General features: G+C 43.8%; 3 protein-coding genes and 1 pseudogene across 17 annotated transcripts; all 4 read left to right on the top strand.

Annotated features, from left to right (window-relative positions):
• Window positions 1-774: 774 nt before the first annotated feature.
• Window positions 775-29,659, top strand: LOC139420295 (phospholipase D1-like). 3 transcript variants are annotated; one of them, XM_071170216.1, is made up of 26 exons: window positions 775-970; window positions 11,166-11,340; window positions 11,610-11,773; window positions 11,869-12,011; window positions 12,392-12,503; window positions 12,580-12,645; window positions 12,730-12,788; window positions 12,890-12,982; window positions 13,196-13,348; window positions 13,495-13,644; window positions 14,202-14,284; window positions 14,719-14,801; window positions 14,934-15,044; window positions 15,340-15,525; window positions 15,659-15,878; window positions 19,889-20,020; window positions 20,103-20,221; window positions 20,385-20,498; window positions 20,590-20,700; window positions 20,787-20,875; window positions 22,567-22,680; window positions 23,057-23,106; window positions 24,789-24,923; window positions 27,840-27,993; window positions 28,130-28,247; window positions 28,405-29,659. In XM_071170216.1, the coding sequence occupies exons 2-26, from the start codon at window positions 11,202-11,204 to the stop codon at window positions 28,627-28,629; spliced, it is 3,123 nt and encodes a 1,040-aa protein (XP_071026317.1). In that variant the 5' UTR covers window positions 775-970; window positions 11,166-11,201; the 3' UTR covers window positions 28,630-29,659. The 3 variants fall into 3 exon arrangements, 2 of the variants coding, with proteins under 2 accessions (XP_071026317.1, XP_071026316.1); XM_071170215.1 differs by lacking the exon at window positions 775-970 and adding an exon at window positions 7,678-7,776; XR_011635492.1 differs by lacking the exons at window positions 775-970; window positions 28,405-29,659 and adding an exon at window positions 7,678-7,776 and having other exon boundaries at window positions 24,789-24,927; window positions 28,130-28,244.
• Window positions 29,660-35,558: 5,899 nt separating this feature from the next.
• Window positions 35,559-99,946, top strand: LOC139420300 (TRAF2 and NCK-interacting protein kinase-like). Of its 12 annotated transcripts, none has more exons than XM_071170227.1 (33): window positions 35,559-35,947; window positions 47,279-47,344; window positions 52,200-52,256; window positions 52,368-52,493; window positions 52,585-52,695; window positions 52,800-52,890; window positions 53,037-53,167; window positions 53,266-53,320; window positions 53,499-53,577; window positions 53,648-53,823; window positions 53,920-53,986; window positions 54,119-54,317; window positions 54,546-54,674; window positions 55,549-55,635; window positions 60,254-60,442; window positions 60,814-61,149; window positions 62,109-62,273; window positions 63,306-63,545; window positions 66,872-66,981; window positions 67,068-67,183; window positions 67,316-67,407; window positions 77,302-77,477; window positions 77,888-77,990; window positions 78,382-78,522; window positions 83,081-83,192; window positions 86,049-86,225; window positions 86,436-86,579; window positions 87,070-87,204; window positions 87,343-87,443; window positions 87,628-87,777; window positions 88,246-88,405; window positions 95,009-95,148; window positions 95,280-99,946. In XM_071170227.1, the coding sequence occupies exons 1-33, from the start codon at window positions 35,891-35,893 to the stop codon at window positions 95,361-95,363; spliced, it is 4,302 nt and encodes a 1,433-aa protein (XP_071026328.1). In that variant the 5' UTR covers window positions 35,559-35,890; the 3' UTR covers window positions 95,364-99,946. The 12 variants fall into 12 exon arrangements, with proteins under 12 accessions (XP_071026328.1, XP_071026330.1, XP_071026333.1 ...); XM_071170229.1 differs by having other exon boundaries at window positions 54,546-54,662; XM_071170232.1 differs by lacking the exon at window positions 78,382-78,522.
• A 948-nt stretch (window positions 99,947-100,894) lies between these two features.
• Window positions 100,895-116,724, top strand: LOC139420296 (eukaryotic translation initiation factor 5A-1-like). 2 transcript variants are annotated; one of them, XM_071170218.1, is made up of 5 exons: window positions 100,895-100,912; window positions 105,299-105,487; window positions 105,774-105,878; window positions 115,449-115,580; window positions 115,681-116,724. In XM_071170218.1, the coding sequence occupies exons 2-5, from the start codon at window positions 105,320-105,322 to the stop codon at window positions 115,747-115,749; spliced, it is 474 nt and encodes a 157-aa protein (XP_071026319.1). In that variant the 5' UTR covers window positions 100,895-100,912; window positions 105,299-105,319; the 3' UTR covers window positions 115,750-116,724. The 2 variants fall into 2 exon arrangements, with proteins under 2 accessions (XP_071026319.1, XP_071026318.1); XM_071170217.1 differs by lacking the exon at window positions 100,895-100,912 and adding an exon at window positions 100,953-101,242.
• A 14,973-nt stretch (window positions 116,725-131,697) lies between these two features.
• On the top strand, window positions 131,698-137,495 carry LOC139420656 (ribosomal protein eL22-like 1; annotated as a pseudogene).
• The last annotated feature ends 6,684 nt before the right edge of the window (window positions 137,496-144,179 follow it).

The raw sequence follows: 144,179 nt of genomic DNA on the forward strand, positions 1-144,179 counted from the left end.
CGCTTCCCCAGACATCGTAAAGATTTGATATTCTGTGCAAGTCAACTTGCCTAATGTGCGTTATCTGGAACGCACCCACAGCCTTCCGCTTATCTCCGCTTCCTTCCAAGAACAGACCTCACAACCATCCCCGGGTGAGACAGTGCTTTGGCAATGTAAACATGTTTCCCATGCCAAAATATTGCTCTTGAATTGAGAGAAGGAGAGAGAGAGTGCGATAAAGGCAGTATGTGGGAGATTCAATCCGCCTCTGTGTGGAAGGTTAATGGCTGTCATTTATTGGTGAATCTTCAACACAACTGCTTTCTGATTACCAGAGGAGATAGAGAGGGGGAGGGAAGGAGAGTGAGAGAGGTTGCCGCAATCAATATTTTATTCACTGCACGTCTGGGCAGCTGAATACACACAACAGCATTGACTCCCTTTCTTTCTCCATCTCTCTCTCTCTCTCTGACTGGGGGACATAAACCTATTGCGATTGACAGGCTAGTTGCATAATTTATTTTCACCAGCTGAAAGGCAGAGCGAAAGAGAGAGAGAGAGGCAGAGCGAGAGAGAGAGGCAGAGCGAGAGAGAGGCAGAGCGAAAGAGAGAGAGAGGCAGAGCGAGAGGCAGAGCGAGGAGAGAGAGGCAGAGCGAAAGAGAGAGAGAGGCAGAGCGAGAGAGAGAGAGGCAGAGCGAAAGAGAGAGAGAGGCAGAGCGAAAGAGAGAGAGAGAGGCAGAGCGAAAGAGAGAGAGAGAGGCAGAGCGAGAGAGAGAGGCAGAGCGAAAGAGAGAGAGAGAGAGGCAGAGCGAAAGAGAGAGAGCGGAGGGGGGCGTGGCGTGGCGTAGTGTAGCGTGGTGTGGTTGGGCAGATGGTTCCTTCTGGCTCCCTTGCACTCGACGTTTACTCCTCAAACCGATCACCGGGAACCCCTAATTTTCCAGCCTTCAACCGTGTGTAATTAATTACCCGATTCTACTTAATGAGGTAGCTATGTTTTCATTTTCACAACCTTTATGTAGGGTATTTGCCTATGTTGTGTATATTGTCATAAACTCCGGTTAAATTCTTTCCTTGATGACGAAGATTAATGTCTAGAAAAAGTTGAGGGAGTCTGTCCCACTCCATGGTTAATTTGTAATCGAAATCAAACAAGCAAACAAACTCTTATCCTCCAACCGTAGAAAAACATCTGACTGGTCGACTCCCTTGTCAGATCGAATCAATGGGTATGGTCAGGGTTGGCTAGGTTACCTTCTAATTGTAATAATTTGCAGTTACTAGTTAGTTACCTGTCCAAAATTGTAATCAGTGACGTCATTTTTGGATTAACCAAACTCAGTTACATCATATAAGGACTTTATGCTACTTATATGATGTAACTGAGTTTGATTACTTTCCGTAAGAGGCATTAGAAGAAGACAAGACATCTGTAAATAGCCCACCGAACTACCTCTTCCCCATGTCTTCCCCATGTTATTTATTTTTGCTGGTTTGCACCCCAGTATCTCTACCAGTACATCATCATCTGCACGTCTATCACTCCAGTGTTACTGCTAAATTGTAATTATTTCGCCTCTATGGCCTTTGCACACACTGTACATAGATCTTTCTATTTTTATTTTATTTTGTGTTATTTGACTGTACGTTTGTTTATGTGTAACTCTGTTGTTTTTGTCGCACTGCTTTGCTTCATCTTGACCAGGTCCCGGTTGTAAATGAGAAATTGTTCTCAACTGGCCTACCAGGTTAAATAAAAAAGTGCATTTGGTGTGTCATCATATTGGTCTCTGGCTGCTATGACGACACACCATCATAGAGTCTGATGGAACAAACTTAAACTTGCTCCTTTTTTCAATGCTGAATTGAAAGTAATTGAAAAACAGAAAGGTATCATGTATTTTTTTCCACAAAATTCCTTTCTGAATGTAAAAGTAATTCAATAAGAAACATCTAGTTTTTCAAAAGTATCTGTAATCTGATTACAATACTTTTTGCTGGTAACGTAACTGATTACAGTTAGTGTTTTTGAAATCCAATTACGTATAACTGATCGTGCAGGGGCGACCGGGATGCTGCAGTACAGTAGCCCACTGCAGATGGCCAGCTTCTTGTGTGTGCTGATTTGAAATCCGGGACACAGCACCAATGTAGGTGTAACGGATGTGAAATAGCTAGCTAGTTAGCGGTGGTGGCGCTAATTAGCGTGACGTCACTTGCTCTGAGACCTTGAAGTAGTGGTTCCCCTTGCTCTGCAAAGACCGCGGCAACCTGGGTTGTCGCCCCTGTTTTACCCCACTGATCTAAGGCCAAGTAAGGCACTTGAACCAGAATCTGTAGCACACTTAGGCTTTAGCAGAAGTAGTGTTTAGCCATCACCCCACCACTCTGGGGTGGGAGAGAGGAAGTTACGAAACAGACAGTCCTGAAAAAGTCTTATTTTACAAACGAAAAACCTAGCTCGTATTAAGGCACTTGTGGAGATCAGAGAGGATCTGAGGAAATAATATGCACATATTACACTTAGCCAACCAAAGGGGGGGAAGGAAAGAGAGTTGATGAGATGGGGAGAAAGCGAGAGGGATGGAGAGAGTGTATTGTGGTGTTAACTTATCTCTCTCCTCTCTGGAATGGCATTCTTTATAACTTGTGTGTGTTTTAAAGAAAATACCTGCTTTTTCAGCTTGGTTGAGTGTTCCCTATATGTCATTTAGGGTGAAGAAAATTCACTTGGAACCACTTGTCTTTTCTTGTCAGGAAAGACACCCAGGCAAACACTGTATAGGTGTGTTTGGTTGACTTTATGGGTGTGGGCAAAAGACATACACACATACACATACACACCTCGTGGCCCAACATTGATTGCGGATACAGTGAGCTCAAGGAGCAGTAGGTGTGGGGGACAGGTCCAACCTTAGAACAACATTATCAGTTATATGTAATGACATGGACACACACATACACACAGTAAGGAAGTGTTGTGTGTTGGTGCACACAGTTCACTGTTTGTGTCCAATATTGGAATGTGAGCGAGTTTGTCACGAGATGGGCATCAGGAAACCTAGTCTACCAACAACCATCAGCTGATCCCATTTCAAACCCCACCTGACAGGATCTGAAATGATGGTTTTACCAATCTTCCAGGATATAAATTGGCTGGTGATGGGCTATAGGGTCTCTCTCTCTCTCGATCCTTCCTTCTCTCGTTCCTTCTCTCTCTCTCCACATTGAAAGGGGAAGTGGTGTCTGTCTAGTCAGAAGTGTCATAGGGTTGCAGGATGTGAAGTGGGGCTTGTGATTCTGCATCACTGTATCATCAGATTGTTTTCTACTCAGATATGACCTAATCTACCAGATGCAAAAACATAAACACTGTGTATTTAACACATACATACACATATGACCCTGTGCAAAGATAGTGTTTGTGTGTGTGTCGTTCCTGTCTTGCAGGACAGGGGAAGTTTTTAATTCCAGGTGCATGTAGCTCAGTCTACCAGAAGATGGCAATGGTACCATAGACATGCATGTAAACAAACACTAGTGTTGTGTGCAAAATAGTGGGTTGTGGCCAGTTCCTCATGGATTACAGCCAAACACCGTTAAACAGAGTTGTAGTTATTTGGTGGTAAGTCTTTTTAGGGGCTGCAATGGAAAAACGTTTGGGAACCTATCAACATTGCAGAAAGTAAATTCTGTATCATCACAAACCCATGCTAGGTCTAATATGTTTTGCAGTTAGTTGGGTGTGTATCTTACGAGTGTAGGAGGATTTGGAAATAGGCAGATGAATGTGATTCTGTAGCAGGGTGATAACATGTGATATTGCTAATTTGGAAAGTAAATAACAAAACATGTTTGAGCACTTAGAAGTTTCGGAGGACTGGGGGAGGGGGAGTGCATCTGATGATTAGCCATATGCTGGGATATCATAACAAGAGCTGATCATGCAAGACCTTTAAATATTCTACAGTGTGCATGTGCCCGTGTGTGCTGTAGAGACAGAGATAAGAAAACAGCCTGCTAGCCATGTCTAAACAGATTATTACAAAGCAACTGAACTCCACTGTTTGAAGTGGCTTCCTCTCTTCTCCTCTCCTCCTACCCTTCATCTGACCTGATATGAAAGGACTGTATAGGAGTTAGCAGATTTCCATTATGCACCCTCCTCCTTTTACTTATGCAGTTCTTTCACGTAAGTGCAGATGAAGGATGGAGACTGTACTATTGACATGCTCTCAGGAGTAATACAACAATACTCTGGCAGGCAAATCAATGACCATCCAGATCAGGTCACTAACCTGATCAATGACCAGCCATACTCAACTGGTGGATGTTGCCCATATATAAAACAAATATTCTGTTGGGATTTTAACTTGCTACTGTTGAGAGTTGTAATAGTAGAATTGAAATTGGGTAGGGCATGGTCAGTTTTCCTCTTATGTCGTTCACTGACAGACCTTGCTTAGAGAGATATTTATAACCTGTCAGAAATGTCCAGTTGATCAACTACTGACCATGTTAGATAGATGGGTAAATTAGGCTAACCAGTTCTAAATCTTGTAATTATCATTGCCAGATTACTCTACCCCCCAGAGGGCCCACATTGATTTTGTTGAGTCACTCGGGTATCATAACACACTGGGCAAAATGTGTAGATTTGCAGGAAATTATCTTTAAAACTACAAAAGAACACAGATACTGGACAGAGGAACTCTGCCTAGAAGGCCAGCATCCCGGAGTCGCCTCTTCACTGTTGACGTTGAGACTAGAGGTCGACCGATTATGATTTTTCAACGCCAATACCAATTATTGGAGGACCAAAAAAAGCCATTACCGATTAATCGGACGATTTTATTTATTTATTTGTAATAATGACAATAACTCGATATAATACATCAATAAAAATCTATTTAGCCTCAAATAAATAATGAAACATGTTAAATTTGGTTTAAATAATGAAAAAACAAAGTGTTGGAGAAGTAAAAGTGCAATATGTGCCATGTAAAAAAGCTAACGTTTGAGTTCCTTGCTCAGAACATGAGAACATATGAAAGCTGGTGGTTCCTTTTAACAGGTGTCTTCAATATTCCAAGGTAAGAGGTTTTAGGTTGTAGTTAATATAGTTTTATAGGACTATTTCTCTCTATACCATTTGTATTTCATATACCTTTGACTATTGGATGTTATTATAGGCACTTTAGCATTGCCAGTGTAACAGTATAGCTTCTGTCCCTCTCCTCGCCCCTACCTGGGCTCGAACCAGGAACACATCAACAACAGCCACACTCGAAGCAGCCTTACCTATCGCTCCACAAAAGCCGCGGCCCTTGCAGAGCAAGGGGAACAACCACTCCAAGTCTCAGAGCGAGTGACGTTTGAAACGCTATTAGCGTGCACCCCGCTAACTAGCTAGACATTTCACATCGGGTTACACCAGCCATTAGGCTGATAGGCTTGAAGTCATAAACAGCGCTGTGCTTGCGAAGAGCTACTGGCAAAACGCACGAAAGTGCTGTTTGAATGAATGCTTACGAGCCTGCTGCTGCCTACCATCGCTCAGTCAGACTGCTCTATCAAATCATAGACTTAATTATAACATAACACACAGAAATACGAGCCTTTGGTCATTAATATGGTCGAATCTGGAAACTATAATTTCGAAAACAAAACGTTTATTATTTCGGTGAAATACGGAACCGTTCGGTATTTTATCTAACGGGTGGCATCCCTAAGTCTCAATATTCTTGTTACATTGCACAACCTTCAATGTTATGTCATAATTACGCAACATTCTGGCAAATTAGTTCGCAATGAGCCAGGCTGCCCAAACTGTTGCATATACCCTGACTCTGCGTGCAATGAACGCAAGAGAAGTGACACAATTTCACCTGGTTAATATTGCCTGCTAACCTGGATTTCTTTTAGCTAAATATGCAGGTTTAAAAATATGTAAATTCTGTGTATTGATTTTAAGAAAGGCATTAATGTTTATGGTTAGGTATGGTTATGGTTGTGCTTTTTTCGCAAATGCGCTTTTGTTAAATCATTCCCCAGCGTTGCATCGATTATATGCAACGCAGGACATGCTAGATAAACAAGTAATATCATCAACCATGTGTAGTTATAACTAGTGATTTATAATTGATTGATTGTTTTTTATAAGATAAGTTTAATGCTAGCTAGCAACTTACCTTGGCTTCTACTGCATTCGCGTAACAGGCAGGCTCCTCATGGAGTGCAATGAGAGGCAGGTGGTTAGAGCGTTGAACTAGTTAAATGTAAGGTTGCAAGATTGGATCCCCCAAGCTGACAAGGTGAAAATCTGTCGTTCTGCTCCTGAACAAGGCAGTTAACCCACCGTTCCTAGGCCGTCATTGAAAATAAGAATGTGTTCTTAACTGACTTGCCTAGTTAAATAAAAGTATTAAAAAATATATATTATTATTTTATTTTTTTATTGTTAAAATCGGCGCCCCAAAATACCAATTTCCGATTGTTATGAAAACTTGAAATCGGCCCTAATTAATCGGCCATTCCGATTAATCGGTCGACCTCTAGTTGAGACTGGTGTTTTGCGGCTACTATTTAATGAAGCTGCTAGTTGAGGACTTGTGAGGCATCTGTTTCTCAAACTAGACACTCTAATGTACTTGTCCTTTTGCTCAGTTGTGCACCGGGGCCTCCCACTCCTCTTTCTATTCTGGTTAGAGCCCGTTTGCACTGTTCTGTGAAGGGAGTAGTACACAGCGTTGTATGAGATCTTCAGTTTCTTGGTAATTTCTCACATGGAATAGCCTTCATTTCTCAAAACAAGAATAGACTGACGAGTTCCAGAAGAAAGTTATTTGTTTCTGGCCATTTTGAGCCTGTAATCGAACCCACAAATGCTGATACTCCAGATACTCAACTAGTCTAAAGAAGACCAGTTTTATTGCTTCTTTAATCAGAACAACAGTTTTCAGCTGTGCCAACATAATTGCAAAAGGGTTTTCTAATGAGTAATTAGCCATTTAAAACGATAAACTTCGATTAGCTAACCCAACGTGCCATTGGAACACAGGAGTGATGGTTGCTGATAATGGGCCTCTGTACACCTATGTAGATATTCCATTAAAAGTCAGCTGTTTCCAGCTACAATAGTCATTTACAACAGTATCAATGTCCTCACTGATCAATTTCATGTTATTTTAATGGACAAAAATGTGCTCTTTCAAAAACAAGGACATTTCTAAGTGACCCCAAACTTTTGAACGGTAGTGTATATATTTTTTTTCTTTCTTTACAAATTGATACTTGGAGTCAAATATTGATATAATATCGTCCAAAAATAATGTTGCTATAGTAACTGTATTGACCCCCCCCCCCCCCGTCATCCAAAGACGTCATCCGGATGTCTTTGGAAAGTCATCAATGAGTCACATGATCTTGTGAGCTAAGGCTAGGATGGATTCCATTGTCAATACCACAAAGGCACATACACACACTTACACGTGGGTGGTGTGTAGACAGACAGTTCCCAGGGATAGGAGATCCCAGACATGAATCTCACCCCCAGCTCCCCATTGGCCGTCTGTCAGTGATTGACATGTCTTTGTCCAATAGTTCTACCCTAGGCCCCACCTCATCCTCCCTCCCTCTATTCCTTCTCACATTCACTCCAACTCGCAGCTAGAGTACAGTTAGATCTGCCGTCTTCCGACAGAGAGAGAGAGAGTGTGTGTGTGTGTTATCTAAAGTGAGAGAATAGGACAGGCTTGGAAATCATGGAGTTCCCACACCGTGAGTGGGTACAGGTCAGTGAAACACTGTCACTGTGTGTGTGTCTCTGTCTCTTTCTATTCATCTTTCTCTCTCTCGGTCTGTCTTTTCATAGCTCAGGAAAAGGTGTGTTTTGTTACTGTTGGCTTTCTTTTATAATTGAAGTTGCTGTGTGTGTGTGTGTGTGTGTGTGTGTGTGTGTGTGTGTGTGTGTGTGTGTGTGTGTGTGTGTGTGTGTGTGTGTGTGTGTGTGTGTGTGTGTGTGTGTGTGTGTGTGTGTGTGTGTGTGTGTGTGTGTGTGTGTGTGTGTGTGTGTGTGTGTCTGTCTTGCATGACTTTGTCTGAGCGTGTTTGTGAGAGAACTCTGCATGCTTCCACCTGGCTGGTGAGAGATCCAGAGTGGTCAGCCTTGGCCTCCTCAATTAGAGTGAGTGCTGGCTGTACAACTAGCGTTGTCCCTTGGACTCAAGCATGCAACACAATGTCATAAGAAACTGTATCAGTCAACACCTATTGACCCACAGTAGACTACTAGCCCTTGTTTCTTTGTCAGAAATATAAACTGATATATGAACTTTTTATATATTTTTTATCTTTCATTTGCCACCCTCGTTTCTCTCCTCCTAATCTTCCTCCTTTTTCAGTGGCTACTCCCTGCAGCACCGGTCTAACCGGACCCATTGTTAAATGTTTGTCACTGTGAATATCTCAGCTGCACACACCTCACACTTCTCTCTCAATAGAGAAAGAAATACTTTTTTTTGTTTTTAAATGAAGAGTTGGGGGAATTTCTCTTCTACTTTCTAAAACAATTCTGCAAGTTCATAAAGACACACAGACATATGTCCAGAGGTGTGTGTGTGTTTAGGAGGTATGGTATTAGTTGTAGGTGGCTTTCCTGCTGTCGTGTCCTTATTTACAGAAAACAACATTTATAGAGCACAGTGTGTGTATGTTTTTAATACCTACATGAAAGTGTGTGTGTAGGGTAATATAGTACGGTACATGCAGGTAACGGAAGCATGAGTATTTGCATGAAGTGAGCGTTATTTCCATACGGAGTGAATGAGTGAAAGCAGAGGGAGTGAATGTAAGTGTGTGTAGACTCTCTCTGTTTCTCCAGGAACCATTTTAGGAAATGAATGCCATGATAAAGGGGAGACCTTGCCAGGAAGGCGCACCCACACTCAAACACATGCTTGCACATGCAAGCATACACACACACACACACACACACACACACACACACACACACACACTGCAGCTCTGTTGGTAGGACACCAGGTTGCTGATCTTGCCATGCTCTTTTTCTGGGCCAGTCTGTTTGGAGCCATTTCTCTAATCTCTCACTTGTTTCACCATGTCTGAGCAGCTCACCTGCCTCAATGTTTCTGTCAATACACACTTACTCTCAGATAGTCATAAACGTGTTCAGGAGCGCATGTCTGACCTGTGGCCTTTAGATGATTTGAATCTGCTGTTTAGGTTTTAAAGAACACACACAAATACACGCACACAAATAATGCTGGATTAAACATCACACTGCTGTGTCATACCTCCACCGTTGTCCTGTTTCTCTCTGATAATCCTATTGTTTAGTGCCTGCTCTGTGACCAGAGAGGGAGAAAGGGATGTAGAGAGATGAGATATAATTAACTTTATCTTTAAATAAAGCTGGAATCCGTAGCTGTGAAACTCACAAGTCCATTTGCAATATTACAACAAAGACGTTACTTCAAACCAAGAACATTGTTTTTTTCCCATCAGACATCAGTGCACGCGCAAATAGAACAGCAGAGTATTTTTTGACAACGATGCTCCATTTCCTAAACTAAATAAATAACAAATGCACCTGGGGTGAGTTTCATCTCATGCAGATCTCAAATCAAATTGTGTTTGTCAGATGCTTCATAAACAACAGGTGTAGATGTAACCGGTGTGAAATGGCTAGCGGGATGCGCCCTAATAGCGTTTCAATCAGTGACGTCACTCACTCTGAGACCTTGAAGTAGTTGTTCCCCTTGCTCTGCAAGGGCCGCGGCTTTTGTGGAGCGATAGGTAACGATGCTTCGAGGGTGTCTGTTGTCGATGTGTGCAGAGGGTCTCTGGTTCAAGCCCAGGTAGGGGCGAGGAGAGGGACGGAAGCTAAACTGTTACATAGACTAACAGTGAAATGCTTACTTACGGGTCCTTCCCAACAATGCAGAGAATAACAGGAGTAATAAATACACAATAAGTAACGTTAACTGTAGTACCCGTACTGAGTCCATGTGCTTGGGTACAAGGTAATTGAGCTCCTTGCGGTCTGATGCCAAGCCATTGCCATACCAAGCGGTGTTGTAGCCAGTCAATATGCTCTCAATGGTGCAGCTGTATAACTTTTTGAGAATCTGAGGGCCCATGCCAAATCTTTTCAGCCTCCTGAGGGGGAAGAGGCGTCGTCGTGTCTTCTTCACGACTGTCTTGGTGTGTGTGGACTATGATAATTCCTTAGGGATGTGGACACTGAGGAACTTGAAGCTCTCGACCTGCTCCATTACAGCCCTGACGATGTGGATGGGGCCATGTTCTGCCCTCTTTTTCCTTTAGTCCACGTTCAGCTCCTTTGTCTTGCTGACGTTGAGGGAGAGGTTGTTTTCCTGGCACCACACTCCCAGGTCTCTGACCTCCTCCCTGTAGGCTGTCTCATCGTTGTCGGTGATCAGGCCTACCACCATCATGTCGTCAGCAAACCTAATGATGGTGTTAGAGTCGTGCACGGCCACGCGGTCGTGGGTGAACATTGAGTATAGGAGGGGACTAAGCACACACCGCTGAGGGGCCCACGTGTAAAATATTGTCTCATGTACATTGTGTAATTTACTGATGGGCCCTAATTAGCCCCATGGGGATATCCCTGGTCATTCCGATCGGGTCGTGTACAGCTGCGCTCTGAATGGATGATTACTTGGGTGCTGCCAGCTGTTTACACTTTAGTCAATTTTGACACTATAATATTTTTTTTGATGCCACATATGCAATTTTCAAAAGGATAAGTTTATTTTTTGGTTGAGTTGGACTTTAAGGAGAGTGGAAGCAGCCTTGTTATATTTTAGCATTAAGCCATGGCTTACAGAGAAGACAGCCTATGGCAACAGTGTGTGAATTCCATTGTGTTTCCTCCTCCTCCTCGTTGTCTTTAGCCTGCTACTACAGGCCATTCCTGATGTGCTGCTATTCACCAGTTCCCATTCAAACACTCTTACCAGCCTTTATCTGCATATTTACACACACATACAACCTACTGCCTTGGGCGTAACAGTAACACTAAGGTTGCAGCAGATTCCATAAACTTGTCATTGACGTCATGTTGTCTACCTGGTCTCTCTGTCTGTCCCTGTCTCTCCCTACCTCCCTCCCCCCTCCCCCTCTGCCTGTTCACCAGGTGAGCCCTGGGCGCCGAGCGTGCTAGCCAATAACCATGCTGCGCCAATCTGAGCCTACCAATAGCACGTTGCACCTGGTTGCTACGGATATGAGTGAAATTATGGAGAATTTGGACACTCGTGAGCTGTACCTAGGAGACGGGGAATATGACACTACAGACTTTAAACTCCCAGGTAGGGTGTGTGTGTGCGCAAATGTTTTATTCATTGATTGATGGATTAGTTTATAAGAAGACAGTTTTACCCATCTAACTATTCATAACCTATTCATGAGCAACAAAGTGTGTGTAGTGTGGGCAGGTAAGTTTTGCTCAAGATGTTGTGTGGGGAATGTTATGTCTTAGAGATGTGTGTGTGTAGTGTAGTTTCTGATGTGTGTGTGTAGTGTAGTTTCTGATGTGTGTGTGTGTAGTGTAGTTTCTGATGTGTGTGTGTTCCCCCAGAGGAGCGTCGGGGCTTTGCGTCTGTCTACAATACTGTGGGGTTTAAGGAGGCAGAGGTCAAGGTGTTTCTCTCCTCTCCCATCACCGCTAAGATACTAGAAGTGGAGAGATTCACCTCTGCACAGGACCGCTTCAATATCACATCACAGCGCAGTGTCAACAAGGTACACACGCACATACCTCAGCAAAGCACCACAACACACACAAACACACACACACTCACTCAGCCATACCTTTTATATTTTTCCTGTCTGTGTAGAGTCTGCCTGCGGTATTTAAGATTGAAATGAGACATGGAGAGTTCAGCTGGGTGGTCAAGAGGAAGGAGAAACACTTCATGGACCTCCATAGAGAACTGCTCCGATACAAGACTTTCATGAGAATACCACTACCCTCCCGCAGGTACACACACACACACCTGTTTGTTTTACTACCCTTGTGGGGACCAAAAAATGGATTCCTATTTAATATCACATTTTTACTAACCCCTAACCCTTAACCCCTCACCCTAACTCTAATTGGAACTCTAAACCTAACCCCTAAGCCTAAAATAGCCTTTTTCCTTCTGTGGACTGGCAAAATATCCCCACTTGTCCTAGTGTTCCTTCTTTTTACTACTAGGATAGTAAAACCAAAAATACACACACACACACACGTACACGCACACGCACACACACGCACACGCAGTATCAAAGATGTTGAAACTGAAAAGACACTAACAATTTCCTATTGACTCTCTCTTTCTCTCCATCCTCTCTCTCTCCCCCCTCTCTCTCTTCCAGCCACACAGTGAGAAGGCATAGTGTTCGGAGGTCAGAGGTCAGGGCCATGCCCACTCTGCCACGGGGGAGCGGGGATGAGCTGGCCCGGGAGGAACAGGTGTCCAGCAGGAGGGTACGCCATTCGGCAAACACATTTGTCAATCACCTGCTTTACTCTTCCTAACACGATATGTCTTTATTGGTTACAGAAAGCATTGGAGGACTACCTGAACAAGCTGCTGAAGATGTCTATGTACAGAAACTACCATGCTACGGTGAGACACACACACACACACACTGCTGGAGATGTCCACGCTACGAGGATATGTCCAACTTTCAAATGTTCTTGTTTCTCTTAGATGGAGTTTATAGACGTCAGCCAGCTATCCTTCATCCATGATCTGGGACCTAAAGGCTTGTGAGTAACTCTACACTATCTACTGTAACTAACTACTCATCACCACCATGATACTTCAGTCAGGAAGAGAAGTCTTCTACTTGTTCTCTTCATTTCCCCAGAGAAGGGATGGTGTACAAGCGGTCAGGTGGTCATCGTATCCCAGGACTTAACTGCTGTGGTCATAGCAAGATGTGCTACCGCTGGTCCAAACGGTCAGTACCCTGAATAATAGGTGAAATATCAAGATGTGCTACCGCTGATCCAAACGGTCAGTACCCTGAATAGTAGATTAAATATCAAAGTCTGAGAATGATTCTATGCTCCTCTGGAGTCCAGATGTTGTCTCATATCTCCTCTTACTGCTTCAGCTGATACTGCTGAGCTGTGCTGTAATAATAAACTCTAGTGTCTGTCTGTCTGTCTAGCTGGTTGGTGGTGAAGGATTCGTTCCTCCTCTACATGAAGCCAGACTCGGGAGCCATTGCCTTTGTTCTCCTGGTGGATAAAGAGTTCTGCATCAAAATGGACTCCAAAGACACAGAGACCAGACACGGAGTACGGATTGATAGCCTTTCCAGGTGGGTGGGTTGTGGTAAGATGCTGGTTGTAAAAATAAATACAAAAGTAGGTTGTTACCTCACCAAGGAGTATTGAAAAAAACAGAATCTACAGAAATGATTCAGACAAATCATTGAGTGTTTTTGTGTGTGTGTATATTCTGCAGGGCCCTGGTGTTGAAATGCAGCAGCTACAGACATGCCAGGTGGTGGGGTCAGGCCATCGAGGGCTTCGTCCAGAAGCATGGCTCTGCCTTCCTGACCGACCACCGCTTCGGTTCCTTCGCCCGACAGGAGCACAACATCCCAGCCAAATGGTATCCACGGCTACACCACAATCATTAAACCACGACACGTTTAATACAGTCAGAGTTAAATAACACCCCAGTCTGAACATTAAGTGAGAACAATGCAGAATATATATTTAAAATGGGAAATTACTCTGGGAATGTATTTTTTCAAGACACATTTACTGTACACACCAAAGTCCCAGTAGAGCATAAAGGCCAGCTAGTGTGGCAGGTGGGTTATCCCAGGTAATCCCAGGTACACTTTGGCCCAGGTACAGTTTGGCCCAGTTACAGCCCTTAAAGATATCTGTCTCACTGGAGTAACCTGACACAAAGAGAGGGAAAATGACACTGGGCTTCTCATCACCTGTCACCTGCTGGGGCAACACTATACTGTCTGTGTGAGACATGGGGGGCAACAGTGAAAGTCTGTGGGTGGGTGTATGCTTGCGTGCGTGGGAAGGTTTGTGTGTCTGTTTACCCGAGAGAGAGAGAGAGAGAGAGAGAGAGAGAGAGAGTGAGTGTATGAAAGAGAGACCGCACTGTGTTTTAAGTGTGTGACTATAATATAACTCTGTTTATAGGTATGTGAATGGGAAGACCTACATGGCCGACGTGGCAGACGCTCTGGAGGAGGCTGAAGAAGAGATCTTCATCACTGACTGGTGTGTGTGTGTGTGTGTGTGTGTGTGTGTGTGTGTGTGTGTGTGTGTGTGTGTGTGTGTGTGTGTGTGTGTGTGTGTGTGTGTGTGTGTGTGTGTATGTGTGTGTGTGTGTGTGTGTGTGTGTGTGTGTGTGTGGAGAGCACAGAGCGGTCACACCTCCAAGGCAGACTGTGGTCAAACAGATGGGTTACAATCAGAGACCTGGAATACTGTTACACCCACCCCACACAGCTGTCAGCCGCCAGAGCCTGGTTTACCCTCAGAGCCTGGTTCCTCTCTAGATTCCTGCCATTCTAGGGAGTTTTTCCTAGCCACCGTGCTTCTGCATTGCTTGCTGTTTGGGGTTTTAGGCTGGGTTTCTGTACAGCACTTTGTGACATCGGCTGATGAAAAAAGGGCTTTAAAAAATACATTTGATTGTATGTGTGTGTTTTTAGGCTGAGCCCTGAGATCTTTATGAAGAGGCCGGTTGTCGAGGGAAACCGCTGGCGCCTTGACTGCATCCTGAGACGCAAAGCGGTGAGCAACAAAATGCTGTCTCATTGGTCCATTTGCACCCCTCAAACTGCCTTAGTGTGGATCTTATCATTGATTAAATGATTTGATTATGTGGTGATTAGTAACGGTGACTCTGTCTTTCTGTCCCTATAGCAACAGGGAGTGCGTATCTTTGTGATGCTGTATAAGGAGGTGGAGCTAGCTCTGGGCATCAACAGTGAATACAGCAAGAGAACACTAATGCATCTCCACCCCAATGTCAAGGTAGGTGTGAAATGTGTTTACAGTGTGTTTATAGTTGTTTATAGAGCATATAGGAGGTTGGTGGCACCTTAATTGGGGAGGATGGGCTTGTGGTAATGTCTGGAGCGGAATCAATGGAATGGCATCAGATGCATGAAACGCATGGGTTCCATGTGTTTTTGATGCCATTCCATTCACTCCATTCCAACCATTATTATGAGCCGTCCTCCCCTCAGTAGCCTCCACTGGTATAGAGGTATCCTTTTATGTAGTAAAAGTGTGTGTGTGTGTGTGTGTGTGTGTGTTTCTTCTGTAGGTGATGCGTCATCCGGACCATGTCTCCTCTTCTGTATACCTGTGGGCGCATCACGAGAAGATCATCATCATCGACCAATCAGTGGCCTTCGTGGGTGGGATCGACCTGGCTTACGGTCGCTGGGATGACAGAGAGCACCGTCTGACGGACGTGGGGAGTGTGACGCGCTCTGTAGCCCTGGAGCAGGTCAGACACACAACCACACACACAGTCTGAGTGTCACATGATCACTAGCCAACATAGAGCATGTGAGGACCAGACATCCACACCAACTTTCCTCTCGCTCTGTCTTTCTGTCTCCTGCCTCCCGTCTCCACAGGCTGAGGGATCCTCCTTCAAGATGGCCACCGCACCGACCAGTAGTTCTGCCCCTAGCAATGGGAAGGGTGCTGCTGCCCTGGTAGTGGACTCAGGGGACCAGCCCAAGTTGAAGGGTCTGGGGAGAATTAGGAGGACAGGGTTCAGTATGAAGAGACACCTGCAGAAACATGGACTGGCCTACGCCGACTCTGTTAGCAGTGTGGATAGCTCAGAAGAGAGTGAGTCCGTACATGCACATGTCATAAACGCATGCAGAAGCTAAACGTTGCCCAAATTGTTGTATTTTCCGGAGTCATTTGCTGCTTTGTGTATCTAACCGTCATGCCTAACTGTTTTGAATGTTTAACATCACTAAATCTTCTCTACTAACTACTCAACACAATGCTACATTGATGCTGGTGCTCTGCTTATCACTTGGTAAACAATGCCAATGTTAGCATAGCAAACTACTCAGTTCACGCTAGTTCACGCTAGCATTATGTAGATAGAAGAATCAGATCTGAAGCCTCCGTTTAGAACTTCCACTCACCACCAAATATGGTGATGAGAGGAAGTCCAGCGGGCTGTGGGAGAAGATGGAGATAGATGAAACTTGGCGGTCATTCTGCTAACTTTCAGATCGATAAATCTCGATGCAGTTATCTGTTCCCAAAACTAGAATTTGTTACGAACAGATTGCACTAACATTTGTAGACTTGACCATTTGCCAAAGTAAAAATAAAATGCGTTGTTTAGAAGGAGTGAAAGGGCAAATTGAGTTATTGCACACACGGAATTCACAGAGAAGGAAAATATGCAGCTACATGCTAAAACGCGCCAATAGGATCTCGCTAGCTTGGCTCTGCCCACTGTGCTTCATTTGCTCCCATTGGAAACAACGCCGATGAGATATCTTTGGTTAGTTACCAGTATCTTTGGTACTGTAATACTAGCTCGCTATCCCCATTCTGGTCTGGAGTCTCCCAGAATTAAAAATTCACGCACTAGCACGCATTTAGAGACCACAGTACTTCAGGTGCAGCGAGAGGGACAGGACCATAGTCTGCAGAGGTTAAATGGCAATCTGTGTGTCCAGGTTGGACAAACAGCGTCAACAGCCAACACAATCTGATCCTTACTAGAGGGGTGGAGCTGAGACTGGCCCCTCCCATTGGGTTGGCACAGGCTGGTGAGTGAGTCTCTGATTGGAAGATGCGCTGTGGGATCGGGGCTTCAACTGTCCCGCTGCTAAACTCATCACCCAGTGTGCTTTGCAGTGTTCATCACGTGTGTCTCTCTGAAAGAGTGCAAATATCTCAGGGGCCTCATTTATAACCGTTGTGTAAATTTTATATGAAATATGTGTAGACTGAGCATGCACCAAAATATTGAGATTGATCAACTTGGCGCATGCTTGCCATAAATAGGCAAGTTTCCCATTATAAATCAGACCTGCAGAAACTGCGTGTATAAACAAGCATTATAACTCCGCCTGAAAACCCTCATCATTCATCTATTATGGTGACAACGCCCTTATTTGCTGTATACTTTGTAATTATTGTAATTAGGCCAAGACCGTATCTAAAGGAAAAAGCAATGGCGAACTTGATCAATGTCTTTGGAGATTTTGGCAGAATGTTTTCTTTCGCGGTGACATTTGCTGTATCTGACCGTGTCTGGAAGACAAACTATTGAACATTGTTGTGGACCTGTAAACAGATCGGTTTAATTCACTAATGTTTTGCATTTGACCTTTTCCCGAACCTAAATATGCTGCACTGCCGGCGAATTCTGAAACATTGTCTACTCAGGAAAAAAAAAAAAAGTCAACTACAGTGGGCCTACCTACAGTGGTAGTTAACACACTTCAATGCTAAATATCAACTGTCTGTTCACCTGTTAAGCTCTATGTTATAAAACGTGCTCCCATTCGGATGCAGAGAGCAATAACCTGAAAGTACAATAGCCTGTCTATTAGGCATAATGAGAGATGCGCATGTTAAGTTATTGCATGGCTACTTCAGGAATATGAACTCATGCCAGAAAAGGTGAGGAATTTATTCTGCTATGGTATGTATATATCTATGTATTATGTAGACTATTATGTTTAAAATTTAAATATTATTTACTCAATAAATGTTACATTAGGCTACAATATTCAGACATAGTCTACAAACGTCAATGGGAAAGGTGGACCATAGAGCAAAATACTTACAAAGCCTATCTGTTTATTTACTACTGTGAAGTGGGTCCAATTAAGAGAGATGGGAAGAATGGTAGCCTATCCTACCTTGTTGTAGGCCTATAGGCTATTTCAGATGTAGCGAGTATAAAAACATCCCAGTCAGACAAGGTTTTAGTCTGCAATGATTGTGGAAATTAAATAAACAATAGATGATTATTTCAAATGATTTTAGAATGCAAAGATAAAAATAAGTAGATTTTTGCTCTTCTAACTAATGGCAAATGAGTGCATCTTATTATATTTAGCTACTTGTTTTTTTTGTTCTAAATAAGACTGTCATATATTGTCAATGATGTGCGTACTGAGAGCGGAGTCAGGTGCAGGAGAGCAGAGAGGTGTGAACAGGCACACACTTTATTTAGGCAGGAGAAACCAACAGACGGACGCCACTGTGTCCAAACCTCCAGCCAATTGGCAAAAGTGCAAACGCGCAAACAGTCACAATAATATGTACAAACAAATAAACATATCTCGTGAAATAAAACTCGGAATAAACTCATACCAGTATAGCGCATCAAAATAGACACGTAACACAAAACAATCTCACACAAGAACATGAGGGGCAACAGAGTAATAAATACATGTAGTGTGATTGGGGAATGAATACCAGGTGTGCAGGGAACAAGACAAAACAAATGGATACATGGAAAATGGAGCGGCGATGGCTAGAAAGCCGGTGACGTCGACCGCTGAACGCCACCTGAACAAGGAGAGGAGCCGACTTCGGCGGAAGTCGTGACATATATTCCTGCACAAGGCTAGTCTACTGTTGCCTATTTGCAATGCAATACTTGAACTATTAGAAACTGTGCGTACACATGGTCTGAAATTTCCGGGAGGATAATAAGCACATTCTAACATAAATTTCAGTTTATATAAAGGCCGACTTTTGCGTGAACTGGTGCACGCATGTTTTGGGGCATATTTTGTGTGGCAATATTTATAAATGAGGCCCCAGGTCTTTCTGCACCGTGTGGCGTGGCATGAGTGTCTGTGCTCATGTCAAGACTTTGTTTGTACAAGGTCAATAAGCATCCCCCATGTTGCAGACTAGGCCCTCTGCAGTGTGTTTTTATGGCGGAAGAATTTCAAGGAATGTGGAGGAGGCAAAGACCCACCCATACATATTATCCCTTAAAATGGCAGCTTACTGCAGCTTGCACACACACAACTTCTGGTTGTGGTTATGCCTGGGAATGTTCAGATGTTTTTCTCAGATCACTATGTTTTTACTACTGTGAATGTTGTTCATCTGGGCACAATAGTACTCAACTGTGTAGCTAGACTCAGACAAGACCGCTGCTGCTGGTAAATGAGCTGACATATCTGTCTGAAACAGGATGGACTGTGACTCTGTGTCATGGCTGTCTGGGTGTGGGGTGTGCTCTCTCTCTCTCTCTCTGTGTGTGTGTGTGTCTGGGTGTGGGGTGTGTTCACTCTCTCTCTGTGTGCGTGCGTCCGTCCGTCCGTCCGGGGACTATTTTGACTCAACTGTCTTTCTGTCCACTGTTTGTTTAATGCATTGAGGAAACAAATCCTTATAAAACTAATTTAAACCTTGAAACTAACTACTTATAGTAACCAACCTCTCTCTCTTTCAGTCTCTTCTGATTTCAACTGAAATGTGTCTTCCGCATTTAACCCAATCCCTCTGAATCAGAGAGGTGCTGGGGGACGCCTTACGTCTTTGTCGCCCCTGGAAAAGTGGGTTAACTGCCTTGCTCAGGGGCAGAACAACAGATGTTTACCTTGTCAGGTCAGGTATTCGATCCACCAACCTTTCGGTTACTGGCCCAACGCTCTAACCACTAGGGTACCTGTTGAAGGCATTCAGTTGAACAACTGACTAGGTATCCCCCTTTCCCTTTCCCCTTCTGATTTCCACTGCCCCCTGCTGCTGGTTTTGGGAGTTGCAGGGAAACATTTTTCCTGGTCAGATCAGAGTCAGGAAAACCTCCTGGCCCTATACGCTTGATGTTTAACTTCTATGTGTCTGGCCTTTAGAGACGGTGCGTAGCATGCAAACAGGAATAGGAGGAGTAGGAGAGTTGGTTGGAGATACAAGGTTCTGGCATGGGAAAGACTACTGCAACTTCGTATACAAAGACTGGATCCAACTGGACAAGCCCTTTGACGGTAAGCACATCACCTGAACACACACTTGAACCTGGTCATAAACACACACCTACCTGTACATCACTGTATCCCGTCTCGCCAGACTTCATTGACAGACACACCCATCCCAGGATGCCGTGGCATGACATCGCCTCTGTGGTTCATGGGAAGGCTGCCAGGGATGTGGCCAGACACTTCATCCAGCGCTGGAACTTCTGCAAGGTCAGACACAGGTCACAGTGATGTCAATAAGAGTCAGAGGTAACATGTCTGTCTCCTTCACAATTTCTGTACAAGAACAGCATTTTGGTAATTGATCATTTCTCTCTCTGTCTTGCATCCCCCCTTTTACTTCCTCTTTGTCTGTCTCTCTATCTGGCTCTAGATAATGAAGCCGAAGTATCGTTCTCTCTCCTACCCGTACCTCCTGCCCAAGTCTCACACTACCGCAGGAGAGATCAGATACCAGGTCCCCAACTGCATCCCTGCAAAAGTACAGGTAAACACACACCATCCTACACACACAAGTTTTATGGCTTGAATATCCAACTGCACATTTCCACTCTCTTCCTGTCTGTGTCCACTGTCAGATCCTGCGCTCAGCATCCGACTGGTCAGCTGGTATAAAGTACCATGAAGAATCCATCCACAACGCCTACGTCCACGCTATTAAGAACAGCCAACACTACATCTACATAGAGGTACTGTTGTACATATACAGTACATTACATAACACTACATAGGCGTTATGTAGTGTAACATGCTTCTATGTCCTGCTGTTTCTCAGAACCAGTTCTTCATCAGCTGTACTGATAACAGACATGTCTTCAACAAGATAGGAGACGCCATCGCTGAACGCATCATCCAAGCATACAAGTAACCTGCCCCTCTCCCCACACACAAACATGCACACATGTGCAGTACCAGTCAAAAGTTTCGACACACCTCCTCAAAATTTCTACATTGTAGAATAATAGTGAAGACATCAAAACTATGACAAAACACATATGGAATCATGTAGTAACCAAAAAACTGTTAAACCAATCAAAATATATTTGAGGTTCTTCAAAGTAGCCACCCTTTGCCTTGATGACAGCTTTGCACACTCTTGGCTCTCTAGCTTCACCTGGAATGCTTTTTTTTAAGGAGTTCCCACATATGCTGAGCACTTGTTGGCTGCTTTTCCTTCACTCTGCGGTCCAACATACCAAACCATCTCAATTGTGTTGAGGTCGGTTGATTGTGGAGGCCAGGTCATCTGATGCAGCACTCCATCGCTCTCCTCCTTTGTCAAATAGCCCTTACACAGCCTGGATGTGTGTTGGGTCGTTGTGCTGTCACTAAGCGCAAACAACATGAGATGGCCTACCCCTGCATAATGCTGTGGTAGCCATGCTGGTTAAGTGTGCCTTGAATTCTAAGCAAAGCACCATCACACCACCTCCTCCTTGCTTCACGGTGGGAACCACACATCATCCGTTCACCTACTCTGCGTCTCACAAAGATACGGTGGTTGGAACCAAAAATCTCAGATTTGGACCCATCAGACCAAAGGACAGATTTCCACCGGTCTAATGTCCGTTTCTTGTGTTTCTTGGCCCAAGCAAGTCTCTTCTTATTATTTGTGTCCTTTACTAGTGGTTTCTGTGCAGCAAATCGACCATGAAGGCCTGATTCACGCAGTCTCCTCTGAACAGTTGATTGTTGAGATGTGTTTGTTACGTGAACTCTGTGAAGCATTTATTTGGGCTGCAATTTCTGAGGCTGGTAACTCTAATGAACTTATCCTCTGCAGCAGAGGTAACTCTGGGTCTTCCATTCCTGTGGCGGTCCTCATGAGAGCCAGTTTCATCATAGTGCTTGATGGTTTTTGTGACTGGACTTGAAGAAACTTTCAAAGTTCTTGAAATTTTGGGTATTGACTGACCTTCAGGCCTTAAAGTAATGATACTGTTGTTTCTCTTTGCTTGTTTCGAGCTGTTCTTGCCATAATATGGACTTGGTCTTTTACCAAATATGGTTATATTCTGTATACCACCACTACCTTGTCACAACACAACTGATTGGCTCAAACGTATTAAGAAAGAAAGAAATTCCACAAATTAACTTTTAAGAAGGCACACCTGTTAATTGAAATGCATTCCAGGTGACTACCTCATGAAGCTGGTTGAGAGAATGCCAAGTGTGTGCAAAGCTGTCATCAGTGAAAAGGGTGGCTACTTTGAAGAATCTCAAATATCAAATATACTTTGATTTGTTGTTTTTTCTGGTTACTACACGTGTTATTTCATAGTTTTGATGTCTTCACTATTATGTAGAAAATAGTCAAAATAAAGAAAAACCCTTGAATGAGTTGGTGTGTCCAAACTTTTGACTGGTACTGTACACACACATATGTACACACACACACGATATGACACATACAGTAGAAACACACTCATTGAGAATAACCAGCTCCACATGGCAACTGTTAGGTTTGGCAACAGCAGCTTTCATGAGGATGTTCCCACTGTTTAAGGTCACATCTTTCTCCGGGGGGGAAATAAACTGTGTGTGTGTCCTTTTAGGGAGGGTAAGAAGTTCAGAGTGTACGTAGTGACCCCCTTGTTGCCCGGCTTTGAAGGAGACATCAACACCGGAGGAGGCAGTGCCATTCAGGCTGTCATGCACTACAACTACAGGTGTGTGAGCGGCACGCCATCAAATTAGACATGTCTGTCTGTGTAATGTATCTCTGCTGTAATATAAGGGGATTCAGAAGGCTGTGGCCAGAGGAGGCTTGGGATGGCACTTGGGAGGCCAGTTAAAGGGTTTATATCTACCTCTGTTTACACACAGTAGACACTGAGAAGACCTGCCATTACTTTACAACCACAGCAGTAAAGTGTCTGTGTGTGTACTCCACCCATGGAGATGGACTTTATGGGTCAAATATAATCCTTGTGGAAACACTACATCACACACTGGCTAGGCTGTCTACACATCCCTCCCTGTTCCTGTGACTCATCAATCTAGAAGTGGCAGGTACTGGAGTTAACATTCTCTCACCCTCTGTAGAACCATGAACAGAGGAGATTGTTCCATCATATCTCAGCTGAAGAGAGAAAGTAAGTGTGTGTGTGTGTGTGTGTGTGTGTGTGTGTGTGTGTGTGTGTGTGTGTGTGTGTGTGTGTGTGTGTGTGTGTGTGTGTGTGTGTGTGTGTGTGTGTGTGTGTGTGTGTGTGTGTGTGTGTGTGTGTGTGTGTGTGTGTGTGTGTGTGTGTGTGTGTGTGTGTGTGTGTGCACACAAGGGTGACGGGAAGTTCATGCCAGTTTCCACATTACACAGTTAGGCTACCCTCTTCACCAGAGTGGCGTCATACTGACCAGTACAAACAGCCAATCATAGTTTAACACACACCATCTCAGTGCAAGAGGCCTTTACAGTCCCTGGTTCGAATCCAGGCTTTATCACACCTGGCCGTGATTGGGAGTCCCATAGGGCGGTGCACAATTGGACCAGCGTCGTCTGGGTTTGGACAGGGTAGGCTGCCATTGTAAATAAGAATTTGTTCTTAACTGACTTGCCTAGTTAAATAAAGGTTACATTTCAAAAATAATAATAATAGAACACGCACCTAGCAGAACACAGACCTACTCTTTGATTAACATTAGACTGTCTCCTTATGGTTCCTGGTTCTGCTTTTATTTATGGTTCTGTGTGTGTTTCATTGGACTGGTTCTGTGTGTGTTTCAGTGGACTGGTTCTGTGTGCGTGTTTGTGGACTGGTTCTGTGCGTGTTTCATTGTACTGGTTCTGTGTGTGTTTCAGTGGCCTGGTTGTGTGTGTGTTTCAGTGGACTGGTTGTGTGTGTGTTTCAGTGGACTGGTTGTGTGTGTGTTTCAGTGGACTGGTTGTGTGTGTGTTTCATTGGACTGGTTGTGTGTGTGTTTTATTGGACTGGTTGTGTGTGTGTTTCAGTGGACTGGTTGTGTGTGTGTTTCATTGGACTGGTTGTGTGTGTGTTTCAGTGGACTGGTTGTGTGTGTGTTTCAGTGGACTGGTTGTGTGTGTGTTTCAGTGGACTGGTTCTGTGTGTGTGTTTCAGTGGACTGGTTCTGTGTGTGTGTTTCAGTGGACTGGTTCTGTGTGTGTGTTTCAGTGGACTGGTTCTGTGTGTGTGTTTCAGTGGACTGGTTGTGTGTGTGTTTCAGTGGACTGGTTGTGTGTGTGTTTCAGTGGACTGGTTGTGTGTGTGTTTTATTGGACTGGTTGTGTGTGTGTTTCAGTGGACTGGTTCTGTGTGTGTTTCAGTGGACTGGTTGTGTGTGTGTTTCAGTGGACTGGTTCTGTGTGTGTGTTTCAGTGGACTGGTTCTGTGTGTGTGTTTCAGTGGACTGGTTCTGTGTGTGTGTTTCAGTGGACTGGTTCTGTGTGTGTGTTTCAGTGGACTGGTTGTGTGTGTGTTTCAGTGGACTGGTTGTGTGTGTGTTTCAGTGGACTGGTTGTGTGTGTGTTTTATTGGACTGGTTGTGTGTGTGTTTCAGTGGACTGGTTCTGTGTGTGTTTCAGTGGACTGGTTCTGTGTGTGTTTCAGTGGACTGGTTCTGTGTGTGTGTTTCAGTGGACTGGTTCTGTGTGTGTGTTTCAGTGGACTGGTTGTGTGTGTGTGTTTCAGTGGACTGGTTGTGTGTGTGTGTTTCAGTGGACTGGTTGTGTGTGTGTGTTTCAGTGGACTGGTTGTGTGTGTGTGTTTCAGTGGACTGGTTGTGTGTGTGTGTTTCAGTGTAATGGTTGTGTGTGTTTCAGTGGACGAGCAGTGGATGAACTACATCTCGTTCTGTGGTCTGAGGACCCATGCTGAACTGGAGGGACGCCTGGTCACAGAGCTCGTCTACGTCCACAGCAAGATGCTCATCGCAGATGACAACACCGTCATCATAGGTGGGTAGGTTTGGATTTGTGTGTATTGTTTTGTATTGTTAGGTATTATTGCACTGTTGGAGCTAGAAACATAAGCATTTCGCTACACTTGCATAATATCTGCAAAATACAGTTGAAGTTGGAAGTTTACAAACACTTATCTTGGAGTCATTAAAACTAGTTTTTCAACCACTCCACACATTTCTTGTTAACAAACTATATAGTTTTGGCAAGTCGGTTAAGACATCTACTTTGTGCATGACACAAGTAATTTTTCCAACAATTGTTTACAGACAGATTATTTCACTTAGAATTCACTGTATCACAATTCTAGTGGGTCAGAAGTTTACATACACTAAGTTGACTGTGCCTTTAAACAGCTTGGAAAATTCCAGAAAATGATGTCATGGCTTTAGAAACTCCTGATAGGCTAATTGACATCATTTGAGTCAATTGGAGGTGTACCTGTGGATGTATTTCAAGGCCTACCTTCAAACTCAGTGCCTCTTTGCTTGACATCATGGGGTTTTTAAAATTTAAATCAGCCAAGACCTCAGAAAAAAATTGTAGACCTCCACAAGTCTGGTTCATCCTTGGGAGCAATTTCCAAACACCTGAAGGTACCAGGTTCATCTGTACAAACAATAGTACGGAAGAATAAACACCATGGGATCACGCAGCCGTCATACCGCTCAGGAAGGAGACGCGTTCTGTCTACTAGAGATCAACGTACTTTGGTGTGAAAAGTGCAAATCAATCCCAGAACAACAGCAAAGGGCCTTGTGAAGATGCTGGAGGAAACAGGTACAAAAGTATCTACATCCACAGTAAAAATGAGTCCTATATTGACATAACCTGAAAGGCCGCTCAGCAAGGAAGAAGCCACTGCTCCAAAACCGCCATTAAAAAAGCCAGAATACGGTTTGTAACTGCACATGGGGACAAAGATTGTACTTTTTGGAGAAATATCCTCTGGTCTGATGAAACAAAAATAGAACTGTTTGGCCATAATGACCATCGTTATGTTTGGATGAAAAGGGGGATGCTTGCAAGCCGAAGAACACCATCCCAACCGTGAAGCACGGGGGTGGCAGCATCATGTTGTGGGGGTGCTTTGCTGCAGGAGGGACTGGTGCACTTCACAAAATAGATGGCATCATGAGGAAGTAAAAGTATGTGGATATATTGAAACAACATCTCAGGGCATCAGTCAAGAAGTTAAAGCTTGGTCGCAAATGGGTCTTCCAAATGGACAATGTCCCCAAGCATACTTCCAAAGTTGTGGCAAAATTGCTTAATGACAATAAAGTCAAGATATTGGAGTGGCCATCACAAAGCCCTGACCTCCATCCTATAGAACATTGTCGTGACGTTGTATTGTATTGTATTGGAGCAGTGACAAACTGAATCAAGCAATTATTAACTAATTAACCTGGGGCACCATGGGAAAACTAGTTTTTATTGAGTTTCTATTTCCCAAATTAACTCAAAGAATATTAGAATATCGATTTTACAACAGCCGCTAATTAACCAGTTGCCTCTATTAGTTTCATAATCTGAACGTCGTATAGCCCTTGCATCTTCACGGACCCGGGTCCCACTAATGAATTCGTGCCACACCAATTTTAATTGAATATTTATTTACTAAAAAGCTAAAATGATGACAAAAGATACACATAGACAAAACACATTATAGGCTATTGATTAGAACTTAGTATAACGGGCCAACACACTATGGCGCGTGTTACCCACAATGGGAATTTCAAAAGAGAGAGAAAAAGTACACGAGAAATATACATTTGGGTGAATTTGTCAGCTATGCTATTCTAACCGTAGCCTTGCCTCAAACCGCCGCCCTCATGGGTCAGAATATATAATCATGTAATTACTGTGGTGATGATCTCCAGGGATTCTCTGTGTGGACCGTTCCGCACTGCTCCTGCACGCCTCGTTGCTCGTCCTCCCGGTATTCGTGTCCTTTGTGGCTTAGGAGTCTGTTACCTCACCCCTTTCTCTGGAAGGGGTCTTCTGAGGACAGGCAGCTCTGTAGCTCAGAGCTCACAGCATAGGAATGAAACCCTTTAGATACCACGATTCGATGGGAGATGGAGGCTAGGTGGTTCGACTTCTCAAATCCCATTTTAGACAACTAACTTAACATTTCATCTTCCCCAAAACATTCTCTTTGATTTGGATATTTTCCATACAACGTACAATGTGTAAACATCAAAAATATATTAGGAAAACCCTTCACATTCCAATGTTTTCGTAATAACGTCATCTATTAACCTTTTTAATAACAGAACAAAAATGACAAATATTTTCATATTCCATCTATCGTCATGACCAGCATTGTGGCTGACGGAAACCAGTGTTCCAAAGTCTCTTTATTTCATGTTTAATGTTCTGAGGTTGGTTCTCCATAGTGACAGGACAAAGGAATTTGTCTGTGGCCTGAGATTTACAAGGGGCGTGTGGCCATAACCCCCCCCATGTCTTCAGACCCACAGCTCTCTCCTCTTGTGGTTGAGAGATAATCTGTAGGGTTGGGGTCTCCTGTAACCTGACCTGATCAAGAGAGTCATGACAACATTTATGGGCAGAACTAAAATAAAGTGGTGATCCTAACAGACCTAAGACAGGGAATTTTTACTCTGATTAAATGTCAGGAATTGTGAAAAACTGAGTTTAAATGTATTTGGCTAAGGTGTATGTAAACTTCTGACTTCAACTGTATGTGACCAATAAAATTGTATTTGATTTCTGTGTGCAAGTTTGGATTAATGTACGTCTGTAACCTAAGCTTTACATTACCATCTGCTGGTCAGTGTTATTACTGCATCCATCCATCCATCCACCAACTCATCGCCAAAGAGCTTGAGAAAGTCCTAATGACAGACACACACACACCTAACACTTCCTCTGTGTGTGTTGTAGGTTCGGCCAACATCAACGACCGCAGCATGTTGGGGAAGCGTGACAGCGAGGTGGCGGTGATCGTCGAAGACTCGGAGACCGTTACCGCGGTGATGGATGGACAGGAGTACCAGGCTGGTCGCTATGCACTGGCACTACGTCTAGAGTGTTTCAGGTGTGTGTCTGTGTGTGAGCCTTCAAGTGCTTTGACTTACGACCTCACGAGGAATCAACTCTTCTCTTTAATACTGAGACTTTTTCCCTTCTCTCTCCCATCACTCCCTCCACCCCTCTCTCCCGCCTTCCATCAGGACTATCCTAGGGGCCCATACTGATCTGTCTATAGACGTGTCTGACCCTCTCAGTGATCACTTCTACAAGGAGATTTGGATGACCACCTGTGCTCGCAACGCCACTATCTATCAGAAGGTAGCTAACAGACACACAAAAACACTCCATCTACCAGAAGGTACACAAACACTAACATGCAACATGAGAACCAACCCCGTCAGTATTATGTCATAATGCTACTATGCTTTGCTATCACAGAGAGTACAGAGTTGAACTTCTCCCTCTTTCCCCCCAGGTGTTCCGGTGCCTTCCCTCCAGTGATGTCAGGAACATTCTGGAACTGGAAGGCTATCTGGCCAAGCCGGGGTTGGAGAGGGAGGATTCTGCACGCGCTCATGAGGAGCTGAAGAAGATCCGTGGCTTCCTGGTCCAATTTCCGCTCTACTTCCTATCTGAGCAGAATCTACTTCCTCCCATCGGCTCCAAGGAGTCCATGGTCCCCATGGAGGTTTGGACCTGAGACTGAGACCAGAGACTTTACACACACACACTCCACATTCTATACCAGAGAACTCTACCAGTGTCTGGAGTGATGAGGTCATTCCACTCTGGAGTGTGTGTCTGAAAAGCAGACAGCACCTTCACGTTAACATTAAAAAGAAGATAACAAAGGAGGAGGAGAGGACAATGGAGTGATTAACTGTTTGACCTTACACATACCTGTCTGTGTAGTTTAAGGGAATGTAACGGACTGCTCTGTAACTGTTCTGTACTGTTTACTAACACGATGGATCGCCGTGAGGGCTGGAGAACGCAGCTCAGACTCCTCTGCGTGATGTTTCTATGAAAACATACTAAGGCCTTAGAATAATGTAAGACAAAAAAAAGACGAGGGAGAAAAAAAGGAGAGTGTGATATCAGAGACTGTTAGAAAGGGAGGGGGGGGGTGAGAGAGAACTCTGTGCCCTTGCAGTCACAGTGTGCAGGTGAAATCTTAAAGCCCTGCCCTTAACACCAAAATGAAATCACATGAACTCAACACAAGTGCCAATTATTGATACGGTAATGTTAATGCAGTATGCCTTCTCTTACATTCCTCATATTCATTCTGTGGATTTCAGACTATGACCTTAAGGATCACTGTTTCTACTAGTGTGCCTTTAGGTCTCTAGAGGGATAGACACCCTACAATAGCAAAACACAAAGGGACATTGTATTCCATCTTGGAATGTTGTATGATGCTGCACATAGCTGTTAGCATGCTAGCTAGTCACTGCACGTATCAATTAGCATGAAAACAAGTCAGTCTGCTGTGTGTTGCTGGTAACTTGTCATGTTAGCTACCAGTCCATGCAATCATTAGCATGCTAGCTAGAGTCAGTCCATTGTTAGCTACACCCGGCATGTAGCTACAGTAGCAAGGTTGGTCTTAATTCTAATTGAAGACAGTCAGTTCAGGAAGTGATTTTGTATTAAAAATAAAATTGAAATAAATAGCTGCTTCTTTTCAGTTTGAGAAGTCCTTGAAAATAAATGCTATTTTTTTCCGATAATTGATTTGTAGTTTACTTTGAATTGAGCCCAACCCTGGTAGCTAACTGATATGCTTACCATTTGCTTCCTAGTAAATGGCTGGACTGTGGTCATTATACCAAAATGAAGTTATCTTCTTACTTTACTGACTGTAACAGTTCTGTCAGAGATAAGAGGTCTCCATGGGAGGAAGTCCCAACGGTCTCATATCAGAATGTATCAACGATGCTCTGTCCTCTGTCCCCCTTTCTCTGTCACTGTCCTTTTCTCTCTGTTCCTTCTCATTTATTTTCTCTGTCCTGTCGTTGTTCCTCTTTAGGACATTTCTCTTTCACTCTACCTTAGCCTGTTTCTAGAAATTGCACTTTTTGCACAGACTGATTGTGTCTTGTAGGAAAACCCAAATACTGATAATTCACAGATTTAATTATTTGTGCGTTGATGAAATGAATATTAACTATTAAACATTTCAGTTTTTTTCTCAGTGTCCTGGTGTGTCTTATTTATAATACAACCAAATTAGTCTGAGACAATTTTCATTTATGTAACCTCTATTTCACTGGGCAAGTCAGTTAAGAACAAATTATTATTTTACAACGACTGCCTGCCCCGGCCAAACCTTCTCTTAACCCGGACAACGACTGCCTGCCCCGGCCAAACCTTCTCTTAACCCGGACAACGCTCGGCCAATTGTGGGACTTCCGATCACGGCCGGGTGTGATACAGCATGGGATCGAACCAAGGTCTGTAGTGACGCTTCCGGCACTGAGATGCAGTGCCTTAGACCGCTGGGCCACTCGGGAGCCCAATGATGATGACCTGGCCAGAGGCAAAACATTGCAATGAGGAGCCCTGTCTGTTTTCACAGGGGCTAACAATTCAACTTAACCTGATAAAGCCTTTATTATCAGCACAAAAACATCCTGTGGCGTACTGCATTAGCATCGAATAGCCCCCGTGATATGCAACTTTTCAGGGAAGTTAGGAAAGTAAAGGCTATCTTTTTCAAACAGAAATTTGCATCCTGAAACACAAACTCAAAACGTTCTGGGACACTGTAAAGTCCATGGAGAATAAGATCACCTCCTCCCAGCTGCCCACAGCACTGAGGCTAGGAAACATTGTCACCACCGATAAATCCACTATAATTGAGAATTTCAATAAGCACTTTTCTACGGCTGGCAATGCTTTCCACCTGGCTACCCTACCCCGGTCAACTGCCCTGCACCCCCCACAGCAACTTGCCCAAGCCTCCCCATTTCTCCTTCACCCAAATCCAGATAGCTGATGTTCTGAAAGAGCTGCAAAATCTGGACCCCTACAAATTAGTCGGGCTAGACAATCTGGACCCTCTCTTTCTAAAATGATCTGCCGAAATTGTTGCAACCCCTATTAATAGCCTGTTTAACCTCTCTTTAGTATCGTCTGAGATTCCCAAAGATTGGAAAGCTGCCGCGATCACTTCAGACCCAAACTGCTACAGACCTATATCTATCCTACCCTGCCTTTCTAAGGTCTTCGAATGCCAAGGCAACAAACAGATTACCGACCATTTCGAATCCCACCGTACCTTAACCCAGTGGTGTTTTTTTGGGGGGGGGGGCCCTCTTGTGTGATGATGATGATTATGAACATGGTCTTTTGCCTGCTAATGCCTGCAATGCAGAAAAGTATGACAACAATAACGTCTAATGTAACTGGCCCCTCTAACAGTACAACTGGCCCCAGCTTGGCCCCCCCAGTTGAAATGGTCTAGAACCGCCACTGCCTTCTCCGCAATGCAATCTGGTTTCAGAGCTGGTCATGGGTGCACCTCAGCCACGCTCAAGGTCCTAGATGATATCACAACCACCATCGATAAGAGACATTACTGTGCAGCCGTATTCATCGACCTGGCCAAGGCTTTCGACTCTGTCAGTCACCATATTCTTATCGGCAGACTCAACAGCCTTGGTTTCTCAAATGACTGCCTCGCCTGGTTCACCAACTACTTCTCTGATAGAGTTCAGTGTGTCAAATCGGAGGGCCTGTTGTCCAGACCTCTGGCAGTCTCTATGGGGGTGCCACAGGGTTCAATTCTCGGGCCGACTTTCTTCTCTGTAAACATCAATGATGTCGCTCTTGCTGCTGGTGATTCTCTGATCCACCTCTACGCAGACGACACCATTCTGTATACTTCTGGCCCTTCTTTGGACACTGTGTTGATTAACCTCCAGACGAGCTTCAATGCCATACAACTCTCCTTCCGTGGCCTCCAACTGCTTTTAAATGCATGTAAAACTAAATTCATGCTCTTCAACTACTCTTCACTACTCTGGACGGTTCTGACTTAGAATATGTGGACAACTACAAATACCTAGATGTCTGGCTAGACTGTAAACTCTCCTTCCAGACTCACATTAAGCATCTCCAATCCAAAATTAAATCTAGAATCGGCTTCCTATTTCGCAACAAAGCATCCTTCACTCATGCTGCCAAATATACCCTCCTAAAACTGACCATCATACCGATCCTCGACTTCGGCAATGTCATCTACAAAATAGCCTCCAACACTCTACTCAACAAATTGGATGCAGTCTATCAAAGTGCCATCCGTTTTGTCACCAAAGCCCCATATACTACCCACCACTGCGACCTGTACGCTCTCATTGGCTGGCCCTCGCTTCATACTTGTCGCCAAACCCACTGGCTCCAGGTCATATACAAGTCTTTTCTAAGAAAAGCCCCTCCTTGTCTCAGCTCACTGGTCACCATAGCAACACCCACCCGAAGCATGCACTCGAGCAGGTATATCTCACTGGTTACCCCCAAAGCCAATTCCTGATTTGGCCGCCTTTCCTTTCAGTTCTCTGCTGCCAATGACTGGAACAAACTGCAAAAATCACTGAAGCTGGAGACAAATCTCCCTCACTATCTTTAAGCACCAGCTGTCAGAGCAGCTCACAGATCACTGCACCTGTACATAGCCCATCTGTAAATTGCCCATCCAACTACCTCATCCCCATATTGTATTTATTTATTTATCTTGCTCCTTTGCACCCCAGTATCTCTACTTGCACATTCATCTTCTGCACATCTATGACTCCAGTGTTTAATGGTATATTGTAATTACTTTGCCACCATGGCTTATTTATTTCCTTACCTCCCTTATCTTACCTCATTTGCACACACTGTATATATACTTTTTCTACTGTATTATTGACTGTATGTTTGTTTATTCCTTGTGTAACTCTGTGTTGTTGTTTGTGTCAAACTGCTTTGCTTTATCTTGGCCAGGTCGTAGTTGTAAACGAGAACTTGTTCTCAACTAGCCTACCTGGTTAAACAATGGTGAATTTTTTTTATATATATAAAAAAATTCCCCTTACAGGGCTAGAGAGACTAGCGGGTCATAAACTGTCTCCCCAAACTCAGACCTCTGTGACCAGGCCACTGATAGGTTGCTGGGGTCAGGTGGTTGGTAGGGGGCTGGACACCTGATAGTCCTCTTGCCTGCTCAGGTCAGATCTGCCTCAGTCTCTCTCCAAGTGGACATGTGTGATGGGGTGAGTGGACAGAAGTGAGTTGGTGCTACTTTTGTAACTTGTGCATTTACTTTGTACAGTTACAATCTCTGTAACTGTACAAAGTCGTTGGGCTTTGTCTTATACAGCCCTTTGCTTATGCCACTATCACTTTATATTATTATTGCTCTTCCACTATCGTATCTGGTTAACCATGCATTGCCATGCTATGTTTATTATGTATAGTATTTTCATTCATATCACTCTTTGTAGGTTGGCAGTTATTGTCATGAATCTTGTTCTGGAGGCAGCTCTGCAGAGTGGTCACTAGCTGGCACAGCCACAGTCATAAAATCTGATTTTATACTTAACCGTATTCTTAACCACACTGATAACATTAACCTTAAATTTTGACTTTGCAGCTGGCCCGGCTAGCAGAAATCGCCCAATTCTGCCTCCAGCGCAAGATTCATGACAATAAACGTCAACATGCGAACAACGTCCATCTCATATGCCCTCTGGAAATAAAGTTCCTTCTTGTGTGTAATTTCTCTGTGAGGTTGCCTTGTTCCTCTGACTGGGAAAGTTGTCGGTGAGTCACAGACCAGCCCAACTGGAGAGCCGCTCTATTTTAGATTAGTTGGCGTTATTCTTCACAGGTGCTAATAGACAATCAGCTCTCATCTCTTTCACGGTCCCTCTCCCCCTCTGGTCTAGCTGGCCCAGTTTGACAGATTAAGCATTGGTTTCTGAATTAATGCTCTGGATTACATAACTCTGACTAGAAATGAATATACAGTATTAAAGATGTCACACAGACACATATACCCTTAACAACCACAGATCTAGGGTCAGGTTTTACTGTAATTTCTAATCATGGGAGGTGATTAAATGGACTTCTGATCTGCTGTGTGGGGCGATTGCTAGGCAAGCATGGCTTCAAATCCCTTACCCTGTCTCTTTCTCTATTCTCCCCTCTTGTTCTCCTCCTGTCCTTCATCTGTTTCTTACTCTACTAATTATTTATTGTTTATACATTTTATTTACTACACAGGTATACAGAATCTAAATAAATAAATAAAAGAACATGATAATGGACTCCAGAGCAAACTGTAACAATTTACTCTATAGCGGTAGATATTGATATTGTGTACCTGAAACTCCCTTTAAATTTTCTTATATACCACACTCTCCCTCCCCCTAATTACTATGCCCATATGGATTTCCTGCTAAGCCCTCACTCCAACAAGAATTCTACATGACCCAGCTATGCCCATATTTGCAGCTCCTGCCAGATTAAGACAGAAATGGACTCATACATACACACACTCACAGACACACCTGATAGTCACTCCTCTGGAATGCTGGAAATATTTCTCTCCGTGTGTGTGTGTGTGTGTGTGTGTGACTGAAAACTGACAGTGCACTGACTGTTCCTCTCAGGAGGATCTTGTTCAACCACTCTCTTTAACATCTTATCTCTGCTTTGCATCTAAGTCCCAACATTTCTCACTCATCCACTCTCTATTTCACCCTTTTACTCTCAGCTCTATTTGTGGCCTCTTCTCTCTCTCTCTCTGCCTCTCTTTCTTTCTCTCTCTCTCTCTCTCTCTCTCTCCTCTCAGCCTCTCTTTCTTTCTCTCTCTCTCTCTCTTTCTCTCTCCTCTCTCTCTCTCTCTCTCTTTCTTTCTTTCTTTCTTTCTTTCTTTATCTCTCTCTTTCTCTTTCTCTTTCTCTTTCTCTCTCTCTCTCTCTCCCTCTCTCCTCTCTCTCTCTCTCACTCTCCATTCTCTCTTGTCCCACTTTCCTCTCCTGCTGTTCTTCTCTCCACCAGAGGATGCCAGTGAACATCTATCTAGTTCATGTAGCAGGATATTCCATTCAGTTTATCATCTTTCATAGGAAAGTAATTTTTCATAAAGAAAGACCTGCTCACAGTTAATGCTGCTTTATTCCTGCACAGCAATGAACAAAGCGTTTTTGGCCAAGCATTAGTGTGGTTATTTAGGACTAGAATTCGTTTTACAGTCAGGAATTGAGAATACAGACTTCAGCAAACAAGACACAGTTGATTGACGATGATGATGATGATGCAGATTGTGATGCTGTTACTACTATTTAGGATGATCTTGATGAAGATGGTGTGTGTGATGGTGATGATGAGACACAGTGATGATGATGCCCTAGGCTACCATGTGAAGAGATGCAGCAGGTCATTAAGTACTTATAGAACATAAAGACATTCTTCGTTTTATGGCACATTAGCCTGAAGATACAATAACACTTAACCTAACCTTGGATCGAGTATTTTTTCTCTCTCACTCACACCAAGTGTGCGCGCGCGCGCGTGTGTGACATTGTGGGCGTCCCTGTTTCCAGGAGAACCGCCAGTGCTGCTTGGCCACTCCCGGGGAGCGCGAGACTACACTGTTTCGGGCGCTTTGCTTTGCTCTCTCAGTGTGTATGCGAATGTGCTCACTGCTCTCTCGTGGAGTGTGTGTGAGTTTTCACCATTCACCCGTGCAGGGGGCCGGTATAAAGCATGTAGTACCTGGATCACCTCGGGGTCTCGAGCCGTATTCCCACCGGGATCAAACGGAAAAACGGATTATATTACCCATTGTGGAATAGTATTAATGGACGCCTAACGGGGATCTAACGGGGGACTATAACGGCTGGAGGGGAGAGAGGGTTTCTCTTCTCAGTAAATGATCGGAGAGGAAGCTTCCATTTTGAGAGAGAATCATGGCTAGCGACTCCCCTGCCCGGAGCCTGGATGAGATAGACCTGTCAGCGCTACGGGTAAACAGAGTGTGTGTGTTGATTGAGTGTGTGTTCGTGATAAAATGGAGACTGTATGAATGAGACACGGCGTCTCGAGCACCTGACCCATCCCCAGTTAACGACAGTCTCTCTTCACCTTACCGACTGTGTGTATGTCTGTGTGCGGTTGGCGTCCCCGAACCATCGTTAACGGCCATGCACGCGACAACATCCGCTGATCAGATATAATTCATTTGGATCAACCGACGTCTGCTATAGCCTACTACAGCGATGCGACATAACAGCGATGCGACATAACGAGGGGAGGGGGGTACAGGGGTATAGAAAAGGAGTTGATGATTTGATCCTCGTCTCTCCTCGGTAATGGCAACTCCCTCCCACGCGCTTTAGAACCTCGGAAAGCTTTTTCTTCTCAACAATTGGAACGTGATGTAATGGAGCCCTGGGCCTGTGTACTGTAGTATAGCCCCCTCTGTATTTGGGGCAGATGTTAAACTGTCAGTCGTGCAGCCTCACGCCGCCCCTGACACACACACACACACACAGCCTACACACACACACACACGGCTGAATAATATTAGAGATATCAGCAGAAGCGGTTTCCGCCATTTCGTGGCATTGTGGGGAGTCAGTGACAGCGGCCTCATAGCACTAGTGTCTGTTGACAACCTTTAGTCTTGCTGGGTGAGATGAGAGGCTCATTACAGGCAGGTCGTTACACAACATGATCTTACCTGCAGTACCTGGATCAAGCCCCAACATGACCCAACAATGCTGTGTGTGTGTCTGTATGTGTGTTTGCTTGCTTGCTTGCATTTTCCCTAATATGGCAATGGCTGTGAATGATGCACATACTATGCAAATACATACACATTTGCGGAATCTTTGGACTGTGGAAATCTGGCACATCCAACAGCACATCGACTTATTCATCCTCTCTCTTGAGAAATGTAGCCAAACAATTTGCAGAGCTCTCTCTTTCTCCCAGCCTGTCTCCCTCACTAGTTATCTCTATCTTCTCCATCTACCTCTGATAGATGTGTGACAGTTATTACACACACACACACACACACACCTGGCCTCTCTCTCTGAGCTCATGTCCAGAGTCTGCGGTGCGACTGGAAATGAGGTCACAGAGAGGCAGAAAGCTGGGGAGGATTTCAGTGTTGTGCACACTACCCATGATAGATGGGCATTTACTCTTCCTGGTCGGTCTCACTTCCCCTAGACCAGGGATGTTAAGCAAGACCTGATGAGAAGCCCTAGACAACCACGCAAAGGCACTATGGAGTTATTTTCCCTGGTTGACACAGACATGCTCAGGAAAGTGATTTCACAACTTAAGCCTTCTACCTGCCTTCTCAATCCTATCCCCACCACCTCCTTCAAAACTGTCTTTAATTGCATATCTGAAGAAGTGCATGCTATTATTATTATCTGACCTTGTTGGTTGTCTATGAACGTTTGAACATCCTGTTTCCTAGGTTTCTCTTAGGTTCTGGCCTTTCTAGGGAGTTTTTCCTAGCCACCGTGCTTCTATATCTGCGTTGCTTGTTGTTTGGGGTTTTAGGCTGGGTTTCTGTATATCACTTTGTGACATTGGCTGATGTTAAAAGGGATTTATAAATACATTTGATTGATTAATTAATCACTTTTCACAGGCACTTTCCCTCTGCACTAAAAACAGCTATGATGAAACCTGTTCTGAAGAAAAGTTATCTAGAGTCTTCAGATCTTAGCAATTTCCGGCCAATCTCCATTCAACCAGTTCAGTTTATATATATTACCCCTTAGTAGCGTTATCAGAAAGCACAGCATTGGCCTCCCGAGTGGCTGAGCTGTCTAAAGCACTGCATCGCAGTACTTGAGGTGTCAATACAGACCCAGGTTTGATACCAGGCTGGTTCACAACTGGCCGTGACTGGGAGTCCCATAGGGCGGCGCACAATTGGCCCAGCGTCGTCCGGGTTAGGGGAGGGTTTTGCCGGTGGGGCTTCACTTGGCTCATCGCGCTCTAGCGAGTCCTTGTGGCGGGCCGGGTGCCTGCAGGCTGACTTTGATCGGCAGTTAAACAGGGTTTTCTTCAACACATTGATGCAGCTGGTTTCCGGGTTAAGCGGGCAAGTGTTAAAACTTCTTAGGTATAGCCCCTTTCCCCCCCAATTTTTGCCTAAATGACATACCCAAATCTAACTGCCTGTGGTTCAGGCCCTGAAGCAAGGATATGCATATTCTTGTTACCATTTGAAAGGAAACACTTTGAAGTTTGTGGAAATGTGAATTGAATGTAGGAGAATATAACACAGTAGATCTGGTAGAAGAAAATACAAAGAAAAAAACAACTGGTCTTTTTCTACCACCATCTTTGAAATGCTATCCAGCACTCTGGTTGTAATTCCGATAGTGTCCACAAGATGTGCAAAGTTTCAGATGGATAATTTGAAGTATGAGTGAACTACAATACTTTGTTAAGTCCTCAGGTACATTTGGGCAAAACGGGAAGGAGACATTCATATTACATTTTTCTGCAAGAATATCGTCAAATCTGTATACTTGGACTTTGATTTAGCTTTCTAAGTATTAGTAGCCATATTATAAGTTCAACATTTGCAAAACAACCAGTTTTCATAACTTCATAACTCTGAATTAGAGGTCGACCGTTTATGATTTTTCAACACCGACACCGATTATTGGAGGACCAAAAAAAGCAGATACCGATTAATCGGACGATTTTATTTATATATATATATTTTTTTTAAATTTCACCTTTATTTAACCAGGTAGGCTAGTTGAGAACAAGTTCTCATTTGCAACTGCGACCTGGCCAAGATATAGCAAAGCAGTGTGACACAGACAACAACACAGAGTTACACATGGAGTAAACAATAAACAAGCCAACAACACAATAAACAAATCAATGACACAGTAGAAAAAATAAACTCTATATACAGTGTGTGCGAAAGGCATGAGGAGGTAGGCAATAAATAGGCCATAGGAGCGAATAGTTACAATTTAGCAGATTAACACTGAAGTGATAAATGAGCAGATGATGATGTGCAAGTAGAGATACTGGTGTGCAAAAGAGCAGAAAAGTAAATAAAATAAAAACAGTATGGGGATGAAGTAGATGGATTGGGTGGGCTATTTACAGAAGGACTATGTACAGCTGCAGCGATCGGTTAGCTGCTCAGATAGTTGATGTTTAAAGTTGGTAAGGGAAATAAGTCTCCAACTTCAGCAATTTTTGCAATTCGTTCCAGTCACTGGCAGCAGAGAACTGGAAGGAAAGGTGGCCAAATTAGGTGTTAGCTTTGGGGATGATCAGTGAGATATACCTGCTGGTACGTGTGCTACGGGTGGGTGTTGTTATCGTGACCAGTGAACTGAGATAGGGCGGAGCTTTACCTAGCATAAACTTATAGATGACCTGGAGCCAGTGGGTCTGGCGACGAATATGTAGCGAGGGCCAGCCGACTAGAGCATACAGGTCGCAGTGGTGGGTGGTATAAGGTGATTTGGTTACAAAACGGATGGCACTGTGATAGACTGCATCCAGTTTTCTGAGTAGAGTGTTGGAAGCTATTTTGTAGATGACATATCCGAAGTCGAGGATCGGTAGGATAGTCAGTTTTACTAGGGTAAGTTTGGCGGCGTGAGTGAAGGAGGCTTTGTTGTGAAATAGAAAGCCGATTCTAGATTTGATTTTTGATTGAAGATGTTTAATATATTTACAGTCTAGCCAGACACCTAGGTATTTATAGTTGTCCACATATTCTAGGTCGGAACCGTCCAGGGTGGTGATGCTAATCGGGCGGGCGGGTGCGGGCAGCGAACGGTTGAAAAGCATGCATTTGGTTTTACTAGCGTTTAAAAGCATTTGGAGGCCACGGAAGGAGTGTTGTATGGCATATATATTTGTAATAATGACAATTACAACAATACTGAATGAACATTGTACACTTTTATTTTAACTTAATATAAAACATCAATAAAATCTATTTTATTAGTCTCAAATAAATAATGAAACATGCTCAATTTGGTTTAATAATGCAAAAACAGAGTGTTGGAGAAGAAAGTAAAAGTGCAATATGTGCCATGTAAAAAGTTCCTTGCTCAGAACATGAGAACATATGAAAGCTGGTGGTTCAATATTCCCAGTTCTTAAATAATCCCAGTTAAGAAGTTTTAGGTTGTAGTTATTATAGGAATTATGACGCGTCAACTATTTCTCTCTATACCGTTTGTATTTCATATACCTTTGACTATTGGATGTTCTAATAGGCACTTTAGTATTGCCAGCCTAATCTCAGGAGTTGATAGGCTTGAAGTCAAAAACAGCGCTGTGAAGCAAGCTTTGCTAAGAGCTGCTGGCAAACGCAGTAAAGTTTGAATGAATGCTTACGAACCTGCTGCCGCCTACCACCGGTCAGTCAGACTGCTCTATCAAATATCCAAAACTTATAGACTTAATTATAATATAATAAACAAAGAAATACGAGCCTATGGTCATTAATATGGTCAAATCTGGAAACTATAATTTCGAAAACAAAACGTTTATTCTTTCAGTGAAATACAGAACCGTTCCATATTTTATTGAACGACGGCAACCCTAGGTCTAAATATTGCTGTTACATTGTACAACCTTCAATGCTATGTCATCATTATGTAAAATTCTGGCAAATTAGTTTGCAACGAGGCAGGCGGCCCAAACTGTTGCATACATATACCCCCACTCTGCGTGCAATGAACGCAAGAGAAGTGACACAATTTCCCTAGTTAATATTGCCTGCTAACATTCATTTACTTTAATACACTGTCTTTGCAAATTGAACGAGTGGAAATACAAAATCGATCGTGCATGCTATATGGAAATTATTTTATCTAACAAAACAATACTTCATGTTTTCTCTGGGAATCTTTGGATGATAATAATTCAGAATGTACAGTTGAAGTCGGAATTTTACATACACCTTAGCCAAATACATTTAAACTCAGTTTTTCACCATTTCTGACATTTAATCAAAGTAAAAATTCCCTGTCTTAGGTCTGTTAGGATCACCACTTTATTTTAATAATGTAAAATGTCAGAATAATAGTAGAGAGAATTATTTATTTCAGCTTTTATTTCTTTCATCACATTCTCAGTGGGTCAGAAGTTTACATACACTCAATTAGTATTTGTTAGCATTGCCTTTAAATGGTTTAACTTGGGTCAAACGTTTCAGGTAGCCGTCCACAAGCTTCCCACAATAAGTTGGGTGAATGTTGGCCCATTCCTCCTGACAGAGCTGGTGTAACTGAGTCAGGTTTGTAGGCCTCCTTGCTCGCACACGCTTTTTCAGTTCTGCCCAAAAAATTCTATAGGATTGAGGTCAGGGCTTTGTGATGGCCACCCCAAAACCTTGACTTTGTTGTCCTTAAGCCATTTTGACACAACTTTGGAAGTATGTTTGTCCATTTGGAACCAAGCTTTAACTTCCTGACGGATGTCTTGAGATGTTGTTTCAGTATATCCACATAATTTCCCTACCTCCCTGCCATCTATTTTGTGAAGTGCACCAGTCCCTCCTGCAGCAAAGCACCCCCACAACATGATGCTGCCACCCCCGTGCTTCACAGTTGGGATGATGTTCTTCGGCTTACAAGCCTCCCCCTTTTTCCTCCAAACATAACGATGGTCATAATGGCCAAACAGTTCTATTTTTGTTTCATCAGACCAGAGGATATTTCTCCAAAAAGTACAATCTTTGTCCCATGTGCAGTTGTAAACCGTAGTCTGGCTTTTTTATGACGATTTTGGAGCAGTGGCTTCTTCCTTGCTGAGCGGAATAGGACTCGTTTTACTGTGGATGTAGATACTTTTGTACCTGTTTCCTCCAACGTCTTCACAAGGTCCTTTGCTGTTGTTCTGGGATTGATTTGCACTTTTCGCACCAAAGTACGTTCATCTCTAGGAGACAGAACGCATCTCCTTTCTGAGCAGTATGACGGCTGCGTGGTCCCATGGTCTTGGCTGATTTTTTTTGATTTTCCCATGATGTCAAGCAAAGAGGTACTGAGTTTTGAAGGTAGGCCTTGACATACATAAACAAGTACACCCCCAATTGACTCAAATGATGTCAATTAGACTATCAGAAGCTTCTATAGCCATGACACAATTTTCTGGAATTTTCCAAGCTTTTTAAAGGCACAGTCAACTTAGTGTATGTAAACTTCTGACCCACTGGAATTGTGATTAAGTGAAATAATCCGTCTGTAAACAATTGTTGGAAAAATTACTTGTGTCATGTACAAAATAGATGTCCTATCTGACTTGCCAAAACTATAGTTTGTTAACAAGAAATTTGTGGAGTGGTTGAAAATGAGTTTTATTGACACCAACCTAAGTGTATGTAAACTTCCGACTTCAACTGTAAGTATACATTTCACCTTCAGAGGTGAATTATTAAACTTATCGCGGTGAATAAAGTGTTTTGTTGTTAGGAGCTCTCCTCACAATAGCATGGACTTTTTCCGCAGTAATAGCTACTGTAAATTGGACAGTGCAGTTATATTAACAAGAATTTAAGCTTTCAGCCGATATAAGACACTTATATGTACCGACATTTGTTGTTTCTCTAAAATCTGCGATCTTGACAACGCGCTGAAGGGACGCCGATCCTGAAGAATTTTTAAGAAGCGCGGCTTGGCAGGTCATGCTCTGGAGGAGTTGCAGCGATGAAGCAAAATTGTAATTAGATCGCAATTGGATATCACAAAATTGGGGAGAAAAGGGGGGTAAAAAAACACAAATAAACACAGCATTAATTATCACTGCTTCGCAGATGATACACAACTTTACATTTCCATGTCACCATTGATAAATGATTAGACTGTATTCGTGATTTAAATACCTAGATGGCTCACAACTTCAGCTAAATCAAAACGAGCCCAAGATACTTATTGTTGGAGTGAAAGCACAGAGAGAGATTCTGGCCGCACATTTTAATTTGTGGGCAATAAAGATGAAACGCCAAGTAAAAAACCTAGGTGTCATTTTAGATTCTGAACTCAATTTCGATTCACACATGAGGAATTTTTCAAAAATACCTTTTTACCACCTGAGGTGCATTGCCAAGGTGCATCTGTTTGTCTCTCAGGCTGATACAGATAGACTCATCCATGCTTTTATTACAAGCAGGCTTGACTACTGTATTGCTCCCCTGTCTGGTCTGCCCAAGAAAGCCATTGGTCAACTGCAAAACATACCGAATGCTGCAGCATGGGTACTGACCAAGACCAGACGGAGAGCACACATTACACCGGTTTTAAGGTCTCTGTACTGGCTGTCTGTTAGTTTTAGAATTTATTTTAAGTTTCCTCAATTGGTTTTTAAACCAATCCACGATTGTGCACCCCAATACATATCAGACATACTTTTAAGTTATGTATACAGTAGGTCCCCCAGGACTTCTGACACTGGCCTTTTAACTTTCCCAAAGCCTAGGACCAAGAGGCATGGAGAGACAGCCTTTAGTTACTATGCCCCCAGCCTCTGTAATAACCTGCCAGTGAACCTGAGGGAGGCCGAAACTGGACATATTTAAAAGAGATATTAAAAGACACCTTTTTAGCTTGGTTTTCCTTAGGGTGCATTTTAGCCATTCAGTTTATATTGTTTTTCTTTTGTATTTTGTCCTATTATGTTTGTTGTGTAGTAAATATTTTTATTTATAGTTTTATTTTTTTCTTCCTGTGAAGCACATTGCGTTGCTCCAGAACGTGCTCCATGGCCAAGTGTGGTTTCTTTAAGTTGTGTATTTACAGTCGTTTATGCATTGTCTTGGAATCAACTTTTAGTTGATTAGTCCGTTATAGTTTACAGAAATTAAGTATCAAAATTTAGACCAATCTTTGCTAAATATCTTAACTTGAACCCATTTGCAGTCTAAGTAATTGCATGGCTTCAATAGTATTAGCACTGATATAGGGGCTAGGCCTACTGTAAATTACATTATGGCTGAACATGGACATGTCAAACATTGTCAATCAGCAAGATTCAATTCATTTATTAATAAGGCCTAAAAAGAGAACAAATAATTAGAATTCAATTCTAAACAAAATAGGCTATGTCACACTTACAGGCACCATCATTTCTCCCCTGTGGGCATATAATATTAAAACAACGCAGACTATGGAGGATTTTACGCTCATCCAGTTTCACAGTAGCTGGACAAAGATCCAATATAAATAAAATGGGAGAATGTCCACACACCGTTATACTGCTTCCATATAGGCCTATGTTTATTAACATAATCTGAACCATATTACAGATCAGATCACGCTCACACATCTCCAGAAATTGCATTGCAAGAGCGTCGCGGACGTTGTCACCATAATACCAGGACGGGGAATCATTCTAATAAGTTTGGTTGTAATAAAATTAAACGAAAACAAGTCTTTTTATTTTTGTATTTTTCAACAACAATAAATAAATGTAAGATGTAATGACATCATAAAACCACCAGGATAAAAAAGACAGTCAGTGCTGTTGAACCAGCCATCTTTATAGCAGCCCTACGGGGGGTTTTGAACCTATGAAACGGAAAATAAGCCATTTCTTACGTTAAAGATCATTTATAAATAAGGTTAAGGTTCTCTCTCCTTTCATGATGGGCATTGACACGTAGCCTACATCATGGTTTGGGGGGATTTATGCATATCCGAAACCCCCATAATGTGGGGGAGAGGGTAGGCTATGCTTGGTTTTTAATCAAATAATCAAATAAAATACAAAAAATAAAATATCATTTACATCAGGCTACTATAGTTATATGGACGTCACAGCGGGATAGGCTGCGTTTCCTCTGTCAAAATTCATGCCATAACCAACTGTGTTACCGCTAAAACCAGTTTTTGGTTGGTCTTAAACATCCCCATCAGTGCTGCCTCATGTTTTTAAGGACACACCCCAAATATTTCCGCCCCTCCCATCTGAGCGTAAGCGAGCTGATATAAGACAGGTAAATTAACAAACCTGGCATAGGGCTAGAAAATGCGAAATTGTAAACTAACGTGCATTTGATACTAGCGCCGCCTTAACGCCAGCCGTTAATAGCATCTCATATTTATGGTTTAATATCTAATGCTCTCATCTAGAGGGGTTAGTGACTAGGGGGTTAGTGGCTTCACTCCCTGAGAGTTGTTTAAATCAAGGGCCATTTAGAGATCAAAGATTAAATGAGGAGACTAATACATTAATCAACTTCCAGACACCCTCATAACTTGAGTGGTATGAAGCAAGAAAATTTGCACAATATTTATATTGACATTGCTATTAACGCACACATACACACGCATTGGCACAAACACTCACGCCAAGCCATGACTCCAATGCTTTCTCCTTTCTCACACACACGTGTGAGGAGACATCTATGTGTGTGGTGGTGCTAGTTAAAAGACAGAGAGGTTGTGTGTAGATGTCAACCTGTCTCTAGAGCAGTGTTCTAGGTTTAGAAGTGCTTCTGTTTGACCTTGAATAAAAAAGAATGTCACTTTTTTTTGCAAATCCCATCTGGGAGTATGTGGCTGATTTTCAGCTCCACTATTCCCTGCTCTGCCTCACTATTCCCTGCTCTGCCCCACTATTCCCTGCTCTGCCCCACTATTCCCTGCTCTGCCCCACTATTCCCTGCTCTGCCTCACTATTCCCTGTTCTGCCCCACTATTCCCTGCTCTGCCCCACTATTCCCTGCTCTGCCTCACTATTCCCTGCTCTGCCCCACTATTCCCTGCTCTGCCCCACTATTCCTCTGCTATTCCCTGCTCTGCCCCACTATTCCCTGCTCTGCCTCACTATTCCCTGCTCTGCCCCACTATTCCCTGCTCTGCCCCACTATTCCCTGCTCTGCCCCACTATTCCCTGCTCTGCCCCCTATTCCCTGCTCTATTCCCTGCCCCACTATTCCCTGCTCTGCCCCACTATTCCCTCTGCCCCACTATTCCCTGCTCTGCCCCACTATTCCCTGTTCTGCCTCACTATTCCCTGCTCTGCCCCACTATTCCCTGCTCTCACTATTCCCTGCTCTGCCCCACTATTCCCTGCTCTGCCCCACTATTCCCTGCTCTGCCCCACTATTCCCTGCTCTGCCCCACTATTCCCTGCTCTGCCTCACTATTCCCTGCTCTGCCCCACTATTCCCTGCTCTGCCTCACTATTCCCTGCTCTGCCCCACTATTCCCTGCTCTGCCTCACTATTCCCTGCTCTGCCCCACTATTCCCTGCTCTGCCTCACTATTCCCTGCTCTGCCCCACTATTCCCTGCTCTGCTCCACTATTCCCTGCTCTGCCTCACTATTCCCTGCTCTGCCCCACTATTCCCTGCTCTGCTCCACTATTCCCTGCTCTGCCCCACTATTCCCTGCTCTGCCTCACTATTCCCTGCTCTGCCCCACTATTCCCTGCTCTGCCCCACTATTCCCTGCTCTGCCCCACTATTCCCTGCTCCTATTCCCTGCTCTGCCCCACTATTCCCTGCTCTCTGCCCCACTATTCCCTGCTCTGCCTGCCCCACTATTCCCTGCTCTGCCCCACTATTCCCTGTTCTGCCCCACTATTCCCTGCTCTGCCTCACTATTCCCTGCCCACTATTCCCTGCTCTGCCCCACTATTCCCTGCTCTCCCTGCTCTGCCTCACTATTCCCTGCTCTGCCCCACTATTCCCTGCCCCACTATTCTGCTGCCCACTATTCCCTGCTCTGCCCCACTATTCCCTGCTCTGCCCCACTATTCCCTGCTATTCCCTGCCCACTATTCCCTGCTCTGCCTCACTATTCCCTGCTCTGCCCCACTATTCCCTGCTCTGCCTCACTATTCCCTGCCCCACTATTCCCTGCTCTGCACTATTCCCTGCTCTGCCCCACTATTCCCTGCTCTGCCCCACTATTCCCTGCTCTGCCCCACTATTCCCTGCTCTGCCCCACTATTCCCTGCTCTGCCTCACTATTCCCTGCTCTGCCCCACTATTCCCTGCTCTGCCCCACTATTCCCTGCTCTGCCCCACTATTCCCTGCTCTGCCCCACTATTCCCTGCTCTGCCCCTATCTCTCTCAATCTCTCTCTCTTGCTCTCTTCCCCTCTCTCGCTTTCACATACACACACTCTCTATGAGTCTATGTAGTCACAGTGTAGCGCTATACATCTCAAGTCCGACTGTGTGTGCGTGTGTGCTCTTACTGTGTGTGTGTGTGTGTGGGGGGGGTCAGATTCCACAGGATCTGAATTCTTGAGTAAAGAGTTTCAATGCTTGACTAACTATTCTCTCTTCTCTCTTCCCTCTCTCCTACTCTCCCGCTCTCTGCTCCCTCCAGGACCCTGCTGGTATATTTGAGCTAGTGGAGTTGGTGGGAAATGGAACCTACGGGCAGGTCTACAAGGTAAGACACACCCCTCACCACACTCTCAACCTACAGCGTGCCTGAGGACTCCTCCCACTTGGGCTCTGTCACCAAAGACAGTATAGTATGAAGATAGGCACAAACTGCTTTCCAATAGAAATCCCTGATCCCACTTGTAGGCGACGTTATGGCAATGTTGGCTAGCTAAGCTCGTCCGTAGAAACTAGATGTCGACCGATTTATGATTTTTCAAAGCCGATACCAAGTATTGGAGGACCAAAAAAAAGCCGATAGCGATTAATCAGTTGATTTTTATATAATGACAATTACAACAATACTGAATGAACACTTATTTTAACTTAATATAATACATAAATAAAATTCAATTTAGTCTCAAATAAATATTGGAAGATGTTCAATTTGGTTTAAATAATGCAAAAAACACCGTGTTGGAGAAAGAGCTAACGTTTAAGTTCCTTGCTCAGAACATGAGAACATATGAAAGCTGGTGGTTCCTTTTAACATGAGTCTTCAATATTCCCAGGTAAGACGTTTTAGGTTGTAGTTATTATAGGAATTATAGGACTATTTCTCTCTATACCATTTGTATTTCATATACCTTTGAATACTGGATGTTATAATAGGCACTTTAGCATTGCCAGCCAGATCTTGGGAGTTAGGCTTGATAGGCTTGAAGTCATAAACAGCGCTGTGCTTCAAGCATTACAAGATCTGTTGGCAAATGCACGAAAGTGCTGTTTGAATGAATGCTTACGAGCCTGCTGCTGTCTACCACCGCTCAGTCAAACTGCTCTATCAAATATCAAATCATAGACTTAATTATAATAAACACACAGAAATGCGAGCCTAAGGTCATTAATATGGTCAAATCCGGAAACTATAATTTCTAAAACAAAACGTTTATTCTTTCAGTGAAATACGGAACTGTTCCATATTTTATTGAACGGGTGACAACCCTAAGTCTAAATATTCCTGTTACATTGCACAACCTTCAATGTTATGTCATAATTATGTAATATTCTGGCAAATTAAGTACGGTCTTTGTTAGGAAGAAATGGTCTTCACACAGTTCGCAATGAGCCAGGCAGCCCAAACTGCAGCATATACCCTGACTCTGCTTGCACTGAACGCAAGAGAAGTGACACAATTTCCCTAGTTAATATTGCCTGCTAACATGAATTTCTTGTAACTAAAGATGCAGGTTTAAAAATATATACTTCTGGATTTTTCTTCTGGATTTTAAGAAGGGCATTGGTGTTTATGGTTAGGTACATTGGTGCAACGATTGTGCTTTTTTCGGGAATGCACTTGTTAAATCATCACCTGTTTGGCGAAGTAGGCTGTGATTCAATGATAAATTAACAGGCACCGCATTGATTATATGCAACGCAGGACAAGCTAGTTAAACTAGTAATATCATCAACCATGTGTAGTTAACTAGAGATTATGTTAAGATTGATTGTTTTTTATAAGGTAAGTTTAATGCTAGCTAGCAACTTACCTTGGCTCCTTGTTGCACTCTCGTAACAGGTGGTCTCCTCGTGGAGTGCAATGTAATCGGCCATAATCGGCATCCAAAAATGCAGATTACCGATTGTTATGAAAACTTGAAATTGGCCCTAATTCATTGGCCCTAATTAATTGGCCATGCCGACCTCTAGTAGAAACACGTTATCTGGTCTAACGGTCGTCTCACGTCAACATGTTAAGCTGTCTGTCCTGCAGCCTTATACTGACACACACAGCCTGCACAAACACACGGTCGAATAATATAAGAGATAACAGCAGAAGCGGGTTCTGCCATTTCTTGTGTGTGTGTGTGTGTGTGTGTGTTTTGACAGCCTTTAGTCTTGCTGGGTGAGATGAGAGGCTCATTACAGGCAGGTCGTTACACAACATGATCTTACCTGCAGTACCTGGATCAAGCCCCAACATGACCCAACAATGCTGTGTGTGTGTCTGTATGTGTGTTTGCTTGCATTTTCCTCATCTTCCTCATATTCCTCATATCGTCAATGATGCACGTACTATGCAAACCCACACACGCGTACACTACTGGTCAAAAGTGTGGACACCTACTCATTCAAGGGTTTTTCTTTATTTTTACTATTTTCTCCATTGTAGAATAATAGTGAAGACATCAAAACTATTAAAAAACACATATGGAATCATGTATTAACCAACACTTTTGACCAGTATTGTACATACAAATTTGCTGTATCTTTTGGAGTGTGGCAATTGAGAAAATGAGTAACTAACAAATAATTTTTCACTTCTCTCATTGACTTCTCAAACCCCAAACCACTGTTTTGTCTGCTTTGCAAGCATTCCCGGGAGTGTTGCGATGTTGCACCTGTGGGTTTACAAACTCTGTGGTGCCACCTTCCACTGACCTGTTAGAGCTTAACAGTGAGGAGCTGAGAGCTGATGAGTTGTATTTGCCGACATGTTTTTCACTTCAGGGCCCGGTTGAGAATCAACTCCTGGCCCCTAAACCCAAGCACTTGTGTAGATCTGAAAACACAAAGTGTAGCTAGTACTTCTTACCTCTTCAATCTCCAAGAAACAATGGGTTTGGTGCTAGGGGTTGTTTTTGGACAGGGCCCAGGTATCGATGCACTCGGTTGCACTTTTTATTTAACTAAGCAAGTCACTTAAGAACAAATTCTTATTTACAGTGATGGCCTAGGAACAGTGGGTTAACTGCCTTGTTCAGGGGCAGAACAACAGTTTTTTACCTTGTTAGCTCGGGGATTCGATCTTGCAACCTTTCGGTTACTGGCCCAACGCTCTAACCACAAGGCTACCTGCTGGTTACTGGCCCAACGCTCTAACCACTAGGCTACCTGCTGGTTACTGGCCCAACGCTCTAACCACAAGGCTACCTGCTGGTTACTGGCCCAACGCTCTAACCACAAGGCTACCTGCTGGTTACTGGCCCAACGCTCTAACCACAAGGCTACCTGCTGGTTACTGGTCCAACGCTCTAACCACAAGGCTACCTGCTGGTTACTGGCCCAACGCTCTAACCACAAGGCTACCTGCTGGTTACTGGCCCAACGCTCTAACCACAAGGCTACCTGCTGGTTACTGGCCCAACGCTCTAACCACAAGGCTACCTGCTGGTTACTGGCCCAACACTCTAACCACAAGGCTACCTGCGGGTTACTGGCCCAACGCTCTAACCACAAGGCTACCTGCTGGTTACTGGCCCAACGCTCTAACCACAAGGCTACCTGCTGCCCCAAAAGCACTTGCTTTTTCTGCTAGGGGCTGTTTTAGGTCAAATCGCTCTGATGCACTTGTTGTAAGCTAACTTGTGAGATTGCAGCCAGGGTTGGCTGTTCAGGGAGTCTGTTGCACACTGTTTGTCAGGCAGAGATGGGTAGGTTTGTGTGAAGCTGTAGGCCTATTTGTTTCCATGTTATCTATCTTTTCACTGGAAGACAAATTGGTAGGTCTCATAGCCCCTTCAGTCCTTCTCTCTTCCTCTATCTCTCCATGTCTCCATGTCTGTCTCGGTCTCTGTTTTTGTCTCTGTCTGTGTCTCTCTCTCTCTCGTGTGTTGGGTCTAATCAGTAGAGTTAAAGTACTCCAACAGATCAGGAATGCGAGGCATGTCTGAACCAATGAGTGTTCTTATGCCTCAGGACACCTATAAAGGGAGTATTCTGTCCTTTTCTCTCCACACACACACACCCCTACACACACACTCACACACACACACCCCTACACACACACACACACACACACACACACACACACACACACACACACACACCCCTACACACACACACACACACACCCCTACACACACACACACACACACACACACACACACACACACACACACACACACACACACACACATTACCGCTCTATCAAGTTCAATTATGTTTTATCCATTTCGATGTCTATTGATTCAAGCATTATTTTATCTGTTATACACTGAGTGTACAAAACATCAGCAACACATGCTCTTTCCATGACATTGACTGACCAGGTAAATCCAGGTGATACCTTATTCATTCCACTTGTAATATCCACTTCAATCAGTGTAGATGAAGGGGAGGAGACAGGGTAAAGAAGGATTTTTAAGCCTTGAGACAATTCAGACATGGATTGTGTATGTGTGCCATTCAGAGGGTGAATGGGCAAGACAAAAGATTGTGCCTTTGAACGGGGGTATGGAAATAGGTGCTAGGCGCACCGGTTGTTGGGTTTTTCACACTCTACAGTTCCCCATGTGTATCAAGATTGGTCCACCACCCAAAGGACATCCAGCCAACTTGACACAACTGTGGAAGTCAACATGGGTCAGCATCTCTGTGGAACCTTGTCGAGAACAGAAGAGTGACTTTTAACAGTTTGGTTCAGCTTCTCTGCCTGTCAAATACATTCAGTGTGTCTGATGCAATACTAGGAAACAGATACGGTGTTTGTGTGTGTTGTAACCCCAGCTCACATGTCTGCCTGTCTGGACCACAGTGTAAAAATCCCTGTGACTGTTGCTAGGCTACCATGAGGAAGTGTTTCTATGTGTTATGGCAGTGATGTGGGAATTGTTCCTCACTATAAAGGCAAACACTCAATCCGCATCTTATCTTAAGTGATGTTTTTTGTATTTAACTTCCCTAGACTGCCTCTGCTGGCAGCTGATATACAGCAGATCTAGATGGAGCCTTGTCAATGCGCATCAGAGGCAGTCGTTTGTGTTGGCCGACTGGCCGGTCAGCCATCTTGGTCAGGCTGAGAGCTGGGCGACAGCCTGTGGCTCTGGGACCAAAACACACAGATTACAGGATGGTAATGTTGGCAAAACTGATTTATTTCACATTCTCTTGCTCTCTCTCTCTCTCTCTCTTTTTTTCAGGGTCGGCATGTCAAAACAGGCCAGCTTGCAGCCATCAAAGTTATGGACGTCACTGGCGTAAGTCACATGCATGCACGTGCGCGCACACACACACACAAATATAAAGAAAGCTATCCCAAATTGTTCTCAACTGTGTTTGTATCACTATAAGGTGTGTGTGTGTTCCAGGATGAGGAAGAGGAGATTAAAGCAGAGATCAACATGTTGAAGAAGTACAGCCACCATCGGAACATTGCTACCTATTACGGTGCCTTCGTCAAGAAGAACCCACCTGGTATCGACGACCAGCTATGGGTACGTACGTGTTTGCATGTGTGCATGACTGTCAGTTCTGTTCAGTTTGGTGTGTGTTCATCTCTCTGTGTCTCTCTCTGTCTCTCTGTAGTTGGTGATGGAGTTCTGTGGGGCAGGCTCGGTGACAGATCTGATTAAGAACACCAAGGGGAACTCTCTGAAGGAGGAGTGGACTGCCTACATCTGCAGAGAGATCCTCAGGGTACCACCCTCTATCTAGAACTAATGCAATCAACACATTTGGAATGAGACCTACTGAAATAATGTATTCTAATTACCAACCTCTATCTCTCTTTCTATTGCTAGGGTCTGACCCATCTCCACCAACACAAGGTCATCCACAGAGACATCAAGGGTCAGAACGTCCTGCTGACAGAGAACGCAGAGGTCAAATTGGGTGAGACAGACATGCAGGCAGCCAGACAGACAGGCAGCCAGACAGACAGACAGGCAGCCAGACAGACAGGCAGCCAGACAGACAGGCAGCCAGACAGACAGACAGGCAGGCAGCAAGCAAACTGTTTAAACTTGTGTGTGTTCCAGTGGACTTCGGTGTGAGTGCTCAGTTGGACCGTACTGTGGGGAGGAGGAACACGTTTATAGGAACGCCCTATTGGATGGCTCCTGAAGTCATCGCCTGCGACGAAAACCCTGAGGCCACCTACGACTTCAAGGTACCTTAGCAGACTGTGTGTATATAAGTGTGTTTGTATTTTCCCTTGTCATCTCCTCCATCCCTCCTAACTTCTTGCTCTTTCTCGCTCTCTCTCAGAGTGATCTGTGGTCTCTGGGTATTACGGCTATAGAGATGGCAGAAGGAGCACCGCGTAAGTACCAGCGCCAACCACACCACAGGCTGGCACAACACCGTGACATTAGACACGATCAGACGTTGTGTGCCTTGGTTGGAGGTGTTGTGGTTTGTTATTGGGGGTATCTTGAGATGGGTATTGTGTGTGTTTGTGTCAAGGCTCTGGTGTTAACCCTTTCTTTTCCTCTCTGCAGCACTGTGTGACATGCACCCAATGAGGGCTCTCTTCCTGATCCCCAGGAACCCCGCCCCCAGACTCAAGTCCAAGAAGTGGTGAGTTACCAAAAACACACACACACACATTCACACAAGCATTCACTATGTTATCACTGTGTGCGTTCAGGTCTAAGAAGTTCCAGTCGTTCATTGAGAGTTGCTTGGTGAAGAGTCATGGTCAGAGACCCAACACAGAGCAGCTGTTGAAGCACCCCTTCATCAGAGAGCTGCCCAACGAACGACAGGTCCGCATCCAACTGAAGGACCACATCGACAGAACCAAGAAGAAACGCGGAGAGAGGGGTGAGACATACAACAGAGGGCTCAGATCCCACTGTGTCGGCCATTAACGTGTGTTTGTAACTGCTTAATGTGTGTGTTTCTAACCGTGTGTTACAGATGAGACAGAGTATGAGTACAGTGGCAGTGAGGAAGAGGAGGAGGAACGGGACATGGGGGAGCCAAGGTAGGGTGCTTGTGTTTTTTTCTGTGCTTGTGTATACATGCGCTGGTGTGTGCATGCGTATTTGCTTCCAAATGTGATTTACGCTCATCAACCTTCCTTCTCCTATTCCTTCTCTCATTCGTCCTTGTCCAGCTCCATCATCAACATCCCTGGGGAGTCGACGTTGAGGCGGGACTTCCTGCGGCTGCAGCTGGCCAATAAGGAGCGTTCTGAGGCTCTGAGGAGGCAGCAGTTGGAGCAACAGCAGAATGAAGAACACAAACGCCTCCTGTTGGCAGAGCGACAGAAACGCATAGAGGAGCAGAAAGAGCAGAGGAGGAGACTGGAGGAGGTAGAGCGCTGTTGGGAAGAGCAGCATGATCTATGATGCACACCTGAACCCTACTCTGCTGCCTCAGATCCTTTCTGTTCACGTTGCATTTTCCAGCACACAGCTTGATAACATATCTGGTGCCAGCTTTGAAAAGCTATATAAAAAGATGCTCACCCTACAACATTCATTCTCTGTCTGTCTCTTTCTGTCTCTCTCACTCCCTCCATCTCTCTCTTTCTCCAACAGCAACAGCGTAGGGAACGTGAGATGAGGAAGCAACAGGAGAGAGAGCAGAGGAGACGCTATGAAGAGATGGAACAACTACGGAGAGATGAGGAGAGGAGGCACGCAGAGAGAGAACAGGTACACACACAGGTAACACTCAAGTGCGCACACACTCTCTCTCCTCTCTCTCCTCTCTCTCTCTCTCTCTCTTCTCTCCTCTCTCTTCTCTCCTCTCTCTTCTCTCCTCTCTCTTCTCTCCTCTCCTCTCTCCTCTCTCTTCTCTCCTCTCTCCTCTCTCTTCTCTCCTCTCTCTCTCTCTTCTCTCCTCTCTCTCTCCTCTCTCCTCTCTCCTCTCCTCTCTCCTCTCTTCTCTCTTCTCTCCTCTCTCTTCTCTCTCTTTTCTCTCTCTTCTCTTCTCTCTCTCTCTCTCACACTCACACTCTCACACATTCTCTCACACACACACACACACACACACACACTCTCTCACTCACATCAACTAGGATTCACCCCATTCTGTCAGAGCTATTTTGCAGTCCAGATATAGACTTAACATAGACCAGTCATGAGGCTGACATTTAGGTGTTATGAAGCTACATGTCCTAGGCCAGGTGTAGTAAGGGTCTGGGTCAAGGATCCGGATGGTTCTGTTTCACTAACGCTTCTCTTTCACTCCGTGTAATTTTCTGTCTCTAAAACATCTTGTTTTTTTATCTTACACACTTGATTCAATACTAAGACTCTCTCTCACCCTCTCTCTCTCTTCTCCCTTTTATCCCTCTTACCACGTCTCTCTCCTCTCTTCTATGTTGGATTTAATCTTTATCAGCAAATCTTCTCCTTAATCGGTCTGTGTACAGCCTCTCACTCTTTCTTTGTCCCTCTTCTCTTCTCTCCTTTCTCCTCCTCTCTCCACGTCACTCTATTTCTGCCTCCTAATCCGACTGCTCTGATGACTCACATGGCTGCTCTCCTACTGCTCTGATTGGCTGATATCCTGGCTATCTGGCCTGTGATTGGTTAGGAGTATATCCGTAGGCAGCTGGAGGAGGAGCAAAGACAGCTGGAGATTCTACAGCAACAACTACTCCAGGAGCAGGCTCTACTGATGGTAACCTCTCACCCTTGACCTCTCATCCCTGAGTCCTCAGCCTATCACTGCTAACCCTTTACTCAGTGGTGTGTCCAGACCATTTTAAATGGGGTGGCCAAGGTGGGGCACGGACCCAGTTTAGGGGGGCCATAACATTTTAAATGGGGTGGCCAAGGTGGGGCACGGACCCAGTTTAGGGGGGCCATAACATTTTAAATGGGGTGGCCAAGGTGGGGCACGGACCCAGTTTAGGGGGGCCATACCATTTTAAATGGGGTGGCCAAGGTGGGGCACGGACCCAGTTTAGGGGGGCCATAACATTTTAAATGGGGTGGCCAGGGTGGGGCACGGACCCAGTTTAGGGGGGCCATAACATTTTAAATGGGGTGACCAAGGTGGGGCACGGACCCAGTTTAGGGGGGCCATACCATTTTAAATGGGGTGGCCAAGGTGGGGCACGGACCCAGTTTAGGGGGGCCATACCATTTTAAATGGGGTGGCCAAGGTGGGGCACGGACCCAGTTTAGGGGGCCATACCATTTTAAATGGGGTGGCCAAGGTGGGGCACGGACCCAGTTTAGGGGGGCCAGAACATTTTAAATGGGGTGGCCAAGGTGGGGCACGGACCCAGTTTAGGGGGCCATAACATTTTAAATGGGGTGGCCAAGGTGCGGCACAGACCCAGTTTAGGGGGGCCATAACATTTTAAATGGGGTGGCCAAGGTGGGGCACGGACCCAGTTTAGGGGGCCATAACATTTTAAATGGGGTGGCCAAGGTGCGGCACAGACCCAGTTTAGGGGGGCCATAACATTTTAGATGGGGTGGCCAAGGTGGGGCACAGACCCAGTTTAGGGGGGCCATACCATTTTAGATGGGGTGGCCAAGGTGGGGCACAGACCCAGTTTAGGGGGGCCATACCATTTTAAATGGGGTGGCCAAGGTGGGGCACAGACCCAGTTTAGGGGGGGGGGCATAACATTTTAAATGGTGTGGCCACGGACCCAGTTTAGGGGGGCCATAACATTTTAAATGAGGTGGCCAAGGTGCGGCACAGACCCAGTTTAGGGGGGCCATAACATTTTAGATGGGGTGGCCAAGGTGGGGCACAGACCCAGTTTAGGGGGCCATAACATTTTAAATGGGGTGGCCAAGGTGGGGCACAGACCCAGTTTAGGGGGCCATAACATTTTAAATGGGGTGGCCAAGGTGGGGCACAGACCCAGTTTAGGGGGCCATAACATTTTAAATGGGGTGGCCAAGGTGGGGCACGGACCCAGTTTAGGGGGCCATAACATTTTAAATGGGGTGGCCAAGGTGGGGCACGGACCCAGTTTAGGGGGCCATAACATTTTAAATGGGGAGGCCAAGGTGGGGCACGGACCCAGTTTAGGGGGCCATAACATTTTAAATGGGGTGGCCAAGGTGGGGCACGGACCCAGTTTAGGGGGCCATAACATTTTAAATGGGGTGGCCAAGGTGGGGCACGGACCCAGTTTAGGGGGCCATAACATTTTAAATGGGGTGGCCAAGGTGGGGCACAGACCCAGTTTAGGGGGCCATAACATTTTAAATGGGGTGGCCAAGGTGGGGCACAGACCCAGTTTAGGGGGCCATAACATTTTAAATGGGGTGGCCAAGGTGCGGCACAGACCCAGTTTAGGGGGGCCATAACATTTTAGATGGGGTGGCCAAGGTGGGGCACAGACCCAGTTTAGGGGGGCCATACCATTTTAGATGGGGTGGCCAAGGTGGGGCACAGACCCAGTTTAGGGGGGCCATACCATTTTAAATGGGGTGGCCAAGGTGGGGCACAGACCCAGTTTAGGGGGGGGGGCATAACATTTTAAATGGTGTGGCCACGGACCCAGTTTAGGGGGGCCATAACATTTTAAATGAGGTGGCCAAGGTGCGGCACAGACCCAGTTTAGGGGGGCCATAACATTTTAGATGGGGTGGCCAAGGTGGGGCACGGACCCAGTTTAGGGGGACCATAACATTTTAAATGGGGTGGCCAAGGTGGGGCACGGACCCAGTTTAGGGGGCCATAACATTTTAAATGGGGTGGCCAAGGTGGGGCACAGACCCAGTTTAGGGGGCCATAACATTTTAAATGGGGTGGCCAAGGTGGGGCACAGACCCAGTTTAGGGGGCCATAACATTTTAAATGGGGTGGCCAAGGTGGGGCACAGACCCAGTTTAGGGGGCCATAACATTTTAAATGGGGTGGCCAAGGTGGGGCACAGACCCAGTTTAGGGGGCCATAACATTTTAAATGGGGTGGCCAAGGTGGGGCACAGACCCAGTTTAGGGGGCCATAACATTTTAAATGGGGTGGCCAAGGTGGGGCACGGACCCAGTTTAGGGGGCCATAACATTTTAAATGGGGTGGCCAAGGTGGGGCACGGACCCAGTTTAGGGGGCCATAACATTTTAAATGGGGAGGCCAAGGTGGGGCACGGACCCAGTTTAGGGGGCCATAACATTTTAAATGGGGTGGCCAAGGTGGGGCACGGACCCAGTTTAGGGGGCCATAACATTTTAAATGGGGTGGCCAAGGTGGGGCACGGACCCAGTTTAGGGGGGCCATAACATTTTAAATGGGGTGGCCAAGGTGGGGCACAGACCCAGTTTAGGGGGCCATAACATTTTAAATGGGGTGGCCAAGGTGGGGCACAGACCCAGTTTAGGGGGCCATAACATTTTAAATGGGGTGGCCAAGGTGGGGCACGGACCCAGTTTAGGGGGGCCATAACATTTTAAATGGGGTGGCCAAGGTGGGGCACAGACCCAGTTTAGGGGGGCCATAACATTTTAAATGGGGTGGCCAAGGTGGGGCACGGACCCAGTTTAGGGGGGCCATAACATTTTAAATGGGGTGACCAAGGTGGGGCACGGACCCAGTTTAGGGGGCCATAACATTTTAAATGGGGTGGCCAAGGTGGGGCACGGACCCAGTTTAGGGGGGCCATAACATTTTAAATGGGGTGACCAAGGTGGGGCACAGACCCAGTTTAGGGGGTTCAACAACAGTCGAGGCTGGTGACTTGAATAATTGAGCAGGATGCACTGCACAGACTGCAAAGCTTGTTTGGAAAACTGTCTAAGACATAGTTTTAACCTACAACATTTATTAACGGCATTTCTAGTAAAATATTATGGGGAATGGGATTAGGAAAGTTCATCTAGGGAGTAGCAGTGCAGGACAGGCTCATCATGGACGGTGATGAGAAGACGAGCTCAACTCTTCCACTTATGACAGGGCCGTGGGCCTCCCTCTAGACATGCCACTTCTTCACCATGGCTATCTAGCTCTCTACTGCTACTCCACATCTCAGTAGAGCCTCCACAACAACCCCATAGCTCTCTACTCCACATCTCAGTAGAGCCTCCACAACAACCCCATAGCTCTCTACTCCACATCTCAGTAGAGCCTCCACAACAACCCCATAGCTCTCTACTCCTACTCCACATCTCTGTGTAGCCTCCACAACAACCCCATAGCTCTCTACTCCACATCTCAGTAGAGCCTCCACAACAACCCCATAGCTCTCTACTCCTACTCCACATCTCTGTGTAGCCTCCACAACAACCCCATAGCTCTCTACTCCTACTCCACTTCTCAGTAGAGCCTCCACAACAACCCCATAGCTCTGCTACTCCACATCTCAGTAGAGCCTCCACAACAACCCCATAGCTCTCTACTCCTACTCCACATCTCAGTAGAGCCTCCACAACAACCCCATAGCTCTCTACTCCTACTCCACATCTCAGTAGACCCTCCACAACAACCCCATAGCTCTGCTACTCCACATCTCAGTAGAGCCTCCACAACAACCCCATAGCTCTCTACTCCACATCTCAGTAGAGCCTCCACAACAACCCCATAGCTCTCTACTCCTACTCCACATCTCTGTGCAGCCTCCACAACAACCCCATAGCTCTCTACTCCTACTCCACTTCTCAGTAGAGCCTCCACAACAACCCCATAGCTCTGCTACTCCACATCTCAGTAGAGCCTCCACAACAACCCCATAGCTCTCTACTCCTACTCCACATCTCTGTGTAGCCTCCACAACAACCCCATAGCTCTCTACTCCTACTCCACATCTCTGTGTAGCCTCCACAACAACACAACCCCATAGCTCTCTACTCCTACTCCACATCTCAGTAGAGCCTCCACAACAACCCCATAGCTCTCTACTCCTACTCCACATCTCAGTAGACCCTCCACAACAACCCCATAGCTCTCTACTCCTACTCCACATCTCAGTAGAGCCTCATCAACAACCCCATAGCTCTCTACTCCTACTCCACATCTCTGTGTAGCCTCCACAACAACCCCATAGCTCTCTACTCCTACTCTACATCTCTGTGTAGCCTCCACAACAACACAACCCCATAGCTCTCTACTCCTACTCCACATCTCAGTAGAGCCTCCACAACAACCCCATAGCTCTCTACTCCTACTCCACATCTCAGTAGAGCCTCCACAACAACCCCATAGCTCTCTACTCCTACTCCACATCTCAGTAGAGCCTCATCAACAACCCCATAGCTCTATTGTGGCGCCAGCATAAACATTGTGCCGTTGCGTTCCTCCCCTAAACCGTGAGCGTGTGTGTGTGTAACTACAGGAGTACAAGCGTAAGCAGATGGAGGAGCAGCGGCAGGCAGAGCGTCTCCAGAGACAGCTGCAGCAGGAGAGAGCCTACCTGGTGTCCTTACAGCAGCAGCAGCAGGAGCCACGGCCACAAGACAACAAACAGCTGTACCACTACAAAGACACAGCCCCCAATAACGACAAACCTGCCTGGGCCAAGGAGGTACTGTTGATGCACTCAGCACTTGTACATGGGTTCAGTTCATGTGGTTACACCAGCAGTATAGTTTGCAACATTGACATGGTCTCCTACAATGATCTGTCTTTCTCTTTCTGGCTTCCAAAAGCAGGATTGATGTTTTCTGAAGAATTGGAGCCCTGTAGCGTTGCTATGTCTGAACTTTAAGATATCTGACAACGTCTCTCTCTTACTCAGACACACACAGCGTCTCCGTCATGGACAGATCCTCTACTGGTTTATGTGTTTGAAAAGCTTTGTTCAGGTTCTGCCATGGTAATGTGTGTGTGAACTGACAGTATGTCCACCAGTATGTATGTGTGTGTGATGTTCTGTATGACGCCCCCTGTCTCTAGGTGATGCGTCGAGCCCAGAGTAACTCCCCTCGTATACCTCCCAAGAAGCACCACTCCTTTAACCTGCCTGGAGACGCCAGCCTATCACACCTCCTCCTGCTCCCTGGTTACAACCCCCGCTCCCGCCCCCCCTCCTACCCTGCCCAATCAAGTCACTCCAGGGAGAGGCTCCTCCAATCTGAAGGCCATAATGTGACTGTTCCGTGTATACGTGTGTCCTGCACCTCTGATCCTGCCCCTGACTCCTCTTATCCAATCCTGCTTCATCCCGAGGCCAGAAGGAGTAGCCCTGAGGGAAGAGTCCAGGAGTCTAGGGGGAGGAGTCCAGGTCGACTGGTCAGTCAGGGAGACATACCCACTTCCTGTTTGTCTAACACACTTCCTTCCCCTCTCTCTCTCCAGAGGTGGACTAACATTACTCGACTGGTGTGTCTGGGGAAGCTCTCTCTTTTCCTAACCTCCTTTCTTCTGGACATGACTCTCCTGTCCCTATTAACCATTTTATCTTCCCTTGCACCAGGAGACAGACTCCTGAAAAAAACCCTGCCTGAAATGTTCTTTGTTCTAGAATGGTAGCTGGTGTTTTCTACAACAACTTATTTCCCTCTCTAAGTTCTGGTGCCTGGCATCTTTTAGAATGGTCATAGATGTACTTTCAGAGACTAACAGACTTGTCATTTCTACATTATGGTCTGTAAGTGTGCCATGAACGCCTTCCTCCCATCTCTCTCTTCCTCTAGTCTCTATTCCTACTCCACATCTCAGTAGAGCCTCCACAACAACCCCATAGCCCCGATCCCGACTGATCGGTCTCCTTCAGAATCTCAGCTCTTCAAACTGAGTGTTTTAGTCTGCTTCATGTTCAGGCACCAGGCTTCTCTCAGGGACACACTGCAGCTCCTGATTTAGCCTAGATCCAGGCCACACACACCACCAGGCTTGCCCCCCAGTGGCCACTGTGGGCTGATGTAGGCCAACCGTGGCTATATCTGTCTCAACACACATGGGTGTATCTGCTTCCCTCTGGACGCCCATACACCAGTACATACACCGGTACACACACACACACACCGGCATGTACACACACACATGCACACTGTAGCCAGGTTTGTCTCTGGGCTTCTCCATGGTAACGGCTCTGAGGGAAACTGGAGGTTTGACACACGTCAACCAAGACACACAAACATACAATGATAAATCTGTCACTGACGGCCAATATAAATGATTGTGCTCTAACTTTGTGTGCGGGGGTGTGTGTGTGTGTGTGTGTGTGTGTGTGTGTGTGTGTGTGGCAGGTGGAAGAGCGTTCCAAGCTGAACAGACAGAGTTCTCCAGCACTGCAACATAAAGTGTCCAACCGTATCTCTGATCCATCCCTGCCCCCCCGCTCAGAGTCGTTCAGCAGCGGGGGCATACAGCAGGCCCGAACACCCCCCATGCACCGCCCCGTAGAACCACAGGTGTGTGTGTGTGGGGGAGTGGAAGTGTGTGGGTGCATGTGTATAGTATATGTAGGTGCACGTTTACCCTTTATGATGTTTGTTTCTCATCCTTTAATTTTTCCTTCCCCTCCCCCTCTACTTTCCTCACCTCCTTCCCCTCTCCTCTCCCCCTCTACTTTCCTCACCTCCTTCCCCTCTCCTCTCCCCCTCTACTTTCCTCACCTCCTTCCCCTCTCACCTCCCCCTCTACTTTCCTCACCTCCTTCCCCTCTCCTCTCCCCCCTCCCCCTATACTTTCCTCACCTCCTTCCCCTCTCACCTCCCCCTCTACTTTCCTCACCTCCTTCCCCTCTCACCTCCCCCTCTACTTTCCTTACCTCCTTCCCCTCTCACCTCCCCCTCTACTTTCCTCACCTCCTTCTCTTCTCCCCTCCCCCCTCCCCCTCTACTTTCCTCACCTCCTTCTCTTCTCCCCTCCCCCCTCACCCTCTACTTTCCTCACCTCCTTCTCTTCTCCCCTCCCCCTCCCCCTCTACTTTCCTCACCTCCTTCCCCTCTCCCCTCCCCCTCTACTTTCCTCTCCTCCTCCCCTCCCCCTCTACTTTCCTCACCTCCTTCTCCCCTCCCCCTCTACTTTCCTCACCTTCTTCTCCCCTCCCCCTCTACTTTCCTCACCTCCTTCTCCCCTCCCCCTCTACTTTCCTCACCTCCTTCTCCCCCCCCCCCCTCTACTTTCCTCACCTCCTTCCCCTCTCCCCTCCCCCTCTACTTTCCTCACCTCTTTCCCCTCTCCTCTCCTCTGTCTCCTCCTCTCTTCCTCCTCTACACCTGCTCCTCTACCTGCCTGGTGCTGATGTATGATCCTGCTCCTCTACCTGCCTGGTGCTGATGTATGATCCTGCTCCTCTACCTGCCTGGTGCTGATGTATGATCCTGCTCCTCTACCTGCCTGGTGCTGATGTATGATCCTGCTCCTCTACCTGCCTGGTGCTGATGTATGATCCTGCTCCTCTGGTCTGTTATGGTCTGGTCCTGGTCTGGTCTTGTCAGATGGCCCACCTGGTGCAAGTGAAGTCCCATGGTCTGTCTGGGTCCCAGTCTCTCCACGACCCTGCAGGGGTCACAGGCCTGTCCCCCTCCCCATCCTCCGGCCGCCCCCCCATGCCCCGCCAGAACTCTGACCCTACCTCAGACACCCCTCCTTCTATACCTCTTCCCCGCCTCGCTCCCCCCCTCGACAAACTGGACCGCAGCTCCTGGCTACGAACAGACCTAGACCTACCTCCTAAGGTCTGCATGACAATGTCTGTTTGTTTTGGGCTGGAATACAATGTCTCAGAACTTTTGGGGACCCTTACCTTTGTTTATCTCAAATCAGTCGGAAGTTTACATACACTTAGGTTGGAGTCATTAAAACTCGTTTTTCAACCACAAATGTCTTGTTAACAAACTATAGTTTTGGCAAGTTGGTTAGGTCATCTACTTTGTGCATGACACAAGTAATTTTTCCAACAATTGTTTACAGACAGATTATTCACTGTATCACAATTCTAGTGGGTCAGAAGTTTACATACACTAAGTTGACTGTGCCTTTAAACAGCTTGGAAAATTCCAGGAAATAATGTCATGGCTTTAGAAGCTTCTGATAGGCTAGTTGACATCATTTGAGTCAATTGGAGGTGTACCCGTGGATGTATTTCAAGGCCTTCCTTCAAACTCACTGCCTCTTTGCTTGACATCATGGGATTTATTTTTTTAAATCAGCCAAGACCTCAGAAAAAATTGTAGACCTCCACAAGTCTGGTTCATCCTTGGGAGCAATTTCCAAATGGCTGAAGGTACCACGTTCATCTGTAAAAACAATAGTGCGCAAGTATAAACATCATGGGACCACGCAGCCGTCATACCGCTCAGGAAGGAGACGCGTTCTGTCTCTTAGAGATGAACGTACTTTGGTGTGAAAAGTGCAAATAAATCCCAGAACAACAGCAGAGGGCCTTGTGAAGATGTTGGAGGAAACCGGTACAAAAGTATCTATATCCACAGTAAAATGAGTCCTATATCGACATAACCTGAAAGGCCGCTCAGCAAGGAAGAAGCCACTGCTCCACAACCACCATAAAAAAGCCAGACTACGGTTTGCAACTGCACATGGGGACAAAGATTGTACTTTTTGGAGAAATGTCCTCTTGTCTGTTGAAACAAAAATAGAACTGTTTGGCCATAATGACCATTATTATGTTTGGATGAAAAAGTGGGAGGCTTCCAAGCCGAAGAACACCATCCCAACCGTGAAGCACGGGGGTGGCAACATCATGTTGTGGGGCTGCTTTGCTGCAGGAGGGACTGATGGACTACACAATATATATGGCATCATGAGATAGGAAAATGATGTGGATATATTAAAGCAACATCTCAAGACATCAGTCCGGAAGTTAAAGCTTAGTCGCAAATGGGTCTTCACAATGCCCTGACCTCAATCCTATAGAAAATGTATGGGCAGAACTGAAATGGCGTGTGCGAGCAAGCAGCAAGGAGGCCTACAAACCTGGCTCAGTTATACCAGCTCTGTCAGGAGGAATGGGCCAACATTCACCCAACTTATTGTGGGGAAGCTTGTGGAAGGCTACCTGAAACGTTTGACTCAAGTTAAATAATTCAAGGCAATGCTACCATATTCTATTTGAGTGTATGTAAACTTCTTAACGGGATCGATATGACAACAGCCATTGAAAGTGCAGGGCGCCAAATTCAAAACAACAGAAATCTCATTATTAAAATTCCTTAAATACATACATGTATCTTATACCGTTTTAAAGGTAATCTTGTTGTTAATCCCACCACAGTGTCCGATTTCAAAAAGGCTTTACAGCGACAGCACCACAAACTCAGGTCACCACCAACTCACAGAAAAACACAGCCATTTTTCCAGCCAAAGAGAGGAGTCACAAAAAGCACAAATAGAGATAAAATGAATCACTAACCTTTGATGATCTTCATCTGATGACACTCATAGGACTTCGTGTTACACAATACATGTATGTTTTGTTTGATAACGTGTATATTTATATAAAAAAATCTCAGTATACATTGGTTCACTAGTTCCAAAAACATCCGGTGATATTGCAGAGAGCCACATAATTTTACAGAAATACTCATTATAAATGTCGATGAAAATACATCCATGTTAGACATGGAAATATAGATATGCCTCTCCTTAATGCAACCACTGTCAGATTTAAAAAAAACTTTTCGGAAAAACAAACCATGCAATAATCTGAGAACGGCACTCAGGAAAAAAAATACAAATTATCCGCCATGTTGGAGTCAACATTGTAAATATTTCCTTACCTTTGATGATCTTCATCAGAATACACTCCCAGGAATCCTAGTTCCACAAATGTTTGATTTGTTCAATAATGTCCATTATTTATGTCCAAGTAGCTACTTTTGTTAGGGTGTTTAGTACACAAATCCAAGCGCTCGTACAGGTCTAGCTGAACGTCAGACGAAAACTTCAAAAAGTTATATTACAGTCGTAGAAACATTTCAAACTAATTATAGAATCAATCTTTAGGATGTTTTTATCATAAATCGTTCCAACCGGAGAATTCCATTGTCTGTAGAAAAGCCATGGAACGCAGGTCGCTATCATGTGAAATGCTCATGACCAGGACCTGGCTCTCTGCCAGATCACTGACTCAAAGAGCTCTCATCCGGCCCCACATTACAGTAGAAGCCTCATTCAAGTTTCTAAAGACGGTTGACATCTAGTGGAAGCCTTAGGAAGTGCAACATAACCAATATCCCACTGTGTATTCAATAGGGGCTGGGTTGAAAATCGACCAACCTCAGATTTCCCACTTCCTGTTTGGATTTCCTCTCAGGTTTTTGCCTGCCATATGAGTTATGTTATACTCAGACATCATTCAAACAGTTTTAGAAACTTCAGAGTGTTTTCTATCCAACACAAATAATAATATGCATATATTAGCAACTGGGACTGAGGAGCAGGCTGTTTACTCTGGGCACCTTTCATCCAAGCTACTCAATGCTGCCTCTGCAGCCATAAGAAGTTAAAATAAAGTGGTGATCCTAACTGACCTAAGACAGGACATTTTTACTCTGGTTAAATGTCAGGAATTGTGAAAAACTGAGTTTAAATGTATTTGGCTAAGGTGTATGTGAACTTCCAACTTCAACTGTACATACAGTTTAGCAAACTTAGTTTGCGATTGAGAATACCGTATATGATCTACTCAGACACTCTGTGTCCCACTTAGAAAAGGTCTAACTGATTGTTATTGGTTCTCTCTCTCTGTGTGTGTGTGTGTGTGTGTGTGTTGTTTCTTTTTTTACTATCCTTGTGGGGACTAGAAGTCCTCACAAGGATGGTAAAACAAGTCAAATTCAGACAAGTGGGGACATTTCGCCGGTCCCCACAAGAAAAAGGCTATTTTAGAATTAGGTTCAGGGTTAGTGGTTAAAGAAAACAGGGTTTTGAAGGGGAATCAATTTTTTGGTATTCACAAGGATATTAAAACAAACCTGTGCGTGTGTGCGTGTGTGCGTGTGTGCGTGTGTGCGTGTGTGTGTGTGTGTGTGTGTGTGTGTAGGTGCCCCAGAGGACCACGTCTATCTCTCCAGCCTTGGTCAGGAAGAACTCTCCTGGGAACGGACCTGCGGGCCTTGCTCCTAAAGCTGGAGCACACCTGATACGGGCCAGGTACACACACACACATATACTATACACACACTCCATGTTCCTTTGTGAATCAGGCAGTTTAATGTTGTTTGTGTGTGTTGCTGTAGTAACCCAGACCTGCGGAGGACTGATGTCCCAATGGAAACTCCCCTGAAGAGGAAGAGCAGTGGCAGCTCCTCCAGCTCCTCTACCCCTTCCTCCAAGGGGGGAAGCAACGAAAGAGGTACACACACACACCACCACACAGATTCCCATGTGTGTTACTGTAAATGTTTCAACCCTTAACACTCTATACAGTCAGAGAGAAGATGTGATTGGTTGACTATTTAGTGAGCAGAATGTGATTGGTTGACAGGGGCAAATCAAGCGGAGGGTTCTGGGGCATCGGCCCAGGAGACCAAAGAAGAAAACAGAGATGTGACGCTGACACGACCTAGCAGGCCCGCGGTAAGTACAGACACACAGAGAAAAACACAACCCATTCTCTTCTCTGAACTAACCAATACATGTCTCATCTCTCTTTCATCTTCTCTCGTTTCTGTCCCTCCCACATTCCTTTTTTATTTTCTCCCTTTTTCCTCTCTCTGCGTTTTTCTCCAACTTCTTTAGAGCTATAAGAGAGCTGTAGATGAGGTTAGTGGCATTTCTCCTCTCCCTTTCTCCAGCTCTCCCCTGTTCACTTCCTAGCTCTTTCACTCATTCACCCACTCAGATATTTACTTACTCTCCACCCCCCCATCTAAGGCTGTTGCGGTGACCGTATTACCACCATACCGGCAGTAAAATTGAGTCACGGTAATCTCCTCATGTGCGCTCAGGACATGCGTTGTTAGTACTCAACTCACTAACGACCATCAGGTCCTAATGGTCTGGTTCTCAGGGCTCTGTTGTCCATCTAACCACTCTGACAGCAATGCTAATGCAACCGAAAATCACATCAAAAATACTTAGCATCAAAACAGCATTGTCCTTTTAAAACTCACTTCATGGTGCCTCCCGAGTGGTGCAGCGGTCTAAGGTACTGCATCGCAGTGCTTGAGGCGTCACTACAGACCCGGGTTCGATCCCAGGCTGTGTCACAACCGTCCGTGACCGGGAGTCCCATAGGGCGGCGCACAATTGGCCCAGTGACATCCGGGCTAGGGGAGGGTTTGGCCTTGGGGGGCTTTACTTGGCTCATCGCGTTCTAACGACTCCTTGTGGCGGGGCGGGCGCCTGCAGGCTGACTTCGATCGTCAGTTGAACAGCACATTGGTGCAGCTGGCTTCCCGGGTTAAGGTGTTAAGGAGCACGGTTTGGTGGGTCATGTATCGGAGGACGGATGACTCGACCTTCGCCTCTCCCAAACCCATTGGGAAGTTGCAGCGATGAGACAAGATCGCAATTGGATATCACAAAATTGTTGCGAAAAAGGGGGTAAAAAATATATATATATATATATACAATACCAGTCAAAAGTTTGGACACACCTACTCATTCCAGGGTTTTTCTTTATTTTTACTATTTTCTACATTGTAGAATAATAGTGAAGACGTCAAAACTATGAAATACTATGAAATAATGACAGATTCTTCAAATTGCCTTGATGACAGCGTTGCACACTCTTGGTATTCTCTCAACCAGCTTCATGAGGTAGTCAACTGGAATGCATTTCAATTAACAGGTGTGCCTTGTTAAAAGTTATTTTGTGGAATTTCTTTCCTTAATGCCTTTGAGCCAGTCATTTGTGTTGTGACAAGGTAGGGATGCTATACAGAAGATAGCCAGCCCTATTGCACTTGCAAAAACCATAAAGCGCTATGATGAAACTGGCTCTCATTAGGACCGCCACAGGAATGGAAGACCCAGAGTTACTTCTGCTGCAGAGGATAAGTTCATTAGAGTTACCAGACTCAGAAATTGCAGCCCAAATAAATGCTTCACAGAGTTCAAGTTCAGACACATGTCAACAATCAACTGTTCAGAGTAGACTGTGAATCAGGCCTTCATGGTCGAATTGCTGCAAAGAAACCACTACTAAAGGACACAAATAATAAGAAGAGACTTGTTTGGGCCAAGAAACATGAGCAATGGACATTAGACCGGTGGAAATCTGTCCTTTGGTCTGGAGTCCAAACGGGAGATTTTTGTTCCCAACCGTTGTGTCTTTGTGAGACACCGAGTAGGTGAACGGATGATCTCAGCATTTGTGTTTCCCACCGTAAAGCATGGAGGAAGAGGTGTGATGGTGCTTTGCTGGTGACACTGTCAGTGATTTTATTTAGAATTCAAGGCACAATTAAACAACATGGCTACTACAGCATTATGCACCGATATACCATCCCTTCTGATTTGTGCTTAGTGGGACTATAATTTGTTTTTGAACAAGACAATCACCCAACACACCTTCCGGTTGTGTAAGGGCTATTTGCCAAGAAGGAGAGTGATGGAGTGCTGCATCAGATGACCTGGCCTCCGCAATCACCCGACCTCAACCTAATTGAGATGGTTTGGGATGAGATGGACCGTAGAGTGAAGGAAAATCAGCATATGTTGAGACTCATTCAAGACTGTTGGAAAAGCAGTCCAGGTGTAGCTGGTTGAGATAATGCTAAGAGTGTTAAGTTGTCATCATGTCAACTTTGAAGAATCTCAAATATAAAATATATTTTGATTTGTTTAACACTTTTTTGGTTACTACATGATTCCACGTGTGTTATTTCATAGTTTTGAAGTCTTCACAATTATTCTACAATGTAGAAAATAGTAAAAAATAAAGAAAAACCCTTGAATGAGTAGGTGTGTCCAAACATTTGACTGGTACTGTACATTAAAAAAAACTCTTACTGTGATTGATCAATCTGAATAAATTACTTCAAACGGGTTGAAACTGAGTGGAAAAACATTGTCTTTGTGGATGTTGTTTTTAAAAGCCTAACAATGAAATGGACAGAGCTTTCAAAGGTGATGATTAATTCAAAACACCCATACACATATTAGAGCTTATGCATAGGCCTATATATGAGCCCAAGCCCATTAAAATGATTGTTCCCTTATACAAGACATAGTCTTACAAGACATAGCCCCTGTCTGTCTGTGTGGTGCGAGTGTTTGTCTATCGCTCCGTATGTAGCCAGTTGATGTGATAACCTTCTTGTGGTTTGACAGAAAAACTTTCCCCCAAAACCTTCTCAATTAAAGGTTAACTGTAAAGTAGGCTTAATTGGAGGAAGTATATCATAAGTATATAATTTGTATATTATATGTTATTTGCAAACTTTACCATGAAATGATCAGCAGCAGTACAAGACCATTGATAGAGCAGCACATTAGATGGCACATTCCTCAATGGCTAGGTGCACAAATAAAGGGCCAGATGTGCAATTAAAGGGGGATTATACTCAATCTAAATATGTTCTTTCAGACACCCAATAAATGGTCTTCTGATGTGATTTAAGCGTTGTTATGGACTCAGAACATCCAATTTCATTGTTTCTCTGCGAGAAATTGTAATTTTGAGAGTAAAATAAAAATATTAAACCAGGAAAAATATAACCGAAAACATAATTTGGGAAAATATAAAATATTTTATAGGGCCCCCCCTTAGAGTTGTTTATTAACCATTATTTTACCAGGTCTATTGACAGAAAACAGTGTACAAGAGAATGTAGCGCACTAAGGAGCTGAAGAAGATGTGCAGGGGAGAAGAGTGCCTATTTGAAAGCTAGAAAAAAATAAGTAGCTCGCAACATGTTCAATTTTTTTAGAAGTAGCTCTCGTGCTACAAAAGGTTGGAGAACCCTAGTCTATCGCGTATTACGCACGGCAGAATTTTTCTTTTTTTAATTACTGATTTAAGATGTCTTTGGTGCATTATTGGTCTAGCCTATACTCCTAAATTGAACATATTCTAGTTATCGGCTTTGAGTGTGGTATCTATTAGTATGCATACTGGATGGACTGGTTACCTTGTGCTACGCTACAAACTTTCTATCCATGAGTCTGGGAGAGAACGTATAGGCCTAGACAATGCTTTTAGTTCATTGATTGTGCAGGGCAGCTTACAGTAGCTTGTAGCTTTCAGCCTATAGTGAATATGTATTTAATTTTTAATAGCCTAGTAATAAGGTATTTTCATAATAGATTGACCCATTACCTTTAACTACGAAATATCTCACCATGCGTTTCCATCTCCTCCCCTCTCTCCTTCATTCCGTTCTCGAGTGTGCAGAGAGAGGGGCTGTCAACAGTTTAATCAAATATTTTTATTTGTGAAACATGCCACTATTGATGTTCCCCAACAGATTTCACGTGGTTTCCCAAAAGAAGCACTAGATGGCTGCAGGAACAGGCTTGGAGAGCCCATGGCATACAGAACACTAGATAGCTGCAGGAACAGGCTTGGAGAGCCCATGGCATACAGAACACTAGATAGTTGCAGGAACAGGGTTGGGGAGCTCATGGCATACAGAACACTAGATAGCTGCAGGAACAGGCTTGGAGAGCCCATGGCATACAGAACACTAGATAGCTGCAGGAACAGGCTTGGAGAGCCCATGGCATACAGAACACTAGATAGCTGCAGGAACAGGCTTGGAGAGCCCATGGCATACAGAACACTAGATAGCTGCAGGAACAGGGTTGGAGAGCCCATGGCATACAGAACACTAGATAGCTGCAGGAACAGGGTTGGAGAGCCCATGGCATACAGAACACTAGATAGCTGCAGGAACAGGCTTGGAGAGCCCATGGCATACAGAACACTAGATAGCTGCAGGAACAGGGTTGGAGAGCCCATGGCATACAGAACACTAGATGGCTGCAGGAACAGGGTTGGAGAGCCCATGGCATACAGAACACTAGATGGCTGCAGGAACAGGGTTGGAGAGCCCATGGCATACAGAACACTAGATAGCTGCAGGAACAGGGTTGGAGAGCCCATGGCATACAGAACACTAGATGGCTGCAGGAACAGGGTTGGAGAGCCCATGGCATACAGAACACTAGATAGCTGCAGGAACAGGGTTGGAGAGCCCATGGCATACAGAACACTAGATAGCTGCAGGAACAGGCTTGGAGAGCCCATGGCATACAGGACACTAGATAGCTGCAGGAACAGGCTTGGAGAGCCCATGGCATACAGGACACTAGATAGCTGCAGGAACAGGCTTGGAGAGCCCATGGCATACAGAACACTAGATAGCTGCAGGAACAGGCTTGGAGAGCCCATGGCATACAGAACACTAGATAGTTGCAGGAACAGGCTTGGAGAGCCCATGGCATACAGAACACTAGATAGTTGCAGGAACAGGCTTGGAGAGCCCATGGCATACAGAACACTAGATAGCTGCAGGAACAGGCTTGGAGAGCCCATGGCATACAGAACACTAGATAGTTGCAGGAACAGGGTTGGAGAGCTCATGGCATACAGAACACTAGGTAGCTGCAGGAACAGGGTTGGAGAGCCCATGGCATACAGAACACTAGATGGCTGCAGGAACAGGGTTGGAGAGCCCATGGCATACAGAACACTAGATGGCTGCAGGAACAGGGTTGGAGAGCCCATGGCATACAGAACACTAGATAGCTGCAGGAACAGGGTTGGAGAGCCCATGGCATACAGAACACTAGATGGCTGCAGGAACAGGCTTGGAGAGCCCATGGCATACAGAACACTAGATAGCTGCAGGAACAGGGTTGGAGAGCCCATGGCATACAGAACACTAGATAGCTGCAGGAACAGGCTTGGAGAGCCCATGGCATACAGGACACTAGATAGCTGCAGGAACAGGCTTGGAGAGCCCATGGCATACAGGACACTAGATAGCTGCAGGAACAGGCTTGGAGAGCCCATGGCATACAGAACACTAGATAGCTGCAGGAACAGGCTTGGAGAGCCCATGGCATACAGAACACTAGATAGTTGCAGGAACAGGCTTGGAGAGCCCATGGCATACAGAACACTAGATAGTTGCAGGAACAGGCTTGGAGAGCCCATGGCATACAGAACACTAGATAGCTGCAGGAACAGGCTTGGAGAGCCCATGGCATACAGAACACTAGATAGTTGCAGGAACAGGGTTGGAGAGCTCATGGCATACAGAACACTAGGTAGCTGCAGGAACAGGGTTGGAGAGCCCATGGCATACAGAACACTAGATAGTTGCAGGAACAGGCTTGGAGAGCCCATGGCATACAGAACACTAGATAGCTGCAGGAACAGGGTTGGAGAGCCCATGTCATACAGAACACTAGATAGTTGCAGGAACAGGGTTGGAGAGCTCATGGCATACAGAACACTAGATAGCTGCAGGAACAGGGTTGGAGAGCCCATGGCATACAGAACACTAGATAGTTGCAGGAACAGGGTTGGAGAGCCCATGGCATACAGAAGACTAGATAGCTGCAGGAACAGGGTTGGAGAGCCCATGGCATACAGTTTGGGAGGAATATCACTTGTCGCCCAGCGAGAGGCTGCATGCTCCTCAAACAGTGGTTGATGCCTGGAGTGAAATAACCAGAAGAGCCTGCATGATTGAAAAACGAACAGGCGAGAAATCGGCCTCCATTCGCTATTCGAGTGCATACTGTTGTCGTCCTTTTCCCCCCTGTCTTTGTTCCTGCCCATTTCATAATGGGCCATTCTAAATCAAAACCACTTTTACATATTAGTGGATACAAAATTGAATTGAGAATAGTCTGATGGGTGAAAATATGATCACTTGATGAGAGAACAGCGTGAGCAGCCGGAGGCAAGGAATGGAAGGCAAACTGATTTTTTTTGTAACTTTCTCAAATCATCACTAGCCAGACGCATCATGCAGCCCATATATGTTTTGATTCATAAGATATTCTAAGGTTTGTATCATTCACAAATAAAGTTGGCAAATAACTCTAAATAACGTATAGGACCTGTTTCAATGATCACTTTTACGCTCAACATAGCCACTTCATATGCACACTCGCTCCGGAATGGGAAAACATACTTTCTATTTTATTCAGCTAAGTTATTATATTACTTACTAAAAAATCATATAATATATAATAATGGCACGGGACTTATAAGCATATCTTGTCTGCTAAATGAACAAGTCTACAGCCTATGGCATGGCGCATAGCCAGATAACATACAGTAGGTCAACTCATATTCTGTTTTTCTGAAATACACTGAACAGAAATATGGATGTAACAGGTCTGTTTCATGAGCTGAAATAAAATATTTCCGAAATTGTCCATTTTGACCCCCCCCCTTTGTTCAGGGACACATTATTCAATTTCTGTTAGTCACATGTCTGTGGAACTTGTTCAGTTTTTGAATCTTATGTTCATACAAATATTTACACATGTTAAGTTTGCTGAAAATAAACACAGTTGACAGAGAGAGTTTATCTGTATTCCCAGTCAAGGTGCACCTGTGTAATGATCATGCTGTTTAATCAGCTTCTTGATATGCATCACCTGTCATGTGGATGGAATATCTTGGCAAAGGAGAAATGCTCACTAATAGGGATGTAAACAAATTTGTGCATTTATTAGACTTTTTAAAAATGTAGATGTTCCAAAGGCACACATCGGTAGCTTGTATACGTGAAGGCCTGGAAATGCTAAACATGTTTGTTAAATAACGGTCAATTAACGTAAGACTGGCAGTCTTTTGCATGACAAACGGCTGACAAAATGTCATAACCGCCACAGCCTTCTCTCTCTCAATCTTTCTCTTGGAGTTCAAAGGTTTGTGTATCCCTGCAGTAGTTATAGCTTCATTCTTACATCTCTCTCTCTCAATCTTTCTCTTGGAGTACAAAGGTTTGTGTATCCCTGCAGTAGTTATAGCTTCATTCTTACATCTCTCTCTCTCAATCTTTCTCTTGGAGTACAAAGGTTTGTGTATCCCTACAGTAGTTATAGCTTCATTCTTACATCTCTCTCTCTCAATCTTTCTCTTGGAGTACAAAGGTTTGTGTATCCCTGCAGTAGTTATAGCTTCATTCTTACATCTCTCTCTCTCAATCTTTCTCTTGGAGTACAAAGGTTTGTGTATCCCTACAGTAGTTATAGCTTCATTCTTACATCTCTCTCTCTCAATCTTTCTCTTGGAGTACAAAGGTTTGTGTATCCCTGCAGTAGTTATAGCTTCATTCTTACATCTCTCTCTCTCAATCTTTCTCTTGGAGTACAAAGGTTTGTGTATCCCTGCAGTAGTTATAGCTTCATTCTTACATCTCTCTCTCTCTCCCCTTTTCTCTCTCTTATTGCCTCTCTTTCTCACTCTCTGTCTTTCTCTATTTCTCTCCACCTCTATCATCCAGGAGGAGTTGGTAAGATATCTATTGATCCCCATGTGCACGCTCATATCCACTCTGTCCCCTCTTTTCACATGCACGCCCAGGGCCGGATTAAGAAATCATAGGCCCTGAGGCTTTTTTCCCCTTCCCTGCACACACATCATTTGGTGTAAACAAGTCTGTGCACCAAGATGCAATTCGATGCTTGTTAGATTTACTGTTGAAGAAAAATACCCTTTATAAATAAAGCCATACTAATGTTTGCCATGTGGCATAGGCTATTAATTGAGCAGAGGCATTTTTAGGATTTCCTCAAAAAAATTGGCCTTTTAATTAAAAACGCACTTCATGCAATTTGTCATTTTCATGACAGAAGACATTGACTGAACATTTTTTAATACCACACAAATGACAGAAATTAGTGGCTTCTCCGACACTGACAAACTGAGATCAATCTGGTCTTTAATTCAGACAAACAATAGCCCAGGTCAATGAAGCAACACACAGATTGTACAATATTAGGAGGCAATATACATTACCAGTCAAAAGTTTGGGCACACCTACTCATTCAAGAGTTTTTCTTTATTTTTACTATTTTCTACATTGTTGAATAATAGTGAATACATCAAAACTATGAAATAACACACATGAATTCATTTAGTAACCAAAAAAGTGTTAAACAAATCTAAATATATTTTATATTTGAGATTCTTCAAAGTAGCCACCCTTTGCCTTGATGACAGCTTTGCACACACTTGGCATTCTCTCAACCAGCTTCACAAGGAATGCATTTCAATTAACAGGTGTGCTTTGTTAAAAGTGAATTTGTGGAATTTCTTTCCTTAATGCTGTGTGTTGTGACATGGTAGGGGTGGCAGTAGCCTATCTCAAGATAAGCTACTTTGAAAACCAGTGCTGCTGTTAGCTAATGTTTATGTTTATATTGGTTCTACAGACAGACTAGTCATCTTTTTTCAGCAGCAGGCATTTTCTTTCCAAACTGTACATTTTTCCTGCCATTTTATTTTGAAATCTGAAAAAGGCAAACTGACAGCTGCAGTCAACCATATAAATATAACCCATAGATGGCAGTTCCCATTCAAGTCAGGACTGGCATCCATTGCTATTGTACCAATGAGTTTAACAGTCAAATTGCCAGGGTAAGGGGTTACAATACCCTTCTATGGATTATATGTCTATGGCCACAACGCAAAAAGCTGTAACCTATATTTGGTGTGTATGCTGCCCAAACTGTAGCCTTGCCGACTGTTGGCATACTGGTAACTGTCAAAATAAAGAAAACAACACTGTAAACAAGGGATACAAAGTATATGTTATGGTGTGGGGGGCATGTTCCTGTTATGGTTTAGGTCCACATGTAGAATCGATGCTGAAGCTGTTCTAGCAGCTCGTGGTGACGCAACACCCTTTTAAGACACTTTATGTTAATACACTTTGTGTTGGTTTTTCCTTAATTTTGACCAATACCTGTATGTGCTTGTGATAAAGTTAACCACCATTATTAAAAAACAATAAAAAAATTCTCTGTTGGCTAAATGATTCTTTCTGATGTATTTTGAACATTGAGAGCGGACTTCTTTGGTTGGATAAAATTATAATAATAAAAACAACGTAATTTCCCTCTTGGTCCCCCATGGGCCTGGGCCAAGGGGCTTCATCCCCGGTAAGCCCCTACATTAATCCGGCCCTGTGCACGCCCCTCTCTCCTCTAGCTCACCTGTTTTGCTCTACCTGTTCAGTGTGACAGGCAGACTGGGGAGCATTGGAGCTGTGTTTCCCCTTAAACAGATAACAAATAACCTCTAACCACTGACCATAAGGGTTGAGTTCCCAGAACCCTAACCCTTCTGTAAGTGACCTTTCTTGACTCCATCCTGACTGAATCCTCATTGTTCCTCACTCACACTCTGAGGAAGGAGTTAGCCGCTGAAAAATGTTTAAAATGTTGTGCCAATAAAATGTTCCCCATAAATCAAAGCAACTGTTACTGCACCCACGACATGAGTGCTGACCTTTTATAATATCCTCTACTGACCTTTGACCTCCTCACCTCCAGGACCTGACGGCTCTAGCCAAGGAGCTGAGGGAGCTGCGTCAGGGGGAGGAGCCTAATCGCCCGCCCGTCAAGGTGACGGACTACTCCTCATCCAGTGACGAGTCACAGAGTGACGAGGAGGGAGAGGGAGGAAGTAACGACGGCTCTGTGTCTGTCAGCGACATCCCACGCATCATGTGAGTGTGTGTGTGTGTGTGTATTTGCATTTTAATATATGCATTTATTTTATTGTAGCTATGTATCTTAAATCTGTAATATGTAACTTTTTGGCAACCAGACCAAATCCACATAGAAATGTGAGTTATAGATCTGTAATTCCATTGAAAGCAAGTCTAAAAAGCTGTAGATCTTTTCTACAGTATGTGCACTATTTGCTTATTTTACTTTGGGTTTTGTACACCAGTTTCAAACAGTTGAAAATACAATATTGTTGGTTCTGGAAACCATATTTCAGTGGTTTAAATGTGACAATGATTCTCTACACATAAACTTAAATTACTATTAGAATTTTAGCAACCAGGAAATGGCAGAGCGATGTCTGCATAGGGCATCTTTTAGTTTTTTAAACGTGTGTGTGTATTGTCAGGCCGGCTGCGGGGCAGAGTAGTGGTGAGGTGTACGGTGTGATGGGAGGACATAATGATTCCTACGGCAACCGTTCCCAAGACAGCACCCTGATGATGAGAGAGGTCAGTCGCCTTTCACTTTTAACCCCTGACCCCTGGGCTCCGCTCTGCTTGCTTAATACACAACTCAGCATCCTGGCATGCACTCGGCTCTGCGTGTGTCTGTCTGTGTAGAATGAGTCTCTGCATTGTCACCAGCCGTCGCTCAGCTTCTTCAATCCTTTGGGTTTACCCACCTTCCACATCAGCGGCAGAACATCCACCTTAACCACAGACCCAGATAAACCTCCAAACCCTAAACCTCACCTTAACCATTAGATTCCAACCTTAACCTTACCTTAACCACAAATCTAGAATCATCTTACCTTTCCCAAATCCTACCCATCACAATTAAATAGATTAATCTGAACACAGATCAGTGTGTAGAGTGGCCCTCACTCTCTCTCTGTTCCAGACCTATGGGGACAGGAGGCGGAACTCCGCTCTCGCCGACAGCAACGGTTTCCCCGGAAACGCCAATCTGCCCGATCTGGTGCAGCAAAGCCCCTCCCCCTTGGTCTCCCCTGGCAATGGCACTGGGCGCAGCCACCCCAAAGTAGGTTCACTAGACCCCTACACCCTAACTGCTTATGCCCTTGCACCCTACACCCTTACTTGCTAGCCCTCTACACACAAGCCCCCTACATTCTAGCCCTGTACACACAAGCTCCCTACTCCCTAGCCAGCAGATCCGACTCTTGCTTACAGCTGCATTAAGGTCGGACAGGCTTCCTGTGTAGATTAAGAAACCATGGATGGAGCCAGTGCGAGATATGGCTCAGAAACGTAACTCAATCCCGGGATTAGAAATGCGTTGTACTCCAAATTGTCCCATTATCCCAACTAGGGCCGACCCCTTTTAGTCGACTGGTCGATTATTTGGTCAATACGCTGTTGGCTGACCAAGATTTCTTTAGTCGAGCAGAAAAAATATATAATAATGATCATGGTGTACAAGACACCTGTCTGATTCGCTCTGTGTGGACTGATCCATTGTGGAGGCCGTGGGGATGGCACAGTCCATCGCTTTAAGACATGTGCTACTAAAATTGTATATGGTTATATTACATAAACAATGGTGCAACACTAATAAAAAAATAACATTATTTTATAACAAATGCGCTTTCTCCCATGTTGGATAGTGGTCGCCGGCAGCGGTTATGAAACACATCAGTGCTCTGTTGAATTGGTGCCTTTTCCTAGACCATTTTTCTATGTGCATAATAGCAAAGTTAACCAGCATATCGGTGTTGAGAACAATGCCGGAGGCAGCAGCAGAATGAGGAGATGACAATACAGCCCTTGCCTTTTTGCCTAAGAAAAGTAAGAAAAGTGAGGAGAGAGGAAACCAGAACTTAAGTAGGTCTATAATCAATAGCCTAACTGTTAAATGTGCCTGTCTTTATAAATCATCAATATACAGTGCCTTGCGAAAGTATTCGGCCCCCTTGAACTTTGCGACCTTTTGCCACATTTCAGGCTTCAAACATAAAGATATAAAACTGTATTTTTTTGTGAAGAATCACCAACAAGTGGGACACAATCATGAAGTGGAACGACATTTATTGGATATTTCAAACTTTTTTAACAAATCAAAAACTGAAAAATTGGGCGTGCAAAATTATTCAGCCCCTTTACTTTCAGTGCAGCAAACTCTCTCCAGAAGTTCAGTGAGGATCTCTGAATGATCCAATGTTGACCTAAATGACTAATGATGATAAATACAATCCACCTGTGTGTAATCAAGTCTCCGTATAAATGCACCTGCACTGTGATAGTCTCAGAGGTCCGTCAAAAGCGCAGAGAGCATCATGAAGAACAAGGAACACACCAGGCAGGTCCGAGATACTGTTGTGAAGAAGTTTAAAGCTGGATTTGAATACAAAAATATTTCCCAAGCTTTAAACATCCCAAGGAGCACTGTGCACGCGATAATATTGAAATGGAAGGAGTATCGGACCACTGCAAATCTACCAAGACCTGGCCGTCCCTCTAAACTTTCAGCTCATACAAGGAGAAGACTGATCAGAGATGCAGCCAAGAGGCCCATGATCACTCTGGATGAACTGCAGAGATCTACAGCTGAGGTGGGAGACTCTGTCCATAGGACAACAATCAGTCGTATATTGCACAATTCTGGCCTTTATGGAAGAGTGGCAAGAAGAAAGCCATTTCTTAAAGATATCCATAAAAAGTGTAGTTTAAAGTTTGCCACAAGCCACCTGGGAGACACACCAAACATGTGGAAGAAGGTGCTCTGGTCAGATGAAACCAAAATTGAACTTTTTGGCAACAATGCCAGACGTTATGTTTGGCGTAAAAGCAACACAGCTCATCACCCTGAACACACCATCCCCACTGTCAAACATGGTGGTGGCAGCATCATGGTTTGGGCCTGCTTTTCTTCAGCAGGGACAGGGAAGATGTTTAAAATTGATGGGAAGATGGATGGAGCCAAATACAGGACCATTCTGGAAGAAAACCTGATGGAGTCTGCAAAAGACCTGAGATTGGGACGGAGATTTGTCTTCCAACAAGACAATGATCCAAAACATAAAGCAAAATCTACAATGGAATGGTTCAAAAATAAACATATCCAGGTGTTAGAATGGCCAAGTCAAAGTCCAGACCTGAATCCAATCGAGAATCTGTGGAAAGAACTGAAAACTGCTGTTCACAAATGCTCTCCATCCAACCTCACTGAGCTCGAGCTGTTTTGCAAGGAGGAATGGTAAAACATTTCAGTCTCTCGATGTGCAAAACTGATAGAGACATACCCCAAGCGACTTACAGCTGTAATCGCAGCAAAAGGTGGCGCTACAAAGTATTAACTTAAGGGGGCTGAATAATTTTGCACGCCCAATTTTTCTGTTTTTGATTTGTTAAAAAAGTTTGAAATATCCAATAAATGTCGTTCCACTTCATGATTGTGTCCCACTTGTTGTTGATTCTTCACAAAAAAATACAGTTTTATATCTTTATGTTTGAAGCCTGAAATGTGGCAAAAGGTCGCAAAGTTCAAGGGGGCTGAATACTTTCGCAAGGCACTGTATCTACAAGAGTAAGACAGATCCTGTTTATCTTGCCTGCTTGAGTGTGTGTTTAATAGCCTACTGATTCCATGAGCACCAAGCTTCACACAGCAATTTCCCAAATTCGGCTGTTTTTAACCTTCTCTGTAATAAAGGCTTTACTTTGTTAGAACAGCCTCTCTGGTATTATTTCTAATTTATTTTGTGTTTACACTGTTTCAAATTGTTTGAAAAATAATATTTATAATAATAATAATAACTCATATTTTTCTTCATCTCCTTGAATAATTAGCTTAAACAATAAATAAACCGTTCCATTTCGGAAATTGCATTCATGAATGAATGCGACTGTTTAGTCTTTGCTGTAATAAAGGCTTAACAAAAAAACAACATTTTAACAGACTCTCTGGTACGCTTATACTTTATTTAGTGTTTACATTGTTCCAAATGGTCAGACAAATTCTATTGTAATCTATACAACACGTGTTAGTCACACATAATATGCACGCAGGGCTTGTCACATTTCTAGTCACATTTATTCCACACATCGGAATTCCCCTTTACCTTCTGAGCAACCTGGAAAATATTCCCCTGTTTCAAGTTTATTTGTCACGTCCTCTGCATCCATTTTGAGTTCATATGTGTTACGGTGTTCAGAGTTTGTTATAACCAATTTATTGATGTGATTAGGATATGCTATAGGCACGGCCTGCCCACTCATTAGGCAGCAACAACACATCCAACAACAACACAAAACCTCAAATTCTGCCCCAAATCAATGACACTTTCTCTCAACCCAGTGACCTGTGGGCTCTTTTGGTGAAGGCTGATGCCGATCTTTGATAAGCATTGCCCACTTTGTCAAGGGCAGGGACTAAAAATAATGATCTTGTTCATTCCCAGCGTGCCTCTCCAGGGTGCTGTTGGAGAGTCACATCTCTGCAGCGCTGCACCAACGTTCAGTAAAAAAATGATCTAACATAAATCATGTAGCAGATACAGGATATGGAAGAAAGAGTATCAAATCAAATTGTATTTGTCATATATACATGTTTAGTGCCTTTTCCTAGACCATGTTGCTATGTGCATAATAGTTTGTATATGTCCATTTTTTGACAAGCTGATCATAGTGAAAAATAAAATACTTCTGTATTTCCCGCTGTGTAAACACAATGCAAATAGGCAATAACTCCTATAACTATAACTGGGTTATGTATTTATGTGCACGAGCGCAAAACACCACATCCCGTCCTAATCTGCCGTGGCACTAATTTTTACCTGGCAGGAGAGTAAAATTTCCAACCAGAATAACTATTGTTTTTTGGCAAACTCCAAGGTTCTCTGATAATACTAGTCCGGTGCGAACACGGGCAGCGCAATAAACACTTTGATGTTCTGTGGTGGTCGCTGCAGCACGGAGGAGAGAGAGACAACGGGTGCCAGTCACAGTAGCAGTCGTTCAATCTTCTCGGAGTAACATTTGGGATAATGGGACAATTCGGAGGACAACGTATTTCTCGTCCCTGAATTGAGGCACTGTCCGAGCCATATCTCGCACCAGCTCTGTGGTGTCTTAATCTACACAGGAAGCCTGTCCAACCTTAATGCAGCTGTAAGCAAGCGGGTCGGATTTGCTGGCTACCTAGCCCTGTGGCTCTGTGCCCTTGTGCTCTCTCTGCATCCTGTACTAAAACAAACAAAAAAACTCACCCTCCGTCAAGTCTGACTTAGACCTAGACGCTGAGTCTGTCTGGCTCGCGATTAAACCCACTCTAACCTAGTTTAACCCAATCCATAACCATTTCTTCCATATGTTCTCTTCCTTTTTTGCTGTTCACATTCTCTGCTCTCTCTGCATGCTGTGTGTTTGCATGGCAAACCAAGCCTAATGTTGCTCAACACGCTTTCTGCTCTGGCAACCCATAAGTGTATGCTGAAAACTCTCACCACCTGGCAACCTGTTACCTCAGGACAGAAATTAGAGCCTGGAGTTTTTCTTGTTTAGATGTTCAGGGAAAACTCTGAACCCTACCTATAATGCTCTGAGATCCTGATCCCACCCCCTCTCTCTCTGATTTGCAGTATGGCATGGGCAGTGGGAGTGGCTCCAAGTCCTCCTCCTTCACGCCATTCGTTGATCCACGAGTCTACGGAACCTCCCCCACCGATGATGATGATGAAAACTCTGCCTCTGGTGAGTCAGTTATCTTGTCAATCTTCTGTCATCCTTGCTCTAGCTCTTGTTGCCAGTAAATTGCTTAGGAAGGAGGAGGTTGCATGAATGTTGCTCTAAGGTTGTAATGTTGTGTGAACATACTGTACAGCAGGGGTGTCAAAGTCAAATGGACGGAGGGCCAAATAAAAAAATCAGCTACAAGACGAGGGCCGGACTGTTCGAATGTTCATTGAAAAATTTTTAAATGACGCATATAGTCTAGTGAACCTAATTGAACCTACTGAAAACCTAACAAATATATTACAATATGATCAGATAAATAAAGCAATATTTTCTTATGGCTCTGTCAGTAATCTTTAATTTTCAACAGACACAAAAGACAAATTTCCTTTATATAAATATCCCCATAACATGAACATTAAATGAAAGAAACCGGTATTCAAGGCACCATCAGTAGACTATATTTTCTATTTTAGCAAAAGTGGGCTAAATTTACTTCAAAGAAAAAACAATAATAGCAATTTTCTATCATCCACTCAACTGAAATATTTTTAAAATATAATTGGATTGAAATACAAAAAAATAAAGTGCAAAAATCTATTAATCAAAAACAACACTTTGTTTAAGGAGAAGTAACATGCAGTGAAAACAAATATTAAATTTTAACTTTTAAACTTGAACTGAGTAAAAACTCTAAATATGTGATTGCACAGTAATGTTCACTTGTTTGAGGTTGAGGGTGATACTTGGTGGTGTCCCATCTTTTCCACAAGTTCATCAATGTTCGGGGTAAGGCTCTGAGCTGAAGAAATCCTCAGAATTGAGTGGAGGTGTTCAGCAGTAAGTCGACTTCTGTGTGATGTTTTGTTCAGGTTCATCAAAGAAAACAGTTGTTCACACAGGTATGTGCTGCCAAACATAGACAACGTTTGAGCAGCCTGGATGCGCAGCTGGGGCATTGTGCCGGGGAGGAAACGGGCAAACTCCGCAGCACCCACTGCCGCATATTTTTCCCTCAGTGCATCATTGCATTGGAGGTCAATCAACTCCATTTGGAGGTTTGGTGGTGAGCTTTCCACGTCAACAGCAAATGGGTTACCGAGCAGTTCCAACCTGCTTTTTTGTGCTTCAAAGTCAGCAAATCGGCGTCGAAAGTCAGTGGTAAGCATACCTATTTTATCAGCCAACTGTGTGCTCGGGAACGCACTGGTAGAGAGCTTCTCTTTCATGGTCTGGCAGCTGGGAAAGTGGCTCAAATTTTCTTTCCGCATCTGCGTCTCCCACAGAGTCAGTTTGGTTTTAAATGCCTTCACTGTACTGTACATATCAGAGATGACACGATCCCGACCCTGCAGCTGCAAGTTTATTGCATTCAGATGACTCGTAATGTCACACAGAAAAGCCATTTCACACAGAAACATTTCGTCTCGGAGTTGTGTTGTGTCTTTCCCTTTGCTGTCCAAGAATAGACAAATCTCCTCACGAAGCTCGAAACATCTTTGAAGCACCTTTCCCTGGCTTAGCCATCGCACCTCTGTGTGATAAGGCAAATCACCATGCTCCGTTTCTAACTCCGTCAGAAATGCCTTGAACTGGCGGTGATTCAAACCTTTGGCTCTGATAAAGTTAACTGTGCGCGTGATGATGCTCATTACATGCTCCATTTTCAAGGCTTTACCGCACAACGCTTCCTGGTGTATGATACAATGATAAGCTGTCAGCTCACCTGTCGCGTTTTCCTCTTGCATCTTTTCCCGTATCTTCGCCACCAGTCCGCTCCTGTGTCCACACATCGCAGGTGCTCCGTCGGTTGTCAAACCCACGAGTTTTTCCCAAGGCAGCTCCATCTCATTTACACATCTTGACACCTCTTCATACAAATCATGCCCCGTAGTTGTGCCATGCATAGGACGTAAAGCCAAAAACTCCTCTGTCACGCTTAGGCTGGAGTCCACTCCGCGGATGAAAATTGACAACTGGGCAATGTCAGAAATGTCGGTGCTCTCATCCACAGCCAAGGAATATGCAATAAAATCTTTTCCCTTTTTCACAAGCTGCTCTTTTAGATTGATGGACAACTGGTCTACTCTCTCGGCAATGGTGTTTCTGCTCAGACTCACATTTAAAAAGAGTTGCCTTTTTTCTGGGCAAACTTCGTCACAAACTTTAATCATGCAGTTTTTGATGAAATCCCCCTCCGTAAATGGCCGGGCTGATTTAGCGATCTCTTCTGCCAAAATAAAACTGGCCTTGACAGCAGCCTGGCCTTGTGATTTGGCTTTTTTGAACAGAGCCTGTCGAGATTTGAGGCCTCGTTTTAATTCCTCTGCCTTTTGTAGCCTTTGTTCCATGTCCATATTCTTGTTTTTGTCCGCGTGTTTCGTTTCATAATGTCGTCTCAGATTATACTCTTTCAGTACCGCCACACTTTCTCCACACAGAAGACACACAGGTTTTCCAGCTACCTTCGTGAACATATACTCCGACTCCCACCTTGTTTGAAACCCCCGGTTCTCAGTATCCACCTTCCGTTTTGCCATTTTTGATGGGTATCTGAAAGTTAATTTTACTGTGATGCTGACGACTGCTGTGCCAATAAATATTGAAATGAAGCAGCCTACTGCTCGGTGCGTCACCTTTGCATTGTGGGAAATGTAGTATTGGTGCGTGTAAAAGATCTGCGGGCTGCCGGCTTGCTGCGGGCCGGTTCTAATAATAAATCAAGATCATCCCAGGGGCCGTAAAAAACCTTCTTGCGGGCCGGATGTGGCCCGCGGGCCTTGACTCTGACATATGTGCTGTACAGGGTGTCCTGTTGTTGTAAGTTTGAAAGGTTTTGTGAACATTAGTGAACATTTTATCCTGTGGTTGCAGCTCTCTTTACAAATGAGCTGCTGCTTCAGGAGCAGGAGCAGGCCAGACTGAACGAGGCCAGAAAGATCAGTGTGGTCAACGTGAACCCGACCAACATACGACCTCATAGCGACACGCCTGAGATACGCAAATACAAGAAGCGCTTCAACTCTGAGATACTGTGTGCTGCTCTCTGGGGTAAGACACTTGAAATGTACGTTATATATGTTTACACACGTGTGTGTGTGCGTGCGTGTGTGTGTTGGAAGGTGCTTTCTGTGTCCATATATCCATGACTTTTGTATCTATAAGTGTCCATATATCCATGACCTATGAAATCTTGGAATCGTTCTTGACTGTAATGTGATTTGTGGATTCAAATAAAGTATTTCAAATGTGTGTGTCTAGGTGTGAACCTGCTGGTGGGGACAGAGAACGGTCTGATGTTGCTGGACCGCAGTGGTCAGGGGAAGGTGTATAACCTGATCAACCGCCGACGCTTCCAACAGATGGACGTTCTGGAGGGCCTCAACGTCCTGGTCACCATATCTGGTAGGGCTGACTGCAGCAAGACAGCTACTTGAACACAGTTGGACTTGAACAAAGGGTTCTGTGGCCCCATCGAGTAAGATTTATGGTGTTCTTCTGTTTTTGACTTTGTGGTTTTTAACTGTCTGGCCCCAAAAGGCAGACTTGTGTTTCCTAAAGAGATGGAGGCCTGTAGCATTGCTTTGTTCAGATTCTATGATCACTCTCAAATAGCCAACAGGCTTAAGACCTTTCCCTCCCTCCCCCTTCCCTTTCCTCTCCTTTCCTCTCTCTCTCTCTCTTTCTCTCTCTCTCCCTTCTCCTTTCCCCCCTCTCTCTCTCTCTCTCTCCCTTCTCCTTTCCCTTCTCTCTCCTCTCCCCTCCTTCTCTCTCCCTTCTCCTTTCCCCTCTCTCTCCTCTCTCCTCCATTCCCCTCATTCTCCCTTCTCCTTTTCCTTCTCTCTCCTCTCCCCTCCTTCTCTCTCCCTTCTCCTTTCCCCCCTCTCTCCTCCAGGGAAGAAGAATAAGCTGCGTGTGTACTACCTGTCCTGGCTGAGGAACAGGATATTACACAACGACCCCGAGGTGGAAAAGAAGCAGGGCTGGGTCACTGTAGGAGAGCTGGAGGGCTGCGTACACTACAAAGTCGGTATGTGTGTGGACTGTGGGCATGACGTTTAACTCTGGGTGTCTGTGTGTTGCATTAGCCCATTAAGCTAAAGCCAAGGCATTATCACCGGGTACTAACACAAGTGATTGACTCTCCTGTGTGTGTGTGTGTTTCCAGTGAAGTATGAGAGGATCAAGTTTCTGGTGATCGCTCTGAAGAACTCAGTGGAGATCTACGCCTGGGCACCCAAACCCTACCACAAGTTCATGGCCTTCAAGGTAACACACAGAAATATTATCTTATTATCTTAATTCCTCCCCTACCAGTGTGTAGCTCCCACCTACTCTTACCTGGGTGATGCCACAACAGCCATTTTGTAGCTGAATGCTCTCCACAGTATCTCTCTCAATAATGTCTATCTTTCTCTCTGTTCCCCACTGTCTTTCTCTCTCTGTCTGTCAGTCGTTCACTGACCTACAGCACCGCCCCCAGCTGGTTGACCTGACAGTGGAGGAAGGTCAGAGGTTAAAGGTCATCTATGGCTCCAGCGTTGGGTTTCATGTAATCGATGTCGACTCTGGCAACCCGTATGACATCTACATTCCCTCCCACGTAAGGCTGCGTGTGCATGAGTGTGTATGTGTGTGCGTGCGTGGTCAGAGAAGGACTACTGAACCAGGTAACATCTGATTTCTGCACTCTGGTGGTGAGAAGATGGTTTCCCTCTGAACTACTACCTTTTAAATGGTAACCGTACCTACTGTGTGGCGGTTCTGGTTTCAGGGCTCAAATACCATGACGGTTACCATTTATGTTGTTGAAACCATGACAAGGCTGTTTTGTTGACATTGTGTGTTACCATGGTGATTGTGTGACTGATGGAGTGGGAGATTCCATTGTTGCAGCAGTTTCTCATCGCACAGGGGGTTGGGGAGCTGGCCACAAGACAAGGAGGGAGGGAAAGAAGGGCTAGAAAGAGAGATTTGGAGGTAGAGGAGTTGCGGGGGTCATGTTCTGTGCCAGCCAGGCTGACACCAGCCCCCCACCCCTCCACTGTGTGGTATCTATCGCCCCCGGCAGATTCAGAGTCAGGTGACGCCCCATGCCATCGTGGTGCTGCCGCGGACCGATGGGATGGAGATGCTGCTGTGTTACGAGGACGAGGGCGTCTATGTCAACACCTACGGACGCATCACTAAAGACGTGGTGCTGCAGTGGGGAGAGATGCCTACATCTGTTGGTAGGTCACACACACACTATATACACAACTCTCACTGCCACCCTCACAAACACTATGCCTCTCACTGGTTCATAAAATACACCTCTCAATACCTCTCACTAGTCCCTCTCTTTACCTTGGCTACCCCTCTCCCTCACTATTCCGCACAACCATGCACTACCCCTCACTACCCCTCTATACTCCCTCTCTATCCCCCTCTGATCCACTAGTACGGCTAGTCTTTTCAGCTTACAACCCCAGACTCAACTCCAGCCCCTGCTCCCCAGCTCCAGCCCCTGCTCCCCAGCTCCAGCCCCTGCTCCCCAGATCCAGCCCCTGCTCCCCAGATCCAGCCCCTGCTCCCCAGCTCCAGCCCCTGCTCCCCAGATCCAGCCCCTGCTCCCCAGCTCCAGCCCCTGCTCCCCAGCTCCAGCCCCTGCTCCCCAACTCCAGCCCCTGCTCCCCAACTCCAGCTCCAGCCCCTGCTCCCCAGCCCCTGCTCCCCAACCAGGGCCAGCTCCAGCCCCTGCCCCCCAACTCCAGCCCCTGCTCCCCAACCAGGGCCAGCTCCAGCCCCTGCTCCCCAACTCCAGCCCCTGCTCCCCAACCAGGGCCAGCTCCAGCCCCTGCTCCCCAACCAGGGCCAGCTCCAGCCCCTGCTCCCCAACCAGGGCCAGCTCTAGCCCCTGCTCCCCAACTCCAGCCCCTGCTCCCCAACCAGGGCCAGCTCCAGACCCTGCTCCCCAACCAGGGCCAGCTCCAGCCCCTGCTCCCCAACCAGGGCCAGCTCCAGCCCCTGCTCCCCAACCAGGGCCAGAACGAATGAGTTTCTAATGGCGGGCACATTTCTTCACTGGACCTCCTATATGTGCATGCGCTTGCATATTCACCATTTGTTTTAGGAGTGTTATAGTGAAAACCATAGGCAGCTTGTGAGTTTCAAGGTTGGGGAAGCTACAGTTTATCCTACCATCTCTACCGATCTGCATGCCAGTTATGATTTTCGTGGAACAGTTTAATTTCACTAACAACGTTTTTGTCTCTCAAAATCAGTGTTACATGGTCAATCATGAATCTGAAGTAAAACAATAAAAAGCTAAAAGTAAAAACTCAACTAAGGCGAGAGCATCAGCCTCTGCCATATGGACACATTGATACACTGGCGGCTAAAGAAATGAGAGCATTGAACTCAGAGATCGCCTTCAGGCCAATGCAGTAAGCCTATAACTTAATCGTCAACTAAGTAAAATACATTGGCCTAAAGTTGACTATTAAACATTTTCGAAAATATTTCTCATTCATCTCTCTACTCCGCCTTTCTGCCTCCCTTTTTAATCTGTCTTGACTTGAGCTATTGCTGGTGAAGTGTAACATTGTATCAAATCATCAACTGGATCCAGCCCCAAGCTGTCTCTAGGGAACGTGCAACATTATATCAACTAACCTATTCCAGGTCTTCAGAGTTTCCTGTGCCATTGAGCTCGGGACAGACAGCTGTTTTGTTATGACATTGCCACTGGGTATATTATTATATATATTTTTTTCATTATTTAATCTTTATTTAACTAGGCAAGTCAGTTAAGGACAAATTCTTATTTACAATGACGGCCTACACCAGCCAAACCCGGACGACGCTGAGCCAATTGTGCACTGCCCTATGGGACTCCCAATCACAGCCGGATGTGATACAGCCTGGAATCAAACCAAGGACTGTAGTGATGCCTCTTGCACTGAGTTGCAGTGCCTTAGACCGCTGGGCCACTCGGGATCCCATGGATAATATGGAATAATCAGATCTAGATATTCTGTTCTTTTACACCGATGCGTGATTATCAAGGCCGGGGGTGTTGGAAAGATTTTTAAAATACTGAAAAACTGTCATTCACAAAAACAGACTTTGTTGACTTACTGTGTGAGGTGAAGAAAAAATGACTGAGAAGCTCAGTTTATTAGTGGTGGACGTGGTGAGCTATAACAATCAAAATCAGACATTACCAAATGGGTACTTAACTACTTTTGCACGCAGCAGGCCAGGTAGGCCTACTTCTGAGTGTGCTCAGGCACGTACGCTCCCTCAACTTTATCAGGAAATAGAAACCAGACACATGCTCATTGCTCACATGGAGCACTCCAAACAAAAACAATTGACAAATCTGGTAATTGTTATTAAATAAACCAAAACTTGTTTCTCACAAGTGTAGCAGGTTGTGAACTCTGCAAACAACGTTTCCTGTCTGATAATGATTATGGTAAATGACTGTAATTAATACATTAACAGAAATTCATGTAACCAAATGACAGGGGATTAACGGTACATCTACTAGACCTGCTGATGTGTTATGGAGAATTACTCAAAAAATAAACAATCAGCGGTCTAAGGCACTGCAGTGCTTGAGGCGTTAGTACATATCCAGGTTCGATCCCGGGCTGTGTCGTAGGCGGCTTTGACCAGGAGACCCATGAGGTGATGCACAATTGGACTGAATTAATGTATTTCTGTCGGTGCGCGTCTCTGTGAAATAAATTATTAATATTTCAATATTTTATTTGGATGGGCAAGGAGATGCGGTAGGGTGGGCCAGGCCCCCTAAGGCCCGCCCATAACGCCAGACCTGTCTCCAACCCCTGCACTCCAACCCCTGCACTCCAACCCCTGCACTCCAACCCCTGCACTCCAACCCCTGCTCACCAACCCCTGCACACCAACCCCTGCACACCAACCCCTGCACACCAACCCCTGCTCTCCAACCCCCGACCAAATACCTCATAGTAGTTTTACATGTAGCATTCCCCTTCCAAATGCAATATAATAACACACACAATTGCAACCCATAGATCGACAGTTACAGACACTCTGCATGCTCCTACAAGTGATGCCCCTCGACCTGGACTTCTCACACTCCTTACCCCTAGAATACTGCCCCTCCTCAGCACAGGGAGGAATGTTTCTGTGTCTGTTTGTCTGCTGCTTTGTTATTCATGTTGTTTTTGTGTTGTTTGATTGACAACCAGATGATACTGAAATCTAATGGATACCTGTACATGAATCTATCTACCTGTCTCTCTGGGTCTGGGATCTGTCTACCTGTCTCTCTGGGTCTGGGATCTGTCTACCTGTCTCTCTGGGTCTATGATCTATCTACCTGTCTCTCTGGGTCTGGGATCTGTCTACCTGTCTCTCTGGGTCTGGGATCTGTCTACCTGTCTCTCTGGGTCTATGATCTGTCTACCTGTCTCTCTGGGTCTATGATCTGTCTCTCTGGGTCTAGGATTTGTCTACCTGACTCTCTGGGTCTGTCTGTCTCTCCAAGTCTAGGATCTACAGTTGAAGTCGGAAGTTTACATACACTTAAGTTGGAGTCATTAAAACTTGTTTTTCAACCAGTACACACATTTCTTGTTAACAAACTATAGTTTTGGCAAGTTGGTTACGACATCTACTTTGTGCATGACACAAGTAATTTTTCCAACAGTTGTTTACAGACTGATTATTTCACTTGTAATTCACTGTATCACAATTCCAGTGGGTCAGAAGTTTACATACACTAAGTTGACTGTGCCTTTAAACAGCTTGGAAAATTCCAGAAAATTATGTCATGGCTTTAGAAGCTTCTGATAGGCTAATTGACATCAAATGAGTCAGTTGGAGGTGTACCTGTGGATGTATTTCAAGGCCTTCCTTCAAACTCAGTGCCTCTTTGCTTGACATCATGGAAAAATCAAAAGAAATCAGCAAAGACCTCAGAAAAAAATGTAAGACCTCCACAAGTCTGTTTCATCCTTGGAAGAAATTTCAAAATGTCTGAAGGTACAAAGTTCATCTGTAAAAACAATAGTATGCAATTATAAACATCATGGGACCACGTAGCCGTCATACCGCTCAGGAATAAGATGCGTTCTGTCTCCTAGAGATTAACGTACTTTGGTGCGAAAAGTGCAAATCAATCCCAGAACAACAGCAAAGGACCTTGTGACCTTGTGAAGACGTTGGAGGAAACGGGTACAAAAGTATCTATATCCACAGTAAAATGAGTCTGATTTCGACATAACCTGAAAGGCCGCTCAGCAAGGAAGAAGCCACTGCTCCACAACCGCCATAAGAAAGCCAGATTACGGTTTGCAACTGCACATGGGGACAAAGATTGTACTTTTTGGAGAAATATCCTCTTGTCTGATGAAACAAAAATAGAACTGTTTGGCCATAATGACCATTGTTATGTTTGGAGGAAAAAGAGGGAGGCTTGCAAGCCGAAAAACACCATCCCAACCGTGAAGCACGGGGGTGGCAGCATTATGTTGTGGGGGTGCCTTTGCTGCAGGAGGGACTGGTGCACTTCACAAAATAGATGACATCATGAGGGGAAAATTATATGGATATATTGAAGCAACATCTCAAGACATCAGTCAGGAATTTAAAGCGTAGTCGCAAATGGGTCTTCCAAATGGACAATGACCCCAAGCATACTTCCAAAGTTGTGGCAAAATGGCTTAAGGACAACAAAGTCAAAGTATTGGAGTGGCCATCACAAAGCCCTGACCTTAATCCCATAGAAAATTTGTGGGCAGAACTAAAAAAGTGTGTGCGAGGAAGGAGGCCTACAAACCTGACTCAGTTACACCATCTCTGTCAGGAGGAATGGGCCAAAATTCACCCAACTTATTGTGGGAAGCTTGTGGATGGCTGAAACATTTGGCCCAAGTTAAACATTTTAAAGGCAATGCTACTAAATACAAATTGAGTGTATGTGAACTTCTGCCCCAATGGGAATGTGATGAAAGAAATAAAAGCTGAAATAAATCATTCTCTCAACTATTATTCTGACATTAAATAAAGTGGTGATCCTAACTGACCCAAGACAGGGAATTGTTACTGATTAAATGTCAGGAATTGTAAAAAAAAAAAAAAAAAAATGTTTAAATGTATTTGGCTAAGGTGTATATAAACTTCCGACTTCAACTGTATCTACCTGTATATCCAGGTAGGATCTATCTATCTGTCTTTCTGGGTCTAGGATATGTCTACCTGCCTCTCTTTGGATGGAGACATTTTCTGTTTGTTTTTATGTGCGCATGTCAAATACATTGTCTTTATTTACTGAGTGTACAAAACATTAGGAACACCTGCTCTTTCCATGACAGACTGACCAAGTGAATCCAGGTGAAAGCTATGACCCCTTACTGATGTCTCTTGTTAAGTCCACTTCAATCAGTGTAGATGAAGGCAAGGAGACAGAATAAAGATTTTTTAAATTTATTTTTAGCCTAGAAACGTTTGTGTATGTGTGCCATTCAGAGGGTGGATGGGCAAGTCATCTATTTAAGTACCTATGGCAGTAGGTGCCAGGCGCACTGGTTTGTGTCAATAACTGCAACGCTGCTGTATTGGAGTCAACATGGGTCAGCATCCATGTGGAACACTTTCGAAACCTTGTAGTGTCCATTAAGACGAATTGAGGCTGTTCTGTGGGAAACGGGGGCGGGGCATGCAACTCAATATTAGGAAGGTGTCTTTAATGTTTTGTACGCTCAGTGTACATACGTCAAATACTTTCAAGTACATGAGTTGCGCTTGATTAAATTTCCTCTGTGCCATGGACTAGCTCCAACGGCGTAAGGTCCAAGCTAAATCAAGCTCACCTCAAGTATTTGACCCAGGTCTATTAACGACGCACATCACATCTCTAACTAATTAACAAAGCTCAGGGTCAGTAACAAGGATCTTATTGCTTTAATCCCACTAGATCTAGAATGGGTATTGATAGATCCCTCTGATCCCTTCAGATCAGCTCCGCTTCTCTTCTGTCTCTCCACTCTTAATACCAAGCCTCAGTTTATCATGTCTGTCTGGTTGACTAGTTCTGTTTTCATTTGGCTCGTTCTGTCTTTGTCTGAAACACTGTGTTTGTGTTGTTGTATTTTGAGACTGCACTCAGTTCCTAGGAACTTCTACCTCTGAGTTTGTCTCGTTCTTTTAAAGGCATCTCCACCCCGGCCCCAACACACACACTATATAAACACATACAGCCCCAAGCCACCCAATACAAACCAGTACACACATACACATTCACACACGGACTGGCACACACACCCACACACTAACAATCCAGTCCGTTGGCCAGCTCACTCCCTGAGCACAAAGGAGCTGGATGACAGAACTGGGAGGTAAAATCACCCAATCATCATCATGCTGCTACTACTGTAATCATCCTCACAGCATAGTCATCAGTCACCTGCAGAATCTCTGCTACAGTACAACCACACAGGGGTAAGCCCAGGGCAGGGTTACCGTCCACGTCAAACCATTATACCAGAGTCATCACAGTTGACCCTCAGATGACCTTCTCTCCCAGTAGTGCTCTACGGTTGACTTTGACTATGCCCCCATAAATCTGGGCATCTCTCTTATTAGCGTTATCCCTGGGTCTGTATGAAACTGCCCTCCCCATCCCCCCTCGGGGTGGACAGCTCAGGTGTTTGAGTTTTATCCGTCGTTCAGAATGAGATACAGAAACTGCTGCAATGATTTCCTCCCGGAGGCGTGGCCTAGGGGTGTGATCTGTGACTGGTTTGAGTGAGTGCTCTCCTGTCCATTCCCCTATCTGTGTGTCCCTGTCCCTCCCCCAGCCTACATCCACTCCAACCAGATCATGGGCTGGGGAGAGAAGGCCATTGAGATCCGCTCCGTGGAGACGGGACACCTCGACGGAGTTTTCATGCACAAGCGAGCTCAGCGACTGAAGTTCCTGTCGGAGAGGAACGACAAGGTGTGTGTTAGCACGAACACATGTACATGTGTACAAGCACAAGAGCACACACATGCTGCAAAACCTACATTTATAAGCCAACACACATGCTTACTCTCCTCACTTCCCATGATGCTTTGTGCTGTGTGCAGGTGTTTTTCGCCTCTGTGCGTTCTGGCGGCAGCAGCCAAGTCTTCTTCATGACCCTGAACCGGAGCTCTATGATGAACTGGTAACCCTGGCAACCCCTCCTTACATCCTCCCTCCATACTGTACATGCCTAACCAGAGGACAGGATGGAGGGATGAAAAGAGAGAACTGAGACAGATGAGTGAACACAGAGTGGCGGCGGCTCAGTGGAGACGGGAGGAAGAGAAAAAACGTCTTCCGTCCAACTCTCATCGCCAGCCAGCCAGACGTCTGCAGTACTAACCTCCCTCCACCAGAGGAACTAGAGAGGAGCTCTCCAACAACTTTCCAGATACGCTCAGACAACTCTCTCTGTGGTGCGTTTAGTTTCTCTCAGGCACCGTCCAAGATGGCCCATATTCCCTATACAGTGCAATACTTTTGGCCAGAGTAGGGAATAGCGTGCCGTTTTGGATGTAGCCTCAGTGTTTGTTTTTGGGAGGTGGTGACAAGAGGTGCTGGTGTAGTCTCCCTCATGGGGTCAGGGGTCAGTGTTGTCATGACCCCTGAGTGTAGATTCTTGACTGCAGGAACACTTGAAAAAATACAAATATTGTCACCGGTGGTCACAGAAAATATATATACTCTTGTCATTCTTGTTCTAGTTCACCTGTGCTCCCCTCTTTCTCTGTGACTTCTATTTTACATTCAATCTATTTGCCATATTTATATTCTGTGTGTTTCACATCTGTAAATACACATTCTATGATCTGAAACGGAGCTGCTTCCCTATCAGACACTCTTACACTGAGACGGAACAATGGAGGACAGAGAAAAGGAGGAGATGGAGAGAATGATGAGAGCAGTCTGAGTTTGTTTAGTTCATCTTCCTCCTGTAGAAATGTCATTAAAAAAATGTGACATGCTTCTTCATATTAAAGACTGCAAGAGAGGGAGGAGTGATGGAGAGACAGACGTTTGGGTTGGTTAGTTGTCAGGCTTCCTCCTACACCACCTCTTCTCTCATCTCTTCCCCCCTTCCATTAGTTGACCTGCTCCTCTACATTTGCATAGTGACACCTATTCCACTTGTCGTCATCACTTTTGACTTCTAAACTAAGGCAATACACAGGTGTAGTCTGACTGGACAAATGCGTGGTTGGAAAGATTTAACTTTCCAAAATACCTTAAACTGGGGGTGGGGATGTAAATGTACTCAAAATAGCTTTAGATGGCCAGGTGGAATGACCACATGAATCTCAAACCGTTAAGTTTAATCACATTTAGTCTTCTAGGATACTGTGTCTGACACTACCTGCAAAGGTAGTAGAGCGTTGAGGAGGGTGTCTGTGTTTACTGAACCAATGATGAGACTACTGATGTGGGTTGTATGTAATAAAGGGTAATAGCAATGAGCCTACTCCATCCACTAATTCCTTACCTCTTCAGTCATAGATCTGAAATGACTGGTTAAATATAAATGTGACCGACTGGTGTTTGAACCTGGGTCGGCAGCCATCTTGCTTTCTCCTATCCAGTCCTGTCAGATCTTTGAACACTGCAGGGGGTATAGGTTAGAGGAAAAGAGGGTTGTTTCCAAGAAACCGTAGGGTAAATATGATAAAGCATTTGATTATGATATCTAATGAATAATTTAGAGAAAGACCATGTTCATACTATAAGGCTTTCTACAGAGTAGAGAAAATGGTTTCTACAATATGTTTTTATTGTGTTTAGTATCAGACTTTGAACATGTGTGCAAGAATGAAAGTGTGCGTGTGCATGTGTGACTTGTCTTCCCTGCTAACAGTACAGAATTAAACTGCCACTGTTAGGTGTGTGTGTTCACCTCGTCTGAATCAATAACCCGCCCCCCCAGACTGGTACTCCAGTCAACTACAGTGGGGAGAACAAGTATTTGAATCTGCAAAATCGGCAGTGTTTCCTACTTACAAAGCATGTAGAGGTCTGTCATTTTTATCATAGGTACACTTCAACTGTGAGAGACGGAATCTAAAACAAAAAAATCATACAATGTGATTTTCTGGATTCAAGTAATTAATTTGCATTTTATTGCATGACATAAGTATTTGATACATCAGAAAAGCAGAACTTAATATTTGGTACAGAAACCTTTGTTTGCAATTACAGAGATCATACGTTTCCTGTAGTTCTTGACTAGGTTTGCACACACTGCAGCAGGGATTTTGGCCCACTCCTCCATACAGACCTTCTCCAGATCCTTCAGGTTTCGGGGCTGTTGCTGGGCAATACGGACTTTCAGCTCCCTCCAAACATGTTCTATTGGGTTCAGGTCTGGAGACTGGCTAGGCCACTCCAGGACCTTGAGATGCTTCTTACGGAGCCACTCCTTAGTTGCCCTGGCTGTGTGTTTCGGGTCGTTGTCATGCTGGAAGACCCAGCCACGACCCATCTTCAATGCTCTTACTGAGGGAAGGAGGTTGTTGGCCAAGATCTCGCGATACATGGCCCCATCCATCCTCCCCTCAATACGGTGCAGTCGTCCTGTCCCCTTTGCAGAAAAGCATCCCCAAAGAATGATGTTTCCACCTCCATGCTTCACGGTTGGGATGGTGTTCTTGGGGTTGTACTCATCCTTCTTCTTCCTCCAAACACGGCGAGTGGAGTTTAGACCAAAAAGCTCTATTTCTGTCTCATCAGACCACATGACCTTCTCCCATTCCTCCTCTGGATCATCCAGATGGTCATTGGCAAACTTCAGACGGGCCTGGACATGTGCTGGCTTGAGCAGGGGGGCCTTGCGTGCGCTGCAGGATTTTAATCCATGACTGCGTATTGTGTTACTAATGGTTTTCTTTGAGACTGTGGTCCCAGCTCTCTTCAGGTCATTGACCAGGTCCTGCTGTGTAGTTCTGGGCTGATCCCTCATCTTCCTCATGATCATAGATTGCCCCATGAGGTGAGATTTTGCATGGAGCCCCAGACCGAGGGTGATTGACCGTCATCTTGAACTTCTTCCATTTTCTAATAATTGCGCCAACAGTTGTTGCCTTCTCATCAAGCTGCTTGCCTATTGTCCTGTAGCCCATCCCAGCCTTGTGCAGGTCTACAATTTATCCCTGATGTCCTTACACATCTCTCTGGTCTTGGCCATTGTGGAGAGGTTGGAGTCTGTTTGATTGAGTGTGTGGACAGGTGTCTTTTATACAGGTAACAAGTTCAAACAGGTGCAGTTAATACAGGTAATGAGTGGAGAACAGGAGGGATTCTGAAAGAAAACAGGTCTGCGAGAGCCGGAATTCTAACTGGTTGGTAGGTGATCAAATACTTATGTCATGCAATAAAATGCAAATTAATTACTTAAAAATCATACAATGTGATTTTCTGGATTTTTGTTTTAGATTCCGTCTCTCACAGTTGAAGTGTACCTATGATAAAAAATTACAGACCTCTACATGCTTTGTAAGTAGGAAAACCTGCAAAATCGTCAGTGTATCAAGTACTTGTTCTCCCCACTGTATGTGTTGTTTAAGCGTAACTGTCCTTGTACAGAGACATGATTATGATTACATAGATGTCCTCCGCTGCTTTACTTCTCACTCTGTGTCTGGATATCTGTGTCTGACATGTAAAGTACATGGCAGCCCTATCTCACACTGTTGGCCACATGATTTCCCCCTGCCCCTTTGTCCCCCATGTTCAGCTCCATAACACACACACACACACACATACACACACAAAGAAACAAGCACCTGTGACATACTAAATATTGGGATGATGTCCTGCTCTGTTGAGGATCCATATGATTTCCTTGTTTGAGAGCTATTCTCAGTTGTGATTTTCATGTTTTTTTCTTGAATTAGAACCAATGTCAATACTGCTGTACGTAGATCTGGAGTCATAGAGGGCTCTGTCTTTGGCTCCATGGGATTAGCTGTGTGGTCTGCTGTGTATGGTAAACTACCCAAGGTGCTTCACCTCCATGATCTGTGTTTTTGTGACAAAGTGCTTGAAGTGGAATGAAATAGGTACCAGTACTTATTTAAATTCTACAGTACAGGTAATCTCGACACCCAGAACCAAATCTCAGCTTTTAAGGCTGTCACAAGAGACGTACATGGGTCCATATTTTAGAGACAATGTTCTGTAAGAGGTGCCAGTACTCAAGCAGTAGCATATCAGAGGAGGCTGTTCTCCGTACCGATCAGGACCGACCCACTGGTCTGAGAGCACTTTTCTAGCGTTATTTTCTGTCTGTCTGCATGTGGAGGTGTGGGGAGAGAGAAGCGGGGCACACTGCAGTAGGCCTACTTACAGGTTCTTTAGACTTTGGGCCTCCAAGTTTGGCACATCACAAATATGTATGTTTTAAATATAAGTGAGTAGAATTGGATAAACATTGATTGAACAATGTTGGGATGGTATCTGTACACTGGATCCTAGCTTCCTTAGAGTGTTTAGCAATAAAGAGCACTAGCTACTGACTTCTTTAGTCTTCTGCTGTTACTTCTCTGTGTCACCATGACAGACACAGGTACAGAGGGAGGATGTATGGGTGATGAGCATGGATACATGTGATTAATTAATGTGACTGGAGGCATTTTGTTTGACTTTTCCATGTAACCTATTCACACACTTCATGTTTCCAAATGACAACATGCATTAGAAATGTGCTGTTTTTTTCTTAAATAAAATAAGTTAAACATGAGCTATGTGTGAAATATCTTGTCTGTACTCCTCTCTCTCTCTCATCATAAAATTATTTCGTTATTATGAGCCTACCAGGGCTGTGGTCAATTCAGAAAGTACTCTAAAATTCCAATTCTCTTCGATGCTTTTCAATTAGTATTTTAATTTTTTTAATTGGAGTTTGGTTCACTTTCTGAATTCATTGGATTTGAAATGGAATTAACCCCAACCCTGGAGCCTATATTCCCTTTCATCTAGTATCATGCAGTGCCTTCAGAAAGTATTCCCCTTGACTTTTTCCAAATGTTGGGTTACAAAGTGGGATTAAAATTGATGTAATTGTCATTTTCTGTCAACGATCTACACAAAATACTCTGTAATGTCAAAGTGGATGAAAAATGTGAACATTTGTCCAAAAAAATGAAGAAATATATATATTTAATAAAAATATATATATATCTGGATTTGATAAGTATTCAACCCTCTGAGTCAATGCATGTTAGAATCCCCTTTGGCAGTGATTACAGCTGTGCCTTTCTGGGTAGGTTTCTAAGAGCTTTACACACCTGGATTGTACAATATTTTCACAATATTCTTTAAAAAATTAGTCAAGCTCTGTCAAGTTAGTTGTATAACATTGCTTGATAGCCATTCTCAAGTCTTGCCATAGATGTTCAAGCCTATTTAAGTATAACTAGGCCATTCAGGAACGTCTTCAGCAAACAGTTATCATCCTAGTTTGTAGGTACTTTGCTGTTTTATTGTCATTAACCCCACACTACGGAACCAAATATGTTGCAGTATTGGCTGAACACTACATTAGGATCATAGCAGTATGTTTTATTATAGGGGTATGTTGGGAGAACACAGAAGAAAATCTTTGGACTACCGCTTTAACGGAAACCATATAAATGTTCCTCTGTCTACGTATGCCGCAGTTAAATTGGTCGCGCTTGCGCAGTCCTGTTCTTCTTTTTCTTGGAAGGTAAGTGGTGCATGCAGCGTGCTTCTGTTCACGGGGGAAAATTGACAACTTTTAGTAGTTTTATGTCAGTTTGTTTTTGACTGGACAGATTCCTTTTAGGTTTTGGTAGTGGAAAGCAAAGGTCAATTTTAAGTTTGCTTCACGAGTGTAGGTGCATACGGCGACAGGGTGTTGGTCCCATGTTTCTGAATCCACCGATTTTACGCTAATGGAAAAGAGGCATGAGGCCTTCTGCGCGCTTGTTGGACGTTGCTAGTCATGTCTTGCTAGCCTAGCCTGCTAAACTAGTCGAATGTTTAACTGCCCTAGGAAAACTAACAATGTTGTAATGTACGTTACATTGACATGAGACAATTTAACAAAGATGCCAACTGTTTATTTGTATAAGTGTTTATCACTTCCGAATTAACATTTTTGTGTTTAGGCAAAGTATTGTGATGAGGTTGCTAATTGCAACGCTAGCTAACATTAGCTAATTGGCTAGGTAATGCAATGTGTTCGTAAAACAAATCTGGGAAGTTGTGATGACTTAAAATTACCCCGAACGTTTTTACAATTAACTTCTCGTTTATGGCATGGAATTGTCGTCATACTAGTAACGCTAGCTAGCAAACTATCGCGTCTTTCAATCTTAATTTAGCCATCTGGTTAGCTGGCTAATACATTAACGCTTCTATTTATAATCCAATGTGTCTCTTGTTAATCAATACTATTTGGTATGGTGGTTAACGTTGTCTTTTATAATCCGTAGTCGGTGTTTTTTCTCTCCCAATGTTGATTCTCAAAGCTAGTTACAATAGATACACAGCGTGTAGGCCGGGCCAGTAGCTAACTAGCTTATTGTTAGCCTCTTTCTGCTAACCTATCCAAACTTGTGTGAAGTTGGCTGAACGGTATCACTGGTGCTTGTGTGAATCACATTAGCAATCTGACGTTAGCGTAGGAACTGTCTAGCCAACAATGATAATAAATGTTGTCCGGTCGGCTGCGAGCGTCCCGGGCCAGGCCTCCGTTATTTACCGGGGCACTATAATGCGGCAGGTTCATCGTGACGTGAAGCAAACTCCCGTTCTGCCTCCCGAACAGAGGCGCAGGCCAAACTGGGACACGTGGACAGGGCGTGGGGATGATCGTTAACATGACCAGGTCGGGCCCTGATCCAGTTTTTTGGGCTGATTTGTGAAGTGGGTTGGCAGTCGCCTGTTAAATTTGACTGAGGTCCACGTGTGCTGGGACGTCCATTATTCCCACGTTGTCACCCACAGCATGATTTTGGTTATAATGGACATGAGTACGGGAACTGATGTCAACTATCTTTAACCAGACTATTGAAACTGTTTCGTGGAATAGCTTTGTGATTGCAGGACCAATAAGGACAATTTTGACCCCATATATTTTTGCATTGCGTTGACTAGTGTTTTTGATGCACACCGAAAAAGACAAGCATTTCCCCGTCTCACGCCTCATGTCCACCAAATGTGTCAACTCTTTGGGTTCTGACGGTAGTCATTCATTGTCTATGGAACAGTCCGCAATGCGGGGCACTCCGAGTACCGCATGCCTTCAATATTTTCAGCTCCGTTTTATTTGCTGTTCAATGGTACAGAAGTACAGACTCCAACTAGCTAGGTTAAAAGTTATTCACATGTGCGTCAAGTACGAAAATGTAGGCTGGTCATCCTGCAAAATGCATTTGATGTCACTCGCTCCGGATAAGATAACCAAGCTACATTCCTTGCCAAATTCAAAATGGACTGGTTGAAGTAGGGAAATGTTCCAACTAGCTGCAGTTCTGAAATAAATGCCTCCCGTCTGTTCCACGTGGGTTATTTGTGAACTGTTAGTGGCATTTAGAATTGGCTTGGCTATAACCCCAACACACTGAAAATATTCTGACATTAGTTTATTGAAGACAGTACATTCATCGGGATCATTATTTAACTTGCCAAGCAAATTATGAACAAATTCTTATTTACAATGATGGCTGAACCCTAACCTGGACTACGCTGGGTCAATTGTGATATCGAACCAGGGTCTGTAGTCACGCCTCTAGCACTGAGATGCAATGCCTTGCACCTCTGCGCCACTCGGGAGCCCAGGGCCTACTCACCAAACGGATGTTGTGGCCCTAAATCATCACCATACAGTGTTAAATGTGGAATAGTCAATCCTTTTGCAAAATTCCAAATGGGCAGAATAAATTAAATTTACCCTCTGTATATCGGGGGTTGGTATTTTTTGTTTTTAACTCTTGGAACTACCCATCCCGGATCCGGGAGAATTGTCAGCAACTACACTAATTAGCATAGCGCAACGGTCAAAAAATATTACTAGAAAATATTCACATTTCATGAAATCACAAGTGAAATATAGTGAAACACAGCTCAGCCTTTTGTTAATCACCCTGTCATCTCAGATTTTGAAATTATGCTTTACAGCCAAAGCAAGACAAGCGTTTGTAAGTTTATCGATAGCCTAGCATAGCATTATGTCCAGCTAGCAGCAGGAAGCTTGGTCACAAATCAGAAAAGCAATCAAATTAACAGTTTACCTTTGATCTTTGGATGTTTTCACTGACGAGACTCCCAGTTAGACAGCAAATGTTCCTTTTGTTCCATAAAGATTATTTTTATACCCAAAATTCCTCCATTTGTCACGTAATATTTTTTATTTTACCTTTTATTTAACTAGGCAAGTCAGTTAAGAACAAATTCTTATTTTCAATGACGGGTTAACTGCCTGTTCAGGGGCAGAACGACAGATTTGTACCTTGTCAGCTTGGGGATTTGAACTTGCAACCTTTTGGTTACTAGTCCAACTCTCTAACCACTAGGCTACCCTACCCTGTTGAGAAATCCACCAGAAATAGCGGTCACGACAACGCCGAAAAAAATTCACATTATATCCATAATATCGACAAACATGGCAAACGTTTTTTATAATCAATCCTCAAGATGTTTTTTAAATATCTATTTGATAATATATCAACCGGGACAATTGGCTTTTCAGTAGGAGCGAGAGGAAAAATGACTACCTCTGTCTTTTACGCAAGAATCACTCAGCCCTCAGCTGGCCACTTACGCAATGTAGTCGTTTACGCTCATTCTTCAACATAAAGGCGAAACTACGTAGAAAAAGGAATCTGGTTGATATCCCTTTCAGTGGCCAATAGGGGTGCATAGGAACACAACGGTTTCAAAACATGACTCACTTCCTGATTGGATATTTATTGGGCTTTCGCCTGCAATATCAGTTCTGTTATACTCTCAGACAATATTTTGACAGTTAGGAAACTTTACAGGGATTTCTATCCTAAGCTGTCAATTACATGCATATTCTAGCATCTGGTCCTGAGAAATAGGCGGTTTACTTTGGGAATGTTATTTTTCCAAAAAATAAATAGTGGTGTTACTAAACTGATCAGATCTACCGCATCTTAGACTTGCTTTCAATGAGTGACATCTTTAACGAATTTCTGTGAATTTGGTCGGGTTGCCCATGAAGTTACATATTTCACCTTTTTAAACATGTCCAACGATGTTATGAATTTCACAAGATGATAACAGGGCAGCCAGGTCTAATTCTAGCCTGGGCTAATCATGTTCTATTATCAAGAACTAGTCACAAGCTGCTACTGCTAGAATTGGGACCATTTGCTTCTCTTTTGACCTGAACTACAACAAACAGTAGGTAAATGTAATGGCTGTAATGTTTCTAATTAAAATGACTGCGGCAAGTTACTTTGAATTGATACACTAGCAATATTTTCGGGCAACTGAGTTAGGAGCATTGAGCAACATGAATACATTTCATGACTCCAACTTAATTTCCACATTTCTTCACTCGTCTCCTATAGCTTGACTACCACATCTGTACTGGAATATATCAGCTAACAAAGAGCAACTGAGGCCTTGCCCCTGCCTTGTTCATCCGCTCGACCTACTGTCAGTCAAGTCATTGGCAAGGCGAACATAAGAACTAAATTTAGTCAGTGTTTTAGTAAACCGTTCTAAGCAAACCATCTAGTTAAACATACCAAAAGCTATTTAAATTGGTCCGGTTGTCCCATTGACATGGCATGGATATCAGTTGGCCTGCTAAACATGACAAACTGAACACAGTAAGGTATCATGATCTAACATTGTAATGAAGCAACATATGATATGCGACTGGCCACCATTTCACTCCATAATGGATGTGAAGGATGTGCGCTTAAAGGGTCCGTACATTGAAGAAATGGAGATGCGCTTAACCGTGTCCAAAGATTTAATGCCGATAATGTTTTACTCATTGACTTTGACAGCCCTCATATTCATACATGGAAATAAATTGGCAGTGCTGTTGCTGTAATTGCCTGATATAACCGATACATGTGTTCCTCTGCAGTACCCCCTAATCCATCGCACCATGGCAGATCCCGAACTTGACTTCACCACCGGAGAGTCTGGTGCCTCCGCCACCATTCCTATGCAGTGCTCTGCCCTGCGAAAGAACGGTCACGTGGTGTTAAAGGGACGCCCATGTAAGATTGTGGAAATGTCCACCTCCAAGACCGGAAAGCACGGACACGCCAAGGTAGGGGGTTGCCTAGACGCGCATACAAATACTACATGCCCTAGGGATGCCTCTGCTACATAGTGGCAATGTCCGGCGGCATCAGTATTAGGGAATTTGTGGGGAACAGACTTCTGGTGTACTTTCTTTGTCCACGTCTGAAGTAATTGACCCAAAAATGCTTTGTCTGAATTTTCCAAGCATAACTTGACTCATCAAATTAGGTTTTACTTAACTTGTTATGACTGTTATTAGTGGTGTGGTTAAACTCTGTTCTCTAAGTTGTTTATCCCTCTTCGTCTTTTAGGTTAACATGGTGGGCATTGACATCTTCACCAACAAGAAGTATGAGGACATGTGCCCCTCCACCCACAACATGGATGTGCCCCACATCAAGAGGAATGAGTTCCAGGTCAGTGTGACCAGGGTGGGAAATGAACACATGCCAAAAGCGGGATGACGTGATGTCTATTTCACCAGCCACATTGGTGACTGGTCATTTTTATTAAAAGCCTAAATGTAGAAATTGGTCGACTTGCCCTGAAAGAGTATTAGTGGAACTTTGTCTTTGCGTTTCTTGGCTAGGTGCATTGTTTTGTACACATGGTGTACAAAGGTTGTTCAATATTAGTTTGTTGGCTGCAATGGTCTGCGGAGGTACTCAACTCTTATGGACACTGCGTTACCATGGTAATGCTGAAAAGGGAGCAGCTGAACATTTGTCTTAACTTGTGACTCAAATATTTGAGGGTTATATTGTGCTTATTTTTAACATGGAACACAAATGTTTTGATTAGCTTTCAGTCATTCCTTATTATAACACTCCAATTGAATTGTTCACCTACATTTTATTTGTTTTAAATATCACCTTAACCTTTCTGGGATTTCCGGGACGGTAGCGTACCGCCAACTGCCAGTGAAAGTGCAGGGCGCCAAATTCAAAACAACAAATCTCATAATTAAAATTCCTCAAGCATACAAGTATTTTACACCATTTTAAAGATAAAATTCTCTTTCCTCTGGTCTAAAAAAATATCCCAATACCCCAGGGCAGTGATTGGGGACACTGCCCTGTGTAGGGTGCCGTCTTTCGGATGGGACGTTAAACGGGTGTCCTGACTCTGAGGTCATTAAAGATCCCATGGCACTTATTGTAAGAGTAGGGGTGTTAACCCCTGTGTCCTGGCTAAATTCCCAATCTGGCCCTCAAACCATCACGGTCACCTAATAATCCCCAGTTTACAATTGGCTCATTCATCCCCCTCTCCCCTGTAACTATTCCCCAGGTCGTTGCTGCAAATGAGAACGTGTTCTCAGTCAACTTACCTGGTAAAATATCGGATAAATAAATAAAAAATAAATAAATAGGACTTCATGTTACACAATACATGTATGTTTTATTTGATAAAGTGCATATTTATATCAAATCTAATTTTACATTGCCGTGTTATGTTCAGTAATTCCAAAACATGCAGTGATTTAGCAGAGCGCCACATCAATTCACAGAAATACTCATAATAAACATTGATAAAAGATACAAGTGTTATGCGTGGAATTGTAGATATACTTCTCCTTAATGCAACCCCTGTGTCAGATTTCAAAAACTTTACGGAAAAAGCACACCATGCTTTTTCCATGTACGGCACTCAGAGGCAAACAGCCAGAAATCGGCCATGTTGTGTAGTCAACATTAGTCAGAAATGATAAATATTCACTTACCTTTGATCTTCATCAGAATGCACTCCCAGGAATCCATCGATAAAGTTGATAATTTATGTCCAAATAGCTTCTTTTGTAAAGGCGTTTGGTAAACAAATCCAAACGCGCGTGCAAGTCTAGCCGAAAGGTCGGACGACAAGTCCAAAAAGTTATATTACAGGCCGTAGAAACATGTCAAACTAAGTATAGATTTTTAGTAGTATAGATCAATTTTTAGGATGTTTGTATCATAAATCTTCAGTAATGTTCCAAACTGTGAATTCCCTTTTCTGTAGAAAAGCAATGGAATGTGAGGTAACTCTCACATGACCAGACCTCTGACTCATTCCCCTCTCATTCGGCCCCACTTCACAGTAGAAGCATCAAACAAGGTTCTAAAGACTGTTGAAGCCTTAGGAAGTCCAACATGACCAATATCCCACTATCTTCAATAGGGAATGAGTTGGAAAAACAACCAACCTCAGATTTCCCACTTCCTGGGTGTTTATGACAAATACAACAACACTGAATGAACACTTATTTTAATTTAATATAATACATCAATAAAAATCAATTTAGCCTCAAATAATGAAACATGTTCAATTTGGTTTAAATAATGCAAAAACAAAGTGTTGGAGAAGGGAAAGTGCAATATGTGCTATGTAAGAAAGCTAACGTTTGAGTTCCTTGCTCAGAACATGAGAACATATGAAAGCTGGTGGTTCCTTTTAACATCAGTCTTCAATATTCCCAGGTAAGAAGTTTTAGGTTGTAGTTATTATAGGACTATTTCTCTCTCTACCATTTGTATTTCATATACCTTTGACTATTGGATATTCTTATAGGCACTTTAGTATTGGCCGCGTAACAGTTTAGCTTCCGTCCGTCTCCTCGCCCCTACCTCGGCTCGAACCAGGAACACATTGACAACAGCCATCCTCGAAGCATCGTTACCCATGCAGAGCAAGGGGAATAACTATAGGTCTCAGAGCGAGTGATGTTTGAAACGCTATTAGTGCCCACCCCGCTAACTAGCCAGCCATTTCACATCGGTTACACCAGCCTAATCTCGGGAGTTGATAGGCTTGAAGTCATAAACAGCGCAATGGTTGAAGCACAACGAAGAGCTGCTGGCAAAAATGCACGAAGGTGCTGTTTGAATGTATGCTTACGAGCCTGCTGGTGCCTACCATCGCTCGGTCAGACTGCTCTATCAAATCAGAGACGTAATTATAACATAACACACAGAAATACGTGTCTTGGGTCATTAATATGGTCGAGTCTGGAAACTCATCTCGAAAACAAGACATTTATTCTTTCAGTGAAATACGGAACCGTTCCGTATTTTATCTAACAGGTGGCATCCAAAAGTCTAAATATTCCTGTTGCATTGCACAACCTTCAATGTTATGTCATAATTACATACAATTCTGGCAAATTAGGTGGCCCAAACTGTTGCATATACCCTGACTCTGCGTGCAATGAACGCAAGAGAAGTTACACTTTCACCCAGTTAATATTGCCTGCTAACCTGGACTTCTTTAAGCTAAATATGCAGGTTTTAAAAATATATACAGTGCTTTGCGAAAGTATTCGGCCCCCTTGAACTTTGCGATCTTTTGCCACATTTCAGGCTTCAAACATAAAGATATAAAACATGTATTTTTTTGTGAAGAATCAACAACAAGTGGGACACAATCATGAAGTGGAACGACATTTATTGGATATTTCAAACTTTTTTTAACAAATAAACTGAAATTGGGCGTGCAAAATTATTCAGCCCCCTTAAGTTAATACTTTGTAGCGCCACCTTTTGCTGCGATTACAGCTGTAAGTCGCTTGGGGTATGTCTCTATCAGTTTTGCACATCGAGAGACTGAAATGTTTTCCCATTCCTCCTTGCAAAACAGCTCGAGCTCAGTGAGGTTGGATGGAGAGCATTTGTGAACAGCAGTTTTCAGTTCTTTCCACAGATTCTCGATTGGATTCAGGTCTGGACTTTGACTTGGCCATTCTAACACCTGGATATGTTTATTTTTGAACCATTCCATTGTAGATTTTGCTTTATGTTTTGGATCATTGTCTTGTTGGAAGACAAATCTCCGTCCCAATCTCAGGTCTTTTGCAGACTCCATCAGGTTTTCTTCCAGAATGGTCCTGTATTTGGCTTCATCCATCTTCCCATCAATTTTAACCATCTTCCCTGTCCCTGCTGAAGAAAAGCAGGCCCAAACCATGATGCTGCCACCACCATGTTTGACAGTGGGGATGGTGTGTTCAGGGTGATGAGCTGTGTTGCTTTTATGCCAAACATAACGTCTTGCATTGTTGCCAAAAAGTTCAATTTTGGTTTCATCTGACCAGAGCACCTTCTTCCACATGTTTGGTGTGTCTCCCAGGTGGCTTGTGGCAAACTTTAAACGACACTTTTTATGGATATCTTTAAGAAATGGCTTTCTTCTTGCCACTCTTCCATAAAGGCCAGAATTGTGCAATATACGACTGATTGTTGTCCTATGGACAGAGTCTCCCACCTCAGCTGTAGATCTCTGCAGTTCATCCAGAGTGATCATGGGCCTCTTGGCTGCATCTCTGATCAGTCTTCTCCTTGTATGAGCTGAAAGTTTAGAGGGACGGCCAGGTCTTGGTAGATTTGCATCCAAATCCAGCTTTAAACTTCTTCACAACAGTATCTCGGACCTGGCTGGTGTGTTCCTTGTTCTTCATGATACTCTCTGCGCTTTTAACGGACCTCTGAGACTATCACAGTGCAGGTGCATTTATACGGAGACTTGATTACACACAGGTGGATTGTATTTATCATCATTGGTCATTTAGGTCAACATTGGATCATTCAGAGATCCTCACTGAACTTCTGGAGAGAGTTTGCTGCACTGAAAGTAAAGGGGCTGAATAATTTTGCACGCCCAATTTTTCAGTTTTTGATTTGTTAAAAAAGTTTGAAATATCCAATAAATGTCGTTCCACTTCATGATTGTGCGCCACTTGTTGTTGATTCTTCACAAAAAAGTACAGTTTTATATCTGTATGTTTGAAGCCTGAAATGTGGCAAAAGGTTGCAAAGTTCAAGGGGGGCGAATACTTTCGCAAGGCACTGTACTTCTGTGAATGGATTTTAAGAAAGGCATTGATGTTTATGGTTAGGTACACATTGGAGCAAGGACGGTCCTTTTCCGGGAACACGCACCCCATCGATTATATGTAACGCAGGATAAACTAGTAATATCATCAACCATGTGTAGTTAACTAGTGATTATGGGTATTTCTTTATAAGTTTAATGCTAGCTAGCAACTTACCTTGGCTTACTGCATTCGCGTAACAGGCAGGCTCCTTGTGGAGTGCAATGAGAGGCAGGTGGTTAGAGCATTGGACTAGTTAACTGTAAGGTTGCAAGATTGAATCCCAGAGCTGACAAGGTGAAAATCTGTCGTTCTGCCCCTGAACAAGGCAGTTAACCCACCGTTCCTAGGCCGTCATTGAAAATAAGAATGTGTTCTTAACTGACTTGCCTAGTTAAATAAAGGTGTCAGAAAAAAATAACGATGTCCAAAAATACAGATTTGACAACTTCTAATCGGCCCTAGTTAATCGGTCGACCTCTACTCTGGGCACCTTATTCATCCAAGCTACTCAATACTGCCCCCCAGTCAACAAGAAGTTAAGTACTCTTTCAATAAATGTCATTGTTCGAGACCTGAACTAATAAATCCGTATCACGCAGCATTTTGTGACAGGTCAGGCACTTGGATGTTCAGTTGTAGAACATCATTCAACTTCTTACTATTTTAGCATTGGATAAGACTGGGGTCAAAATGAAACTGACTTGAGCGATATACTTCATTACTACTTCTGTTTCGGTGTTATTATGGATAAAATAATTGGCATGCCTTGTAGATTTTACATCTACCTGCCACAGTGGCTGGTGGAACAAAGAGTGAATTTCCTGCCTAGAGTGTGACCTCACTTCCTGTCAATGCTCATTCCCCTATGCCAGGGTTTCCCAAACGTGTTGGGTACAGTTTGGTGTTTGCCCAAGACAGCTGACTCAAATAATCAACTCATCAAGCTTGAATTTTTTTTAATCAGCTGTGTAGTGCTATGGCAAAAGGTGCACCGAGGTGGCCAGGACAGATTTGGGGGGAAATGCCCCATGTCACTTGTTCCCACATAGTTGGAATGATACCAGAACCAGTACTAATTCAGAATGTGAATTAGGCATTATGATCAGGACACTACTTTTCCAAGAGACTATTCAACACTATTCAGTCACTGGCTGTCAAACCAACCACCATCATAAGGCTATACACTTTCCTAGAAGGCTCCCTGGGCAGTCCTGTAGTTGGTCAGTTTTCAGTGTGGGGTAGTGAGACTGTCTCCACACGTTCCCAGTCTGGCCCGCTGTCACCTGTGAGGTGGTGCAATGTGATTGGCCATATGGTCTTGCTCGCCCAGGCATGATGTCATCCTTGTCCATGGAGCTTGTATTTATTGAGCTTTAATGCACTTGATAGTTGCTGTTAAGGCATTGAAGACGGGCACATCGTGCACCACTCCCTAGCATTCTTCTCGCCAATGTCCAGTCTCTTGACAACAAGGTTGATGAAATCCGAGCAAGGGTAGCATTCCAGAGGGACATCCGAGACTGTAACGTTCTTTGCTTCACGGAAACATGGCTCACTGGAGAGACGCTATCGGAGTCAGTGCAGCCAGCTGGTATCTCCATGCATCGCGCTGACAGAAACAAACATCTTTCTGGTAAGAAGAGGGGCGGGGGCGTATGCTTCATGGTTAACGTGACGTGGTGTGGCCACAACAACATACAGGAACTCAAGTCCTTCTGTTCACCTGATTTAGAATTCCTCACAATCAAATGTCGACCGCATTATCTACCAAGAGAGTTCTCTTCGATTATAATCACAGCCGTATATATTCCCCCCCAAGCAGACACATCGTTGGCTCTGAATGAACTTTATTTGACTCTTTGCAAACTGGAATCCATATATCAGGAGGCTGCATTCATTGTAGCTGGGGATTTTAACAAGGCTAATCTGAAAACAAGACTCCCTAAATTGTATCAGCATATCGATTGCGCAACCAGGGCTGGAAACCTTGGATCATTGCTAACTTCCGCGACGCATAAAAGGCCCTGCCCCGCTCTCCTTTCGGAAAAGCTTACCACGACTCCATTTTGTTGATCCCTGCCTACAGACAGAAACTAAAACAAGAAGCTCCCGCGCTGAGGTCTGTTCAACGCTGGTCCGACCAATCTGATTCCACACTCCAAGACTGCTTCCGTCACGTGGACTGGGATATGTTTCGTATTGCGTCAGACAACAACATTGACGAATACGCTGATTCGGTGAGCGAGTTCATTAGAATGTGCGTTGAAGATGTCATTCCCATAGCAACGATTAAAACATTCCCAAATCAGAAACCGTGGATTGATGGCAGCATTCACGTGAAACTGAAAGCGCGAACCACTGCTTTTAATCAGGGCAAGGTGACTGGAAACATGCCCGAATACAAACCGTGTAACTATTCCCTCCGCAAGGCAATCAAACAAACTAAGCGTCAGTATAGAGACAAAGTAGAATCTCAATTCAACGGCTCAGACACGAGGTATGTGGCAGGGTCTACAGTCAATCACGAATTACAAAAAGAAAACCAGCCCCGCCAGGATGTCTTGCTCCCAGGCAGACTAAATCACTTTTTTGCCCGCTTTGAGGACAATACAGTGCCACTGACACGGCCCGCAACTAAAACATGCGGACTCCTTCACTGCAGCCGACGTGAGGAAAACATTTAAACGTGTCAACCCTCGCAAGGCTGCAGGCCCAGACGGCATCCCCAGCCGCGCCCTCAGAGCATGCGCAGACCAGCTGGCTGGTGTGTTTACGGACATATTCGATCAATCCCTATCCCAGTCTGTTCCCACATGCTTCAAGAGGGCCACCATTGTTCCTGTTCCCAAGAAAGCTAAGGTAACTGAGCTAAACGACTACCGCCCCGTAGCACTCACTTCCGTCATCATGAAGTGCTTTGAGAGACTAGTCAAGGACCATATCACCTCCACCCTACCTGACACCCTAGACTCACTCCAATTTGCTTACCGCCCAAATAGGTCCACAGACGATGCAATCTCAACCACACTGCACACTGCCCTAACCCATCTGGACAAGAGGAATACCTATGTGAGAATGCTGTTCATCGACTGCAGCTCGGCATTTAACACCATAGTGCCCTAAAAGCTCGTCATCAAGCTCGAGACCCTGGGTCTCGACCCCGCCCTGTGCAACTGGGTACTGGACTTCCTGACGGGCCGCCCCCAGGTGGTGAGGGTAGGCAACATCTCCACCCCGCTGATCCTCAACACTGGGGCCCCACAAGGGTGCGTTCTGAGCCCTCTCCTGTACTCCCTGTTCACCCACGACTGCGTGGCCACGCACTCCTCCAACTCAATCATCAAGTTTGCGGACGACACAACGGTGGTAGGCTTAATTACCAACAACGACGAGACGGCCTACAGGGAGGAGGTGAGGGCCCTCGGAGTGTGGTGTCAGGAAAATTACCTCATACTCAACGTCAACAAAACTAAGGAGATGATTGTGGACTTCAGGAAACAGCAGAGGGAACACCCCCCTATCCACATCGACGGGACAGTAGTGGAGAGGGTAGTAAGTTAAGTTCCTCTGCGTACACATCACAGACAAACTGAATTGGTCCACCCACACAGACAGCGTGGTGAAGAAGGTGCAGCAGCGCCTCTTCAACCTCGGGAGGCTGAAGAAATTTGTCTTGTCACCAAAAGCACTCACAAACTTCTAGATGCACAATCGAGAGCATCCTGTCGGGCTGTATCACCGCCTGGTACGGCTACTGCTCCGCCCACAACCGTAAGGCTCTTCAGAGGGTAGTGAGGTCTGCACAACGCTTCACCGGGGGCAAACTACCTGCCCTCCAGGACACCTACACCATCCGATGTCACAGGAAGGCCATAAAGATCATCAAGGACAACAACCACCCGAGCCACTGCCTGTTCACCCCGCTATCATCCAGAAGGCGAGGTCAGTACAGGTGCATCAAAGCTGGGACCGAGAGACTGAAAAACAGCTTCTATCTCAAGGCCATCAGACTGTTAAACAGCCACCACTAACACTGAGTGGCTGCTGCCAACACACTGACACTGACTCAACTCCAGCCACTTTAATAATGGGAATTGATGGGAAATGATGTAAAATATATCACTAGCCACTTTAAACAATGCTACCTAATATAATGTTTACATACCCTACATTATTAATCTCATATGTATACGTATATACTGTACTCTTTATCATCTACTGCATCTTTATGTAATACATGTATCACTAGCCACTTTAACTATGCCACTTTGTTTACATACTCATCTCATATGTGTATATACTGCACTGAATACCATCTACTGTATATCTTTATGTACATATTCTTTATCCCCTTACACTTGTGTCTATAAGGTAGTAGTTTTGGAATTGTTAGCTAGATTACTTGTTGGTTATTACTGCATTGTCGGAACTAGAAGCACAAGCATTTCGCTACATTCGCATTAACACATGGTTAGCAGATGTTATGTGACAAATAAAATTTGATTTGAAGTTACTGTCCACGACGTGTAGACAGTGTTTACGTACTTTGCTACATTACCTGGGGGGAAACTTAGGCCTCAAAGCATGATCAAATGCGCTTGTATGTGTTAGGCTTACGCCTGGTCAGTTGGGTGACCTCAAAGTTTCTTGGTACATTATTCAACTGCCTTGGGAGTAATGCTGTTGTGCTGATCACAATGGCTTTCTCTTTCTGGGCTTTCTCTTTCTTGTGCCTCTGCTGTCAGCACTGGCCCCTGATTGGGTCACAGTAATTTTCCCCTTTGCAATGTCACCTTTTTTCTTTTTATAAACACTTTGATTACATTTAACTGTGAATTTGGTGTTGGAGTCTTGCTCCGTGCTAATGCATGACGATCACCCAGCACTGTGCCAATACCCGTGGCGTGAGTGTGAATGGTTCATGCTACAGAGATCTCCTTGGGGATGGCTGTTACACCAGAGTGATCACATCACAAACCTCTGGTGCGATTGCTAACATCACAAATGCACATTTTCTCTAACATACTAAACTGCATGACAATGTGTGAGATTTCTGCTTATTTCCTTATCTGCACAGCCTGGCTGACATTAAGACCACTTGTACTGTGCGTTTGTCTGACTGTAACCTGTTTGTTTTCAGCTGTTGAACATCACTGATGGGTTCATGTCCCTCATGGGTGACAATGGTGATGTGAGGGAGGACCTGCGTGTGCCTGATTCAGACCTGGGCAAGGAGATTGAGCAGAAGTTTGCTGCCGGTGAAGATATCCTGGTGAGTGTGGCTGGCACAGCATTGGCTGGGGTGTTGTTACGTTTGACAGTTTATTTCGAGTGGTGCCTACGAAGAATATTAACCATTTCTCTGCCTGCAGGTCTCTGTGCTGGCCGCTATGGGGGAGGAGTGTGCTGTGGCCGTTAAGCAGATGACCGGTGGCAAATAGAAAGACCAGACTGGGCTGCCCAGGCAACAAACTCCACCCACAACCAGTCTAGCATTCTTATTGGTTATTCTGTCACCAAAGCGACGGCCTTCAGACAACTTCAATCATTCTGTTATGATTCCTTTTTTTCTCGTTTTTTGGTTTTCTCTCCGACGCTGTCGGACTGTCCCACCGTTACAGCGGCTTGCTCGCTGTTGGGTGGCATTCTGCCGGATCACTGAGGTTTAGTTATACATAATCTACTATATAAAGAAAAATACTTTCAAAATATAGATTTTCTTTTTTGACTTCCTCATTCCTGTTTATTTTTGCCTTCGAGATGTTTTGGTCTTGCCACATACATTCCAGAATGTTTAGAATAATGATGGGATCCAGCTTTTTGTATGATTATTTTTTTATATTACTTAGATTGAATAGAACAGGTCTGATGCCTTTTGTGGGGGGGGGGGCTTTTTGACTGGTGGGAGGAGGGGGCTGGAGGCCCCTTTTACTGTCCAACTCTTGTTGGGGTTGTCCCTCTCTGGCCGCCTTACTGCTGCTTCCCAGCATGGCCTCTCTGCTCTGGCAGATCAGACAACTCAGATGCTTTTCTCCCAAGCCACGAACGATGGTGGCAGTCCCACCCTAGCATTTAAATAAACCTTCGATATCAAGAAAGAGAACATGCTAAATATGAAACCAAACTTCAGTGATTTCTCTTGTCAATGCCGCTCTGTCTGTTTAGGAAGCTGAGGGCCCTGTGCGCTTACCTCTATTGTCACCACGGCAACCTGGCCCCGCCCCGGCTGCCCTGGGCATCCCATAATAGTCGAGTCTGAGGTGTTGGTGTGGCAGCGTGGGCTTCCGGAATGTTCTGGAAGGCAGTTTGCAGTGAGGTGTGTATGAGGGCAGGGGGGGTGGAGTTGCAAACTTATTTTGTTCACTCGAGGCCTTTGTCACCTGACTGGAGATGGCAAAAAATAAAGTTAAAACAAATAGAACGTTTTCTTAGTTGTGGTGTGTTTTCTCGCTATAATGTTCCACTGTCCCAATGCCTAGCTGAAGTAAAAAATAATGATACAGGAATGGATAGGTTTGAGCTTTGGTTGGGAACTCTGCACTCCAATTTGCTTGGAACCATATGGTTTGCTACTCTGTATATGCATAGTACACTGAACAAAAATATAAACGTAAAATGTAAAGTGTTGGTTTCATGAGCTGAAATAAAATATCCCAGAAATGTTCCATATGCACCAAGCTTACTTCTCTAAAATTGTGGGCATTTCTCCTTTGCCAAGATAATGCATCCATCTGACAGGTGACATGTCAACGGTGCATTGTGCTGGGAACAAAGGCCACTAAAATGTGCAGTTTAGTCACATGCTACAGAAATTGCAAATGGCATGCTGATAAGGAATATCCACCAGAGACTTGATTGTCCATTTCTCTACCATAAGCCAAGTCAATGACTTGAGAGTTTGGCAGTATGGTGTACCGGCATCAAAACAACAAAATACGCAGAACCACGCCAGCCCAGTACCTCCACGTCAGCTTCACCTGCATTATCGTCTGAGACCAACCAACCGGACTGCTGAAACTTTGTTTGCACAACCTGAAAATTTCATCACAAAATGTCAAACCGTCTCCAGGAAGCTCATCTGCGTGCTTGCCCTAACTTGCGTTGTAACTAACTAAAGTTGGTAGTTGGCCACTGACACGCTGAAGAATTGTGCTTATCACGGATGATTCCAAGTTTCACCTGTACCAGGCAGGTGTCGTGTATGGTGTGGGCGAGCGGTTTGCTGATGTCAGCGTTGTGAACAGTGTGCCCCTGCGGCAATGTTATGGGCAGGCATAAGATACGACACAATTGCATTTTATCGATGGTGTTTGAATGCACAGAGAATTTGAAGAGATCCTGATGCCCATTGCCGTGCCATTCATCCGCCACCGCCATGTTTCAGCATGATAATGCATGGTCGCAAGGATCTGCACACAATTCCTGGAAGCTGAAAATGTCCCAGTTTCTCATGGCCTACAAACTCTCCAGACTTCACCCATTGGGATTCTCTAGCTCGACGTACGCATGTTCCCATCAATATCCAGAAACTTCACACAGCCATTGAAGAGGAGTGGGAGAACATTATACTCCTACTTTTTTTTAAGTATTATTTTTAAGATATCTGACCATGTGAAATCCATAAATGCAAGTCCTAATGGATTTATTTTAATTGACGGTTTTCCTTATGAACTAAGATCTTGGTTAGACTGCGTTTTATTTTTGTTCAGTGTATCAATTTGATCCCTGGCATCTGGCACATCCTGTAATGTGGATTTGTCTTCAATTTGCTGGGTCTGGTAAGTAGAATGCTGTAGTCTTTGCTAGAGGAAGCCTCACTGTTGACTGCTTGACCTTTTATCTTTTAGGGCAGTTTGCTAAAGCTGTTTTGAGGAACTTGTACAGCCTGGGTTTGTACCTGACACCCAGTGAAGTACTCACACTGCTGCTTCCTCTGCCCTTCTGGTCTGGCCCGGCCCATTGCCCAGACTAGAGTACACTGCAACAGAGGCAAAGCACTGCAGATACCAGTGTTCAGGGCTCAGCTAAGACTCCATGACTGAGCGGCAGTGTCTGGGTTTGAGCCAGGATGAAGCCCTGTCCCTGCAGGGGCTTGTATGGCTGAGCCACACCCTGCCTGAATGCCTGCCACTGCAGTGTGAAGAGAACTCATTCATTCTCTTCACACAATGTATACTCACGCATACAATTGTACACATCTGTATGCTCTCAGACTGATCTGACTCATTGTCCAGGTTTCTAACACTAGACTAATGCATATATAATAATTAGGTAAAGGAAAGAAATGTAAGGTGTGTTTAGGTCACTCAGTAAGCATATTGGCACCAATACAGACCCATTACATCAGTAAAGCCATGACCCTGCTGTTGTAGGGTCAATTGGATTAATGCAGGTGCTTAACAGGGCTCAAGCCTGTGGGGGGGGGCCATAGGAAGCTAAAAAGGAAATATATAGAGTATACATTATAGCCTGGGTGGTTTGAGCCTTGAATACTGATTGGTTGACAGCTGTGGACCGTATACCACGGGTATAACATTTATTTTTATTCTAATTACATTGGTAACCAGTTTATAATTGCAATAAGGTACCTGAGGGGTTTGATATGGCCAATATACCACAGCTGTAACCAGGCACTCTGCTTTGCGTGTAAGAACAGCCCTTGGCCGTAGTATATTGGCGAAATACCTACCACAACCCTTATTGCTTAACTTTTGACTGGTTGTGTATATAGTTAACACCTACTCATTCAAGGGTTTTTACTATTTTCTACATTATGCAATAATAGTGAGGACAATAAAACTATGAAATAACACACATGGAATCATGTAGTAACCAGAAGTGTTAAATCTGTTTAAATAGATTTTGTGTGAGATCCTTCAAATAGCCAATCTTTGACTTGATGACAGCGTTGCACACTCTTTACATTCTCTCAACCAGCTTCACCTGGAATGCTTTTCCAACAGTCTTGAAGGAGTTCCCACATATGCTGAGCACTTTTGGCTGCTTTTCCTTCACTTTGCGGTCCATCTCATCCCAAGACATCTCAAATTGGTTGAGGTCGGGAGATGCATCACTCCTTGGTCAAATAGCCCTTACACAGCCTGGAGGTGTGTAACACCACTACCTCCATGCTTTACGGTGGGAAATACACATGCGGAGATCATCTGTTCACCCACACGGCGTCTCACAAAGACTGGTTTGAACCATGAATCTCCAATTTGGACTCATCAGACCAAAGGACAAATTTTCACCGGTCGAATGTCCATTGCTCATGTTTCTTGGCCCAAGCAAGTCTTATTATTGGTGTCCTTGAGTAGTGGTTTCTTTGCAGCAATTTGACCATGAAGGCCTGATTCACGTAGTCTCTGAACAGTGGATGTTGAGATTTGTCTGTTACCTGAACTCTGAAGCATTAATTTGGGCTGCAATTTCTGAGGCTGGAAACTCAACTTATTCTCTGGGTCTTACTAGTCCAACGCTCTAACCACTAGGCTACCCTGCTGCCTCTTGGTCTTTTACCAGATAGGGCTATCTTCTGTATACCCCCTACTTTGTCACAACACAACTGATTGGCTCAAATGCATTAAGATGGAAAGAAATTCCACAGATTTAACAAGGCACACCTGTTAATTGAAATGCATTCCAGGTGACTACCTCATGAAGCTGGTTGAGTGAATGCCAAGAGTGCAAAGCTGTCATCAAGTCAAAGGGTGGTTACTTGGAAGAATCTCAAATATAAAATGCATTATGATTTGTTTAACACTATTTTTGGGGGGGTTACGACATGATTCCATGTGTTATTTTATAGTTTGCTGTCTTCACTATTATTCTACAATGTAGAAAGTAGTAGAAAATATAAATAAATAAAAAACTAACACTTGAATGACGATTTTTACATGTTACGTGCGTCAGCGGTCCCGTTCTGTGAGTTTGTGTGGCCTACCACTTTGTGACTGAGACATTGTTTCTCCTGGACATTCCCACATCACAATAACACTTACAGTTGACCGGGGCAGCTCTAGCAGGGCAGAAATCTGACGAACTGACTTGTTGGAAAGGTGGCATCTTATGACTGTGCCAGGTTAAAAGTCACTGAGCTCTTAAGCAAGGCCGGCCTACTGTCACTGTTTGTCTGTGGAGATTGCATGGCAGTGTGTTCGATTATATATATCTTAGCAACGGGTGTGGCTGAAATAGCCCAATCCACTCATTTGAAGGGGTGTCAACAGACTTGTGTACGGTCGTGGCCAAAAGTTTTGAATGACACATTAATTTCCACAAAGTTTGCTGCTTCGGTGTCTTTAGATATTTTTGTCAGGTGTTACTATGGAATGCTGAAGTATATGTACAAGCATTTCATAAGTGTCTTAGGCTTTTATTGACAATTACATGAAGTTGATGCAGAGTCAATATTTGCAGAGTTGACCCTTCTTTTTCAAGACCTCTGCAATCTGCCCTGGCATGCTATTAATTCACTTCTGAGCCACATCCTGACTGATGGCAGCCCATTCTTGCATAATCAATGCTTGGAGTTTGTCAGAATTTGTGGGGTTTTGTTTGTTCACCCGCCTCTGGAGGATTGACCACATGTTCTCAATGGGACTAAGGTCTGGGGAGTTTCCTGGCCATAGACCCAAAATATTGATGTTTTGTTCCCCGAGCCACTTAGTTATCACTTTTGCCTTATGGCAGGGTGCTCCATCATGCTGGTAAAGGCATTGTTTGTCACCAAACTGTTCCTGGATAGTTGGGAGAAGTTGCTCTCGGAGGATGTGTTGGTTCAATTCTTTATTCATGGCTGTGTTCTTAGGCAAATTTTGTAAGTGAGCCCACTCCCTTGGCTGAGAAGCAACCCCACACAGGAATGGTCTCAGGATGCTTTACTGTTGGCATGACACAGGACTGATGGTAGCGCTCACCTTGTCTTCTCCGGACAAGCTTTTTTCCGGATGCCCCAAACTATCGGAAAGGGGATTCATCAGAGGAAATGACTTTACCCCAGTCCTCAGTAGTCCAAACCCTGTACCTTTTGCAGAATATCAGTCTGTTCCTGGAGAGACGTGGCTTCCTTGCTGACCTTCTTGACACCAGGCCATCCTCAAAGTCTTTGCCTCACTGTGCGTGCAGATGCACTCACACCCGCCTGCTGCCATTCCTGAGCAAGCTCTGTACTGGTGGTGCCCCGATCCCGCAGCTGAATCAACTTTAGGAGACGGTCCTGGCACTTGCTGGACTTTCTTGGGTGCCCTGAAGCCTTCTACACAACAATTGAACCATATTCCTTAAAGTTCTTGATGATCCGATAAATGGTTGATTTAGGTGCAATATCCTTGCCTGTGAAGCCCTTTTTGTGCAAAGCAATGATGAAGGCACGTGTTTCCTTGTTGGTAACCATGGTTGACAGAGGAAGAACAATGATTCCAAGCACCACCCTCCCTTTGAAGCTTCCAGTCTGTTATTCGAACTCAATCAGCATGGCAGAGTGATCTCCATCCATGTCCTCGTCAACACTCACACCTGTGTTAACGGGAGAATCACTGACATAATGTCAAATGGTCCTTTTGTAGCAGGGCTGAAATGTAGTGGAAATGTTATTTGGGGATTCAGTTATCTGATCACTCTTCATAACATTCTGGAGTATATGCAAATTTCCAAAATATAACCTGAGGCAGCAGACTTTGTGAAAATTAACATTTATGTCATTCTCAAAACTTTTGGCCACGACTGTATATATATACTGTATCTGCCAAAATAAATGAAACACCAACACAAAGTGGTGTTGGGCCACCACGAGCCGCCAGTTTGAATGCGCCTTGGCATAGATTCTACATGTGGGTCTAAACCATGCCAGGAAAATGCACCCCACACCATAATATATACTTTATATCCCTTGTTTACTCAAGTATTTACTTTATTTTGGCAGTTACCGGTATGCCTAGAGTTGTATTGTGGCTATAGACATAATCCATAGAAGGGTTTTGTAACCTCTTACCCTGGTAATTTGACTATTAAACTCAAGGGGTACAGTAGCAATGGATGCCAGTCCTGACTTGGAATTGGAACTGCCATCTATGGGTTATATTTCTATGGTTGGTTGCCGCTGTCTTTGTTTTGAAGATTTCCAAATAGTAAAAAATGAAGCCCTGGAGCCTATGATTTCTTAACCTGGCCCTGCTGTCAATGATTGACCACACTCTCCAGTCTGGGTGAGTGCTGTCTGGCTGCTCTTTGGACCCAATTTGGCCTTTGGAGTGGATTTCTTTTTTTAAAGGCAATGCCATCACAACCAATAACCAGCGAAAGCCTCTATTTTCCTCACTAATAGTACATTAGTAGATTTGTCACTATAGATGCAAAGTTAAAATATAGTATCTCCTTCATGGTAAATGATAATGGTCAATTTCACAACTATAAAACACGAGTGATCTATGAATAAAGAAATGAAATGTATGGAATAGTATTTAATCCATTATAAGTGTACTGCAGAATAGTGAAAATTGAATTGTATAACGGTCCCCCAACTGACGGCCGCGGGTGGTTTTCTTTGCTCCCGCAAGCTTTCTGAGCGCAAAAATATTCCGATTTATTTTGGGTTGGACATAAAAGACGTTAGAAAAAAAACCCACCAGGAAATCAGTTCCAAGTTATTTTAATTCAATAAATCTGTTATCAACTATTGTTCACACCTAATAGACATGTGATCATATACAAACGTAAGCAATGTTGAAACAGATTATGTTTCAGTCAAACACATGTTTTTGCGTATTGCGGTCAATTTGCGGTCTACAAATTATTTGTAATTTTGTTCCGGTCCCCTGATCATCCGCCCAAGAAAAAATCGTCTGGCGGCTGTATCTAGTTGATGAGCCCTGCTGTGGAATATCCCACATTCCAATTTGGAATGACATTGACAGAACGATGAACATATTAGGTAAGGGGCCTGCGTAACTAGGTGTAAGATCACCGCAACTTCCTTTACTCATCACTCAACATGGCACCTGTATGTGAAAAGAGCTCTTCTGAACTTTTTTTTTTGAATCGTTAATTTCACTTTTACTAAACAAAATGTGTTAATTACTTTACATTGTGCTATATAATGCATTTCATTGTGATGTGTTTATATTATTAAATAAAGTATAAAACTACTCCCCATTCATTTGTAGTCAAGGTTTAGCTAGTTTACGTTAGCTTGGCTTGTTAACGTTACACATGTTCAGTTTCAAAGATGGCAATTACTGTAAAGTAAGTTCAAAGCATAGATTCAAGATAACGATTTGTTTTCACAATTGATACCATTTTTGTACAAGTATGCAATTTGCAGCCTCTTCACTAGCAATGGCATAAATACATTTTACCTCATTTTGGATTGTCGGTCAGTGTGAAATGAATTGGATCCATTGTGCCTAATCAGAAACGGGTGAATTTGCTATTACAGTACTCCAGTCTGGGGACAGCTAAATCATGTAAATTACATCCCTATTCTAATCTCTGAGAGACGTGGTTCAGGAGAAACATTAGATTGAGGAAAGCCTTTTATTGCTATCTGACCCATAGTAGCTCAAATAGAATTTGTCACATGCTTCAGTAAACAACAGGTGTAGACGAACAGTGAAATGCTTACTTATGGGCCCTTCTCAACATTGCAGAGAGAAAGAAAATCTAGGAATAATGAAGTAATAATGAGTAATGATTACGTGGCTATATACACAGGGTACCAGTTCAATGTGTTTTTGTTGTAATGTAACCTTTATTTAACTAGGCAAGTCAGTTAAACGTCTTCAGGATTGGTGGGTCCTCTGGGGGACGGTTGAGCTAACGTAGGCTAATGTGATTAGCATGAGGTAAGTAACAATAATATTTCCCAGGACATAGACATATCTGCTGTTGGCAGAAAGTTTAAATTCATGTTAATCTAACTGCACTGTCCAATTTACAGTATTATACAGTGAAATAAAACCATGCTATTGTTTGAGAGTGTGCACAGTTGTGAACATGAAAGAAAAATTCTTATTTACAATGACTGCCTACCCCGGCCAAACTCGGACGAAGCTGGGCCGATTGTGCGCCACCCTATGGGACTCCCAATTACGGCCGGATGTGATATAGCCTGGATTCAAGCCAAGGACTGTTTTTTTTTAATCCACTTCTTGCACTGCGATGCAGTGCCTTAGACCGCTGCACCACTCAGGCGCCCAATATGAGGAAATTGAGGTTGCTATGTACATATAACTAGGAATAAAGTGACTTGACAACAAGTCACACACACACGCACACAAAATTCAAATATGCTCAAACTGTCCCCCCCAATATATTCATATAAAGAATTTGCTATGACGGAACCACGCACCGCCATCCGGAATAATCATTGGCAAATGTAATCATAACTAAACTTAACAAATTGCCATTATTATTACTACCGGTTCTAATGTTACGGTGTACTGCAGTTCTGCGTGTGGTTTGTCCAGGTAGTTTTGCCTTTGCTCGACTGCTGTGGGTAGGTACAATCAATGTCAAACATTTGTATCAAACATTTGAAAACGAGTGTAATGTAGTCTATATCACTCGATTGTGATAGTTTTAATGTCAACACGTCGTTTTGCGCTGGAACGGTAATTGTGGAAATAATATTTTGCTAAAAAGTGTCCATATTTGCATGGAGTGGAAACAAACGTTTTTGGTGAAAACGGGCCGATTTGCGAGTGCTAATCAATCAACCACCACTAACGTTAGCTATCATAGCTAAATTACCTGAAATTCATTAGCCACACATTCACCAGGGACCAACAATGGTGCTCACGGGCGTATTCAACTTGTGTTAATGTCTTTATTAGGTTATGTTTGTCAGAAATCCCAAGTGAAGTCTGAGTAAAGTGTCAATCATTAATGTTACGCAGCATGTGTAATTTATGTAGACAGTAGTAGCTTTAATTTATTGCATATTAGTATAGTGTACTGTACTTGCTTATGATAAATATAATTATTAGTGTTTGATTAAAGTGCAAGCAGTTTTATTACAGTCAGCTTTCATTCACAGTTAGTGTCATCATGAGCAAGAGGAAGGGTGGCAGTGACATTCGTCAGTTTTTTTGGGCAGTCTCAGAATTTTTTACATTTTTATTTAACCAGGTAGGCCAGTTGAGAACAAATTCTCATTTACAACTGTGACCTGGCCAAGATAAAGCAAAGCAGTGCGACAGAAACAACACAGTTACACATAAACAAACGTACAGTCAATAACGCAATAGAAAAATCTATGTACAGTGTGTGTGCAAATGTAGAAGAGTAGGGAGGTACGGCAATAAATAGGCCATATAGGCGAAGTAATTACAATTTAGCATTAACACTGGAGTGATAGATGTGCAGATGATGTGCAAGTAGAGATACTGGGGTACAAAAGAGCAAGAGGATAAGTAACAATATTGGAATGAGGTAGTTGGGTGTGCCATTTACAGATTGCCTGTGTATAGGTACAGTGATTGGTAAGCTGCTCTGACAGCTGATGCTTAAAGTTAGAGAGGGAGATGTAAGACTCCAGCTTCAGTGATTTTTGCAATTCGTTCCAGTCATTGGCAGCAGAGAACTGGAAGGAAAGGTGGCCAAAGGAAGTGTTGACTTTGGGGGTGGCCAGTGAAATATACCTGCTGGAGCGGTGCTATGGGTGGGCATTGCTATGGTGACCAGTGAGCTGAGATAAGGCGGGGCTTTACCTAGCAAATACTTATAGATGACCTGGAGCCAGTGGGTTTTGTCGACGAATATATAGTGAGGGCCAGCCAACGAGAGCATACGAGTTGCAGTGGTGGGTAGTATATGGGGCTTTGGTAGACTATTTTATTTTTATTTCACCTTTATTTAACCAGGTTGGCCAGTTGAGAACAAGTTCTCATTTACAACTGCGACCTGGCCAAGATAAAGCAAAGCAGTGCAACACAAACAACAACACAGAGTTACACATGGATTAAACAAATGTACAGTCAATAACACACTAGAAAAGTCTATATACAGTGTGTGCAAATTAAGTAAGATTAGGGAGGTAAGGCAATAAATAGGCCATAGTGGTGAAATTATTACAATTTAGCAATTAAACACTGGAGTGACAGATTAGCAGAAGATGAATGTGCAAGTAGAGATACTGGGTTGCAAAGGAGCAAAAAATACATAACAATATGTGGATGGGGTAGTTGGGTGGGCTGTTTACAGATGGGCTATGTGCAGAATGCAATGATCTGTAAGCTGCTCTGACAGCTGATGCTTAAAGTTAGTGAGGGAGATTTGAGTCTCCAGCTTCAGTACTTTTGCAATTCTTTCCAATCATTGACAGCAAAGAACTAGAAGGAAAGGCGGCCAAAGCAGGAGTTGGCTTTGGGGGTGACCAGTGAAATATACCTGCTGGAGCGCGTGCTACGGGTGGGTGCTGCTATGGTGACCAGTGAGCTGAGATAAGGCGGGGCTTTACCTAGCAAAGACTTATAGATGACCTGTAGCCAGTGGGTTTGGTGATGAATATGAAGCGAGGGCCAGCCAACGAGAGCATACATGTCGCATTGGTAGGTAGTATATGGGGCTTTGGTGACAAAATGGATGGCACTGTGATAGACTGCATCCAATTTGCGGAGTAGAGTGTAAATGACATTGCCGAAGTCATGGATCGGTAGGATACTCAGTTTTACGAAAGAAGAATAAGTTGTGAGCAGTGAGGAAATGAGTACCAGTCAGATGATAGAAGTCTACAGTAGTACAAGAGATGAGTCAATGTTTCTTGATATAATAATCAATGCCATTCAGATCAGAAATGGTTAGTAATCCATTCCTGAACATCATGGCAAGAAACACCACTTGTTTACTGATAATATTTATTTCATGTTCACTCTGGTGCGTTCAGAGTAAGGAGGATGAGGATGCCAACAGGGCAGGGAAAGCAGGTGACATGGAGGTGAGTGAGAAAAGGAGTAAATATTGATGGTTAAGACAGTTGATGGTTAAGAATAATGACATAACAGCTGTCTAATCCTAATGTTAACTTAAACAGATATTCCTCTAAGTATGACTTCTCATGTGTATTTCAGGTAATACAATCAAGCAGTTTTATGAAGATTGTTGGGGGTGTGAAGTACTTGGTGCAGCAAGGTCAGGCTTTTTGAGGCGTTGATAAGGAAAGTGGGAATTTCAGCCAGCTTCTAAAGTACAAGGCAGAGGGCGGTGCAGAGCTGACCACCTGGTTGAAAGGTCACTTTGATTTCACCTGTCCCCAAATGCAAACCGAAATTTTGAAGCTGGTGTGCAATATAATCGTCAAAGAAATTCTGTCGGAAATAACATCAATGCCAGTGGTTCAGTTCGCACTTATCATTGAGGGCACCCAGGATATATCAGGAGTTGATCAGGAGTCAATATTAGAGGTCAACCGATTATGATTTTTCAACGCCGATACCGATTATTGGAGGACCAAAAAAAGCCTATACCGATTGGCCGATTTTTATATGTGTGGGTGGGTGGGTGTGTGTGTGTGTAATGACAATTACAACAATACTGAATGAACAATGAATGCTTATTTTAACTTAATATAATACATAAATAAAATCTATTTAGTCTTAAATAAATAATGAAACATGCTCAATTTGGTTAAAATAATGCAAAAACAGTGTTGAAGAAAGTAAAAGTGCAATATGTGCCATGTAAAAAAAGCTAACGTTTAAGTTCCTTGCTCAGAACATATGAAAGCTGGTGGTTCAATATTCCCAGTTCTTCAATATTCCCAGTTAAGACGTTTTAGGTTGTAGTTATAGGAATCATGACGCGTCAAATATTTCTCTCTATACCATTTGTATTTCATATACCTTTGACTATTGGATGTTCTAATAGGCACTTTAGTATTGCCAGCCTTATCTCAGGAGTTGATAGGGGTGAAGTCATAAACAGTGCTGTGATTCAAGCATTGCTAAGAGCTGCTGGCAAACGCAGTAAAGTTTGAATTAATGTTTACGAGCCTGCTGCTGCCTACCACCACTCAGTCAGACTGCTCTATCAAATATCAAATCATAGACATAATAATAATAATAATAATAATAATAATAATATAATAATCACAGAAATATGAGCCTTTGGTCATTAATATGGTCAAATCCGGAAATGATAATTCCGAAAACAAAACGTTTATTCTTTCAGTGAAATACGGAACCGTTCCATATTTTATCGAACGGGTGACAACCCTAAGTCTAAATATTGCTGTTACATTGCACAACCTTCAATGTTATGTAATTAGTTTGCAACGAGCCAGGCGGCCCAAACTGTTGCATAAACTCTGACTCTGTGCAATAAACGCAAGAGAATTGACACAATTTCCCTAGTTAATATTGCCTGCTAACATTAATTTCTTAACTAAATATGCAGGTTTTAAAAAATAACTTCTGTGTATTTATTTTAAGAAAGGCATTGATGTTTATGGTTAGATACATTCGTGCAACAATTGTGCTTTTTTTGTGAATGCGCTTTTGTTAAAACATCACCCGTTTGGCGAATTAGGCTGTGATTCGATGATAAATTAACAGGCACCGCATTGATTATATGCAACGCAGGACAAGCTAGTTAACCTAGTAATATCATCAACCATGTGTAGTTAACTAGTGATTATGTGAAGATTGATTGTTTTTTATAAGGTAAGTTTCATGCTAGCTATCAACCCACCTTGGCTCCTTGCTGCACTCGCATAACAGGTGGTCAGCCTGCCATTTAATTAACAATTTAGCAGTCTTATGGCTTGGGGGTAGAAGCTGTTCAGGGTCCTGTTGCTTTCAGACTTGGTGCATTGGTACTGATAGCTGTGTGGTAGCAGAGCGAACAGTTCAGGGCTCTACATTCTGAACATTTTACTCGCATATGTGCCTAAATATTTTGCTGTGCGACCAGGCCCCAGGATATAAGGATTCTAGCTTTATTACCTCAAATATTTGTCATTGTGCGCCTAAATCACTTTGTGTGCGCTTTCATTTTTCAATTTAGGCGCACACGTGCTCCTTTAAAAAAAAGGTCAGCATTGAACTCTGCAGTCTAGGACTTGGTGGCTGGAGTCTGACCATTTTTAGGACCTTCCTCTGACACACCACCTGGTATAGAGGTTCTGGATGGCTGGAAGCTTGGCCCCAGTGATGTACTGGGCCATACGCACTACCATCTGTAGGATCTTGCGGTCGGATGCCAAGCAGCTGCCATACCAAGCAGTGATGCAGTAGGGCTGAGCATATGGCCTGAAACTCATAGCTCACCTTTTATTTATTTTTCTTATGACCGATTCATGATAACATCTTGATTTTAAAATATATATATATATATATATATATATATATACATATACACAGTGCCTTGCGAAAGTATTCCGCCCCCTTGAACTTTGCGACCTTTTGCCACATTTCAGGCTTCAAACATAAAGATATAAAACTGTATTTTTTTTGTGAAGAATCAACAAGTGGGACACAATCATGAAGTGGAACGACATTTATTGGATATTTCGAACTTTTTTAACAAATCAAAAACTGAAAAATTGGGCGTGCAAAATTATTCAGCCCCTTTACTTTCAGTGCAGCAAACTCTCTCCAGAAGTTCAGTGAGGATCTCTGAATGATCCAATGTTGACCTAAATGACTAATGATGATAAATACAATCCACCTGTGTGTAATCAAGTCTCCGTATAAATGCATCTGCACTGTGATAGTCTCAGAGGTCCGTTAAAAGAGCAGAGAGCATCATGAAGAACAAGGAACACACCAGGCAGGTCCGAGATACTGTTGTGAAGAAGTTTAAAGCCGGATTTGGATACAAAAATATTTCCCAAGCTTTAAACATCCCAAGGAGCACTGTGCAAGCGATTACTATTGAAATGGAAGGAGTATCAGACCACTGGAAATCTACCAAGACCTGGCCGTCCCTCTAAACGTTCAGCTCATACAAGGAGAAGACTGATCAGAGATGCAGCCAAGAGGCCCATGATCACTCTGGATGAACTGCAGAGATCTACAGCTGAGGTGGGAGACTCTGTCCATAGGACAACAATCAGTCGTGTATTGCACAAATCTGGCCTTTATGGAAGAGTGGCAAGAAGAAAGCCATTTCTTAAAGATATCCATAAAAAGTGTCGTTAAAAGTTTGCCACAAGCCACATGGGAGACACACCAAACATGTGGAAGAAGGTGCTCTGGTCAGATGAAACCAAAATTGAACTTTTTGGCAACAATGCAAAACATTATGTTTGGCGTAAAAGCAACACAGCTCATCAACCTGAACACACCATCCCCACTGTCAAACATGGTGGTGGCAGCATCATGATTTGGGCCTGCTTTTCTTCAGCAGGGACAGGGAAGATGGTTAAAATTGATGGGAAGATGGATGGAGCCAAATACAGGACCATTCTGGAAGAACCTGATGGAGTCTGCAAAAGGCCTGAGACTGGGACGGAGATTTGTCTTCCAACAAAACACAAAGCAAAATCTACAATGGAATGGTTCAAAAATAAACATATCCAGGTGTTAGAATGGCCAAGTCTGAAAACTGAACTGAAAACTGCTGTTCACAAATGCTCTCCATCCAACCTCACTGAGCTCGAGCTGTTTTGCAAGGAGGAATGGGAAAAAATGTCAGTCTCTCGATGTGCAAAACTGATAGAGACACCCCAAGCGACTTACAGCTGTAATCGCAGCAAAAGGTGGCACTACAAAGTATTAACTTAAGGGGGCTGAATAATTTTGCACGCCCAATTTTTCAGTTTTTGATTTGTTAAAAAAGTTTGAAATATCCAATAAATGTCGTTCCACTTCATGATTGTGTCCCACTTGTTGTTGATTCTTCACAAAAAAATACAGTTTTATATCTTTATGTTTGAAGCCTGAAATGTGGCAAAAGGTCGCAAAGTTCAAGGGGGCCGAATACTTTCGCAAGGCACTGTATGTGTGTATGTATGTGTGTATGTATGTGTGTGTGTGTGTGTGTGTGTATGTATGTGTGTGTGTTTTCTCTAAGATTTGTTGTACAATTTAAAGGTCAAATCCACTGCATTTAAAACAGTCCACAATAATTGAATGAATTGAGAGCTTGTGTAATTATACTGAGACTGAATATATACAGTGGGGCAAAAAAGTATTTAGTCAACCACCAATTGTGCAAGTTCTCCCACTTAAGATGAGAGGCCTGTAATTTTCATTATAGGTACACTTCAACTATGACAGACAAAATGAGGGAAAAAAATCCAGAAAATCACATTGTAGGATTTTTTATGAATTTATTTACAAATTATGGTGGAAAATAAGTATTTGGTCACCTACAAACAAGCGAGATTTCTGGCTCTCACAGACCTGTAACTTCTTAGAGGCTCCTCTGTCCTCCACTCGTTACCTGTATTAATGGCACCTGTTTGAACTTGTTATCAGTATAAAAGACACCTGTCCACAACCTAAAACAGTCACACTCCAAACTCCACTATGGCCAAGACCAAAGAGCTGTCAAAGGACACCAGAAACAAAATTATTGACCTGCACCAGGCTGGGAAGACTGAATCTGCAATAGGTAAGCAGCTTGGTTTGAAGAAATCAACTGTGGGAGCAATTATTAGGAAATGGAAGACATACAAGACCACTGATAATCTCCCTCGTTCTGGGGCTCCACGCAAGATCTCACCCCGTGGGGTCAAAATGATCACAAGAACGGTGAGCAAAAATCCCAGAACCACATGGGGGGACCTAGTGAATGACCTGCAGAGAGCTGGGACCAAAGTAACAAAGCCTACCATCAGTAACACAGTACGCCGCCAAGGACTCAAATCCTGCAGTGCCAGAAGTGTCCCCCTGCTTAAGCCAGTACATGTCCAGGCCCGTCTGAAGTTTGCTAGAGAGCATTTGGATGATCCAGAAGAAGATTGGGAGAATGTCATATGGTCAGATGAAACCAAAATAGAACTTTTTGGTAAAAACTCAACTCGTTGTGTTTGGAGGACAAAGAATGCTGAGTTGCATCCAAAGAACACCATACCTACTGTGAAGCATGGGGGTGGAAACATCATGCTTTGGGGCTGTTTTTCTGAAAAGGGACCAGGACGACTGATCCGTGTAAAGGAAAGAATGAATGGGGCCATGTATCGTGAGATTTTGAGTGAAAACCTCCTTCCATCAGCAAGGGCATTGAAGATGAAACGTGGCTGGGTCTTTCAGCATGACAATGATCCCAAACACACCACCCGGGCAACGAAGGAGTGGCTTCGTAAGAAGCATTTCAAGGTCCTGGAGTGGCCTAGCCAGTCTCCAGATCTCAACCCCATAGAAAATCTTTCGAGGGAGTTGGAAATCTGTGTTGCCCAGCAACAGCCCCAAAACATCACTGCTCTAGAGGAGATCTGCATGAAGGAATGGGCCAAAATACCAGCAACAGTGTGTGAAAACCTTGTGAAGACTTACAGAAAACGTTTGACCTCTGTCATTGCCAACAAAGGGTATATAACAAAGTATTGAGAAACTTTTGTTATTGACCAAATACTTATTTTCCACCATCATTTGCAAATAAATTCATAAAAAATCCTACAATGTGATTTTCTGGATTTTTTTTCTCATTTTGTCTGTCATAGTTGAAGTGTACCTATGATGAAAATTACAGGCCTCTCTCGTCTTTTTAAGTGGGAGAACTTGCACAATTGGTGGCTGACTAAATACTTTTTTGCCCCACTGTACCTTCCACAACCATAAGATCCACTAATAAGTTTATCAAAATACTTGTACCTGCTTTTTTTTGCAATAATCACTGATCTGGCTTTCAGGTTTGTCTATAAAAAAGCTATTTTTGTTACAAATTTAACCAGAACCATTCATAATGCACATTCACTAATAATGTAGCAAGCATTATAGAAAATTAACACCAGTCTCATAAACAATTCTCTCAAACACAAACCCAGGTGCTAGTGAGTAGCCAGCTAATATTTATATTTCATGTTTAGCCAACTTGGATCTAGGTATAATTTCACAAGCTCTGAATTCAGCTAGCAAGGCAAAACAGTTAAATTGTTATGAACACAACCTTCTGTCCGTCTCCAACTGTTTGAACATCATGCTAGCCTGTCCACTATGTTCAGATGTTTAAATCAAGTGGCTTACCTTATTTCTCAGAATGAGAACGAGTTGCCAATTCCTTTATAATTGTTTTATGCTTATTGCACATTTATAAAAGACTAAACAGCTAGTATAACAATCTTTATTTGACTAAAATGCTGCTAGTGATATGTGGTACCATTCAGAATGAATGTTCATTGGTACATCTGTTTCAGTATATTCTGCTCTGCTTGAATTTTGAGGAGTTAAAACATAAACAGGATTTGGTTTCGAAAGTTCAACTTCTCCTCTATTACAATTAATATGTCTCCATGTGTTTGGGTGTCCATATTAGAGGTCGACCGATTAATCGGAATGGCCGATTTAATTAGGGCCGATTTCAAGTTTTCATAACAATCGGAAATCTGTATTTTTGGGCGCCGATTTAAAAAAAATAAAAAAAAATAATAAAAATTTTTTAAAAAATGTATACCCTTATTTAACTAGGCAAGTCAGTTAAGAACACATACTTATTTTCAATGATGGCCTAGGAGTGGTGGGTTAACTGCCTTGTTCAGGGGCAGAACGACAGATTTTCACCTTGTCAGCTCGGGGGATCCAATCTTGCAACCTTACAGTTAACTAGTCCAATGCTATAACCACCTGCCTCTCGTTGCACTCCACAAGGAGACTGCCTGTCATGCGAATGCAGTAGAAGACAAGGTAAGTTGCTAGCTAGCATTAAACTTATCTTATAAAAAACAATCAATCATAATCACTAGTTCTAACTACACATGGTTGATGATATTACTAGTTTATCTAGCGTGTCCTGCGTTGCATATAATCGATACAATGCTGGGAATGATTTCAAACAGCACTTTCTTGTGTTTTGCCAGCAGCTCTTCGCAAGCACAGTGCTGTTTATAACTTCAAGCCTATCAGCCTAATGGCTGGTGTAACCGATGTGAAATGGCTAGCTAGTTAGCGGGGTGCGCGCTAATAGCGTTTCAAATGTCACTCGCTTTGAGACTTGGAGTAGTTGTTCCCCTTGCTCTGCATGGGCCGAGGCTTTTGTGGAGCGATGGGTAACGCTGCTTCGAGTGTGGCTGTTGTCTGTGTTCCTAGTTCGAGCCCAGGTAGGGGCGAGGAGAGGGACAGAAGCTATACTGTTACACTGGCAATACTATAGTGCCTATAAGAACATCCAATAGTCAAAGGTATATGAAATACATATGGTATAGAGATAAATAGTCCTATAAATACTATATTAACTACAACCTAAAACCTCTTACCTTGGAATATTGAAGTCTCATGAACCACCAACTTTCATATGTTCTCATGTTCTGAGCAAGGAACTCAAACGTTAGCTTTTTTACATGGCACATATTGCACTTTTACTTCTCCAACACTTTGTTTTTTCATTATTTAAACCAAATTGAACATGTTTCATTATTTATTTGAGGCTAAATTGATTTTTATTGATGTATTATAATTAAGTTAAAATAAGTGTTCATTCAGTATTGTTGTAATTGTCATTATTACAAATACATTTTAAAAAATCTGCCGATTTAATCGGTATCAGCTTTTTTTGGTCCTCCAATAACCGGTATCGGTATTGGCGTTGAAAAATCCTAATCGGTCGACCTCTAGTCCATATGCCCGATTCTGTTGGACCAAACCTGAAATGCGAATAGCGAGTTGAAACCGTTTGTCATAGAGGAATAGGTGATCACCCATCGTTGTTGTTGTGAGTGATAGGGGGAGGGGCTTGGGTGAAAGAGGAAAATTGAAATCTGTCCAAAATAAGCACAATGCGCTTATTTTGAACCTTAACTTGTCACCTGCCTTCCCGCCATTGGGAAAACGACTCACATAGGGAGTTAGGGCGGAGACATGAGCATTATATACTGATTTCTGGTGTAAATGAAAAGCTATTCAGACCCCTTTTTTAAAATGTTGTTACGGTACAGCCTTATTCTAAAATTGATGAAGTAGTTTTTCCCCTCTCAATCTACACACAATACCCCATAATGACGAAGCAAAAGCTGTTTTTTTAGAAATTGGTGAAAATGTATAACTTAAAAAAAAACTGAAATATCACATTTACATAAGTATTCAGACCCTTTACTCAGTATTTTGTTTAAGCACCTTTGGCAGTGATTACAGCCTTGACTCTTCTCGGGTATGACACTACATTTCTCCGTTCATCTTTCCCTCGACCCTAACAAGTCTCCCAGTCCCTGCCACTGAAAAACATCCACACAGCATGCTTCACCGTAGGGATGGTGCCAGGATTCCTCCAGGCGTGGCATTCAGGCTGAAGAGTTCAATCTTGGTTTCATTAGACCAGAGAATCTTGTTTTTCCTGGTCTGAGAGTCCTTTAGGTGCCTTTTGGTAAATTCCAAGTAGGCTGTCATGTGCCTTTTACTGAGGAGTTTTGTCCATCTGGCAACTCTACCAAGAAGGCCTGATTTGGTGGAGTGCTGCAGAGATGATTGTCCTCCCATCTCCACAGAGGAACTCTGTCAGAGTGACCATCAGGTTCTTGGTCACCTCCCTGACCAAGGCCCTTCTCCTCCGATTGCTCAGTTTGGCCGGGCAGCCAGCTCAAGGAATGATGGATGCCACTTAGTTGGTGGGGACCTTCAATGCTGCAGAAATGTTTCAGTACCCTTCCCCAGATCTGTGCCTCGACACAATCGTGTCTCGGAGCTCTACGGACAATTCCTTCGACCTCGTGGCTTGGTTTTTGCTCTGACATGCACTGTCAACTGTGGGACCTTATATAGACGTGTGTGCCTTTCCAAATCATGTCCAATCAATTGAATTTACCACATGTGGACTCCAATCACGTTGTAGAAACATCTCAAGGACGATCAATGGAAACAGGACGCACCTGAGCTCAATTTTGAGTCTCATAGCAAAGGGTCTGAATACTTGTGTAAATAAGGTATTTCTGTTTTTTTTACGTGCAAAAATGTCTCATCTGTTTTTGCTTTGTCATTATGGGCTATTGTGTGTAGCTTGATAATTCATTCAAATATTGAATCCATCTGAGAATAAGGCTGTAACGTAACAAAATGTGGAAAAAGTCAAGGGTCTGAATACTTTCTGAATGCAGTGTATATCGCCCAGCCCTATAATGCAGTCAAGATTCTCTCAATGGTGCAGCTGTTTAACTTTTTGAGGATCCGAGGGCCCATGTCAAATCTTTTCAGCCTCCTGAGGGGGAAGAGCTGTTGTTTTGCCCTCTTGACATCTGTGTTGGTGTATGGGTACCGTGATCAATCCTTAGTGATGTGGACACTGTGGAACTTTAAGCTCTCGACCTGCTCCACTACAGCTTGTCGACGTGAATGAGGGCGTGCTCGGCCCTACGTTTTTTGTAGTCCATGATTAGCTCCTTTGTCTTGCTGACGTTGAGGGAGAGAATCATTAGCTGAAGCAGAAGAAACAGACTGTGGTCAAGAGCGCCAAGAAGGGGGTTCACACTGGACCTGACCCACCCTGTGGAGTCCAGCATCCTGGACTCTGCCAACTTCGTAAGTTACCGGCACCGCTTCACCGGACACCATAGGGCTACTGCCCATGGTCTTCATCATTAAACAGGCTAGGGATATTATGCTTTATCATTGTGTAATGTTTGTCTAACTCTGTGTGTGGATTATGGTAACATTCCCTAGCTGACTAGGGTTCTCTTCCCTAGTCACTGCTCTTTCCAACAGGAAACCTTTCTCAACAAGAGGGTAAAGGTCAATGGCAAGACAGGAAATCTGGCAAATGTAGTCGAGATCAACCTTCTGAAAAACAAGATCCACGTCACAGAACCAGCTTTCCAAGAGGTAAGCTATTGGTGTCGATAGTCTACTACTACTAATAACTCCATTGAGTGTGCGTTTTTTTTAACTAGGAGTAGGTTTGAGGAACTCCCTGGCCTCAACCCTTTAGGACAGGTCTGAGGTGTACTCCTCCTCTTCTTTGACATCAAACTCCTCCTCTCCCATTGGTCCACAGGTACCTGAAGAAGAACAACCTCCGTGATTGGTTGAGAGTCGTGTTGTCAGACAAGGAGACTTACGAGCTTAGATACTTCCAGATCAGCCAGGAAGAGGACAATGACGAGTAGAGCCAAGCTCCGCCCACCTGCCCCAGCATGCAGGACTGGAGACTGGCCAGTCCGTCACACTTGTCACTTGTTTGTGAGGGAAAGTCTTCTGTGAGAGACATTTGTATTTGTCAGTGGATAGACTGTAAACTTCAGTGTGTCATCATGTCTCTAGTTTTGATGGGAGAATAAATTAGATCAACAAAACAGCCCTGGTGTGTTCTGCTTGAATATTTTGTGGGTGCATGACTGTTTCAATGAAGTATGAAGTTCAGTGAGAAATGATTGTCACAGAACTTCTCAGATGACTATCATAGGTGTAATTCCCAGTATGTCCACCTGATGTCACCAGACGCTGTGTTACTGCATCCTGCCCTGCTGTTATATTGTTATAGTCATCTGAGATAGTATAGTAGTGCGAATCAGGACCGCTAATGGCAATGCTGGCTAAACTGGAAGGTTTACAATGTAAAATAAATAACCTCACTGCTGCTCTACTCTATGAAGATGGAGTATGTGATTATCATACTATAAGCAGAGCACAAACCCTACCATACCATCTTTGCTTTACCCGACCCCAGTGTAGATGCTTTCAGTTCACTATAACTCAAACAAATCTTTCTAACCAGCAAACTGTTTGTAGCAGCACTCTGTATAAGGTATGTTGAACTGAGTCCGATTCAGAACCGCAGGTGGTTTTCCTGTTGTCCCATTGCTGCCAAGATACTTTTGTGTATATATAGTGTATGTAGACACCCTTTCAAATTAGCACACAGCCATGCAGTCACCATAGACAAACATTGGCAGTAGAATGGCCTTACTGAAGAACTCAGTGACTTTCAATGTGGCACCATCATAGGATGCCACCTTTCCGAGAAGTCAGTTTGCCAATTTCAGCCCTGCTAGAGCTCCTCCGGTCAACTGTAAGTGCTGTTATGGTGACGTGGAAAAGTATAAGAGTAGCAACGGCTCAGCCGCGAAGTGGTAGGCCACACCAGCTCACAGAACGGGACCGCTGAAGCGCGAAGCGCATAAAAATGGCAACACTCACTACTGAGTTCCAAACTGCCTCTGGAAGCGACGTCAGCACAATAACTGTTTGTTGGAGCTTCATGAAATGGGTTTCCATGGCCTAGCAGCTACACACAGGCTTAAGATCACCATGCGCAATGCCAAGGGTCGGCTGGAGTGGTGTAAGGCTCGCTTGGACTCTGGAGCAGTGGAAATGCGTTCTCTGGAGTGATGAATCACGCTTCACCATCTGGCAATCCAACGGACGAATCTGGGTTTGGTTAATGCCAGGAGAACGCTATGTGCCCCCATGCATAGTGTCAACTGTAAATTTTAGAGTAGGAATAATGGTCTGGGACAGTTTTTTATGGTTCGGGCTAAGCCCCTTGGTTCCAGTGTAGGGAAATCTTAACTCTACAGGACAATGATATTCTAGAAGATTCTGTGCTTCCAACTTTGTGGCACCTGTTTTGGGAAGGTCCTTTCCTGTTTCAACATGACAATGTCTCTGTCCACAAAGCGAAGTCCATACAGAAATGGTTTGCCGAGATCGATGTGGAAGAACTTGATTGGCCTGCACAGAGCTCTGAACTCAACCCTATCGAACATCTTTGGGATGAATTGGAACGCCGTTCCTCTTCACTATGTGGTAGCAGTTAGCTCCTCTATCCTTTATAGTGTTCGATATGTTAGATTGGAAGTGAATTTTATTAAGCTGTTATGTTATATAATCCTACCTTGGCTGATGTGTCAGAATGTCAGTAAATGCTTTATATTCCCAGGAGCAGAGCAATGTTTTCCTGGGACTGATCCCACCCTTTCATCTGTGAGTGTGTATATGTGCGTGTGTACATGTGTTAGTGATCTTTGTCGTGTTGGAGACTAGTGTGTGGAACCGTTCACAGTAACAGCTTGTTTTGAGGCGACCTGGGTTCGATACCTGGTTAGTTGTGTGTGTGGATGCATGGGTGTATCTGGCCCTGCTTCCTACTCGCTGATCTGCTGTCTCATCTGCTGTGGATAAAACACACCGCCTCAGGAATGCCCATTTCACCCTGCAACTTCCCACTAGCGTGTGTCCATCTGTAATAGTGAAAGTCTACACACCCCTTGTGTAACAGAGTAAGAACCTATATCCTGTTGTATTTGTGGAAGTTTGCCCAAATTTGTTAGTTTCACAAATTCAATTAATGTTATTGAGCTCCTGTTAAAATATATCTATAGCTTAATTTATTTATATTGACATGCTTAATTAATGCGTAATTGACTGACATCCTGTGGTTGGTTGACGATATTGCACCCCATCTTCTCTTATTTTTGCGCACAATTTTCTGGAATTAATGGTAGATCGGAAGTCCTTCTCCACTCCTTGCCCAGTTAAAAGCATTTTTTTTAAATATATAATTCCGTCCAAACTGTCAGGATTTGTATTAACAAATGTACAACGTATTAACATGTAGTTTGTCATAATGGGAAAGTGTATTTTGGTTTTAACCGTGTTTTCATGCTAACTTGTTAGCTATGCTAGCACTCGTCCTGTTAGATATGTCAGAAATATTAGAGACAGGAGGAGTTATAAATCCCAGTTGCAAATGAATGGAGGAACAACGTATAACGTCCCACCCAGCAGACTGTCGACCAATCGCCTTCACGTAGTCATTCGGCGTTACGCAATCCATTTTCAAAGTCAGGGTACGAGTTGATTAACTTGCCTATTCTACTCGAATGTACGTAATATCACGATTCCAAAGACATACAATATTACAGATAGAAAGTTAATTATGTGACATTTAAAAAAAAATATTTGTAATGTTGTACTTATTGTCGACGAAATTCATTGTAATGTTGGGTTTTTGATCTAGCGCCCTCCTTGTCCCAGAATCGCCCAGAATGCACCGCGTGGCCCATTGCGGTAGCATGTGCAACCTACACAATGGGCGTTAATACGATTCCAGCGGAGTTCCCCATCTCTTCAAAAGCATTTCGGGCCATGTACACTGTTAGCTAGCATGTTTCCTGCTCACCAGACGTGCTACCTTGACCCAGACCAGCTGTTTCGACTCTCCGTCAACCTGTCTCTCTCACTGGCTGCAGTCCAAATACGTTATTTTTACCTTATTTTTTGTATCTCTCTCTCGCTCTCTCCCACTACCGCACCTACTGTTACGACCTCAGAATCACAGATAGAACAACGAGACAACTAATGAGACAGATATTTCACCAGATGTGCCTTATTTCAATGTGATGTTGTTTCAGTCCCATATGTCATGTCTTTCTGGAATGGCCTTTTAAGTAATATTCATTGGAAAAACGTTTAGAAGTTTCTTCTAACTAATACGTTTAAATACGTTTCTTATAAATTAATTCCACAAGTGCTACCATACTAAACATTAAACTCTTGAAGTTTAAAAAAAAAAATTGACATTGATGTTTCTTGTACCTTGTGTAAATGACAACCGGAGACTGCTTTTATTTTTTATTTTGGTATTGCTCTTATACCCGGAAGCTGTGGCAAGATACAGTATCTGTAGATTGTTTGTAGATCATATACATGCACATTTTTCCCTACTTGAAAAATGTGATATTAGTTGTTTTTTTTGTTTTTTTTTACAAAGTATAGTTAAGTACAGTGGGGCAAAAAAAGTATTTAGTCAGCCACCAATTGTGCAAGTTCTCCCACTTAAAAAGATGAGAGAGGCCTGTAATTTTCATCATAGGTACACTTCAACTATGACAGACAAAATGAGAGAAAAAAAATCCAGAAAACCACATGGTAGGATTTTTAATGAATTTATTTGCAAATTAGGGTGGAAAATAAGTATTTTTTTTAAATTGATTTTCAAAACATAAAAATTATAATAATAATAATTCAACGGATTTGTAAATGAGAAGCATCCAGTGTTTCCATTCACTACTAGTGATGGGCATTCCGGCTCTTTTCAGTTAGCCGGCTCGTTCGGCTCAGCTCCCAAATGGCTCTTTAAAAAAAATATGTTTTGTATTTTTGCAATAGTTTGACTATGATTGGTGTTAAAACAATTCCAATTAAATTATTAAGTTAAATAATACTCTACCTTAACCACAATGTATTTATGAAAAATAATGTTTGCTATGAAAAATAATGCTATTAAACATTTGCATTTAAAGTATAAGTATAATGTAAAGAATAACTGTCTCGTACAGTTATGGAATAAGGGATTTTGAAAGGGGTTTCCTGCTTGGAATTGTGTACATTGGATTTAGGCTCTCCCTCACGCATCTTTGGTTCATTGGTTGACACTGCGTGTCTGATTAACAGGACCAACAGGTGAGGCTGTTAGTCTGAGCAGACAATCAGAACGAATGTGTGTGCGTTTGAGCATTTAGGCCTCTATTATTTTTGTATTTTTTTGTTCTTTGAATTAGTTAATTCTATTCATTGAATTTTTTTGATGATTCATATCTTTATTTGTATATTATAAATAGATTTGGCTCTTCTGATATGCGAGCCGGCTCCCAACGTTCACCTACTAGAGCCAGCTCTTAGAGCCGACTCGTTCGCGAACGACCCATCACTACTCACTACCAAATATGCACAGTGCCAGCAATGGAGGGAGAGATTTTGGTTGACATTCTTCTTTTTTATAAGGAGTGTAAGGCCGAATTGAGTTATTGCACACGCACACTTCACAGAGTAGGCGTTCCCTAACGGAAATATTCAAATACACGCTAGAATGCGCCAATAGGCTCTTGTTAGCTCATACATGGCTCTGCCCACCTAGAGCCTGGAGGTGTGGTGGGTCATTGTCCTGATGAAAAACAAATGATAGTCCCTCTGAGCGCAAACCAGAAGTTTTTTTAATTTAGGGGAAATAATTAGGGCCTTGTTGCAAAATGAATGGATGATTTGGAATGGATTTTTTTTAACACAGGATTCATTCTTTTCACTTTGTCATACCAGGCCAGTCATGTGGAGTGAATGCAATGTTGTAGATCCTCTATATTTTCAAGTATTGTGGTGGCAGCATCGTGTTTTGCATATGTTTGTCACCTGCAAGGACTGGGGAGTTTGTCAGGATCACCCAAATATTTGAAAGGAGGAAAGCCTAGGTAAAAAGTTAGAGGAAAACCCACCATAGTCTTTTGAAAACCTAGCCATGTGATGGTTTTATTTCAATTAGACACGTTTAATTGCTAAAGACACACCAGAATGGCTTTCCAAGAGGTGTTGAGTGTTTTTGAATGGTCCAGTGACTCCAGTCTTTAAATCTGCTTGAAAATCAGAGACAAGGTTTGAATATTGCTGTCCATCAATGATTCCCAACCAAATTGACTGAGCTTGTTAATTTTGACAAAAACAATGGATATGTTGCCCTAACAGTTGTGCAAAGTTGGTAGTATCTTATTCAAGATGATTCACAGCTGTAATGGCTGCCAAAGGTGATTCCATCAAGTATTAATTCTGGGGTGTGAAGACATATGCAATCAATACATTTTTCAGTGTACTGTAGATTTAATTTTAAGGCAGTAAAATGTGAACACTGTGCAAGGGATGTGTAGACTTTCAATAGGCATTGTATGTGTACGCCAGACATTAGTGTGTGTGTGCCATAAATCCAAGCATTCCTACACAGCATTCTGTCTGTGTGTGTGCTTCTTTTACTAAATCTCAGTGTTTCTGCTCTATATGCCGGAGCACTGTGAGCATGTACTGTATGAGAGAGCATGTGTGAGGGTGTATGTTCTCTTTAGCCCTGAGACTGATTGGTCAGACTGCAGGTTGGTAACCCAATCTGTTCTATCAGAAGACATGCAGATTACAACAATACATCACGAGCAGCACAGAAGCTATAACAATGTCCTCAGCCCATACCTAGCCCTATATCAAAAGCCCCAACCCCTCTCCCCTACCGTACACCCCAGCCCTCAACACCACAAACGTAACCTGGAGAAGAGGGTCATTAAATATTAGCCCAGCTCCTCAAAGTCTTCTCCTCCATCTCTCTGTTCCGCAGCTCTGAGGGGTCTTAGATCTCTCCTCTCTGCTAACACTTAATCCACTGCTGGGATCCACTGGATCCAGGCCTGAGGGATCTAATATTAGAGAGCTGTTCATCAGATGAGACCAGCAACTCACATACTATTGGTGTATAGTGGTGTAGTTAACCATTGACTGACTGTCAGTCTCTTTCCCCACTATAGACTCAGACACCAAGCTCATTCCCAGGTCACTCCTACCATAGAGAGCCCCTAGTAATGTAATAGGATATGTCATGAACCCTCAAAGTTCCAGAATTGGGTGAACATGGCAGCCATATTGCTCAGGGAGAAGTCCAAACCAGTGTATTTGGAATGAATGGCAGTAGAGGCATAATCCAGATTTTTACTTTTGCAAGAGAAAAAAAAAGGCATGTGATATATCAGAAATTGTGTAGTAGAATTATTGCCAAACGAAAATATGTTTATATAATTATAAATACAGGTTTTATACACCTTTTCTGTATACATAGCCTCTAAAATACATGTAAACAGACCATGAATATCTAAATTTTTGTTTTCTTGGAAAAATGTGAGTGCTATTATATGATACAATATCAGTACAATTGCACAACTGCCATCTAAACCCTGACCTTTCTTTCCTTCCATGATGGGTTCATGTCCATTCTAGTATTGCAAAAACGTAAGAAGATTCTTTAGAAAAAAAGAAGTTCATAA

This window comes from Oncorhynchus clarkii, chromosome 11 (assembly GCF_045791955.1).
Source record: "Oncorhynchus clarkii lewisi isolate Uvic-CL-2024 chromosome 11, UVic_Ocla_1.0, whole genome shotgun sequence".
In the NCBI taxonomy this organism is placed as follows: domain Eukaryota; kingdom Metazoa; phylum Chordata; class Actinopteri; order Salmoniformes; family Salmonidae; genus Oncorhynchus; species Oncorhynchus clarkii.

What these genes read in the sequence shown, in the direction of transcription:
- LOC139420295 (XM_071170216.1), top strand. Translation starts at nt 11,202, where the DNA reads ATGCTGCGCCAATCTGAGCCTACCAATAGCACGTTGCACCTGGTTGCT. An exon ending in ACTGGACAAGCCCTTTGACG is followed by an intron (nt 20,021 to 20,102) that starts GTAAGCACATCA and finishes CCGTCTCGCCAG; the next exon opens with ACTTCATTGACAGACACACC. An exon ending in AACACTACATCTACATAGAG is followed by an intron (nt 20,701 to 20,786) that starts GTACTGTTGTAC and finishes GCTGTTTCTCAG; the next exon opens with AACCAGTTCTTCATCAGCTG.
- LOC139420300 (XM_071170227.1), top strand. Translation starts at nt 35,891, where the DNA reads ATGGCTAGCGACTCCCCTGCCCGGAGCCTGGATGAGATAGACCTGTCA. An exon ending in GGAGGAGTCCAGGTCGACTG is followed by an intron (nt 61,150 to 62,108) that starts GTCAGTCAGGGA and finishes TGTGTGTGGCAG; the next exon opens with GTGGAAGAGCGTTCCAAGCT. An exon ending in GCACACCTGATACGGGCCAG is followed by an intron (nt 66,982 to 67,067) that starts GTACACACACAC and finishes GTGTTGCTGTAG; the next exon opens with TAACCCAGACCTGCGGAGGA.
- LOC139420296 (XM_071170218.1), top strand. Translation starts at nt 105,320, where the DNA reads ATGGCAGATCCCGAACTTGACTTCACCACCGGAGAGTCTGGTGCCTCC. An exon ending in TCAAGAGGAATGAGTTCCAG is followed by an intron (nt 105,879 to 115,448) that starts GTCAGTGTGACC and finishes GTTTGTTTTCAG; the next exon opens with CTGTTGAACATCACTGATGG. An exon ending in CTGCCGGTGAAGATATCCTG is followed by an intron (nt 115,581 to 115,680) that starts GTGAGTGTGGCT and finishes CTCTGCCTGCAG; the next exon opens with GTCTCTGTGCTGGCCGCTAT.